Here is a 144,179-nt window from a genome sequence, read left to right on the forward strand (position 1 = left end):
TAATCCATTTCACAACTGTCAACTTTAAACCCAACACACAGTAATACACTGATATTCACACTAAATATTTTAGTATATTTAATGGATTAAACACATAAATCCATTAACCCCAGATATGAACTATAAGCAAACAGGTTTCCTAAAACAGCAACAAGTTTTACAGTCAAGCAAATTCCTTAAGGAGTTTAATTTAAAGTAACAGTTAAAGTTTATCTATTCTAAATGTTAAATAAGACTAGGTTCAAAATGATGGTCTAAACGTAAGTCTGCTTATTTCTCAATTTAAATTTTGGCACAACAGAATTATTAGAGAAACCTTGATTTAATCTAGATTAAAGCTTAATTCTTACTGGTGCAACACATTCATCTTTAGTTTGTTTTAAAGTGTAGAGGAAAATCAGTGTTTAAAGTTTCATAATTTATTGACAATAAACACATGATAATTATTGCAGATTGAAAATACAGTTTTAATTGTGCTGGATATTTTAAATAATTTTTTTTAATAAATTAGAGATTTGGATCATTAGATCACTGGATAGTCTCATATGAACTATAAGGTTCCTGCACATTTTGATCAGTGAATTTCCATGACATTTGTAGATGTTTATGATCACTGCAGAAGTATTTTTAAATATACTCACACACACAAAATATGGACAAAAAAAATGGCCTGATATTTGAAAGCAGCTCAACGGAAAGTTCACACTTTCTGTTGAGATTTCCATTATTTTCATGACATTTTTTTCAGACCTGAAAATTTCAATGTAAACTTCATAACCCCTGATAAGACCTGAAATCTACCTTGGTAGATCTTGTATTATATTCATACAATATTCATAATTCATTTGGTACATTACAGCAGATGAAAATAATCTAATTTGATCAGTAGCAGCAACTTTATTAGTCTGAAATTTAAAAAAGCCAAAAAAATACTTTAATATCTTACCAGTCAGGCTCCAGCAGCACAAACAGAACAAAAACAACTTGTGACACATTTTCTCAGTGGTTCAGTGTGTGATCTAACAGCAGAACTGTTTAAGTGTTGAGTGAATCCTCTGATGACAGAGTTTGACACTCCTAGTTCAAGCGCTGCATTTGCATATGATATAAGGTTATAGTTCATCTGGCCCTCATTAAGACTTGTAGCAATAACTGCACATAATGAAATAAGTATTACATTATTATTGTAATAAAATGTTCATAATGTAATAATTTTCTCAAAATGTATAAAATCATGAGCTCATAATGTAATAACAATTCTTACATTATGAGAAATTTATTATATTTTTTATTATCTTCTCAGCTATATTTGTGCTGTGTTTTGGGGGATATGTGGTACTTTTTTACCTATTTACTGCAAAATAATTACTCATCTGCACCATTAGTGTGCATATGAAATATTACATTTTTTTATATTTTTTGTTAAAATATATATTTAAACAGCAAAATAAAAAATAAATGAATAATAAGAATTTGGGGGGGGGGGGGGGGGGGGGGGGGTTCTGAAGTGTCTGTGTTTGCAATAATAGCATATAAATTTGCAAAAATATAGTTAAAATGCCATTTAAAAAATCCTTAGATTGTATTTACAAAATATTTATTTCAATAAACCAAATGTAAAACATTATTGACTTTAGAATAACAAATGATAAAAAAAATTAAATAAATTCAGTAGCAATAAGCAGAAATGAACAGGAGTTGTGTGTGTTTATGTTTGTGCATGCAAATGTGCGTGTGTATGTGTGTTTTTGTGTGTGTGTTAGGTCTCACCTAGTCTCAGCCTCAGACATCACGCCCACGGACCGTTGGCTGAACGTCTGATGCATATGGCACACTTAACAGGAAACACTTCAGGATCTTCAAAGTCATCATCCGGTTGGTTGAATTCTACAGGATGGCCAAACCCCCTCGTGGAAGAAGAATGCCGTGTTTACAGCAGTGACAAAGAGCACTTTCCAGGATCATCTAAATGCTGGATTTTCAAAAGTATGTGAAGTTCACGGCTCCATTGTTGCAGTAAACTTGCACAATGTTCTTGAATGAATAATAATGCATGCCGGTCTGTTATTGTAGGGACTATAGGCTTGTTCGAGATGAACTACACTAGCCTGCCACCGGCTGATGAGATCTGCCGGTGTCACGGTTGCACACAAAAACAAGATGTTAGGATCCAGTTGCAGCATTTATTGGGTAATCCAAAGTTGAAATCCAGAGAACAGGCAAGGGTCAAAATCCACAGTAACAGTCCATAAACAGAAAGCCAGAGGTACAAAAAGTGCATGTAACATAAATTAACAAACCACAACCAAGGACAGAAACAACTGAGACTAAATAGACAGAACTAATGATCAAACACAAAATAGCTGAGTGCAATGAAACAAGGATAATCAGTCCAGGAGGTGGATTATGGGAAATGAAGTTTAAACAGGTGACAAATGTCCCTCTGGCGGCTAAACAGGGCACTCCAACTCATGATCATGACAGTACCCCCTCCTGACGGAGCGGCTACCAGACGCTCCATGAGACAAAAAAAAAACAAAAACACAACTCTCAGGAGGGAGGTGGACTGGAGGAGGATCAGGGGGAGGGTTGGCGGGCCAAGTCCGGGGTCCCGACCGATACCAGGGCGGTGCTGGCGGAACTGACCAGGCGGGTTCCAGAGGGTCTGAAGTCCTGGCTGATTGCCAGGGCGGCGCTGGAGGAACTGACCAGGCGGGTTCCAGAGGGTCTGGAGTCCTGGCTGATTGCCAGGGTGGCGCTGGAGGAACTGACCAGGCGGGTTCCAGAGGGTCTGGAGTCCTGGCTGATTGCCAGGGTGGCACTGGAGGAACTGACCAGGCGGGTTCCAGCGGTTCAGATGGCCGGGGCAGTGGCAGCAGGGCAGAAGGCTTGGATGGTGGCGGCAGGACAGAAGGCTTGGGTGACGGCGGCAGGGCTGGCGGCTTGGGCGGCAGCAGCAGGGCTGGCCAAGGGTGCTCCGTGGCCGTATCAGGGAGAGCGGGCAGCTCGGTGACGGCCTCCGTGGCCGAATCAGGGAGAGCGGGCAGCTCGGGACGACAGCAGGCTGCTCGGGCTGCTCTGGGACGACAACGGCCTTGGGCTGGCAGACTGCTCCAAAGTCCATAGAGCTCGAGTTCATCCTCCACGCACACAGGACAGCCAAAACATAAAAAGTGAGCACAGCCCTCTGGGCCAAGACAGGACTGACCAGGACAGCAGGCTGCTCTGGAGCGGACTCACTGGCTGGAGCGGGCTCTGGAGCGGACTCCCTGGCTGGAGCGGGCTCTGGGAAGGCCTCCAGGCCTTGAGGGATGACTGAAGCCTTCCTCCTCCTCTTCCTCCTCTTACGTGAGTGAGGCGGTGACTCCGTGCCCACCTCCTCTGTGGATTCGGGAGCGGATTCACGGGCTGGAGTGGCCTCTGGAGCGGACTCACGGGCTAGAGCGCATTCTGGCTGAGCAGGTGTTGCCCACTGGACTCTATGGGAGAGATAATTGACAAAGCCCCAAAAGTCCTCAAAAACCTGCAGCCCCTCCATCTCCCATTGAGGCAGAGGATCATCGAGACCTTTATTAAAAATCTCTTTAAGCGCATCATCGTTATATTTCAGCCCCACCGCCACCGTCCAAAACCTCAGGGAGAAGCACCAAACCTCCTCTCCCTCCTGGCGTAGAGCCATCACCGCCCCAAGCAAAGCCACACGTTCCCTGCCCATGCTGCTGGATCCTTGTAAAGGGTGGTTTGTTCTGTCTCATGATCATGACAGCCGGTTACAGGTGGGGGAGTACAGAGAAGGTTTAGGTCGGACACTTTGTGCTTTCCGTAGTGTGCTGAACCAACATCATTCATGGCAGACCAGGTGATTTTTGTGTTGATTGTAGCCGAAGAAGTGGATGCGATTTGAAACAAGAATATACAGCATCTCACAGAAATGAGTACACCCCTCACATTTTTGTAAATATTTTATTATATCTTTTCATGTAACAACTGTCACAGTCACCATCATGTTCTGTTTGTTTAGGTTGTCATTCGTCACATGTGCTTCTCTGTTCTAAGTTCCCGCCACTCATCAGTCACCATGGACACTAATCATCTTCACAGCTGTTCGTCATTTACCTGTATTTAAGTTCCTGCCTGAGTTATTTTCTTTGTCCAGTATCGTCTATGTGTATGTGTTGCTACCTGTTGCCTGTCTGTTCATTTATTAAACTACGTATTTGAGAATCTTCATCTTCTTCGCCTGTTTGCCTGCAGCAGTACGTGACAACAACACTGAAGAAATGACACTTTGCTACAATATAAAGTAGTGAGTGTATAGCTTGTCTTCTCAAAATAACTCAACACACAGCCATTAATGTCTAAACCGCTGGCCATAAAAGTGAGTACACCCCTAAGTGAAAATGTCCAAACTGGGCCCGATTAGCCATTTTCTCTCCCCGGTGTCATGTGACTCGTTAGTGTTACGAGGTCTCAGGTGTGAATGGGGAACAGGTGTGTTAAATTTGGTGTTATCGCTCTCACTCTCTCATACTGGTCACTGGAAGATCAACATGACACCTCATGGCAAAGAACTCTCGGAGGATCTGAAAAAAATAATTGTTGCTTTACATAAAGACGGTTTAGTCTGTAAGAAGATTGCCAAGACCCTGAAACTGAGCTGCAGCATGGTGCCCAAGACCATACAGTGGTTTAACAGGACAGGTTCCACTAAGAACAGGCCACGCCATAGTCGACCAAAGAAGTTGAGAGCACGTGCTCAGTGTCATATCCAGAGGTTGTGTTTGGGAAATAGATGTTTAAGTGCTGCCAGGTTGAAGGGGTGGGGGGTCAGCCTGTCAGTGCTCAGACCATACGCAAAAGCTCAAAAATATTATATCTGCAGTCTGCTGATGGACGTGAGTATTATATTTGCAGTCCGCTGAAAAATATGAATAGGAGTGTAAATTACTTTTATCACAGTTAATAATGATCTATTAGGCAACAAAGTAGGTATAATGTATGCCATGTCAAAATATTCAGCAAGGTCAAGAATAATATATTTACTAACCTAGATGTATTGTTGAAGTGTATGAAATGCAGGTGTATAGGCAACAGTGTATGTGTTAGCCTATCCCCAACAAATAACATCAAAGAACATAATTTATTTTGATTTCTTACAGCTCTACAGTGTGGTCCACTTGTCTTTGCATCCTGGGAAGTGCATTGCTGTTACAATAAAGCTTATGAGTATTTTGTAAGTATTAGCCATAATAATACACCCTTTTAAACTTTAAAAATTAGTTGTATTTTGTTTTATTTTCATTTGACATTTCTACCTTACACTGTCTGTTCATCTTTATTGGTGCTGTGGATAACAGGTTTTGTAATACGTGTGTTTGTTTGTGTGTGTGCCTTGACTTTGTTACAGTTTTGGTATTGAAGGGAAGAAATGTACTGCCAGACAGGGAGTGAGCAGGAGATCAGGAGTGATGGCCATCAACCTGCATGTCAACAGCTTCATCCAGTCCTTGATGGTGTTTAAATGGAAGACTTTACACTGAGGGTCTGTGGCCTGTTTGCCACCATCCACATGCCCTACAGTTAGGGGTGAATGTTGTGGGACACTTGTTGTTTTTGCTCACTTTTTAAGATAAATCAAATTGCTGATGCACTGGACCAGGGCCGTTGCTGGTGGGGCAAAGGATGGTGATAATTCTAGGGGCGCCCTGCTTATCCCAGCTATGGCCCTGCACTGTACTCTGGTAAGCACAGTACCAAAATGTTTTGAAATGTTTTTTATGGTTTAAATATATTGATTGAATAAATTTTTTTTAAATAACTCTTTTTTGATTGCCTTTTGATTTCTAATGTTATTCTGTAGTATAGTAGTATTATAATATCACTATATACTATAATAACCTATAATGAAATTATAATATATATTTGATCATTATTAGCAGTTATTATAATTAGTAATATTTAGCAGTAAAATATCAATTTAGGTATTCCAGTATAGTAAAACACAGTACAAATGTATCAAATTACAAAATACTGTAAAAATACAGTAAATGTACTGTTATGTGGTTATACAGTACTGATCTTTATACTGTAAAATTGCATTACAGTACATTGCTGTAAAAGCGAAATACAGTACATTGCTGGCAACCATGCTGCCAGTAATGTACTGTAAAAATACAGGGAAATTGTTAACAGTGAGGTTCATCTTCTGAGTTAAACTGAAACCTGCTGCGGTTGGTTTTCTAAACGTAGTTTGATCCATTGTGTGGACAAACATATGTTGGTGACACTGCAGAGCATGTGTGTTTAGTTTGTAGGTGAAGACTTTGTACCTGTCCTGTTACTTAAAGCTTTTTGAGTTTATTCAGTCTACTGGGGCAAAAAAACACGAGAAACTGTTTGACACCGAGGCAAAACAATAGCAAACTGCACGCAGTCGCCAACAACGCATGAAATGGGCCCAAGATCATCCAGATTGGACCGTGGATGATTGGAAGAAAGTGGCCTGGTCTGAAGAATCAAGATCCCTGGTGCATCACATTAACGGATGAGCGTGGATACGTCGTTTACCAACAGATGACCCCTGGATGCACTGTTGGGCGAACACAGGTAGTGTTATGCAGTGGGCAATGTTTTCTTGGGACACTTTAGGCCCCAATATCCCATTTGCACACCCCTGATAGTTGTCGGGTATCTAAACATCATTGCGGACCAAGTGCACCTGTGTTCCCTGCTGGTGATGGACATTAGCAACAGGATAATTCACCACCACACTGCCAGAATCAAGAGTCAAGGAATGTTCGAGGAACATGATGTTGAAAGTCTGTTAATGCCACTAATGTATTTAGTGGGCCCTGAGTTCCTCCTGGTGCATGTTAATGCCCGACCTCATGTGGCGAGAATGTGTAGGCAGTTTTTAGATAACAAAGGCATTGATGCCATTGACTGGCCCTTACATTCCCCAGACCTGAATCCAATTGAGAAGCTCTGGAACATTATGTATCGGAGCATCCAAAGCTGCCAAGTTGCACCACAGACTGTCCAGGAGCTCACTGATGCCCTGATCCAGGTCTGGGAGGAGATCCTGCAGGACACCATCTGCCATCTCATCAGAAGCATGCCCAGATGAATGCAGGCAGGGATGTGGAGTCCATACACACTACTGACTTACATTATGAGTTGCTGTGATGAACTTCATACAAGTTGAATCAGCCTGATTTTGAATCCAGCCCTCAATGTGTTGATGATTTTGGTTTTCATTGACTGTTGTCACATAATTTTGTTCTTAACAAATTGTAGAATGTATATAATAAAGATTCTATAAAATAAAGATTAAATAAAGATTTTCAAGTTGAACATTTCATTAATTGAGATTCAATGTGTGATTTAAATGTTTCCTGAATTTTTTTTTTGAGCAGGTTATTTTTTTTTTTTTTTTTTCCAATATTCAATGGTTTATAAAGATGGTTTATAGTTAGCTGTTAATTTCAAGCACCATCAGCATTAGGATCTTCAGTGTTTCTGTTATTGGCGAGTTTAATTCAATCATTCACTGCATGGAAAAGTGAGCTTTGACTCAGCATTAAAATATACATGACCCTTGCAATCACCTGTTGTATTGTGCTGTTGCTTTAACTGCTGTTATTCAAACAACACCAGATGGCGCCACTCAAAACAATGACAGTATAAAGACATGTTATTCTAATAAACCAAAGTAATCTGTGTTAATTGGATTTGTTTTTAATATTATAAACAATAGCAGTGACAGTGAGAACAGCAGCATCATAGCGCACCCTTTCGTGTAAAAGTAGTGCTGTTCTTAGAGAAAGGTGATTTTCTGCTTTGGCCGCTAGAGAGCGATGATGTCCTTGTGCTTAATTTGCCCATTTTCTCTTTAAATAGGAGTAGAGAGAACATTGAAGGGTGGGATCAATATTAATAAGGTTAGTAAATTTCCATGCATGTTGAGCTAAAAATAACATGAATGTAGATGTTCTATATTTTGAGTAGGTCTACTACTTGAGTAGTAGCAGAGAATAAATATGAACTAAAAGGTGTAAGTCAGGGCCTGTATCAGCTCTCCTTCCTGTTTTGATCATCGTGTTTTGGTGACATTTTCATACACAGGATCCTTCTTTGATTTCTGCAAGAAAAAAATACAAAATACTGTCAGTCAGGAACAGTTTAATAACACACACATACCAACATAGACCAACCTTTACAAGACCAACAAAAGATTCTTTGAAAATAATTTCTGTGACTGGTCATACTTTTTATTTTATTTTAATTTTTTATTTATTTGCCACCATCAGAAAAAGCCATTTCCACAATCAAAATCAATGTGCACATTTCATGTACTTTAAATTATATTACATTAGGAACATCCCCACAATTATTACCTAAAAAAAAAATAATAAAAAAAATCACGCGAAAAAACACAGATTAACTATGGTATTTGTGTGGTTATGCCAATGGTAATTCGCAAAAACAAAACAAAAGCAAAAAAACAAACATGGTTTTACAATAATAAAACCAAGGTTCCTAACTTTCGTAGGATGAAAAAAGTAATTACCGTAATGTTACAATCCTGCATGAGTTTCTTGCAGATTGACAGCCTCAGTCACCCGTTCACTATTATTGTATCTTTTTTTCAAACAATAAAAATGAACTGTTACTGTCACGCTGCGTCAACGCTTGAAGGAGGGCGTGCTTGTGTTGACGCGACCGTTATAATGATAACAGCCAATCATATACTTTCCGGTGTTGCATGAAATACATTAGAATTCTCGTTGCTTAGAGCCCATTGGCTAGCCACTGTGTTTGCATAGGGCGATCTGATTGGCTGACGCCTGCGTTGGCGCTTGAAAAGTTAAAAGAGAAATCTTCTACTTCTGCACTTATTGCGAGTGACGTCCGCCTTTGTTGTGGTCGGAGAGACGAGAAAGCCTATTTACATCAGATAGCAGATTTCTCACCTTATAAATATGCCTAGACATGTGCGCAAGAACATCAGGGTTAGTTGACATTAGACCCGCTGATATATTGTTTATCTGGTGACAGTAGTGATTGTAACATTACGGTGAGTAATTACTTTTTTCATCCTTATGAAAGTTAACCTTGGTTTTATTATTGTAAAACCATGTTGTTGTTTTTTGTTTTTGCTTTTGTTTTGTTTTTGCGAATTACCATTGGCATAACCACACAAATACCCTAGTTAATCTATGTTTTTTGTAGCAAAACCACAGTTACCATGGAATAACTACAAAAAAACTACTGTTTTTTTTATTATTATTATTCGTAGTAAAACCTGTTATTTTTCGGAAGGGTATTTTTGGGCGACCTAATCATTTAATATAATAGTAATAATAATAGCAATAATAATAATTTTATCTTAATTCGCGTAGGCCATTTGTCACGAGTTCGTTCATTCAGTAGCCTATTCGTTCACCGAAAGTGATGTGACAAAATAATAAGAAATGGTATTTAAAATGCAATATCAGTGGTACATTTAATCAGTACATACACTTAGTTTTTGTTTTTTCCTGAGCCACTCTCTACTGAAGGTAGTTATGAACAAGACTGGCCATCCACATCTGTTCACTGAACATCTGATACTATTCCACACAAAACCTCAATCACACTAACTGACTGCAACAACTTGTTGCAACACAGTCAAAATTATAATACCGTTTTTCATGTTGTAGGTTTGGACAATGCTGAATCAGTTTTGTTTTTCTCCTGGGTTTGATCTGCATTAACAATAATACATGCACGTTAAAACAAAGTTTTCAATCTTACATCAAAATCTGTGGCTTATAAAAGATAAGTATTTTGTCATTTACATTAATTGTTTGATCTCCTGACCTGCTTTTTTTGCATTTCCTGTAGATGCAGAAGATACCGACAGCAGTTACAATCAACAGAGATCCAGCAGCACCAGCAGCAGCAGCAGAGATCAACACTATCAGAGAGACTGAAGGAGGAACTGAAGGAGAGGAAAAGAGAGACAGTCATTAATGTAAGTGAATCTGTCAGTCTGATCTACAACAGAAGACAAAGATCAGCTCAGTAAATAAACACATTATATCAGTGCTGCCGTACCTGCACTGTCGAGTGATGTTCAGATGTTGAGTCTGGTTGTTGATGGGATTGTTCAGCACACAGCTGTAGGTGTTTTTATCCTGATATTCCACCTCCAGAGGTAGAGAGAGACTGATGCTGAGATCAGACACACTGATGCTGGACAATAAACTGTTTCCTTTGTACCAGGAGAGAGTCACATGACCCACATTCACAGCTGAACACACCAATGAACATGATAATGATGATGATGATGATGAACATTGTGAAGAGTTAGTTATGATGACAGGAACAGGCAGACGAGCTGAAAAACATAAAAACCAAATATAAAAAAGAATACAGATAAATCTAAGCAGCACTCTTGTTTTCAGTTAAATTTATTGAGTGTGTTGACAGTTGGTGAGTAATAGTTTGAAATATTCTGTGACAATATGCTTTTAAACAGGTTCCAATTTGTACCAGTTAGTCAGTACACTTTTAGTACCAATACTAATATGCACTCTTCAGGGAGAACGCTGTACCTTTTGAAAACAGCTTTTGTACCTTTTTTGTTCTGAGACTGTGTTACAGTGACAGACATACAATTGAAAATTAAAGCTGCAAGCAGCGATGAAAGGGCCCTCGCACCCGGGCTCACTGCCACCCGCTGCCCTTAGGAAAACAGTGCAGTGGGCGACATGCATATAAGCGAGTAAATACAGGATAATTATGGCCAAGTTATCTCAAAGTGCCATACTTCCTGCTGCCAACAGGTGGATATTGTAACTGAATATTGCCATGTAGATGTCTTCAGGCCAGGACGGTTATCAAACATGAGAAGTTTGGAGCAGATCAGACATCGTATGCCTGAGTTACAACAACTTCCTGTTTCTTGGCATTAATCGCATACATTAGCACTTAGCCAAGTGTTGCATGATTTTTTTTTTTTTTTTTTCCAAATATGTTTATTGAGCACCAAAATATAGGATGCATACAATAAGAAACAGTACCTATAAATATACAACAGTGCTCACATTTTTTCCAGTATCTTCCCCCCACACTTCCAACATAACACTATCCCTGTCCCCTACATGGGGTCCCAGACCCTGACGCCCCCCACTCCTAGATAACAAACAAGAAGAAAAAAAAAAAAAGAAGAAGAAAAAAAAGAAAAATTAAAAATAATAAGTAGCATTGTTGTTAGTTACACTGTATGTCCAAAGGACATAAACATTTCACTCATCAGGAATGATATTTAGAGAATCTATGATGGAAAGCACGGGGTTCCAAGTTTTGTCAAATCTCCTCAAGGAGCCTCTAAGGGAGAACCTTAACCTCTCAAGTTTTAAGTTATGTAAAACTTCCTTAATCCATCTATCATATGATGGAGGTAAGGCTTGCTTCCAGTTAAGTAAGATCAATCGCCTAGCAAGCAGAGTACAGAAGGCCAAAGAATGTTGTGCTTCAGCTGTTAGAGTGCTGCCATGTGAAATACCAAAAAGGGCAGACAAAGGATTTGGGTTTGATATACAATGGTAGGCTGTGTGAAGAGTGTTGAAAATTTTAAACCAAAAGTCTGTTAGCTTTGAACATGACCAAAACATGTGAATGAAATCTGCAGGAGATTGGTTGCACCTATTACAGACATCTATAACATTGGGGTAGAACTTAGACAATCTGTGGTTAGTGTAGTAAGTCCTATGTATTAGTTTACATTGAATCAATCCGTGCCATGCACAGATGGAAGAGTTATGGACTAGCTCTAGAATCTGGTCCCATTGATCTTCCTCCATATGCCCCAAGTCCTGTTCCCATAGATCTCTGTTTTTTGGGGGAAATTAGAGAGAGTGGAATCAAGAGCTTTTAAAGATATGAGAAATAGCTCCTCTCTGATTGGGGTTTACTTTGAGAAGAGTGTCTACCAAAGTCTCTGGTGGTAGATTTGGGAAGTCAGGGTAATTTCTTTGTACAAAATGCCTAACTTGAAAGAAGCGAAAAAGGTGAGAGGCAGGGAGTTGAAATTTGGCTGATAGGACGGCGAAAGGCATGAAGATACCATTGTCATAGAGGACTTTGATAGCTGTGATACCTCTGTCGCTCCAGAGTTGAAAGGCAGAGTCCATAATAGAAGGTTGTGAGTTACAGGGGCAAGGATAGAGGGATGCTTCAGGCCAAAATGCTTTCTAAATTGCATCCATATTTTAAGCGATTGAGTGACTACAGGATTAGCACTAATGTCAGTAGTTGACATTGGGAGTTGAGAGTATAACCATGATTGTAATGAGATTTTAGAGGAAGAAAGTTCTACTTGGACCCAGGCTGGCTGAATGGCAGCGGGCTCGACTGTCCAGTATAGGAGTTTTTTAATGTTAGCAGCCCAGTAATAATGTAGAAAATTGGGGAGGGCCAGCCCCCCGGACCTTTTAGGGAGCTGCAATATGTTTTTCCGCATGCGCACTGGTTTATTACCCCAAAGGAAATGAGAGACTGATTTATCTACTTTGGCAAAAAACTTCTTTGAGATGAGTATGGGGATATGTTGAAATAGATAAAGAAACTTTGGGAGGATGGTCATTTTGATTAGGTTGACCCTGCCAGCTAAAGAGAGGGGCAGAGTAGACCATCTGCTAAAGTCTTCCTCGACTTTTTTAAGCAAAGGGTTGAAATTACTATTAAAAGTGCTTGCCAAGGACCCGGTGATGAAAATACCCAAATATTTGAAGCCTTGGTCCACCCACCTAAAAGGGGCTACATGGTTTGGCAGTTTACCTACAAGGTTGTTGATTGCGAATCCCTCACTCTTCCCAAAATTTAGTTTATATCCTGACAGTTGGCCAAATTGTTTTAAAATTTCTAAAATTACAGGAAGAGAGGAAGACGGGTTGGATACATACAAGAGCAGGTCATCCGCGTACAGTGACAGCTTATGTACCGTACCTTGACATGTAATGCCCTCAAATTTTTCTTCAGATCTTAGCCAGATAGCCAAAGGCTCGATGGCTATGGCAAACAATAAAGGGGACAGGGGACAAGTGTTGCATGATTTAATGTGTTTTATGTATGGCACTTCGTGGCATATTGAAATGTGTTTCTGTGAGTGAATTACAGTGTAAAGCAAGTAATTTCCTGTTGCCAGCAGGTGGCGTTATGACTGTAACTGAATATTGCCATGTAGATGTCTTCAGGCCAGGACTCTAATAAAACATGTGAAGTTTGGGCAGATCGGACATTGTATGCCCAGGTTACAACAACTTATTGTTTCACGGTGAAACGGCCGCCATGGTCACGCCCTTCAGCGAAAACTCAAGATCTTCACAATGTAACGTCTCAAAGGCCTTTAGATTAGACTGACCAGATATGATGTTGATCTGATTAAAGTACAACGTCTGGAAATGGCAAAAAATGCACACATTTTGCAAAGAAAATTCAAAATATCTCACTTCCTGTTGGGTTTTCAGATTTTTTGTAGGTATAAGGCTGTTACATCTGTCTACCAAATTTCATACCTGTACGTAAAACATAGCGTGAAGGGTGCTTAATTGAAATTTTGTAGGTCACACCAGTGGTGCTCTGGCTCTAATTAAAATGTTAAAATACTGTTACAATAGAAAAAGCACAATACACAAACAATATGATGGTTAATATTAGTTCAGTGCAATATATATATATATATATGCACACTATGTAAATTTTCACCACTTGAAGCCGCTTATTCAAAACAAAGGCATAGATTTAGCTGAGATTGAGAACAGAATCTTGGGAGTTGTTGTCTTCACCTCACAGCCAGTGGAAAAGAATCGGGATGGGACTCAGCAGAAATCATGTTCATGGATGAGATTATTAATGTTACTGTAGTATGAAGCAGAGTGGGGCGAGTGCTGTGAGAGAGAGATGAGCGTGAATAAAAACAGTTGCCGCTTCCGCTTCTTCCGGTCAAGAGTATGTGGGATAACGCAGGTCTCTTTTATCATATTAGATATGATAAAACTCGCGGTAAGTCAAGAAAACGTGATACATGGGTATGATGTCATTGATAGGGTCACATGGGCATGGGCATGGTCTGTGTCCTTGTTAAAATTGCCTAATTCTCTGGATCTAAACATTCTTGGAAACATTTGGGATAATATAAGTACACAAGTAAAAAAAAATAAAAATAAATATATATATATATATAAAACAATGTTGTAGTGGTTTTTGGAAATTTTATTGTCTTTAAATGTCAGTCATTTAAAAATAACTAATTAAGCATTTTTCTGTGATTAATCATGATTAAAAACATTTAAGTTTTATACATGTGACTTGTGCTGGCAAAATGAGTCTATGACTGAGCTACACACTTCAGACTACTTTTTTGGTAAATGATCCAAAATCACTTTTTGAGCAAGTACATTACCAGGCAGAGTTCAAAACTATCTCCTTACCTTAGCCTGATTCACAACGGTAAGCTTATAATAGTGTTTTATAATAAAAGTGATACTGGTGGATTTCCGCAGGTAATTCGAGCATGGAGCAGTTCGTCTGTGCGTCATAACGCCACGTCTGTAAACAGAAAGAAGGAGTCCCAGCTAGTATATGACATGTGACGGATCATTTATAGCCTGTTCTCACAGCTGCTGGAATAATTAAATGTATCATTTTGATGGCGGATTGTAATCCAGAAAGGTCCAAATGACAATCATCAGTGACAACTGGAGATTCACCCGTAGTCAAAAGCAAAAGACTTTGGACTGTAGAGTGGCTACAGAAATTGAAATCTGCAGATAACTCTAATACACACTAAATACACATAGTCACGCAATGCTGATGTTGTTAACATTAACAGTTTGAGAACAAAGTATAATAATCATTTGCACAGTTTGGCGTGATCCAAGCTAAACGATCGTTAGATTTAATCACCATTGGTAGTGCGATTTATTGTAGGTCTATTGCGATTTATTGTAATGCTTTTTTCCTCAGTTGGTCAGAACAAAAGTGGCAGACATGTTACTTACTTGTTCAGACATTTTCTGGTAAAAAATCTTATTTTGGTCATACGTCCAAGACAGAATCCTGTGAATCCTGTCCAAGACAGAATCCTGTGATTCTGAAGTACAGTATCCACACCGATGTGGTGACTGACAGCAAACATTAGATTAATTCACACTGAGGAGCCATACCAATGCACAATGCACAAGATTATAATTCTGCATATAACTGCAATTGCAGGTTTCAAACAGAGATGGCGACAAAGAGGCAAAACTTGCGGACAGCAGCTTTAAAGTCGATAGAATCAGCAAAGTATATTTTGAGAAAAATCAATTTTTCTGAAGGTTCCAAAATAAAATCACCAAGCAACATTGCATCTTTTCCTCCATTTCCTCCTATAATTACTATATTAATAAAATATATCACAATATAGCTATTTTATTTTAATTTTATTAGTAAAAATAAGACCAAAGACGCATATAAACAATAGAACATAAGTAAAAAACAAATCAAATAATAGTGCATAATATAAATTCAAGTGTATCACATAAAAATCACTTTAGTGTGTTTATTACAAATAAACGTCTCAGTTACAAAGGTAACCCTCGTTCCCTGAAGGAGGGAACGGAGACGTACGTCAGACAGACCGACGAATAGGAATCTCGCCAGAGAGGCCAATCTACTTCGAGTGTAACTAAACGAGCCAATGCACATTGGCATGCAATCATATGCATCAGCTGCTCGCCTCGCAGCGCGGGTATATAATGAGCAGCAGGTGCGCTGCATCTTCAGGTTTTCGCTGAGGAGCCGAACTAAGCAGGCGGCAGCATCAGCAGGACAACGACTGTGGCGACGGGACGTACGTCTCCATTCCCTCCTTCAGGGAATGAGGGTTACCTTTGTAACCGAGATGTTCCCATTCAGTCGGTCACGTTTGACGTACGCCGGACAGACCGACGAATAGGAATCCCTACCAAAGCGCCACAGGAGCTGCCCTCCTCCAGCGCTCTGTTGTAAGCCTCCTGAACCCCCTTGCCTGCGGACGGTGGGACAGGGCTAAAGGCCCTTTCACACAGGACGCGGCATGCGCTGCGCTCGCCGCTGGGTTCAGCGCAGCCCTTCAGATACAAAGCGATTTGCGCTGCGCTGGCCAGAGCACAGTAGGCGGAAATTTCCAAACATGTAGCGGGAGTTTTATACATAGTCACTTGATTGTTATTCCACCTTTCGGTCAGCAGTAAAGTATGTCCCGGGCCGTGCTAAGAAGTGCGCAATAGCAATAGCCCTGCTTGTAAGAAGAAGAAAGAAAGCAGCTCTTGACAATGTCTGTCATGTCTCCATGACACAGCTTTTCTCCCGATGTCAATATACGACCAGCAAACTTGTATTGTATACGTTAGCTCTGGAAATTCCAACACAGTAAATACTTAGCTGTTCATCCATTTTGCTTTCCGATTGTTTGGATGCCCCGTTGCTATTGGTCGCGCGGGTAATCGTCACAGAGCGCAGCGGCAAAAGTTGAACTATTTTGAACTTTGACCGCGGCGTGCGCGCAAGCTGCGCTCCGCTGCGTCTGCGCTTTGGTCAACGCAGTTCTCGCGCGGCGCAAGCCATTGAAACAAATGGGTTTCATAGCGCAGCGCATACCGCGTCCTGTGTGAAAGGGCCTTAACACACACAGAGGGTCGATCACTGTTGTTCCCAAACCCATTCAGTGAGATTATTGGATAACGCTGGGAAAGCGTAACCTTTCGTTAGAAAAGGAACGCTGCGGAAGCCACATCCTTCCCCGAAGGAGTTATGTGGAGAAGTACATATGGACTAACCCTGTAGGGCTGTGCTACATATGGAAGGACTGGGGTGACTCCAACTCGGTTAGAGATGGGTTCTCCCAGAGGGAAGACACGGGCTTCGTTTAGGAGCAACTGTGGAAAAAACCATATGGGATCCCCGTAGGGTCACACATATGGAACCCAGCCTAAATCCGGTTCTCAAGGATGCAACGGAGTATAGGCCTGGCGCCGGACGCTCCGCCACGTCGGCTGCCAAAGGGTAACCGGAGGACTCAACAGGGTCTGCCCGTAGGGACTCTCTGGAGCAAAAGAGCGCATGTAGCGCAGCAAGTCGACACTAAGCCGGGGCCTCTCCGTGCCTCTGACCTGAGGCGAGAACACGGGAGGAGACCGGCTCGACACAAAGGCTATAGTATCTAGCGAATGTGTTAGGTGTCACCCAGCCCGCAGCTCTACAAATGTCTGTTAGCGAGGCGCCACAAGCCAGCGCCCAGGAGGATGCTACACCTCTCGTGGACTGAGCATGCAACCTGAGCGGGCAGGGCACGCCCTGAGCTTGGTAAGCCAGGGCGATGGCATCCACTATCCAGTGGGCCATCCTCTGCTTGGAGACAGCCTTTCCCTTCTGCTGGCCTCCGTAACAGACAAAGAGCTGGTCTGAGGTCCTGAAGCTTTGAGTTCTGTCTATGTACAGTCGCAAGGCGCAGACTGGACAGAGCAAAGCCAGGGCTGGGTCTGCCTCCTCCGAGGGCAGCGCTTGCAGGCTCACCACCTGATCCCTGAAGGGAGTGGTAGGAACCTTGGGCACATAGCCAGGCCGGGGTCTCAGTACCACGTGGCTGTTACCTGGCCCGAACTCCAGGCACGATTCGTCGACCGAAAATGAATGCAGGTTCTCTACCCTCTTGATGGAGGCCAATGCAACCAGCAGCAAAGTCTTCATAGACAGAATCTTTAAGTCTGCCGATTGCAAAGGCTCAAAGGGAATAATCTGAAGTGCTCTTAGCACCAGAGCGAGGTCCCAAAAGGGTATGGAGGGGGGACGAGGAGGATTTAACTGTCTCGCCCCCCTAAGGAACCTGACGACCAGGTCGTGCTGACCAACAGATTTGCCATCTATGTGGTCGTGGTAAGCGGAGATAGCAGCAGTATGGACTTTGAGGGTGGAGGGGGACAGCCTACGCTCCAACCCTTGCTGCAAGAAGGAAAGCACGACTCCGATCGAGCATCTTCGGGGGTCTTCTTGGCGAGAAGAGCACCACTCGATGAACAGGTTCCACTTCGAGGCGTAAGCACGTCTCGTAGACAGTGCACGTGCCGAAGTGATGGTGTTAAGTACCTCAGGGGGTAAGTCATCTAGAACCTCCGCGTCCCATCCAGGGACCAGACATGGAGTTTCCAGAGGTCTGGACGCGGGTGCCAAAGAGTGCCCCGTCTCTGAGAAAGAAGGTCCTTCCTCAGAGGAATGGGCCAGGGAGGGGCTGTCACGAGGAGTGAGAGGAACCAGGTCTGGTTGGGCCAGTAAGGCGCAACTAGCAGGACCTGCTCCTCGTCCTCCCTGACTTTGCACAGAGTCTGTGCAAGTAGGCTCACTGGGGGAAACGCATATTTGCGCAGGCCCCGGGGCCAGCTGTGTGCCAGTGCGCCTGTCCCGAGTGTTCCCTCGGTTAGAGAGTAAAACAACTGGCAGTGGGAGGTTTCTGGTGAGGCAAACAGGTCTACCTGAGCCTCTCCGAACTCTCTCCAGATCAGCTGAACCACCTGGGGGTGGAGTCGCCACTCTCCTGGCAGCGCAGCTCGTGAGAGCTCGTCGGTCACACAGTTGAGCACACCGAGAACATGAATGGCGCGAAGCGACCTCAGATGCTTCTGACTCCACAGGAGGAGATGGCGGGCGAGTTGCGACATGCGACGGGAGCGTAGACCACCTTGATGGTTGATGTACGCAACGGTCGCAGTGTTGTCCGTACGGACCAGTACATGCTTGCCCCTTAGCGGCCCTTTGAGGCAGCTCAGAGCAAGACGTACTGCTAGCAACTCGAGGCAATTGATGTGCCAATGCAGATGGGGTCCCGTCCAAACCCCTGACACTGCATGCCCGTTGTACGTGGCACCCCAGCCGGTGGCAGAAGCATCTGCGAATACCACAGCATGCCAGGACACTTGTTCTAGGGGCACTCCTGCCCGGAGAAACAAAGGGTCCGACCACGGACTGAAGGCTTGGCGGCACTCCTGAGTGATTGGCACCCGGAACGTGCCACGTTGCCACGCCCATCTCGGGACTTGGCCGTGAAGCCAGTGTTGAAGCGGTCTCATATGAAGCAGACCGAGCGGGGTTACTGCCGCCGCGGCCGCCATATGCCCCAGGAGCCTCTGAAAGAATTTCAGTGGGACCGCTGTCCTGCCATTGAACGTATTCAGGCAGTTCAACACTGACTGAGCACGTTCCTCTGTGAGGCGTGCTATCTGTTCGACCGAATCCAGCTCCATACCGAGAAAAGAGATCCTCTGCACAGGGGAGAGTTTGCTCTTTTCCCAGTTGACCTGAAGACCCAACTGGCTGAGGTGTCTGAGCACCAGATCCCTGTGTTCGCACAACTGATCCCGGGACTGTGCTAGAATGAGCCAGTCGTCGAGGTAGTTGAGAATGCGAACACCCTGTTCTCTCATGGGAACAAGGGCTCCCTCCACGACTTTCGTAAAGACGCGGGGAGACAGGGCCAGCCCGAAGGGTAGGACTCTGTACTGATATGCTCGACCTTCGAACGCAAAGCGCAAGAATGGCCTGTGTCGCGGAAGAATCGAGACATGGAAGTACGCGTCCTTTAGGTCGATCGCTGCAAACCAATCTCGGGGACGGATGCACTCGAAAATGCGCTTCTGCGTAAGCATTTTGAACGGTAGCTTATGCAGGCTCCGATTCAAAACTCGCAGGTCCAAGATCGGTCGTAACCCGCCGCTTTTCTTGGGTACAATGAAGTAGGGACTGTAGAGCCCTGACCTCATATCGGCTGGAGGGACCGGCTCGATTGCGTCCTTCGCCAGAAGGACCTCGATCTCCGCACGCAAGACAGGGGCATCGACATCTTTCACTACAGTGAAGTGGACGCCCTTGAACCTGGGGGGACGCCGGGCGAACTGAATCGCATAGCCGAGCCTGATGGTCCAAATGAGCCAGCGAGACGGACTGGGGAGCGCTAACCAGGCTCCCAGAGACCGCACCAGCGGGACCAGAGGGACCACAGGCGTACCCGCAGCGGGGCAGCGAGGTGGAACGCAGGGACGCTGCCTGGGAGGCTCTCTCTGCGAGGCAGAGAGAAGCGGCGTCACAGTGTGCTGTGCAACACTTACCTGCTTCCACGGGTGGACAGAGGGAGCAGTCGAGGCTTTGACTGCCCGCTGCTCGCTGCTGTCCGCTGGCGAGAGAAGAGGAGGATGAGAGTGGTGAGGTTCTTGCCCTCCCACTGCTCTCCGAGCCCTCTTCGGACCCGGAGATAGAGGAAACTGCTCTTTTTTTGAAAATTTGGGCCTCTTCGGCGACGCGGTTGAGAACTGTGCCCAACAGTTCTCGGCTGTACAAAAGCAGTCTGAGGCCATCAGCCACATCCTGCCGAGGCGGTCAGCTGCTGCTCCACCACCGCCCGCAGCACCTCAGACTGCCCGTCGCCAAGGGCGCCCCCTGCGGCCGCCCCCGCTCCCGCGCCCCAGCAGCAGCAGCCTCCAGCAAAGCGGCGTCGTGGAGCCGGTCGTGGTCGGGGTGCCCAGCCCGTCCAGCCACCCCCCAAGAAGAAGGGTGGCAAGGCCAAGTCCAAGCGGCCCTAGGACGGGCGGAACACAAACAAAAGGAAACAAAGGATTCTCCACCCGGCCCTCCTCCGGGGGAAGGAGCGGTGCGGTCACCATCTCCTGTAGAGCAGTCCCATCCATCTCCGGGTCGCCCGTCCTAGGGCCGCTTGGACTCGTCCACAAACGCCGCCTCAGCCGCCTAAGCCCAAGCACGCGATACAGTGTTGGTGACCATCCCGAGGCGCCAGGTAACCGTTACCAGCCGTCAAAACGTCTTTGGCTGGGAAACAGCTTTCTTTTGCTCAAAGAGAAAGGCAAAAAAAAAAAAGTAAAGAAAAAGAGAAGTGAAATCGGCCCCGCTGCTGTGCTGTCCTCCTGCACCAGATGAAAAAGAGCAGTCACAGAAGAGCTGACTCGTTGTAGTTTCTTTCAAAGATTCGCTTGTAGATACCACTGTGTTTGTCCAGTAGTTCGGCTCCGAAGCGAAAAGCTGAAGATGCAACGCACCTGCTGCTCATTATATACCCGCGCTGCGAGGCGAGCAGCTGATGCATATGATTGCATGCCAATGTGCATTGGCTCGTTTAGTTACACTTGAAGTAGATTGGCCTCTCTGGCGAGATTCCTATTTGTCGGTCTGTCCGACGTACGTCGAAAGTGACCGACTGAATGGGAACTGATTATTAAAGCTAAAGTAGTTAAATCAAGAGTGGCTTTATACGCAAGCTTCTGAACTGTCAGTAAATGCGATCATTTTGTTTTCATCAGCATGGGTTTTAAAATCTCATTCACTGGTTCAGACTCATGCCATTGAGAATTTGCTATGACTAAATATTCACAAAGCTGGAAAGCTGCGCTTTGCAATGATAGGCCTACAACTTGTGTGTGCAGTCATCCAGAAGTGAGCTGAGAAAAAAGTGCACCTCTCAGAAAAGGTACAAATAAAAAACATTTTAGATGTTTAATTATTTGGAGCTTTGGCATCACTATACAAGGGCTTAATGAACTCATTTTTGTGAAAACCTCAAATTCAACCAAAATTGACATTTTTCACCTTATTTGCCTGTAGCTCAAAATTGGTCCGCACATTCCGATTCATTTTGCCACCACAGGTCACAAATTACCATCTGCGCGGTATAAATTATAAATTAAAAATTCCTCCAAAAATTCCATTGAAAAAAGTACTTCACTATAAAAACTAAAAGTAAATATGTTTTTGGTAATCAGCATTAAACCACACATGCTGTTGATTGAGCTTTGTACTGAATATTCCTGAATAAACAAGCACTTTTGAAGCACAAGACAAATTATCTCTACTCACCATATACAGAAACATTGAATGTTTTTGTTGTTAAATGTGCTCCACTTATATCTAGTCGATAAACTCCATCATGTTCAGTTGTGATGTTTGTGATGGTCAGAGATCCAGTTTGATCGTCGAGCTTCAGTCTGTCTCTGAATCTCCCATCAGGAACATCATCATATGTGGAGAAGATTTGCTTCTTTTCCTTCATTTTAGCTATGAGAGAGTTTTCAGCTCCAAATCTCCACAGTGTATCGTCGCCTTCAGATATTTCAGTAACGTCAGTGTATAAAGTGACAGATTCTCCCTCCATCACTGACACTGAATCACCAAACACACCTGATGAACAAACACATTTTACAGATTAAGGCTTTCAGAGTTTTGTCTTCTATCCAGAGCAGAAAGTATGAAGATACAAAGTCAATTACATCATGAAAAGTTCACCTTGATATTTAACATCTGTGTAAAATGTTTACTGATATTAAGACAAAAATATATTTATAACTTACCAGTCAGACCCCACCAGCACAAACAGATCAAAGCATGAAACATTTTCTGATAAGTCTAATCTAATAAAGTTGTCTGCTGAAAGCACTCGAGCTGAAGTGTGAATCCTCCCACGACAGAGTTTTAACCATGTAGTCTCTTTACAAATGATTTAGAGTTAAATATAAATTCTCACTTGGCACTTATTAAGACTTAATAGTCAAAAAAACTTTTTCATTCTATTATTAAACACTGAACATTTTTCAAAAGTATGGTAAAGACACAACAAAAAGTTAATATCTTCCATCTCACATTGTTGCATCTCATCTTCTGCAGTCAGAATGAAAGCTTCTGTGGTTTTCTTCAGAGATGTGGTTTGATCTAGACAAACATCTCATAGGTGAAGAAGTTTCTTTCTATCTTCTTAGGAACCTTAAAACAGCTTTACAGTCAAATAAAATACTGTATCTATTAGTGCTGGGCGGTATACCATTTCATATGGTATACTGGTTTCAGTTTTGAGACCGATATGAATTTTTCAAAAACCGCTATACCGCCGTGTAGCTGAAACAGCTGCTGTATCTATTCAATGGCCATGAAGCGCTATGTAGAGTGTATAGAGAGCGGACTTCTATTAACTACATACCCTTCTTACACTTTACAACTTTATTACACAGCAAAAAATAACTCACTAAACTAACTCTCTTTAATGCTGCAAATACCATGCAGAGCCAAATCATTTCCGCGATGCAGAAAACACGGATGAAATCACAGAATTCACAAATAGAACTTACTGTGTAAAGCGGAACATCATAGAATTTAGCAATTTGTGATTGAATAAATCAAAAGTAGGTCTGTACAATAAATCAGATATCGATACGCACTACTGTCTACGAATATTAAAGCTAAAAATGACTGCTATTGAAATCTGAAGTCTATGAAAGAGCGCCGCATTTTCGTCTACTACACATACTGAAGCTCTCGTAACGCTCACAATGATTTCAGGGTCTGCTGTCTCACTCACTATACATGAACTTCATCTGCAGGGCTGCTCTTAGAGTTATTTTAGGAACATTTCACCATTTAATTTGATAAAACTATCAACATTTGTCTCATCATATACACAGGAAGTCAAACATCTTCACAACCCTCAAAATAAAAGTTTGGTATAACTTGAAATAACAGAAATATACTATTGTACAATCGAGTGTACTTCGATTAATAGAGCCTAATAATAATAATAATAACACCATTTATGAAAACACAAACTCAAAAGGTCTTCATAGAAATTACAGATATTGCACAGTAAAAATGTAGCCTACTTATTTATATTATCAATTTAATTAAATTTGATTACGTTTTAAACTAAATTGTTAGCTTTATAAACTGATTTGATTACATAAAAAATAATTGTCCTTACAATGTTTAATATATTCCCTGTACTCCTGACAGTAAAATATGCAAAAACAAAACAAAACCATGACATACCGTGAAACCGACAGAATCTTAAAAAACAAACAAACTGTTATACAGATTTTTGGTCATACCGCCCAGCAGCACTAGTATCTATTAAGAAATGGTCAAATCTGAGTCAGGAAGTTAAATAATACACCAGACATTTCTCTGGCTGAGAGCTTAAAGCAGTAAAAGACAGAGACAATAGGTTTTTCTGTGTTGTCTTTTAATGAAATATTGCATTCAAATCCAAAGACATCTTCAGCAACAGTATTATTAAACAGGTTGAAAAAATACATGCTCATAATGATAATGACTGAATTAATAATAACAAACATAAATGTAAACAAATGCTTGGTCCAAACTCTTGCAAAGCTTTCCTTGACTGTCATTTCTTCTTCTGAATCAGTTGTTTCACTGTTTGAAGTACCTTTTTCTGTTTTAGATCCTGTGTTTGTGGTCTTCATCTTTCCTGCTACAGTTGGCATCTCAGATACCAGTGACGGTAAGTTATTTACAAGGTGTAGCAGATTTCTCTGCAGAGTATCATGCATCATTTTCTGTACAGTCTGTCAGTTTAAGAGGGTGGAGCTTCAAGAGCTCATTCTCTGGTGTCAGGATGCACTAATAATGTATGAACTTATGTTGTCAACTTGCTTTTAGCCATTATTAGTACAAGCCTGTTGTAAGTTTACTGGTGATTTTTTTTTTTTTTTTTGATGTTTATTAAATACGTATACGTGAAATATACTTCACACAAAAGATGAAGCATCCGTTTTCACTTCTGAAAATCACTGTAAGAGCTTAATAAAACACAGTGCAAGAATTGTGCATTAAAATATTATCCATAAACATTCTCTCTCCCTTGCATTATCATCAACATATACAGCGAATTAAGGCAGGAACACACCAAGCGGACAGTCGGCCGTCTGGCAGTTTTTGTTCATCGGCCGACTAAGTTTTCTCAGTGTGTTCCACACTGTCAGCTGAAGTTGGTCCTCGTCGCCTTTTTTTCGGCCGATTCGGGATCAGAGCTCATCGTTCCATCAGGCCATTCTGATTGGATGTTTAGATACTGCCACCTGCTAGGCATTTCATCTTACGCAGGCGCAGAACTGACGTGCTGGTGTGTCAGGTGTAACGGGGCTGTCTCTGCGTTGTGTTGTGTAAAAGTCAGGATGGACACCACTTCGCGCTTGAAGAAAGGCTTTTATTCTGTTGACAACATATTAAACAGCGGTGATCAGATTCGCAAATCACCCTTGTGCGTGTTCGCAGCCATTCACTCTCTCGGCTGGCGCAAATCTAAATTGATTAACATTTATATGAACAGTTATACAATAACAATTGAGAAATATGTACCTGTTGACAACATATTAAACAGCGGTGATCAGATTCGCAAATCACCCTCGTGCGTGTTCTATATTGAGGTGAACAAACTTTATGTTACCACAAATGTGATGAAGCATGGGTTAGGGTTAGGGTTATCATACAATATACTTTTATCATGGAGCACTCACTCACCGCAGCCATTTCATTCAGGGCTGTGTAAAAGTTTTTCCGGTTACAGTGAGATAGCCTCGATCAGAACCAGTTCGGGAATCAAAGTCGTTTTATGAATTAAATGTCATGAAAATGTTTGAACGTTCTTGGTGAATTATTGGTGAGACTCTCATTGAGCTCTCATTGGCCACGTACACACTGCAGCTAAATTCGGTTGTCAGTTCACCTTTTAGTGCTTAATCGCGTTCTGTACACACACAGTTCAGTAAAATACGGGAGTGACAACCGCATTCTACAACCGTAACTCCCGAAAAATACAGGTAGTGACAACCGCATAAGAAATTCTATGCAGTGTGTAAGGAACCGAACTGAACAACTAGTTATTAAGGACGTTTACGTGCACCGGTGTAACGTGTGTCTCTCGCGGCGAATCACAGGGAAAGCACAAGCCTATTCAAATGCTTTATGCTGAAAATCACGATTCATGTTTGCTCACTTTAATAACTCCATAAACCCGTTTGCTTTATGAGACGAGCTTAAACAACAAGCCTAAAAAGCTTATAATGAGTGACCATGGCAACACAGAATAAGTGCTGCGCGCTGTGTGAAACAAACTGGCTATACAAGCATAAACAAAACACGACGCCTCCGTCGACTGTTTTGTCACTTTACTATTACTTTGGTCACGATAACGGAAACCAAACAAAAGAGACGCCAGAACGTCGCTATGGTTTCCAAGCTGTCAATCATCGCATTTTCAAGAGTGAGTCGTGTTCCGTACACACATGTAACGATAATTTAGGGGATTCACTCCCGCATTTAAATGCGGTTGTCACTCCTGAAACTTACAGTGTGTACGTGGCCATTAAGAGCTAAATTTAATAAATAATTTGAAGTGATGGCGGTTAAACTTGTTATATTCTCCCTGTCTGTTTGGCGCGGCTGTGCATTATCGCGCTCCATGTGCTGTAAAGACAGTGCCTGCTTCTCAACGTGCATACTATCCATCCTAAATAGTAGTCTATGTGACATTAATATTAAGTACTATTTAGGGTGGATAGTATGCACATTGGGATGTATATTTTTAGCGATGTGCTGGGGAAATGATCCGCTGGCAGCTCCCTTATAAGTCTGATCCTCTGATTCATAAAACAGGACCGCTCGCACCCTGGATATTTCTGGATATGATATAAACACTTCAGTCATCTCTCACTCATATTTTCCTGTCGTCATCATCATAAAGTGTGTATTATGCACAGTATTATTGTGCTGTTGCTACATTAATGCAAAGACTGATAGTTGTGTACATTGTGGTGTTGGAAATTATGTCTTAGTTTAATCATTTTAATCGATCAGGATTAGTTATAGCATATGCTTGAATGTGGGATGTAATGCCATATGAGATTAATACATGCCATATATTTTTAAAACGTATTAAACTCACTACAATATTATCTCACGACTTTATATTCCCCTCTTAAGTATATTGGGAGTTATTTTTTTTAATGTATAAATTATAATGTTTGTCGTACGTGATGCGATCGGGGGAATTACTGAATAAGTAGCTGCGTAGCCTTTACTGTATGACAGCTGGCAATATAAATCCACCTGCCGGTAAATTCTGTGCCCGTATAAGCTAACTTGCAAACAAGTAGAAAATAATTTCTTTGTAGATTATACAACAGCAATTTGGAAAACAGACAAAACAGAAAAGGCGATATTTGAGAAAAGAGCATATCAATCTAATAGCCGTAGACGCATAGCGGAACTAACTTTAACCCGGGTCACGTGATTTCCGATTCTTGTGAAAAAGGCCTATAGAGGGTATGCAAGTGACGTCACCGTCGACCATTACGACTGCGGTCACGTCCACTGAGAGGCAAAAGACTGAGTGGCAGCATGTTTTCAGCGTGAATGTCGAGAAAAACACATAAAACACATCCAAAACGGGAAAGAGCTTTGTGATTGACTGTACAAATAGCTTTGACACAAAACCTGAGGCATATATTTAAAAACTGCTGAAAGCTACAGAAAAAAGAAGCAAATGGATCACTGCAATTCACAGAAACAGCTGGACTCCAGCAGAGAAACATGGATTTGCAGTAATCATTTTGTGTCAAATTGTTGGATTTTGAGGTAAAATCATACTGTATATATTGTATTGTTATATATTATGTTGACAACTCATCAATTAAATATTTTCCATCTTATATTCTGCATAATTGTGTTTATAAATAAACAACAATGACAAAAACTACTATAAAACTATATATGTTTTAGGGCTGGACAATATGACGATATAACATTGATATAAGTGATTACGCGTATAATATTCACAGGCAGATTTGCTTTATGTATTTCCCCGGCGTGGAAATCAGGCACATATAAATGTCAGGAAACACGACTCCTGGCTGCATGTCAATATCCATGGATTAGGTTTATTTGACAAGTTGTAAAGAACACATTCAATTCCAACCTTTAGTGTAATTCGTTAGTTTTACTCGCGTTTTCGCAGTTTCCTCTACTAAACCCAGTCATGCAGCAGGTTCTTTTGCCACTCAGTCCAGCTGAGGGAGCGCGCGTTTTCGGCGGGAACGTGACGTCGACACATACCCTCTATAGACCCTTTTCACAATGACGTCAGTTAACTTCCGCCTATCAGCAAAGCAGTGTATCAGTTGTTCCGTCTTACCTTCGCGCCGGCGACTTCTCGGGAAAATAGTTTAAACTGAACTGGTGCAATATATTAAGATTGTATAATTTGTAAGAAGTGTATTGAAAATACAAAACGGAGGTAGCATGTGTTCATTTAATGTCATTCCCTGGAGAAATAATTTGATTTCGTTCATTTAATGCTGCTATAACAATGAGTACTGTTGTAAATCCTCTGTATATTTTTGTATGCGACGATCTTGTTCTGCAATAAAGAGACGATCGAATGATGACAATGTTTTTTTGGTAAAAATGCCATGCACATGAGTCAGTTTTTACAACATTAACAGTCTTCATGTAGAAATAGTATTAAACACAATTTGTATTATTATGTATGCCATATTTATCGCCATAAATAAAAGTATAAAAAGACTGATATTTAAAAAGAATAAGCGTATGTTGATCTTCATTGTACGGCCTGTAGGCACTGAAATAAGTAGTACATTAAGCTTTGAATGAGAAGTTTTTTACTGCACGTAAATGTTGGAAACATGCTTTTATTTCACAAATATATATATACAGCTTCATCTGCAATAAAGACAGCAAAGTTTGCAAGATACGGGCAGCAGAAAGTGTATGTATGCCTTCAGTACGTATTCAACTCCTCCGACTTCAAGCAGCAAATCGCGCCGATCGATAAGCTTGTTTGAGATCTGCGGCTGCCAAATACCTCACCTTGAATTTACATGAAATTAGGCGACTACAATCATCCTTTAACCACATTTGTGGCATATGTACAAATATTGAGTGCACTTCATTCGAGTCGCGCTAGTATTCTACTATGCTGACGGAAGTGAGGATACACTGCATCGAGTTCTAACGGAAGCTGTGTGACGTCATGTGAAAAGGGTCTCTTAGGAAGCACAAGGGTCGTTCTACGTCCCTTTCCGCACATTACTTTCACTTTAATAATGGTAACTGCGCCGCCATTAAAGCAAAAGAATGAAGCTTTTCTTTAATTTTCTTGTAGTGGTTTCGTTTTTACTCGGCCACGGTAAGATCTTTTCCGTAGGTCTCTTTTCCGGTGTTGAGGGTCTTCACAGAAAAACTACGCTAATGCAGTTGAAACGAAATAAAACTGTAAAGGTCTCGTGACCAGGTACAAGAAACTTAAAAGTTACTTGGGTAAAGTTGGTTTTATATTCGCACATTCAGACATCCGTATTCAATAGCCTTGTTAATCACACTACACTGGACATTCAGTGGACATTCACAAGTAAATATGCCATTAAAACAATACCTGCCTATTTTGATCGACTGTGAAAAATGTTGTAAGTTGACAATCGTTGGTTGTCAATATCATGTCGCTGCTTAAAATTCGCAAGCATTAATTTATTGCACATTTATCAGAAGTCCGAATGTGCGAATATAAAACCAACTTTACCCAAGTTTAAAAGTTGACGCTTCATATCAGTGCATAAGCTGATCCAACGTAGCTTGTTTAAAAGCTTCTGCCAAATTCATAAAATGTAGGCCTACATGTTGCCTAAAGACGTTATTTGTGAGTTGTTTAGGACTAATATATGTAGAAAACACGGCACTGTATTATAGATCTAACGTTAATCGAGTCAATGCAGTGGAAAATAATTGTCTTAAGTATTTTTATGGTTACTAATCACTTATGTAATGTTTATTATGAGTTTATCAAAATGTCTGATTATATGAATGTGTAAATAAATGTAGAGAGAAAGGGGGTCTAAAATATGATTCAGGATGTAGATTTGTGTGTTTAGGCCTCATTCAGGAGACTGGTGTATGTTTGTCTGATGAGTAAATGTAAATCAGTGATGTTCTTCTGCTGTTTGTTTCAAATGTGTTGCATTATATTATGAATCCCGACATATTTCTCTACCCACAATCTTTATGATCTGTAGAAAAACATGCACTATTGTGTATTTTGCTTAGGTGCTTCTGGTGTTGGTTCAGATGGAGTGTCAGTGATGGAGGGAGATTCAGTCACTCTGAACACTGGTGTTCAAACAAAACATCAAGAAGATGTTAAATGGTATTTTAGCAACACTCGCATCGCACAGATCAGTGGAGATCTCCGTTTTATCTGTACAGATGTTCAGTGTAATGAAGGTAATGAGAGATTCAGAGACAGACTGAAGCTGGATCATCAGACTGGATCTCTGACCATCATGAACACCAGAAACACTGACTCTGGAGAATATCAACTGAAGATCTACAGCAGCAGTGACAGTGAAATGATCTTCAGTGTTACTGTACATGGTGAGTCATTAATGAATGTTTAGTTTTTATATGTTTAAAGTAGGGGTGTGACGAGACAGGTATCTCACGAGACGAGACTCGAGATTGAGTTCACGTGACGAGACGATGGCGAAATACATGACTAGAAAAAATATTCTGCAGGTGTATTTGAAATGTTTTAACTAATCATCTTGTAATGAATGTCATTTCAGTTCCTGAGTATGAATTATCATATGCAGTAAAAGACAACAATACTCAAGTACTGTAAAAAGTTTTGCCACAAACTGACTGACTTCTCTTCTGTATGATTTCAGTCTCTTCAGACCTCACTGTACATGAGCTTCTACAACTTTTGACCTCCTAACTGAACTCCTTTCCACAAACTGATCATAGAAATAAAACAGTATAAATAAAAATGGTAACACTTTACAATAAGGTCTCATTTATTAATATTAATGTATTAACCAACATCAGCTAACAATGAGCAATATATTTGCTACAGTATTTATTAAGGCCAGAACACACCAAGCCGTCGCCGACGAACTAGTGGCGACGATAGCAGACTGTGGGGTTGGCTCACGTCGGCAGCGTCTGTGTCCAAAGTTGCCCTGCCACACCAAACCGACGCTAAACAGCCGACGGCCAAGTAGCACGTCAGTTATGCGCTTGCGTGAGATAAAATGCCTTTCCGTACCAGCAGGTGGCAGTAGCTGCACAGCCAATCATAATGATCAGATGGCCCGACGGACAGACGAGCTCCGACGCCGATTCAACATTTCGAATCGGCCGAAAAAAAGCCAACGAGGACCAACTTCAGCCGACGGTGCGGAACACACTGAGAAAACTTAGTCGGCCGACGAAGAAAAACTGCCCGACAGCCGACCGTCGGCTTGGTGTGTTGGTGTGTGCTTGGTCTGCATTCATTGTTAGTTCATGATAGTTCACAGTGCATTAACTAATGTTAACAAATGAAACCTTATTGTTTGATCTTAATAAGATTAATAGAAAACTGTTATTCATTTTTATGGTAACACTTTACATTGAGTGCAACCATAATCGCACTCTCTCAATATTCAAAGTACAAATAAGACCAATTTTTTCTTTGATTCAGAGCTAAGAGATGGTTACAACTACACTGCCCAGACTAAAATAGCTTTCATATTGAGAGATATCTGTATTCATCAGGGAGCCGCTCTCAAAATGCGGGGTATTGACATCGCGTTTGAATGCGCGCTGTGTTTACTTTCACTTTCGCGATCGCACGTACTCTGTGAATATGGAGCGGCGGCAACCGTTATCCAACTGAATTAAATGTTTTTTATTTAAATACAAAACAAAACGATAGTGGAGGCATAATGTAAACGTAGCGGTGGCATATTCTTTCCTAATAATCCTAACCACTCTGTCATGGCAACATCACAAGACTACTTTTCGCCTCGACGAGAAATCTCGTCACATTTTAGTCTCGCGAGATCTCGTGACACGAGCTCTCGTCACACCCCTAGTTTAAAGCATATATATATATATATATATATATATATATATATATATATTACAATGGTATTCAGTTTTCTTTACCTGTATATTAATTCATTTACAGTATAGATGGTGTCATTACTGTAGTTTTTAAAATCATCTCACTTTACATCAATAAACAGTCAATTTGGATTTAAAACTAAATAAATTATATTGGCAAACTGTTTTAAGTTCATTTTTTAGAAGCTGCAGTTGAACTCTGACAGAGGTGACAGTGTCAAGGGCCTGGTGCTGTGGCAGTCGTGTTTATGTAGTGTTTTTTTTTGGTTACGTTTTGTCTTTACCACAAGAACATCCTTCAGCATCTGTTGGTTTGTGTTTCAGGTGTTTCTGCTGCTGAACGAGATGAAGTGAAGAGAAAATCAGTGAAGGAGGGAGAATCTGTTAATTTAGATCCCGGTGTAATAAACAACCCAAATGATGTGATGACATGGTATTTTAATGACATTCTCATCTCTGAAATCACTGGAGATCAGAGTAAGATCTGTACAGATGTTCAGTGTGATGAGAGATTCAGAGACAGACTGAAGCTGGATCATCAGACTGGATCTCTGACCATCTTGAACACCTCAAACACAGACTTTGGACTTTATAAACTACAGATCAACGTCAACAACAGCAGCTTCAGCATCACTACAGTGAAGAGATTCAGTGTCACTGTCACTGGTGAGTAAACTGTCACTGGCATTGTAAAAAGCGCTATATAAATAAAGGTGACTTGACTTGACTAAATAATTCAGTCATTCAATGAGTTTTCCTTTGAGGTATTTACAAAACATTTCAATATTTGTGGGGTTGTGGAAAATAACACTTCGACGAATATTAACATTATTAATATTAACAAATATCAGCCATTTTTCCTAATAGCGCCACTGACTCCAGTTGAGCTCAAAGTGCTGATGCTGTTTTAACAACAACAGAAGCCGCCATTTATCAGTTAAATCAATGTCATTCACATGATGACCAAAGTATAAATGAGTAATTATCAGTCGAAGATATTGTGAAGTACTGGAGGTAATCATTCACTCTCCAGTAATAATAACTGTGTGTCTTCAGCTGTTCCAGATTCAGGTCTGTCTTCAGGTGCTGCAGCAGGAATAGTTGTTGTTGTTCTGCTGGTGTTTGCAGCTGCTGCTGTTGCTGTGGTTTACTGTCACCGCAGGATCCATACAGCAGTTCAACAGGATGTAAGTATTACAGATCATTTAACAAGATATGAGATTTACTGTGCACAAATCCTTTAAAAGAACAGTGATATTAGTTCATTTTGTATAGTATAATTATTATTATTATATAATTCTAATTATTTTTTTATTGTTGGCTGAAACAAAAATGCAAGCTGTGAATAGTCATTTTTGTCCTTTACTTGTAACACTACAGAAGCAGATATTCAGCAGTGAGACGTGTCAAAACAATCAAAAACACAAATAACTCCCAAATGAACTAAATAACAATTAACATATACAATATAAAGTGCAACTTCTGTCACAATGCAATTGACCTAATAGAAAAGACCAATACATTAGTTTTTTATTTTTTATTTTAGATGTGAAAACAATTTTAGATGTGAAATTAAAATAACAATACTTCATGTTTATATTAAAGAAGATGACAGTTTGATGCAGTTTAAGGAGTCATGTTAAATATTTAGGGAAAGAATACTTCTGTACAAACAACAGGAAAAAAACACAATTCTGGGTCTAGTAAACTCAGCAAAAAAAAAAAAAAGTCTTTCCACTTTCAACTGCTTTTTTTCCAGCAAATTTCTTATTGTGTGTAAATATTTGTATCAGCATACAGTAACAAGATTTCAGACATAAGATTTCACAGACATTTGATAGACAGAAATGTAATATTGAGTTCCTGAATGGAGTGAGACAGTCAGTAAGTAGCAGTCAGTATGTTTGTTCAACAGCCGCTTTAAGTGTCAGGGTGCGTTTCAGTTCATACTGTCATACTCTGCTCACGGCACGCACTCAAGAATTGCATGCGCAAATGCGGCGGGGTGCATTTAAATAAAGCCCAAAAGAAACTACGAGCATGCACCGTCGTTGTTTTGTTGTAAGTTAAGTCATGAAATCACCAAACATGCGATTAAAGCTGCCTCAAAACTGTGCATGCATGTATTTGTTGACATGGTATTAAAGCTATTGTTATCCAATTTGTTGGCCTTAAAATATATTAAAAATGCGCACATGTACATCAGGGAAATCTAAATTTTCTCGGGGGAGCATGCCCCGGTACCCCCCTAGCAAACTACATTTTCTGACCTAATTAATTAAGAAACCCTGCGTATGGCCCGGCTTATATTTTATCTAACGAAATCTGAGGTAAGCGTGTAACGTAAATGGGAAATTAATGATTCATGATTCAAAAAACATGTTTCAAGATTAATGCATATCCATCGTCAGGATTTGTAATCGATGCATCGAGAAAACGAGTGAATCTTTACACTCCTATTCATGACTCAAAGGGAAAGCGTTTTAGCCTTGCCAGCGGCACTGAGTGGAGTTTTGATGCTGTGATGGGAATGCACCATTACAGCACATTTCATCCTAATGGAGTGAGGAAGATCTGATCAGAACACATCTGGTGGTTCATATGGTCACATCAGCTGTCCTTCTGTCTCCTGTAGATCTGTTTTAGGTGTGTTTCATTACAGACACTGCAGTTTATTGCTCTGTTCGCATCTGCAGTCCTGCAGCAGGTCTGTGGCATCTTCACACGGCTGTTCAGAGACCAGAGCATCTGTACACTGGTGTTTTAGTAGAAAGCTCTCTTTGGTTACTGTTCATTTCCTTCCACCTGTAAACTGTTAGTGTCTTAAGAGCTGTTTTACAGGTGTGTGCGCAAAAATTGTTCATGCTTAATCAAACAAGCAGGAAAATCCATTTTAAAAAATTTCCAATAAAGATCTGTAAAGCTTATTTGGATTTTACAAAGTTATCTCTAAAATGCCTTATTGTGAAAAAGGTACATTTTCTTTTTTTGCTGAGTTTGTGTGTGTGTGTGTGTGTGTGTGTGTGTGTGTTAAACATCAATCCCATCACTACTTTTAACTTTTGTGAATGTGTTTTCTTACAGGAGGATGACTCGTCACCTGATCCAAATGGTATTCCTTTGAAGGAGGACGCATCCTTATACCAGCGTCAGGTCCAGACTGCTAGTAAAACAATCTAACATCACTTATCATTTTGATACTTTGATCGAAATGGACACAAAGGGAATTAGTAAGTGATGCAGAGAAGAGGATCAGCTGAAACACTCTTCAAGAGTGTTTTTCTTACCAGTAAAAAAAACAAACAATAACAACGTGAAACCAATTTTAAATATGACATCAAAAACTGATTTTGACATTTAGCCTTAAACAGTATATGAGAAATAATAAGCAACACGGTACCAGCAATATATCAGCGAGTGCTTGATGTATTTTAAAGCTGCTAAAGTGACTCAGACAGAAACAGTGACACATCATCATCTCCGTTTCATATATGTTGCACTATATAAATGTAATACACTGATCTGGCTTGAAATATCAATCATTATATCCACCTGCTTATATCCTCATATAGAACTGATTGTGTTTACACTCAGGGTTCCTACGTGGTTTGGAAAAGTATGGAAAAGTATGGAATTTGATTTGAGTAATTTCCAGGTCTGGAAAAGTATGGAAAAAAGAAATCAGAGAATGGAAAAATATTTGTGTTTCCAGACTATTGTCTCTATTCAGTTTTCTAATTTATCATACCTGCAAACTAGTCACTTTACAGCGAAATTAGCCCTTTTGAATCAAAATACATAATTTATGTGAATCATGTAGATCCGAAGAGGTTTTTTTTGGGGCGAGTGTGTTTGTCTCAGGATTCTCACAAGAATTGAAAATGGTCTACTTTCCCATAGACTGGAGTGAGTCGCGATCTTTCTTGGCGCTCTGTGGCGTGATAGATCGCTGTAGCGCTCGTGAACTGACATCTCATCTGCTTTACTAGTCACAACACAAAATAAACATAAATGAACATCTGAAGGTATGTTGAAAGATACAGTACAACTTACCGAAATCCAGGAGGTCTGGAAATTTGAGTATGGAAAAGTATGGAATTTTGAAATGGAAAATGTGTAGGAACCTTGTACACTTATCCTGCACAAGATGGCCATTACACTGGGAAAAAATGTTTTTCTCAGTATTTTTGTTTTGTTTTTCATTACATCAATAAATAAATAAATAATTTTGCCAGTGGCGTCAGAAAAAATGAATTAAAAAAACAAACAGTTTTCAAACCCATTTGGCAGACATTTCCCCTTATTTTAATCATAAACTAATTTAATTTTGAGATTTTTTTTCAAACTTTAACATCTTTAATTTTGATTTTCAAATTAACATATCTTGAATTAAGAATGTTACAACAGGATTGCAATTATGGAAAATAAAAAGGCAGGTAACGTACACACCGGGGTGATTATCGCATGCGCTTATCACCAGTGTTCATACCCAAGCGATTTTCACTGGCAAGTGAACGTGCAAATTCACTCCCTGACAGTATATGGCGCTTGTGCTGAACAGTAGTGCAAATAAACATGATATTAATAAAATTAAAGAAGATAAAAATACAGATATAAAATGGCATATACATGACATGAGGAGATGGTAGTCAGAAACGGTGGTGCAAATAAGTCACAATGACAGTAGTGCAAGTGAACGGTAGTGCAAATAAACATATTTATGAAATAGACATTCTCAACTATATTTCTTGAATGTAAACAAAAAATAAACAGTAAAAATAGCCTGCGGAAATAAAATGGCTTATAATACTCATCTATTGGTGCAGCCGACAACTGGCGGAGCACCCATACTGTGTCTCATTTCGAACGTTGCATCCTCCGCAGGTCGCATTCAAAGGTTGCATACGTCATTGAGGCTGTCAGAAAAGTAAGTAGGACTCTCCGAACGCGACCTTGGAATGCGTCCTTCTTTCACAGGAATTCGGAGGATGCGTGAGGTGTATCCTTCGCTACTGTAGATAGCCCACAATTCTTTGCATCGCTGTTAACAACCGTCATTTATTTGAAAAAAATTAAAAATAAATGGCGGTGTCTGCAAATGTACATACAAGCAAAGATGTGTTTACATGTAAGTAGTTTAAAGGGATAGTTCACCCAAAAATGAAAATGTGATGTTTATCTGCTTACTCCCAAGGCATCCAAGATGTAGGTGACTTTGTTTCTTCAGTAGAACACAAATGATGATTTTTAACTCCAACTGTTGCCGTCTGTCAGTCAAATAATGCGTGGAAATGGTAACACCATCTCTAAGAGTCAAATAAACATTCATATACAAATCCAAATTAAACCCTGCGGCTCATGACGACACATTGAGGTCCTTAGACAAACCGAACAGTATTTATATCATTTTTTACCTCTAGTACACCACTATGTCCAACTGTGTTCAGCATCCGGTTAGTGAGGTTAAAAAACACGCTCTGATGACGGAAGTGATCTCTTGCGTTTTGCTTCAATGAGCACGAGGCATCACTGCCGTTGTCAGAGCGCGATCAGACCTCACTAACCGGATGTTTTATAACATTTTAAGAATGTTACTAAAGTAACTTTTTATCATCTTCGGAATATTGCCTGTATAAGACTATTTCTTTCTATGTCTGATGCAGAAAGGCTTATTCACGCCTTTATAACATCCAGGCTTGACTACTGTAATTCTCTTTTTGCAGGGTTACCTGCAAGCATCATTAAGAGGCTGCAATATGTGCAAAATTCAGCTGCTCGTGTTCTAACTTACACACCATCCCGCGGTCATATCACTCCTGTGCTTTCTCAATTACACTGGCTTCCAGTTCAGTCACGTATTGATTTTAAAGTTCTTAACGTGTAAAGCAGTCCGTGGGCTGTAATGTGGTGACAGTGCCCACGCCATCTCGGTCTCTCTGCTCTGCTGGTTCTCTTACCCTGTACCATTTTTATTGTTGTAGTACCTTGAGTGTAAGAAAGGCGCAATACAAATACAATTTATTATTATTATTATTATTATTATTATTTTTGTGTATATAGTGTAAAATAGAGTTTTTAAATGATGGTGAAATGGCAGAATGGTCAAAAAAAGTGCAGAAGATTTTAAGGATGCACAACTTTGGCATTAAACATGAGAAATAGTTAATGTATTGTTTGTCTGGAGGAATGTTACAGCAGTATTTCTAAATGAGTATACTGGGTTGTTTCAACAGTTAAATTAATTAGGTTAAATTCAACTATTGTCAATATTTGACCCAAATTTAACCCAGCATTTTTAAGAGTGTATTTACTATAATAGTGAGACTGTTTTAAGTCTTCATACATTTGGAAGATATTCATCTTCATCGAACAAAACATCTGTGACATTTTATGATGTGCTGATTAGTTCTGATCATGTTATTTGTTGGTATGTGAGGAGATGAAGACTGTTGTGTCACTTGTCTTCCATCTCACGTCTCTTTCAGTTCTGTTCAGCTGTGATTGTCAAGTGTATTTTAAATTTTGTATTTTTCTGATATGTTTGTCTTGTATAATATTATCACTGTTTGATGAAGATGATTGCCTTTATTAAAGTACTCTGCTCAGCTCAAGCCTTCAGCTCCAGACTGTTCTTTCTTTTAGCAGCATTCTTGTTTCTTTGTTCCAATTTCAGGGTTTTTCTTCCATCTGGTGCTCATTTTCTTCAAGGGTCTTAAAGTAAAACTCACAACTTTATTTTCTTTTCTGAAACAAGGAACTTCAGAAATTGTGTATTTATGTGACACTTGGGCCAAAGTTAGTGTATTGATTAAGTGGAAACAAAACTAGATGGCAATCTGAAAACATATAAATATATAAACCTCATGATTTGAGTTAAAAGCTGAAGTAATCAAGAAATCCAGATTTGATTTTCCTTAGTAACAGAGTGTTTGCTGAATTACACACATGGAGAACCAATCATATTACAGAAAAATTATGTAATGGATCATCTCACCTTTTTCAGAAACTGTTGTACTCTTGTTGGGGGGATTCTCTCTGAAACTGGTTTGAAATCCTCTTGGCAATATTCAAAGAGTCTGTCTGGAGCGAGTCATGTTTTCTGAAAGTTTTATTGAATCAGTCTGTACCTTTTTGATTCAGTTGTTACACAGCATTAAAAAAACAGTTATGTTGCGTATGCAATAACACATCTGTTTTTCACCTGTAACTTTGCATCAGCTTTTATACACATCATTTTCTTTCTGAAACAAGCTAAAATATCTTGAAAGATATGTGTATGTTCATGTGAAAATCTTGGAAACTGGATTCTTTGAATGTTGAGTAACGACACTAGATGGCGCACTAATGCAGAATAATCATACTGTTTGTAGTGCACAGTTTAGTTTGATGTATTAATGAAATATCAGACAATTTATAACAAGGGCACAACATGGGTGGGTTGCTGTTCTTGCAAAAAAAAAAAAAAAAGATTTAATAATAATAACAATAATAAATAGGCAACCGTAACTGTGTTTAGGGGTAGTGTAGGGGGATAGAATATACAGTTTGTACAGGATAAAAACTATTACGTCTATAAAGCCAGGATAACAGAAAAAGCACAGCTTGACCTAGTTTAATCAGCGCATCCTAGCTTAGTCCATTGCATGTTTGCTGAGCCAGGATGAGTAATGTGCAGCTTTGTCAAGCCAGGTTTAGATAGTTGGGATAAGTGCACATTCACAGCATTCTTAAACAGACCACAGGATCGATCACAGAATCAATGAGGCAAAAATGGATAAAACCTGTGAGTAATGGGATTTTGTAATATGTTCAATTAGATTTGTTCATAAAAATATATATTTCACTTGTAAAAGTATATAAAGATCTTTATGATCAGATATTTGTATTTTTAAATTCAACATTGAATTTTTGAACAGTTACACATTTTTGAACAATCACATTTTATGTATTTTCTTATTAACTAGTAAAACTACAGATTTTGAGCAATTCTAGTTTTAAGCAGTGTATTGGTTAGTCGTGTGCCATACTCTAAGAAAATTTTGTAAAAATAGGGCACAATATGAAGGAATTATCCATATTAATTTTTCACAGGTGTTTTACCTGTGTTTTAAATTACACATTGCATTTTGTGTTTTAGGGTTACACAGGGATTCAACTTAACAGGTAATGTCCTGGCAGAAAATTACCAGTACCTTTTCTGTTTTTCTAAAAAACAAAACAAAACCTGAACAACAATTATAGGTAGGCCTGCAAGAACATGCTCCAAATAACCAGTGCTCCACTGAAACCATCATAATTACAATTCAACAAGCTACTTGTCATTTCCACAAATTAAAGTTGTACACTTTGCCTTAAATGTGACCAGTGGACATTCATGCTCAGGAAATTTAATCATGAAGATTCAATTGAAAACACTTATCCACTATGCACATCTATTTTTAGTTTGTTTTATCTGTCTATTTAATATATCTCATCTATCTACTATTTTTATTTTAAAATAAACTTTTTTTTACCAATTTTAAATCTTAATTGATTTTATCTAATCTATAATTTGTAAATTTGATCTATTTTTTTTTTTTTTTTCATCATCTATTTGATTTCTCTTATCTACCCTTCTTATTAAAGAACAAACATGTCTGGCCAAAAAAGAGCCTGGCAGCAAGTCAAGATTAAGTACCAGAACATTTTGCAGGCTGGTAAGTGACTTGATTGGTGAAAAAAAAATGTACAAATTAGGTGAATATTGTCTGCTGTCATATTTTATTGTCTGTACTGATTTTAGCATTTACAAAGGCTCATATTTACACTGAACTTTGACTGTAACACAATGTATTAATCATTGTTATTTTTCAAGTGATGACAGCAAAAAAAAAAAAAAAAAAAAAATCCAAAAACATTGTGGTCTCCTACCTTTTTTCATAAATGTCCAGTATAATACATATTGATCCAGTTAAGTGATGCATGTACACATGAAAGAGTGACATACATGATCTTTTATTAAGGATAGGCTAAATCAACACAGACTGCAATAGGGTCATTCTACAGAAACGTCCACTTTTGGTATGACAAAATGTCTTAAACTGTATTTTTTTTTTTTTTTTACATTTAAACTTAGACCACATTATTATATTACACTTTGACTTTATGAATACACATAAATCACAGCTTAATGATTTTTTTTTTTTTTTTTTGAGCATTTATTTAAAGACTGCATGTACCCATTTTTTGTCACTGGTGTTACCTTACTTCTCTGGCATTTGTAAACATTTTTTATGAAATATTATTTCTCAATTTTTTTCAGCACATGCAGTCAGAGTTACAGAATAATAATGATAATGCAAAAATAAGGTATTATGTATATTTTTTTTATTTTAATCAGGTTAGTTAAAAGTGTGATTTAATTATGTTAATTCATTTGCACAACCATGTATTTGCTATAACAATGAAAATATTTGAAAAACGGTTATAAAGCAAGTAATGATGCAATCCTTTACATCTTAATTCTTGAGTGTAGCAGAATTCAATGAATGTAAAATTATTATCATGGCATATGACACATTTTATTTAATGTGACAGACAAAAAACAGTAACACCAGTGACAAAATGAATCACCAGTGACATACATAGGACCGAATATCCTTATTCTTCAACTATAATTAAGTAGACTAAATTTGTACATTTGGTATACAATCAAAGGCTTATCATTGACATTAGTGAAAGCAGTCAGAAAAAGATTATAAACAACATTTAAAAAATGTCTGTAAAATATGCTGTCTGTAAAGTCGCTGCTTCTCAGCTGCACTCAATTTAGCCATATCTGCCCAAAAGGAGGATTGACAATGAGAAAGAAAATAGTGCTATTTTATGCAAAAAAAAAAAAAAAAAAAAACTTAATGCATAGCTTTGAATAAAGTTTATCTATAAACGTGTGACAGCAGAGACAATTTTCATGAAAAATGCATTTTATGAAATGGCTGCTGCAAGGTATCAATCCACATGTTGTCAATCATGATATATTCACTAAATCAAGCAGTTAAATCCATTTGTATTCTAGTTTTTTATAATTCCCTAACAATAACCAGTGACACACCAGTGACTTCAACTAAAAGCTTCATATGAAATTATTATTTTATAATTAAAATTTCTGATAACTGAAAAGAGATAGAGGACTTTCCATTGGCCTTTCTTCATTGATCTTCAGGAAACAGGAAGAAGGAAGTCAAGTGATGTCATCGTTGTGATTTTTTTCTTTCAAAATAAGAGATTTTTGTTAAAGGTAACACCAGTGAACAACTACATTCATTATATATTTTATAATATTTATTTGGCATTTGTTTTTTTATGTCATTTACATTATATTAGTAATGCACCAGTTCGTTGTTTGCCAACCGCCGATAAACCCTAGAAAAAGAAGAAGCGGAAATATGACTCCTGTCCTCTAGTGGCCAAACGCTGTATTAGTTTCACTTTTGAGGGTGTTTATTTTCTGTGAGTTCCTATAGCCTACATGTAGTCCTGTTTTTAGGTGTACAGTACAGAAGCATTAGGTGGAGACATACATTTGATGCGGGATGTAATTTACATAAAAGGAAACAGATCAACTCACGCAAATATATCGCTTGCTAGTGCTAGTATTCGTGTTGCGGGTGTATTATAAACAACAGAGGGTCATTTACTGTCACTGCACACGTGTATTAATGTTTTATTATCATGTAGCTTGAGGAAACTCGACTCATTTGATGCTCTTTATTTGATTGAAAGACTTTTTTCATAAACTAGAGCACGAGCTGTTTAAGCTGTTGAACTTCAGCTTGTAAACTTTACCAATAAGGTTTGAGTCCTGTGTTTCAGACATGAATGATTCCTCATGCTGTTATTACAGACTTTCTTCGTGAAAAGTCCCTCAGACCCACACTGAAGGAGGGACTCGAGACATTATCATCACAGATGTCAGAGATGTGGCTCTTCTGACCAGTAAACACCCACTCTGAGCACACTAGCATAGGTACTAAAATCTACCTAAACACTTCATTAACCACTTATTTGATAATGATTTTCTTCTTAAAAAACAAAAAGAAGTTTGTTGGATAACACTCTTTGACCCCGTTACTCGTGTTTTGTTCCCTGATCCTCAGGTGGCTTTACAGAGCTGGAGATGGAGCAGGAACGGATATCTTGAGCAGTCCTCATGTATTTGTGTCTGATCTTTACCATTATCAGTGGAAACTTAAGGTGAGATTTTCTGTCTGATTATGTTATTGATCTTACACTAAATTTCAACCATTGTTTTACCTATATGGACAGGAGTTATTATAAAACAAAATAACTTATTGACAACCATCAAACACAGATCATGAATTGTAAATAATTGCATTTATTCTTAAAATAACCCAGTGTGCCAGTGCATGATATAACCTTTATTACAAAGAAAAAAACAGGCATCAAGAATAGTTCTGCTTAGAAATATCTACTGAAACTACACTCTCAGGATGTCACTGAAGGGACTTTCTCAACCATTTAGGTACTAATAAGTAAATAAGGTACAATGGTGTGCCTGAGAGTGTAGCACTGCTGGATCACTTCATAAGATCAGCATGCCATATATATTTTCCTTTTTTTTTTTTTTTTTGCAGTAATATCACTGTTTGACTTGAGAGACCTTTTTGTCAAACATCAAACTAATGAGTTCAGTATTATGTAGTAAAATGGCTTCACTGTAGAGCAGAAATCAACAGTTTCATGTGAGTAAAATGCAAAAAATCCTTGCAACGACTCTCTGTCCACACAGACTGACACCTCAGACACACTCGCACTGACGCACTGTTGACACCTCAGTCACACACTCGAACAGACGGGTTATTGACGCCTCAGACACACGCTTGCTTTATTGACACCTTCTGACATCAAATGCAAACATCCAGCAGCAGACTCATTCTCATGCACAAGCTGTTTATCTACCCAACGGATCAAACCACAGTTGTGTACAGATATACATAAATGAGCCGCGGCACGGTTCACTTTGTCACCTTTTGATGATTAGTTTGCAACTATGTTCTGCAAACATGAAAATGCTCTAATGGACCACATGATTTACATAATCTGATCCCTGCTGTATGTCTTATCTATCTCCTGATGTAACATGGTGATTCTCACAATCCCAAATCTCAACCATAGACTCAGAGTCGGAGGTCGTTGCAGGAGGTTCCCAATGAAAATGATTAAATAAGGGTTTTGTATTTAGAAAAACCTTGAAGTTTGGTCATCTTCTGAGTGCGATTGGTGCATATTCCACATGACTCTCCTCTTCAACTTTCTGTGAAAATGCATAACACAAGATATAATAATGATAAAGTAACAATTCTTTTATAAACACATGGTGTGGTTGTGTGTGAGATTTATGCGATAGATCATTTTACTATGAAAGCACATTACTATCAGTTGCAATAATTGATATATTGACTTATCACACAATATAAGGAAAGATCGGACATCGACAGGTGAAAAGAAGGCATCGTTTGAGGCATCACCATTTTCCTGATAACTCCAGTATGAAAGAATAAATCCAAATAGACTCAAAGCAGCAATTCACTGGTTCATATTTAAATGTAACAACAACAACACAAAATGGTGCTCTCTCACAGCTAGAGTTAAGCGGATTTCACAAGGGAGAGAATGCATTTTTTTACATTCCATTTGTGGTGGGGTTTTTTTTCCATTGTTTTCAATGTAAACGTGCATTAGACGGATGTTTGACCATCTTTTGCAGCATCTTGTGCATGCATTATTATGCTGTTATATTAACATTATATATCATAATATATAAGTCAATGGCATAAAAACAGTCTTAAAATCACAATAATATCATTTATCGCAATTTTCTCTGGGACAGTATATCGGCCAACAAAAGTAGTTATCATGACAGGCCTGACCACCACATAAGAAAAAGCTAATCATGGTAAATCATAAAAAAATGACATACAAAGTCCAGATTATGTTATTAAAAATTCCAAATTATGACATACTGTACTTAAATCAGATTATGATATACGCAAGTCAAAATTAATGTCTTAATTTTAACATTTTAAGTTATAATTAGAATTTTTTAATACAATTTTTTAAACTTTGTATGCAATATTTTCAACTTTTTAAGTTAAAATTATAAGTTTTTATCCTTATAATTTCAGTTTAGCATGTCATAATTTTGACTTTTTGTTATAATTATGATTTACCAGAGCATATTTTTTTTCTTAAGTGCTGGAAATGGACTTAAATATTATAAACAAAATCAGAAGTCCACACTGATCTACATATGACTCTCTGCTGAAATTAACAGTAAATTTTCTTACTGTTTTCTGTGTGTTTCTCTTGTAGAATGTCGTCTCGGTGTAAGTGATCTCGACTTCACAAATCTCAACTGTTTCAACAGCAATAGATGCATTAAACCACAAACTCAGTCTTAATTGCGTGTTACTATTAGAGCTTTCAAATTTAACACCAAAGTACAACAAATTTAATTTGCCATTAGGCCTGTTACTTTTTACATGCACAAAAAGTTCCTAAAAGAGTGTTTAGCATTACATTTAGAGAGACACAGAAATCACACATATTTACACATAAATTGAATTGAAATGGGATGTTTAAAAAAGTATTTAACATTCTTTTTATTTAATGAGCATTCAGGTTTAACAAAAGTCATCATTTATATAGATCTTGATTTGAGCAGCAGCTGCATGTAAGATTATGTTCATAAAACTGAGAAATCTTTTTTATTTCCAAATTAAAAATAAACATTTATGTTTTTGCATTTTCAGCATTGATGCAGTTTGAGAAATGCAGTCAGATTTTTTTGTGTGTGAGTTGAGTAAACAGCAACGTTCAGTGTCATTATATGCAAATAGGCATTATAATGCGAGTGTTATGAGAATAATTTTAATTAAATGATAAAGCAGGGCTATCAGCATTTTTTAAAAAAAGATTTATTTCTTTTATTACTTGTTTAAAAGGATAAGAGAACACTTGCCTTCTTTATCAATTTTTCTACATTTCCTGCAGATGCAAAATATCCCGACGGCAGCAACAATCAACAGAAATCCAGCAGCAGCAGCAGAGATCAGAGCTATCAGAGAGACTGGAAGAGCATAAAAGAGAGATAGTCATTAATGTAAGTGATTGAATCAGTCTGATCTACAACAGAAGACAGAGATCAGATCAGTAAATAATCACATATATCAGCTCTGTCGTACCTGCACATGTGTGACAGAGGTGAGTGATGTCCAGATGTTGAGTCTGGTTGCTGATGGGATTGTTCAGCACACAGCTGTAGGTGTTTTTATCCTGATATTCCACCTCCAGAGGTAGAGAGAGACTGATGCTGAGATCAGACACACTGATGCTGGACAATAAACTGTTTCCTTTGTACCAGGAGAGAGTCACATGACTCACATTCACAGCTGAACACACCAATGAACAATTTGATGATGAAGATGGTGGTGATGATGATGAAGAACAGTCTCTGATAACCATGGGAACAGGCAGCCAAGCTGGAACACATGGGAGAATAAATAGTATGAACACGATAATCTGCTTGTATTTGGTGTAGTGAATCTATGCAATGTGTGTCGACTCTCATCTCAAACTCTAAAATGATTAAACATCCGAATTTGTAAATAGAATATATAAATGTTTGTAGAAAATGAACTCTACTCACCATAGACAGAAACACTGAATGTTTTTGATGCCAGTTTCACTCCACTTTTATCTAGTTGATAAACTCCAGCATGTTCAGTTGTGATGTTTGTGATGGTCAGAGATCCAGTTTGATCGTCCAGCTTCAGTCTGTCTCTGAATCTCCCATCAGGACCATCATATGTGTTGAAGGTTTGCTTCTTTTTCTTTATTTTTGCTATGGTAGAGTTTCCAACTCCAAATGTCCACGTTATGTCATCTTGTTCACGTATTTCAGTAAGATCAGTGTATAAAGTGACAGAATCTCCCTCCATCACTGACACTGAATCACCAAACACACCTGGAGAACAAACAGATTTTACTGATTAAACACTGATTAAAGCCTCTGATGGTTTACAAAGCCTGAAATCAGCTTCATTTACCTGTAAAGTTGAGAACCGCAGCAAAAACACAAAACAAAATGTAAAATATCAATGGACTTTATAAATTGCTACTGTAAAGAGAAACTGTTAGAATTAAGCAGAAAACATTTTCGCAGCACTTACAAATTGCTTGGAAATATATTTAAGGTAGCAATGAATGGAGTAATATGGCAGCATAATTTATGAAAAAGACAGATAACCACATATAACAAAATGTCACAACCTTCAGGCCCCCTTCATCGCAGCTTAATGCCGCAGTGTTTTCTACCACAATAATTATTATAATCCATTTCACAAATGTCAACTTTAAACCCAACACACAGTAATACACTGATATTCACACTAAATATTTTAATGGATTAAACACATAAATGCATTAAGCCCAGATGTGAACTCAAAGCAAACAGGTTTCCTAAAACAGCAACAACTTTTAATTAAATTTAATATAAAGTAACAGGGTTAAAGTTGATCTGTTTTAAATAAGTAAGACTAGGTTCAAAATTATGGTTTAAATGTAAGTCTGCTTATTTCAGAATTATTAAATAAAACTTGATTTCATCTAGCTTAATTCTTATTAAGTCAAGTCATCTTCATTTATATAGTGCTTTTCACAATACAGATCGTTTCAAAGCAGCTTCACAGTGATAATAGGAAAGATAATGGACAGATTGTTTTGGCTTTAGTAGAACGCATCCTTAATATTTAATCTTTAATTTGTTAGAGGACAATCCGTGTTCAAAGTTTCATAATTTATTGACAATAAATACATAATTATTGAAGATTAAAAATACAGTTTTCATTGCACTGGATGTTTTAAATACATTTTTTTATATATATAATTGAGCGATTTAAATCATTAGATCACTGGATAGTCTCATATGAACTATAAGGTTCCTGCACATTTTGATCAGTGAATTTCCATGACATTTGTAGATGTTTATGATCACTGCAGAAGTATTTTTAAATATACTCTCTCACACACACACACACACACACACACACAAAAATATGGAAAAACGGAATGGAAATGTCATGATATTTACAAACAGCTCAACAGAAAGTTCACACTTTCTGCAGAGATTTCCATTATTTTCATGACATTTTATCCAGACCTAGAAATTCCAGTGTAAACTTCCTAACCCTAACGGAGACCTGAATTCAAAGTTAGTAGATCTTGTATTTTATTCATAATTGATTTGGTACATAACAGCAGATGAAGATAATCTAATTTGAACAGTAGCAGCAGCTTTATTAGTCTGAAATTTAAAACAAGCCATACAAATGTTTTTATAACTCACCAGTCAGACTCCAGCAGCACAGACAGAACAAAACCAACCTGTGACACATTTTCTCAGTGGTTCAGTGTGTGATTAACAGCAGAACTGTTGAAGTGTCGAGTGAATCCTCTGATGACAGAGTTTGACACTCCTAGTTCAAGCGCTGCATGTGCACATGATATAAGATTATAGTTCATCTGGCCCTTATTAAAGACTTTAACTGTTATTAATTGCACATTCATAATTTTTATCAAAAGGTTAGGGGCTCATATTAGTATCTCCTTTAGTGCCTTTCAAAAGGGTACCGCACCAGTGACAGCTTTTCTTCTGAGAGTGTTGTTACCTGACTGTTTCAAATGGATAAAAGTACAAGCCCAATTCCAGAAAAGTTGGGACATTTTGTAAAATGCAATAAAATCAAAAATCTGTGATTTTTTTTTTTTTATTCTCTTTAACTTTTATTTAACTGACAAATGTACAATGAAAAGATTTTCAATGTTTTCACTTACCAACTATAAATATAAACAAATTTTTATTTGATAGCTGTCAGATGGCATTGCATTAGAAACCATCATGCTACTGTGTTAAATCCAGCCACATGGACTCTGGAGTACTTTGAAAACCGTTGTCACTTGACACAGTCTGACGCTGCATCAAGAAATGCAACTCAAATCTCTGTTCGATTCAATGCAGAGATGCTGCCGAGCTCATCTCAGATGGTCTAAAAGACAGTGGAAATGTGTGCTGTGGTCAGATGACTCCATTTTTCAACTTGTTTTTGGGAAAAACTGACATTGAGTTCTCAGTCCCAAAGACGAAAGGAACCATCCAGACTTTCATCAGTGACAGGTGCAAAAGCAAACATCTGTCATGGTATGAGGGAGCATCAGTGCAAATTTAATAGGTGACTTGCATTTGTGTGAAGGTACCACTGACATGGAGGCATATATCTGGATTGTACAGAGACATATACTGCCATCAAGATGACATCTTTCCTAAGAAGCAAGACAAAGCCAGGCCTCATTCTGCACGTGCAACATCAGAGTGGTTTCTAGACACTCTACACCGAAGGGATGTGCTTGACTGCCTGCCTACAGTCCAGATCTGACTCTTATTGAAATTGTACAGGCAATCAGACAACAATGACCCCAGATTGTTGAGCAGATGTCTTGTATCAGGAGAGATTGGGCAAAAACTGCAACAATTAGTATCCTCAGTTCCCGAACAATTAAGAACTGTAATTAAAAGGAAAGGTGATGTGACACAGTGGTAAACATAGCTCTGTCTTAACTTTTTTGGAGTGTGTTGCAGCCATCAAAATCAAAATTTGTATACATTTCTAAAATACATTTAAATTTGTCAGTGAAAACGTTGAAAATCTTTTTGTTGCACTTTTGTCAGTTGAATAGAGGTTAAAGAGAATTAATAAATCACAGATTCTTGATGTTATTACATTTTACAAACTTTTCTGGAATTGGGGTTGTTGAAGAGTATTGTGTATGAACTACATTTCATGGTGAAATGAAGCATAACTCTAGTGATTTTAATATTGCTTATTTATTCTAAATTTGGAAAAACCAGAGTACAAAGTTAACCCTCATTTCCCCTATACACTCAGGTTCTTTGGGGTCAATTCGGATGCCACACATTTACAGAGCAATTGTGTAAAAACTATTTTTAAAAAATTAATACAAATGACTGTATTAATGATGATCAAAATTCAAGTTGTTTCTGGAAATTGATCTAGGATTTGCTTGCAGAAATCTGCCATCTGCTGGTTAGAAAAAAATGCTGACACTCTATGGCCCTATATATTGTTAAAATATATATTTAAACAACAAAATGCCACTAAAAATCCTTAAGACTGATTGTATTTACAAAATATTACAGTTTTTCTCAGTCGCTTTGGTGCATTTCTCACATCACTATTTACATTTGCACAACAGTTAATGCAGTTCTCAAAAACAATTAGTACAAACTGCAAAACCTAGTTGATAACCTGCAAAAGCGTGTCACTTGCTCAAAATGGATAGGTCATTCCTCAAAAGCAAGTATTCGTGTCAATGAAAGTGTCAGTGTCATCAAGATGAAAAGTCCTGACACCATTGTTTATGAACAAGATAGTCAAATGGCTTTGTCATGTTTTCATTATGACAGTTTACTCTGTCAATGTTTTCCAATGCAAAAAAGTCAGATCTTGGTGACACTACCTGAAAATGATCAAGACAGCACTATATACTATTTGCACAGCCATTTGAAAAATACAGTAAAGTTACACATTACTGTATTTAGTGAGGTAACTGAGTACAAGACACTGAATATGTATGTTTCACATTTTTACTGCATATGCTCTTTGCAATTCTAATTTGTTCACAGAATTGTGCAAAAGAAAAAATACACCCTTATTTGCAACAAACCTAAACTCCCTTTGGGTAGAGCTGTGCACAACTGTAAACAATATTGCAGTACATATGGCAAATCTTTACTGTAACACTACTGTACACTACAATACACTAAATGTGTGATGCAGTAAAGCTGTACGTCTAAATGTAAAATGTACAGTGACAAGTTCTTGTCCCACTGCAAGCTTCATGTATGACACGATGACAGTAGTGCAGTGCAGATTGTTTAGTGCTGAATTACTGTCCATTTATACACACCTGTTCTCCCAACGAAATCTTTGAATAATTGAATTTACAGTGGTTCTCCCAACATTTGGCTGCACCCTTCGTCCAGCCTCAGCCATTGTGAGGCCGTGACTGATAACATGATCCACAATTGTAGCCCTGATTTCATCAGGGATCTGCCTATTGGCCTCTTCTTCCTCTTCCCCTGTTTTGTCCCCTTCTCCTTCTTCCTCACACCCTTACCCCTCTTCCATGAGGCTGACCTTCCATTTCTGTGTCATGGTTCGTATATGCTTGTAAAGTGGGGGTTTATGGGATTCACCTCTGACAGTGATTGTTGAGAAGTGGCTTATCATTGGTTGCAACTAATGCTTCACACTCCCCTTTTCATCAGTGAAAGTTGAGATTCACTTGAGAGAAAATGTTCAATTTAGGAGACATTTTCAGGAAAAAAAGATTTTAAAAAAATGTGTAAAATTTGCTTGACAGATTTTGACAACTAGTTCAACATTTTTGTATGTAATGACTCAAGCAATGAAATGAGGACTATTAGTTTTATATGGAATGACTATTCAGCATTCACAAGTATAGTTAATTTTGACTGACATGACATAAGCAAATGATAATGTTATAAAACAGCAGAGAGTTGTATGAAAGCAATTGATGCATGTCCAAAAGCATTTGCAATTTGTTCGAAGGAATGAGAAACTGCTACTATGATGTGCACAAATGACTAAATGTTGTGGAGGTTGAACTAACTGTTGTGAAAATGTAAATAGTGATGTGAGAAATGCACCAAAGCGACTGAGAAAAACTGTATTAAACCAAATAGTAGAAATAAGTAGAAATGAACAGAAGTGTGTTTTTTTTTTTTTTTTTTTTTTGTGCATGCAAAGGTGTGTGTGTGTGTGTACTTGTTTTGACTATACTTGTAAGGACCAAATGTCCTCACTTATATTATGAAATGTTTTCACAACCCACTAGTGCGGACACTGACTGGTCCTCACTCATTAAAAAGTCTTATAAATCAGCTAAAGGAGGTTTTTATTTAAATCTAGTGATGTGCACATGTTTCTGTGATGGATGGAAGATTCAGCTTCATTCACACAGAGCCATTCAGAACAGTTTCCACTGTCTCTTCTCTTTCCTCTCATGAGCTCCCTCTGTTGCTCTGGCTGAATAGGATAACAGGTATAGAGAGACAGAGAGATCACTCAAACCTCCTTGGATTTTAATCATCGCACAATTTAGAGGAAAATTAATAGAAATTTTAAAGTTTGAACAACGCTGTTGGACACTGTTGATATTTGAAATCAACCCAAACAAACCCCTCTCTTCATTGCTCCGCCTCCAAAACTCACTCTTCAATCCTAACCAATCTGCTGAGACTTGATCTCGAACCCCAGCCCGATCGCTGCTGGCATGCAAGGCGAGTGCAATAACAAAGATGCTAAATTCTCACTATCTGGCCACTGTTATACATACAGTGTGAGTGGATGTCTGTTTATCACAGCTGATGCACAACAAAATGATTCACAAAAAATAAAGCGCACCTGACGAATGAATGACAAGGAAGCACAAAAAAAATGGATGTACTGTTCACAAGAGAAAATACAAAGTGTTTGTTGATAATCGCCAACAGCACAGCAACTCCAGACAATCAAAACCCAGTGTACTCACATGAGTAGCGGGATCAAAGCCTCCGCGTCTTCCCACTTAGCCCTCTCCAGTGCTGGAAAGCTTTTCTAATATAATGTGGATCCTAAAGCGCTTGCCCAGCCATAAACCTTCATTCCAGTGATATTCTTTTAAGCTTTATTGTGTCTCATCTCTCGTTCTGCAGCTTTTTTTTCTTATTTTCAAATCTCTCTCTTGCTCGTTCTCTCACCTCGACCGTGATACACCCCTAATGCTGATTGGTTAGATGTTTGTTGTTGGTGTCAGCCTGACTAACTTCCAAACAGTGTTTTTGAAAGTCCTCCTTTAAGAAATGTGATGTAAACATTTGATATTTTATCAATATATATATTTTTTTTAAATGTGTAAGGTTTTGAACCTGAAAGACTTGGAGTTATGGAGTTTTGTGCATTCTTGTGATTGTAAATAAATGGAAGCAGGTGCAACCGAATAAGTGTGTTCTCTTTTTATGTCAAATGGTAAATATCAGTTAGATTTAGCATGATTGATGTGCACTCCTGACAAATGAATAAATTACTGTAACATTTTTTTTATTGTAGAACACTGGTCAAATATCACTGGTCAAAAATCTTAAATCTTTAAGTAAAGCCCAAACGTTTGCTCATTTTGTGAGCTAGTTTTCAGTCAGCTTGTGAAATGGTCAGGTCATGTGACATCGTTCTGTGGAGGTGTGTTAAGGGTGTTTTAAGTGCTTCGGGGATACTGGCCCGACAATGGAAATGTGGCTAGTGACGCCATTGACTGACCCTCAAACCTTATTAAATTTGCATCATCTATTAAAAAAAAAAAGTTTTAAAGGTTACCACATCACTTAAACAGTCTAGTGACCTACTGCTGGCCAAGTTACCTGGGATAGATAATCATAATGCCAAATCACTAGTGCAACATGTCTAAAATTTAACTGTGAATCTATGTTTAAGTAATTGTAGATGTTATCAGTTCAGCAGCCGCGTTTCAAACGCATTGATCAATATTAGGGATGGGCATATCGATATGAAGTATCGATATATCGATACTGACGTTGAGTATCGAAAGTATCGATACTCAAATAAAAATATCGACACTAAGGTGTTTTTTTTTTTACCAGTGATTTTGTTTAATTAACAATAAATTTAATGCATAGCCTACAATATGCATTGAATTGGACAAATAAACTATGTTAGTGAGTAATTGCGTAGTAGAAGTATTTTCCTGCTCATCTGAACACACAAATGCTGCAAGTCAGAACCAATCAATCGCAGAGAGCGTTCGCTCACTGCCGACACTATATTCAAACGGCTGTATGCGTTTAACATTGTAAGAAACCATTGATGCTTTTGGGAAACTCAGCCCTGAACAATGCTTAACAGCAGACAGAACAACATAATATGTTTAAATATATAAATATATACAATATGTTATTTCACAACAAACAACATGAAATAGTAGCCTACATAGTTTTTGCAATTACATTTATTTAAATTGAACATTAAAAGTTCATATTGATGTTCTGTTCTGTAACTACACTGTCAGAATACAAAGTTTGCATTTTATGTGTGCAACAGCCTGTCACTGGCAGTCCCTTATGAAACTGAACCATTACTACAGTGACCATAGTTCAGCTAAGCCTATAGTATTTGTAGATTTCCATGGTTACCACTACAAATAAACATTTTAACCATGTGTAAACAAAAATATAATCTAATAAATTGCAATTAAGGTGTATTGAATGTTAAAATACCTTTCAAATATAATGTTAAGTGGGTTCCATTACCCATTTTACTCAAAGTAATTCAATTTAATAACTTAAATTCAGATTAGAGGTATCGTATCGGTATCGTATTGGCGATTTTGGCCTTGAAAGTATCAGTATCATATCGAAAACAAAATAAGTGGTATCGCCCATCCCTAATCAATATGCTTGCATAGACTTAAGTATAATGTGCGCTGATCTCTCTCCATGTACTGAGCTGGTGTGCGAATCTCATCGACAATAAACTCAAGCTCTTGTCAGCCCCATCCAGCACATTTACATGAAATGTGATTAATAGCAGATCATTTCATGCGTTTCTATGTCAAAGTATCTGTTATCAGATTTGCTGAAGGAAGACATTTTAGAAATCCTGACTGGGCAATGTTTTTCCGGCCATGTCTGGAATAAAGATGGTAACACTATACAGTTAAGCCCGTGATACACTGCACGATTTTTGGGCTGTCCTAGACAAAAGATTGCCATCGTGAAACAATCGTGGCGATTTCTGTGATCATGACTCTTAATGACAGTAATGTTCAAAGACAGTAATATTCCCAGTCTTGCGACAAAAGACAGCCTATCATTTTCTGACAGTGTCAGAAATTTAGCCTGATAAACGCACAGTGTGTTTGCTCTACGACCTATGTCTACTGACCAGCCAATGAAAATGCGACATGAAATCAAAGCGACATGGTGCTAAAACTTAACATTGCTTATCTTTTCCCTTCTTCTTTCGCCGCTTCCTTTTTTTCAGCACACATAAAAACTACAACTGCCAAAGTGTGATTCAACATGGTCTTTTTGCTAACCACTAGAGCATGCTGATGATGTTTTATTCTTCTATAGAAACTTGCATCGTAGCATACGAGTCAACAAGTGTCATCACCGTACAGTCTATGCATGTCATACCCAAGTTTAATAGATCCATGTTGCACAGTGTGATTTGCATTGATCTTATAGGATTGCTAAAATCGTGCAGTGTATTCTGGGCTGTAGTCTATAGAGAGCATGCAGGTGACGTCATCATTGACTGTTTTGACTGCGGTCACGCCCACTGAGTGGCAAAAAGAGTGGCACCATTGGTTTTCAGCGTGAATGCTGTGAAAATTAATACCTTTTTTTTTTTTTTTTTACAGACTGCCAAAAGCTACAGAAAAAAAGAAGCAAATGGATCACTGCAATTCACAGGAACAGCTGGACTCCAGGCAGAGAAACAGATTTGCAGTTATCATTTTGTGTCAAAATGTTGGATTTTGTGGTAAAATCATACCATATATATTGTATTGTTATATTTTTTAACTCATCAATTAAATATTTCTACCATCTTATATTCTGCATAATTGGGTGTTTTTAAATAAACATGTCGAAAACTATACAAGTTTTAGTGCTGGACGATATATATAACATTAAGTCATCACTCTGATTTAAACCTACCTATATATTGTATAAAATATTTACAGGCAGATTTGCTTTATATATTTCCCCGGCGTTGAAAGCAGGCACATATACAGTGGGTACGGAAAGTATTCAGACCCCCTTAAATTTTTCACTCTTTGTTATATTGCAGCCATTTGCAAAAATAATTTAAGTTCATTTTTTTTCCTCATTAATGTACACACAGCACCCCATATTGACAGAAAAACACAGAATTGTTGACATTTTTGCAGATTTATTAAAAAAGAAAAACTGAAATATCACATGGTCCTAAATATTCAGACCCTTTGCTGTGACACTCATATATTTATCTCAGGTGTTGTCCATTTCTTCTGATCATCCTTGAGATGGTTCTACACCTTCATTTGAGTCCAGCTGTGTTTGATTATACTGATCCGGACTTGATTAGGAAAGCCACACACCTGTCTATATAAGACCTTACAGCTCACAGTGCATGTCAGAGCAAATGAGAATCATGAGGTCAAAGGAACTGCCTGAAGAGCTCAGAGACAGAATTGTGGCAAGGCACAGATCTGGCCAAGGTTACAAAAAAATTTCTGCTGCACTTAAGGTTCCTAAGAGCACAGTGGCCTCCATAATCCTTAAATGGAAGACGTTTGGGATGACCAGAACCCTTCCTAAAGGTGGCCGTCTGGCCAAACTGAGCTATCAGGGGAGAAGAGCCTTGGTGAGAGAGGTAAAGAAGAACCCAAAGATTACTCTGGATGAGCTCCAGAGATGCAGTCGGGAGATGGGAGAAAGTTGTAGAAAGTCAACCATCACCAGTCGGGGCTTTATGGCAGAGTGGCCCGACGGAAGCCTCTCCTCAGTGCAAGACACATGAAAGCCCGCATGGAATTTGCTAAAAAACACCTGAAGGACTCCAAGATGGTGTCTTGTCCTTCATTTGTCTTGCACTGAGGAGAGGCTTCCGTCGGGCCACTCTGCCATAAAGCCCCGACTGGTGGAGGGCTGCAGTGATGGTTGACTTTCTACAATTTTCTCCCATCTCCCGACTGCATCTCTGGAGCTCATCCAGAGTAATCTTTGGGTTCTTCTTTACCTCTCTCACCGAGGCTCTTCTCCCCTGATAGCTCAGTTTGGCCAGACGGCCAGCTTTAGGAAGGGTTCTGGTCATCCCAAACGTCTTCCATTTAAGGATTATGGAGGCCACTGTGCTCTTAGGGACCTTAAGTGCAGCAGAAATTTTTTTGTAACCTTGGCCAGATCTGTGCCTTGCCACAATTCTGTCTCTGAGCTCTTCAGGCAGTTCCTTTGACCTCATGATTCTCATTTGCTCTGACATGCACTGTGAGCTGTAAGGTCTTATATAGACAGGTGTGTGGCTTTCCTAATCAAGTCCGGATCAGTATAATCAAACACAGCTGGACTCAAATGAAGGTGTAGAACCATCTCAAGGATGATCAGAAGAAATGGACAGCACCTGAGATAAATATATGAGTGTCACAGCAAAGGGTCTGAATACTTAGGACCATGTGATATTTCAGTTTTTCTTTTTTAATAAATCTGCAAAAATGTCAACAATTCTGTGTTTTTCTGTCAATATGGGGTGCTGTGTGTACATTAATGAGGGAAAAAAATGAACTTAAATGATTTTACCAAATGGCTGCAATATAACAAAGAGTGAAAAATTTAAGGGGGTCTGAATACTTTCCGTACCCACTGTATATCTGGAATCACGACTCCTGGCTGCATGTCAATATCCATGGATTAGGTTTCTTTGTCATGTAATAATGAACACTTTCAAGCCCAACCTTTAGTGTAATCGTTTGTTTTACTCGTGTTTTCACAGTTTCCCCTATTAAATCCTGTCATGCAGCAGGTTCTTCTGCCACTCAGTCCAGCTGAGGGAACTTGAGAAAGTGGGACGTCGGGAAAGTGACATTGCTGAATACCCTCTATAATAAATCAATCTGGAAATAAATAAATGTAGAAATAAATAAATGCACAATTTAAAAAAAAAAAAAAAAAAATGTGGAAAAATATAATTATACATAAAAGTATAAATACTAATTTATTTATTTTTTCACGTTTCCTTGTATATTTATTTATTTTACATTTATTTATTTATTTTACAATTATTTATTTATTTATTGTTTTTGCATGTTTGGCCCTCCACATTGACTGTGAGAACAGAAGCATCATAGCGCACCCTATCGTGTAAAAGTAGTGCTACTCTTAGAGAAAGGTGATTTTCTGCTTTGGCCACTAGAGAGCGATGATGTAAAATTTCCATGCATGTTGAGCTAAAATTAGTACATGAATCTGGATGTTCCACTGTATAATTTGAGTAGGTCTTGAGTAGTATCAGAGAATAAAAATGAACTAAAAGATGTGAGTCAGGGCCTGTATCAGCTCATTCTGTTTTGATCATCGTATTTTGGTGACATTTTCATACACAGGCTCTTTCTTTGATTTCTGCAAGAAAAAATACAAAATACTGTCAGTCAGGAACCTGCTGATGCAACAGTTTAATAACACACACATACCAAAATAAACCAACAACAAAACATTTTATTAAATCATTTCTGTGACTGGTCATACTTTTTAATTTTTTGACAAAAGATTGTGCCATCTTGTGGCAGGTCAGAGTAGTGTAGAGTAGTGGATTGGATTCAAACATACATACATACTGTAAAGCAGTCACGTGACTCGAGGCTTCATTTCTCTGAAAACAGCACGCGCTTCGGCGCGGAGCTTTCTGAGAAGTTGTGCTGCATACTCGATATACGCTCTGAAGTTTCAGTGTCATAAGTAACATCACTAACGTCACCAGATAAACGGGTCTAATGTCTACTAACCCTCTTGTTCCTGCGCACATGTTCTATCTAGACATGTTTCTGAGTTTAGAAATCTGTTCTCTGAGGTAAATAAAACCGGGTACCAGTTTCTCACGACAAAAACGGAAGTCTACCGTTTGCTTATAACCCGCAATAATAAAGTGTTACCCGCTTTCTTCCGGCAAACACTAAAGGTGTTGTGCAGAAAGTGAGGACTGCAGTTACAGTTCAATTTTGTTGTATGAAAAATGATGCAATAATAGTGAATGATGACTGAGGCTGTTAATCTGCAAGAAACTCGTTCAGGATTGTAAGGGTGAGTAAAATATTATTATTTTATCCTCAAGAAAGTTAACCATTTTTATACCATTTTTTTGTTTGTTTGTTTGTTTGTTTTAATTAATTGTTTAACATATCCACACGAATACCCAAATATTGGTTAATCTGGTTAATCTGTGGTTGGAATAACTACAAAAACATGTTTTTTTTTTGTTTTTTTTTCATAGTAAAACTGTTATTTTTCATATGGGTATTTTTGGGCGATTCAATAATAATAATAGCAATAATAATAATAATAATTTTATCTTCATTCGCGGAAGCCATGTGACACGAGTTCGTTCATTCAATTCGTGAGTGACGTGCACCGAAAGTGATGTAATGTGACAAAATAATAAGTAATAATGATATTACCAATTTTCGTGTTGTTGGTTTGGACAATGCTGAATCAGTTTTGTTTTTCCCCTGGGTCTGAACTGCATTAACAATAATCATACATGTTAAAACAAAGTTTTCAATCTTACATCAAAATTGGTGGCTTATAAAAGATAAATATTTTGACATTTGCATACATTTTTTGATCTCCTGACCTGAATTTTTGTGTTTCCTGTAGATGCAGAAGATCCCAATGACAGAAGCTACAATCAACAGAAAACCACCAGCAGCAGCAGCTGCAGAGATCAACACTATCAGAGAGACTGAGTCTGGAGGAGCTGAAGGAGAGGAAAAGAGAGACAGTTATTAATGTAAGTGAATCTGTTTGATCTACAGCAGAAGACAGAGATCAGATCAGTAAATAATCACATATATCAGCGCTGTTGTACCTGCACATGTGTGACAGAGGTGAGTGATGTCCAGATGTTGAGTCTGGTTGCTGATGGGATTGTTCAGCACACAGCTGTAGGTGTTTTTATCCTGATATTCCACCTCCAGAGGTAGAGAGAGACTGATGCTGAGATCAGACACACTGATGCTGGACAATAAACTGTTTCCTTTGTACCAGGAGAGAGTCACATGACTCACATTCACAGCTGAACACACCAATGAACAATTTGATGATGATGATGATGAAGAACATTGTGAAGAGTTACTGCTGATGACAGGAACAGGCAGACAAGCTGAAAAACATCAGAAAATAAAAGGAATACAGATAAATCTAAGCAGCACTCTTGTTTTCTAGTTACATGTGTTGAGTGTGTTGACGGTCAGTAAGTGTTTTCATCATCTCAAAATATAAAATGATTAAACATTGAAATAGATATAGGAATATTCTGGGACAATACTATTTTTTAAAAAAAAAGGTTCTAATTTTCTATCAGAACCAGCATTAACTTCTTGAGTAATTTGAGCTCAGTAGCTCGTCTGTTGGATCGGATCACACGGGCCAGCCTTCGCTCCCCACGTGCATCAGTGAGTCTGGGCCACCCATGACCCTGTCACTGGTTCACCACTGTTCCTTGCTTGGACCACTTTTGATAGATACTGTCCACTGCAGACCGGGAACACCCCACAAGAGCTGCAGTTTTGGAGATGTTCTGATCCAGTCGTCTAGCCATCACAATTTGGCCCTTATCAAACTTGCTCAAATCCTTACGCTTGCCCATTTTTCCTGCTTCTAACTGTTACATAACTACCCATCTAGGGCTGGGGAGCCAGTAACAAAATAAGAAAACAAAAAAAAAAAAAAAAAAAAAATCTTGGAGAGAGAACCAGGGCAATCCAACCTCCCATCCCAGAATCAACACAAACACAAATTCAAATTAGGGCTGGGCGATATATCGCATGCGATTCTCACGCGCATTTCGTCAGTAAAGCCGGTTCTCTGATTACCGCTAAATCGCCATCACCTGCTTTCAAATGGAGCGGCATTTAATAGACAGAACCGTAGATCACTAAAAAAGCCACGCAATATCGCGTTCATATCGCAGATGAATCGCCTTCGATAATGAACGCGTGATATTGCGTGGCTTTTCAGTGATCTACGGTTCTGTCTATTAAATGCCGCTCCATTTGAAAGCAGGTGATGGCGATTTAGCGGTAATCAGGGAACCGGCTTTACTGACAAAATGCGCGTGACAATCACATGCGATATATCCCCCAGCCCTAGCCCTAATTCAAATTAGAGTTTTTTAATTGAAAGGATCTCAAAAATGTTAACAAAGTCGTTGGGAACAAAACTTCAGGGGAGGGCTAGGCCAACATAACAAACAGAACCCAAACTAACTAACCCAATATTTTTATAAATTGCCTAGACAAAAATAACACACAAATAAAATACATAAAACTTCCCTCTCTCCCTACCTAGCCAAAACCAGGAGAAAAACAGAGAGAAGTACAAACAAAAATGGCACCCTCCCCCTACATTCCCTTAAAGCAAAAAGAACATAAGAGGTTAGCAAACATAGGCAACGTGAAACATAAACAAAATCAAAGAGTACTTAAAGGTGCTAAAGAGGATCTTTTCATCGACTGAGAAACCAAAGACCGTTACTGAGTTTTTGAAATGAGCGCATGCGTAAGAACAACCCCCCTCCTTCGAAGGAACGCTTCCCAAAACTCGTAAACACTCGTATTGCTGCAGTGATTCAGGCAAAAGGAGCCCCAACTAAGTATTGAGTGCTGTACATGCTCATACTTTTCATGTTCATACTTTTCAGTTGGCCAAGATTTCTAAAAATCCTTTCTTTGTATTGGTCTTAAGTAATATTCTAATTTTCTGAGATGCTGAATTTGGGATTTTCCTTAGTTGTCAGTTATAATCATCAAAATTAATAGAAATAAACATTTGAAATATATCAGTCTGTGTGTAATGAATGAATATAATATACAAGTTTCACTTTTTGAATGGTATTAGTGAAATCAACTTTTTGATGATATTCTAATTATATGACCAGCATATATATATTTCTGCAAGTTTCATAGCTTAAAGGGATAGTTCACCCAAAAATGAAAAATCTGTCATCATTTACTCACCCTCAGGTTGTTCCAAATCGGTATAAATTTCTTTGTTCTGTTGAAAACAAAGGAAGATATTTTGAAGATTTCAAAATCTGTATTCAGGCTGTTTTGGGCCACCATTGACTTCCATAGTATTTAAGTCAATGGTGGCCCAAAGCTGACTTTTTTTCAAAATAAATTATTTTGCTTTCAGCAGTACAAAGAAATGTATACAGGTTTGAAACAACCTGAGGGTGTGAAGATGAGGACAAAATTTTCATTTTGGAGTGAACTATCCCTTTATGACGTCCTCCTCATTATAAACAAAGCTTTATTTAATCAATCTCCAAATATGGCTCGTTGTGGATCCTATGGGGCAACGTGACGTCACCTAGCACCAGTCGTTTGCATATGACCGCCTCCGGTGCAAGACAACTATAATTTTGCATCATCGGATCGTTGTCATGCCCACAGGTGTTCAGTCGACGTGCAGCAAGTGGTTCTGAAGAAGTAGCTGTTTACAGTAAGATTGTGATGTCATGCAGATGTGCCGTTCCTGGCTTAGTGGGCATTGAACCACAACTGCCACAAGTGCACCTGTGAGTGTTTATAGCAATCATATTTTATTTGATATTACACCTTTTTATGTAGAATTGTCTTTACAATATTACTTTTTTATCACCTGCTAATATTAACACCTTCTTAAAAGCGAATTATGAAAATGTTGCATCATTTCTAGTACATGTGATACAAACCCAGCCAGCAATGACACGTGGGGCCCAGATGGGTTAACTACGGGTTCCATGGGTACTGTGTGGGCATGGGCTTTGGCTGGGTGAAATCAGCGGGTCCCATGTAGGTTTTGTAGTACGAGTCCCACATAGGAAGCCCATATGAGCTGATTACATGGGCCCCATAAGGGACAGGCATGGGCCAAGTGGGCATGGGTTTGATCTGGGAACACATATATGGGTCTTGCATGACATATTTATGGGCCAAGTGGGCATGGGTTTGAACTGGGAACACATATATGGGTCTTGCATGACATATTTATGGGCCAAGTGAACATGGGTTTGAACTGGGAATGCACATATGGGTCCTGCATAGAAATTTTATGGGCCAAGTGGGCATGGGTTTGAACTGGGAATACATATATGGGTCTTGAATGGCATATTTATGGGTCAAGTGGGCATGGGTTTGAACTGGGAACACATATATGGGTCTTGCATGACATATTTATGGGCCAAGTGGACATGGGTTTGAACTGGGAATGCACATATGGGTCCTGCATAGAAATTTTATGGGCCAAGTGGGCATGGGTTTGAACTGGGAATACATATATGGGTCTTGAATGGCATATTTATGGGTCAAGTGGGCATGGGTTTGAACTGGGAAAACATATATGGTTCTTGCATGATATATTTATGGGCCAAGTTGGCATGGGTTTGAACTGGGAACACATATATGGGTCTTATATATATTTATACAACAGTTCTGTCTGGTTCTCGAATCTGATTGGCTGATAGCCATACGATATTTCAGCGATAACAGCACTCCTCCTACCTTTTCACCGTTTGTATCACTCCGCTTGAAGTGACCGTCATGGCGGCACTGGCGGTTCTAGAGGGGGGCCAGGGGGGGCCAGTGCCCCTGTGACAACAAGCTTGGACCCCCTTGTGGCCCCCCTAAATGTGGAGTGTGAAATAATTTTTACAAAACTGTTTTTTTGCGATCGTTGTTTTTTACATCCGTTATTAGACAATGGCAACGCGGAACAGAAATGTAATAGGGATGGGTACCGAAACCCGGTATAGACATTATCTTGCAAATTCTATCTCGCCAGAGTCGCCAGCTGAGTCTGCAATAATATTAGGACATTTGTCTATAATGCATTTTTGCTGTCGCAATCCAGGAAGAGAGGAGCTACAGCGCAGCCGCTCACAACATGAAAGCCCTGATTAATGGTGACGATGGAGGAGAGAACTAAACAACTAAACGTCTGCTTACACTTTAGGCCTGTGATATTAAGCTAATTTTATTTTTGATTTCGATTTTGGCTTCCAAGGATCAGACAGAAGATATCTGAGGTAAAACTATTAAAAACTAGTTTCGTCTAGCACACCTTCACTCTATTCACAGATGCGCCTTCATCCCTAAACCCAAACTTAATGTCAGAATCAGCACAATCAGTGATTTTTGTAAAATACAGTCTTTACTGTTGCTAAATTGCAGTAAATGTTTAATAATTATTATCAACAGTTTAAAACGTTGAAAGCACAATAATCCGCACAAGAGACGCTGTTCCTCAGGCTGAATGTGTGTGCGCGCGCTCCAAAACGGGTCGCAAATCGACAAACAATTTACACGATGGGCTTCAGGGGCACGTCCAAATATACACAAAATGTGTTAAAATGACCGGATTGGAGCGTGTTTAACTACTTAAACGCAGTTTATGTCGTAAGTGTACATGAACAGCTGGGAGAAAATCTGATGTGCAGCAGTCACCTTCTGGCGATTATACCATCAGTGTTAATCAAACAACAAAATGCAAAGAGAAAATCACTCACAGCTCTTCATCTGAATATAGTTAGCTTTAATAAGCATTGATCTATTAATTTATACTGTGAAAACCATGAAGTGTTATTTTACATTTGGTTACTTTACTTAGATTTCTTTTATAGGCTAGGCCTATATTACCTGAACACATGAACAAATGAAAGCACTTTATTTTATTTGTATCTTTGTTTTATTGTATTTGTCAGTTTGTTTTACTTTGTTTCTTTGTTCATGTTCTTACTGTATCTTAAATAAAAGACCAAAAATGCCAGACACTATATAATATAAACCAAAGTTAATTCAGTTCTTTTTATATATTATATTATATTATATATAAACAAAAAGTACTGATAAGAATACCGTAATACCGTTAAAACCTTAACGATACCCAGTGCAGAAAATTATATGACAACAATAAGGTTGACAAGTGATGTAACTGGCCCCTCTAACAGTACAACTGGCCCCAGCTTGGCCCCCCCAGTTGATATGGTCTAGAACCGCCACTGCATGGCGGCCGACCAAATCAACCGTAATTTTTACAAATACTACTTGTTGTACCACAAACTGTAGTTTTAATAGTTTTTTAGGCGAGAATGTAGTTGTTTAGACCTGAAATATGTGACTCATATTTAATAACAGCGCCTATTTTACAACTTGTTTTGACGTTTTCAGAGATGTGAGCTCCAGGGCGTCAGCGGCCGTTCAGTGCTTCTGTAACCGCCGACAACAGCTTCATCTCGGCCAGTGCTTTGTGGATTTGCCGCTGGCTCTTATAATGGTTAAACATGAGACATTATTCAATTTGAGTACATAGAACAGGCAATCTTTGGTCTTTATTAATCTATTATTTGTTCCAGAGCAAGTCGAATTGTGCTATGTTAAATTTGATAATAATAAACGACGTTATGTTACATCATTATATATAGCATATTGGCTTCAACTAGACGGGACATATCAGACGAAGACTCTTCTCCGCTCTTCAAATACGTAAAACATTAAACTTTATAAACATAGGGTTTTTTGAGTAAAGAAAACGCTTTACAATTTTTTTTTTCAAACTTCAGATCTTTATTTACTTGGCATTGCATAGAGGAGATGTCCAAACTGCGTGCGCACTTCAATCACGAGGGGAGGCGGATTAATGTAATGAGGTTTGATTGACAGTTTGAGGATCCAATGGAGTTAAGAGGTTTTGTCACAAGCTCTTTAAAATCCTTTTCATTCGTTAAATATTTGTAAAACCCACATACAAGCGTAAATGTTTTTTTTTTGTTTTTGTTTTTTGTAAATAACTAGTGCTTTGTTTGACTGAACTGTACAATTGTGCTTATTTGTTGTTCAATAAATATTATTTTATATAAATATGTCCATTAGTAAGTAATATGGATTGAGTGAAAGTTACATTAATACGCCATTAGATGGCGGCAACACTTTACAGGAGAATGAGTCAGTGAAGCACAAGAGACTTTTAAATTGAAAGGAACTTTTGCAAAGGAAGTTTTTAGCGCTGTGGTGTTATACAAAGATCGCTTTCCTCAGAGGACATTCAAACGGACTTTTATAATGGATATAATATTATGGACATCGACTTTAAGAATGAATGTAATGCAATATATCAGACACAGGTAATAGCCTACTCTCTCTCGCTCTCTCTAATACTGTATAAAATTCAATGTGTTTCAATGAAGCGACTCGACGTTCCTTCGTTACTAGTTCTAAAGTGACGTTTTAGAGTTAGTAACGGAGGCTTGGACCAACTGTCAACTTGAGATTTTAAACGTTCCTTCATTACTAGTTCTAAAGTGACGTTTTAGAGTTAGTAACGGAGGCTTGGTCCAACTGACAACTTGAGATTTGAATCTGTGGCGGAAGGAAGTAGTGCTGCACAAAAGAGGGTTTTAAAGACACTCCATTGTTGTTCTTATTTATTTACACACTCGTGCCGTCGAACTGTTGTATAAACGCAATATCACACTCGTAGCCGTGCGATATGGCTGTATATCAGCACGCTGTGATTCGTGCCGTAGGTAATCACAGCGTGCTGATATACAGCCATATCGCATGGCTACTCGTGTGATATTGCTCATATATCTATGGGTAAAAAAGAACATCGACAACACAAACGCCATGACTGTTTTGGATGTATTTTTTGGAGAGATGTTTTGTTTTCTTTTTTCAGACATTTTTAAAAATATATATATTTTTTATTTATTTACCGGTACGTTGTAAAATTTAAATTGTTAAATATTATGTTTGTTGTTCAATTTATTATATAATGAGTGTATTTTGTATTGTATTTTTGGAGGTTTTTTTTCAGAGATTTTTTTAAAATATATTTTTTAGTTTACCGTATGTTGTGACATTGTTTTTTAAAGATAATTTTTGTTGTTCAATTTAATATATTTCTTGCAGTTCAAAGCATCAAGTGTCTTGTATTTATCTTGTACTTACATTCATTCTTCGTTTTTAATTTTTCTTAGATTGTTTCCTTAAATGAATGGTTGGGCTTACCTTGCATTAATTGCCCAGTTAGGACCAACATAAGATCCTTACAGAGCCCACTTTAAGCCCATATGGGCATTCACCGTTGAATCCTGGTGCAAGCCCACTTTAAACCCCTTTAGGCAGGTGGGGCCCAAATGGGTCTGACACAAATTGCCCAGTTAACACCCACATAAGACCCTTACAGATCCCACTCAAAACCCACCTGGGCATCCACGGCTGGCCCCCATGTGGATCCCGGGTGCAAGCCCACTTTAAACCCCTTCAGACTGGTGGGCCCCAAATGGGTTTGGCATGAATTGCCCAGTTAGGACCCACATAAGACTCTTACAGATCCCATTTAAAGCCCATCTGTGTAGCCATGTTGCAAAGCCCACTTTGGACCCCTTTGGGCAGGTGGGGCCCAAATGGGTCTGACATGAATTGCCCAATTAAGACCCATGCAGTACCCTTACAGGTCCCACTTTTAGTACGTCTGGGCTTCCACGGCTTGCCCCAATGTGGATCCCGGGTGCAAGCCCATAATGGAGCCCACATTTGCCGCCCATGAAGCCCTCATCTGGGCCCCACATGTCATTGCTGGCTGGGAAAGTACACTTTTGCCATATCAATGCTGCGACTTCAAATTTGACCTGCGTTTGTTGAATACAGAAGGCAGTCTGGTGGAAGCTCGATATTTGACTTCATAACTTGTTTAAATATGGATATTATTTTACACAAACGCATGGCTTCATGCACTCTCTGAACGATGAGTCTTCATGCACAAACTTTTCATCAGCATGGGTTTTAAAATCACATTCACTGGTTCGGACTCATGCCATTGAGAATTTGCTATGAATAAATATTCACAAAGCTGGAATGCTGTGCTTTGCATTGATACTGTGTCATGTACAATTACAGTTTGGAGATTTGGCATTGCTAGACAGGGACTCATGAACTCATTTTTGTGAAAACCTCAAATTCAAACAAAACTGACATTTCACTTTAAAAAAAAAAAAAAAAAAAAAAAGTCTGTGTGCATTCTGACTCAATTTACTAGCATGGGTCACAAATAGTCTGCACTGCATAAATGATCAATTAAATAAGTCCTACAAAAATTTCAGTCCTTCACCATAAAAAACTAAAAGTAAATATGTTTTTGGTAATCAGCATTATACCACATGCTGTTGATTGAGCTTTGTACTGAATATTCCTGAATAAACAAGCATTTTTGAAGCACAAGACAAATGACGTCTCTACTCACCATAGACAGAAACATTGAATGTTTTTGTTGATTCTTTCGCTCCACTTATATCTAGTCGATAAACTCCAGCATGTTCAGATCTGGTGTTTGTGATGGTCAGAGATCCAGTTTGATGATCCTAGCTTCAGTCTGTCTCTGAATCTCCCATCAGGACCGTCAAATGTAAGGAAGGTTTGGTTCTTTTTCTTTATTTTAGCTATCAGAGAGTTTTCAGCTCCATATTTCCACAGTATGTCTTCGCCTTCACGTATTTCGGTAACTTCAGTGTATAAAGTGACAGAATCTCCCTCCATCACTGACACTGAATCACCAAACACACCTGGAGAACAAACACATTTTACACTGATTAAAGCTTCTGAGAGTTTTGTCTTCTATCCAGAGCACAATGTATGAAGCTACAAAGTCAGTTACGTTATGATAAGTGCCAAATACGTCAAATTACCTTGATATTTAACATGTGAAGAATGTTACTGATATTCAGACAAAAAATATATTCATGACTTACCAGTCAAATGCCACCAGAACAAACAGAACAAAGCAAGGTCATGAGACATTTTTTGAAAAGTCTGATCTAATAAAGTTGTCTGCTGAAAGCACTTGAGCTGAAGTGTGAATCCTCCCACGACAGAGCTTTAACCACATAGGCTCTTCACAAATGATTTATAGTTGAATATAAATTCTATTCTGGCTCTTATTAAGACTTAATAGTCAAAAGCATTTTCATTCTATTATTTAACACTGAACATTTTTCAAAGGTATGGTAAAAACACAACAAAAAGTTAATATCTTCCATCACATTGTTGCAGCTCATCTTCTGCAGTCAGAATGAAAGCTTCTGTGGTTTTCTTCGTGTATGTGGTTTTATCTGGACAAACATCTCATAGGTGGAGAAGTTTCTTCCTGTCTTCTTATAAACCTCAAAAAAGCTTCACAGTCAAATAAAATACTTATACTTAAAATACATATCCATTAAAAAATGGTCAAATCTGAGTTAGAAAGTTAAATAATACGCCAGACTTAGACATTTCTCTGGCTGAGAGCTTAAAGCCGTAAAAAACAGAGAAAGACAATAGGTTTTATCTGTGTTGTCTTTTAATAATATTGCATTCAAATCCAAAGACATCTTCAGCAACAGTATTATTTAACAGGTTGAAAATATACATGCTCATAATGAAAATGACTGAATTAATAATAACAAACATAAACGTGAACAAATGCTTGGTCCAAACTCTTGCACAGCTTTCCTTGACTGTCATTTCTTCTTCTGAATCAGTTGTTTCACTGTTCACTGAAGTACCTTTTTCTGTTTTAGATCCTGTTTTTGTGGTCTTCATCTTTCCTGCTGCAGTTGGCATCTCAGATAACAGTGATGGTAAGTCATTTACAAAATGTAGCAGATTTCTCTGCAGAGTATCAATTCTTCATGCATCATTTTATGTACAGTCTGTCATTTTAGTTGATTTGTGAACAGTAAACAGTTTGCTGAAGACAACCTGTCCAAGAGCATGACTTACTGGAACCATGTCCTGTGGTCTGATGAGACTAAACTCGTTTGGCTCAGATGGTGTCCAGCATGTGTGGCGACGCCCTGGTGAGGAGTACCAAGAAAATTGTGTCTTCAGTCAAGCATGGTGGTGGTAGCATCATGGTCTGGGGCTGCATGAGTGCTGCCGGCACTTGGGAACTGCACTTCATTGAGGGAAACATGGATTCCAACATGTACTGTGACGTACTGAAGCAGAACACGATGCCCTCCCTTCAGAAACTGGCCTGGACGTCAGTTTTCAAACATGATAATGATCCCAAACACACTGCCAAGATGACAACTGCCTTGCTGAGAAAGCTGAAGGTGATGGAGTAGCCAAGTATGTCTCCAGACCTGAACCCTATCGAGCACCATGTGTCTACCATCCAGCAGCTCCATGATGTCATTAAAGATAAAGAGGATCCCAGCAACAACCCGTGCAGCTCTGGTGAATTCCATGCCCAGGAAGATTAAGGCAGTGCTAGATAACAGTGGTGCTCACACTTTGGACACAGTTTTGACATGTTCACTTAGGGTGTACTCACTTTTGCTCAGGGTGGCTGTCCTGGGTTAAAGGTCAGTAGGCTCAGTTACACTATTAATTAAAGTGAATGCATAACTTTTTTGACAGGCAGTCTAACTAATTGATTTATTCTGAAAAGTTACAGCAGTCTGCCTTACTCTCTGCCATCCTTTCTCATTTCCAGGGTTCCAGAAGCAAAAGTCTTGGGTAAGTGGGAGCCTACATAATTTTTTTTTTTTTTTTTTTTTTTTTTTTTTTGCGAGAGCGTCAACCAATCAGAATCTAGAAGTCCTCCGCTTGAGAGGATTCCAGAGAACAAAGTGCTTAGCTGGAGAAAATAATTATTTAAATGTCATTAGGCTTATATAGTGCATACAGCTATATTTATATAGTAAATATATAGGCATACAGCTATGCCATTTCAGCATGCAAACAATAATGTCAGAGACCTTGGTCCACGCATATTTTTTCTTATTTATGCCCCTGTACGCAAATAGGGACACACGTAGTATATTAGTGAGAAACCCGCCACGGCAATTATCCATCTCTTCCATTTTGCTCAGGAACTAATGTTTGGTCGGAACCAAAGTTTACACGACTGCGTTCTCTGGATCCTCTCAAGCGAAGGACCGAACCACGTCATAACTCATTATCATAAAGTTGGCCTGACTTCAACAAAAGAGTCAGTAAAAGTTCTTTGCTTCAACTCTCCTTGACGCTCACATTGTCCAAAACGCGCCGCGCCGCCGGCTCGCGTTGAAAAAGATTGACCTCCTGTCACCGGCGGCGGTGTAAACGCACAGTTAGAAAACGGAAGGAAAGGAACGTTCACTACGTCATTGCTCTCTTTAATATATTAAAACTGACCGGTCCTGCTCACATAAAGCAGGGATGCAACGTTGCTCATGGGGGCGATTCTCCTGCAGGGTTTAGCTCCAACCCTAATTAAACACACCTGAAGCTAATCAAGGTCTTCAGGATTGCTAGAGTTAGGCAGGTGAGTGTTTTTTCAGGGTTGGAGCTCAACTCTGCAGGACAGTGGCTCTCCAGGATCAGCGGATCCCCCCTCTTTTAAAGAATGGTCGGGCCCTTCTGTTATTTGCATGAGGTCCCAGATGACCAATCCGCCCACGATAGGGAAACTCAGTTTACTTTCAGTTTAGTGGGAACTGAAAGAATGAAGCTTTTATTTAATATTTTTGTAAGTGATTTTATTTTTATTCGGACACGGTAAGATCTTTTTAAAGATCTCTTTTCCGCTGTTGAGTCGATTTTTTTTTTTGTCCCATATTAGGATATCCGCGTATTTGGCGCTGTGATAGTTGGACTAGGGATAATGTTAGTTTGAGAATAAATTGATGATCAGTAAAACACATTTTAATGATTTTTAAATAAAAAAGGATAAAAGTGGACTCATATTTAGGTCACGTGACAAACATCTATTTCCTGTATAAACTGATCCAATGTAGCTTTGGTTAAAAGCTTCTGCCAAATTCATAAAATGTAGGTCTAAACACCTTATTTACGTGAGCTGTTTAGAACTAAAATATATTTATTAAAACGCGGCACTGTATATATAGTCAATGCGGTGGAAAATAATTCTCTTAAGTATTTTTATGGTTGCTATTCACCTAACTATGTAATGTTTATTATGAGTTTATCAAAATGTTTGATTATAATGTGTAAATATATGTATAGGGAAAGGGGGTCAAAAATATGAATCAGGACATAGATTTTGTGTTGTAGGCCTATAAGATCATTAAATGATTAGTTCACTTTCAAATGAAAATTAGCCCAAGCTTTACTTTACCATCCTATTTGACTTTCTTCTTTCTGATGAACATAATTTAAGAAATATCATTAAATATCCTGACGCATCCGAGCTTTATAAAGGCCGTGATATGAGCATGAGTTTGAGCTGAAGAAAAAGCTTCCACCCACATCCATCCTTCATAAATTTGTGCTCCACACGGCTCCAGGGGGTTAATAAAGTCCTTCTAAAGCAAAATAATGCGTTTGTGTAAAAAATATCCATATTTAACAAGTTATGAAGTCAAATATCTAGCTTCTGCCAGACTGCCTTCCATATACAAGTTATGAAGAAAGTGTAAACTGGCGTCACATCAATTGCACTCTTTCTGTATGTTTAATAGGGAAGGCGCATGACGTAGCGTAAGCTTTGTGAACTGTGAGAGTTTCACACTTTCTGCGCATGTTGAATACAGAAGGTTCGATATTTTACTTCATAACTTGTTTAAATATGGATATTATTTTACACAAATGCATCACTTTGCTTCAGAAGGCCTTTATTAACCTCCTGGAGCCGTGTGGAGCACAAATTTATGATGGATGGAAGCTTTTTTCTTCAACTCATACTCTTTGGTCCCGTTCACTGCCTTTATAAAGCTCTGAAACTCAGGATTTTTATTAATATTTCTTCAATTATGTTCATCATGAACAAGAAGGTTATATACACCTAGGATGGCTTGAGGCTTAGTAAAGCTTGGGTTAATTTTCATTTGAAAGTGAACTTATTCTTTCGTGAGACTCGTGTATGTTTTTCTGTTCAGTGAATGTAAATCAGTGATGTTCTTAGTGCGTTTGTTTGCATGTGTTACATTATGAATCCAGACATATTTCACTACCCACAATCTTTATGATCTGTAGAAAAACATTTTCACTGCACTATTGTATATTTTGCTTAGGTGCATCTGGTGTTGGTTCAGATAAAGTGTCAGTGAATGAGGGAGATTCAGTCACTCTAAATACTGGCGTTAAAACAAACCAAGAAGAAGAGATTAAATGGTATTTCAGCGACATTCGCATCGCTCAGATCAGTGGAGATCTCAGTTATAACTGTACAGATGTTCAGTGTAATAATGGCACTGAGAGATTCAGACACAGGCTGAAGCTGGATCATCAGACTGGATCTCTGACCATCACAAACATCACAAACACAGACTCTGGAGATTATAAACTAAAGATCATCTTCAGCAGCAGCGACAGTGAAAACATCTTCAGTGTTACCGTCAGTGGTGAGTCATTAATGAATGTTTAATTTTCATTTATGTTTAAAGCACATTGTTAATGTGTTTGTTTGTTTTACAATGATATTCAGAGTTTTCTTTTCTTGTATATTAATTCATTTACAGTATAGATACTCTCTTTACTGTTAAGTTTGTAGAGTCATCTCACTTTACATCATTAAACAGTTCATTTTGATTTAAAACTAAACTATATTGGCAAACTGTTTTGACAGCAGTTACAGTGTCGACTGCTTGTTCTGTGGCAGTCGTGTTCACAGTTCTTTCATGTTGTGAAGGGTTTTTTTTTTTAACCACAAAAACATCCTCCAGCATCTGTTGGTTTGTGTTTCAGCTGTTTCTGCTGCTGAACGAGATGAAGTGAAGAGAAAATCAGTGAAGGAGGGAGAATCTGTCACTTTAGATCCTGGTGTAACAAAAGACCTGAATGATTTGAAGACTTGGTATTTTAATGAGATTCTCATTGCTGAAATCACTGGAGATCAGAGTAAGATCTGTACAGATGATCGGTGTAAAGAGAGATTCAGAGACAGACTGAAGCTGGATCATCAGACTGGATCTCTGACCATCACAAACATCAGAAACACAGACTCTGGAGAATATACACTAAAGATCATCATCATCAACAGCAGCTTCAGCATCACTACAGTGAAGAGATTCAATGTCACTGTCACTGGTGAGTATATAATTCAGTCATTCAATGCATTTTCTTTTGAGGAATTTACAAAACATTTCAATATTTGTTAGGTTGTGGAAAATAACACTTTGACTAATGTTATTAACATGAAAAATGCATAATATCAGCCAGTTTTCCTGATAGCACTGATTCCAGTTGAGCTCAAAGTGCTGATGCTGATTCAACAATAACAGAAGCCGCCATTTATCAGTTAAATGTCATACACCTGATGACAAAAGTATAAATGAGTAATAAGCAGTGGAAGATATTGTGAAGTACTGGAGGTATAATCATTCACTCTCCAGTAATAATAACTGTCTGTCTTCAGCTGTTCCAGGTTCAGGTCTGTCTTCAGGTGCTGCAGCAGGAATAGTTGTTGCTGTTCTGCTGGTGTTTGCAGCTGCTGCTGCTGTTGCTGTGGTTTACTGTCGCCGCAGGATCCATACAGCAGTTCAACAGACTGTAAGTATTACATACAGCTAATTTAACAAGATATGACATTTACTGTGCACAAATCCTTTAAAAGAACAGTGATATTAATTCATTTTGTATAGTATTATAATTATAATTATTATTATATAATTCTAATTATATAATATATATATATATATATATATATATATATATATATATATATATATACATACAGTGGGTACGGAAAGTATTCAGACCCCCTTAAATTTTTCACTCTTTGTTATATTGCAGCCATTTGCTAAAATCATTTAAGTTCATTTTTTTTCCTCATTAATGTACACACAGCACCCCATATTGACAGAAAAACACAGAATTGTTGACATTTTTGCAGATTTATTAAAAAAGAAAAACTGAAATATCACATGGTCCTAAGTATTCAGACCCTTTGCTAAGTATTTAGTAGAAGCACCCTTTTGATCTAATACAGCCATGAGTCTTTTTGGGAAAGATGCAACAAGTTTTTCACACCTGGATTTGTGGATCCTCTGCCATTCCTCCTTGCAGATCCTCTCCAGTTCTGTCAGGTTGGATGGTAAACGTTGGTGGACAGCCATTTTTAGGTCTCTCCAGAGATGCTCAATTGGGTTTAAGTCAGGGCTCTGGCTGGGCCATTCAAGAACAGTCACGGAGTTTTTGTGAAGCCACTCCTCCGTTATTTTAGCTGTGTGCTTAGGGTCATTGTCTTGTTGGAAGGTAAACCTTCGGCCCAGTCTGAGGTCCTGAGCACTGGAGAAGGTTTTTGTCCAGGATATCATCTTTCCCTCGATTGCAACCAGTCGTCATGTCCCTGCAGCTGAAAAACACCCCCACAGCATGATGCTGCCACCACCATGCTTCACTGTTGGGACTGTATTGGACAGGTGATGAGCAGTGCCTGGTTTTCTCCACACATACCGCTTAGAATTAAGGCCAAAAAGTTCTATCTTGGTCTCATCAGACCAGAGAATCTTATTTCTCACCATCTTAGCAAACTCCATGCGGGCTTTCATGTGTCTTGCACTGAGGAGAGGCTTCCGTCGGGCCACTAGGCCATAAAGCCCCGACTGGTGGAGGGCTGCAGTGATGGTTGACTTTCTACAACTTTCTCCCATCTCCCAACTGCATCTCTGGAGCTCAGCCACAGTGATCTTTGGGTTCTTCTTTACCTCTCTCACCAAGGCTCTTCTCCCCCGATAGCTCAGTTTGGCCGGACGGCCAGCTCTAGGAAGGGTTCTGGTCGTCCCAAACGTCTTCCATTTAAGGATTATGGAGGTCACTGTGCTCTTAGGAACCTTAAGTGCAGCAGAATTTTTTTTGTAACCATGGCCAGATCTGTGCCTTGCCACAATTCTGTCTCTGAGCTCTTTAGGCAGTTCCTTTGACCTCATGATTCTCATTTGCTCTGACATGCACTGTGAGCTGTAAGGTCTTATAGACAGGTGTGTGGCTTTCCTAATCAAGTCCAATCAGTATAATCAAACACAGCTGGACTCAAATGAAGGTGTAGAACCATCTCAAGGATGATCAGAAGAAATGGACCGCACCTGAGTTAAATATATGAGTGTCACAGCAATGGGTCTGAATACTCAGGACCATGTGATATTTCAGTTTTTCTTTTTTAATAAATCTGCAAAAATGTTGTAAGGCCCGCCCCATCGGCCCAATGGTGGTTTCCCACAGGACGGGGAAGGTTTCTTGCGCGTTCCGTCTTTTCAGCGTGGCAAAGTAGTTTAATTCCAAATAATCTTTTATCTGACTCCATGTTATTATGACCTCGAATTTAGTTTAGAATGTCAATTGATTATTGGTCATTTGTATAATAATTTGGCTTTACATTTGAATATTCTATTTAACTCTTTACTCTTATTGTACTTGTTCATTCGGATCTCAGTGTCGCACAGGGTCCTCGTACTGGCCATTCATTAATTATGCGGGCCCACGATCACAAACTCGCCAGTCTTGGTCACTAGACAGAGGTAATTGACTATACTGTTTAGAAGGCCGCTTTCATGCTTGCTCTATCTAAAAGTATTTGTGTAGTCCCCCATAGATCTGTATACACTTGAATTGAAGTAACACCAACTCTAGTCAGAGGTCATAACCACTACTACAGATAAGCCAACCAATATTACTTCTCTTATAGTAGCTTTGGTTTGGTTATGCCATGGTTTCCCATGTACACTTAGCTAGAGTAACGTTACAATAAACAGAGGTAAGGCTCACCCTATATAGGTTGGTCGATCAATATTTTGTTGTCCTAAACGGAAATTCCCTTTTTAGCCTTTACAGTCTAATTACACTTGAACTAATGCCAAGCGTTAGTCGGAGCTCTAAAATCACAGTTGGTGTGCCCTATGCTCCACTCAAAACTGTAACTGCCAATTACATAATCAATTCAAAGATGATCAATACAAAACATCAAATGCTCAGAAATAGAGTAAGATGCATACCTGACATTATAAAAATACACATTGCTGGGTGTTCTGGACACTCAACAATGCGGGCTTCATCTGAATACAGAGTCGCCCCGAGCCTTTTGCAACATTTCCTTAAATACTCAGACCAAGACAAAACATCCCCCAATGTGGGGCATGAATTTATAATCAGAATTTGCATTGACAAGGGTCACAGACCTCGGGGGTTTGCACCTTGCTGTGGAACAGGAGGTAATTTAGATTAAAGACCCTGGGAAAGAGGCACACCCATGGTTGCAACCAAAATATCCCTAAACTCTTAAAACCTTTAATACCTTTGGTTTACTTCCATGTAGACGAGACCATTGTACCAGTTGCACTGAGACATTTCAAACAATACCAAACATGACTGTTAATTCATTTGCATTGACAGAACATTATAATTTGTATATAATCTTTTTAAGTGAACTGAGTGATGGGAAGAATGTGTAAAGGGAAGGAAGTCTGGGAGAAGGAGGAAATGTGAAGGAAGGACAGGATGGAAAGAAGCTTTCCCGCAACTTCATTCTGTGGGGTGTGGAGACAAATGGCTGTATGTGTTTGTGCTGTCCATATCTCAGGAGATCAAAGTATCTGAGGATCTGTTGATCTTACAATGTCAACAATTCTGTGTTTTTCTGTCAATATGGGGTGCTGTGTGTACATTAATGAGGAAAAAAAATGAACTTAAATGATTTTAGCAAATGGCTGCAATATAACAAAGAGTGAAAAAATGTAAGGGGGTCTGAATACTTTCCGTACCCACTGTGTGTGTGTGTATATATATATATATATATATATATATATATATATATATATATATATATATATATATATATATATATATATATATATATTATACACAGGTGCATCTCAATAAATTAGAATGTCCGGGAAAAGTTCATTTATTTCAGTAATTCAACTCAAATTGTGGAACTCATGTATTAAATAAATGCAGTGCACACAGACTTAAGTACTTTAAGTCTTTGGTTCTTTTAATTGTGATGATTTTGGCTCACATTTAACAAAAACCCACCAATTCACGATAAATAACAATACTTCATAAGATCAATAAAAAAAATGATATTTTAAACAGAAATGTCAGGCTTCTGAAAAGTATGTTCATTTCTATGCATTCAATACTTGGTTGGGCCTCCTTTTGCATGAATTACTGCATCAATGCGGCGTGGCATGGAGGCAATCAGCCTGTGGTGTAATGGAAGCTTTGCTTTGATAGCTGCCTTCAGGTCATCTGCATTGTTGGGTCTGGTGTCGCTCATCTTCTTCTTGACAATACCCTATAGATTCTCTATGGGGTTCAGGTCAGGTGAGTTTGCTGGCTAATCAAGCACAGTAACAGCATGGTCATTGAACCAGCTTTTGCTACCTTTGGCAGTGTGGGCAGGTGCCAAATCCTGCTGGAAAATGAAACCAGTATCTCCATAAAGCTTGTCAGCAGAAGGAAGCATAAAGTGATCTAAAATGTCCTGGTAGATGGCTGCGTTGACTGTGGACTTCAGAAAACACAGTGGACCAACACCAGCAGATGACATGGCAGCCCAAATCATCACTGACTGTGGAAACTTCACATTGGACTTCAAGCAACATGGTTTCTGTGCCTCTCCACTCTTCCTCCAGACTCTGGGACCTTGATTTTCAAATGAAATGCAAAATTTACTTTCATCTGAAAAGAGGACTTTGGACCACTGAGCCACAGTCCAGTTCTTTTTCTCAACATATCTGACCTTGTCTTTGGTTCAGAAGTGGCTTGCTACATGGAATGTGACAGTTGTAGCCCATTTCCTGAAGACATCTGTGTGTGGTAGCTCTTGATGCACTGACTCCAGCTTCAGTCCACTCCTTTTGAAGCTCTCCTAAGTTCTTAAATCGGCTTCGCCTGACAAGCTTCTCAAGCTTGTGGTCATTCCTTTCACTTGTACACCTTTTCCTACCACACTTTTTCCTTCCAGTCAACTTTCCATGAATATGCTTTGGCACAGCACTCTGTGAACCAGCTAGCTCTTTCAGCAGTGACCCTCTTTGGCTTATCCTCAATGTAGAGGGTCTTGATGATCGTCTTCTGGACAACTGTCAAGTCAGCAGACTTCCCCATTACTGACCTAAACCAGTATTTATACCCTGAGAATGGTCATTTAATAGAACTTGAAATTAAATATTCTAATAATTTGAGATACTGATTTTTTGATTTTGATGAGCAGCAAGCTGTAATCATCAAAATGAAAACAAAAAGTCTGGAAATATTTTATGTCTGATAAATCTGGAATATATTTAAGTTTTAATTTTTGAATTAAATTACAGAAAAGAAAAAAAAAACTTTTTCATGATATTCTAATTTGAGAGGCACCTGTATATATGTATATATTGCAGGTGGATGTTTTCACTGTGATTGCACTGGCTCTGGGTTTTCAAAAGTTTAGAAAATTGATAGGATATCATTACATGGAACATTAGGAAACAAAGCACTTCCCAGGAGTAATTGCGTACATCTCTGTTGATTATATTGTCCGTGTTAGTGGTTTGATCACTGTGACATTAAAAAGGTACATTTCTTCTTTTGCTGAGTTTATTTTTTTGTGTGTAACTTAAAAACATCAATCCTCCTCACTACTTTTAACTTTTGTGAATGTGTTTTCTTACAGGAGGATGATGATGGTAACTCACCACCTGATCCAAATGGTATTCCTTTGAAGGAGGACGCATCCTTAAATCAGCCTCAGGCCGAGACTGCTAGTAAAACAATCTAACATCATTTATAATTTTGATACTTTGATCGAAAGGGACACTAAAGAGTATTAGGAAGTGATGTAGAGAAGAGGATCAGCTGAAACACTCTTCAAGAGTGATCAAGATTTCAGTAGTCTGTACTAATATGAGTAAAAAAACAAAACAAAAAAACACTGAAACCAATTTCAATATGACATCAAAAACTGATGATTAGATTTAGATTTTATATATTTTGTGATTTAAATAAATTAAAAGTTAACATTTGACCTTAAAGAGCTTATGAGAAATAAGCAACACGGTACCAGCAATATATCAGCGAGTGCTTGATGTATTTTAAAGCTGCTAAAGTGACTCAGACAGAAACAGTGACACATCATCATCTGTTTCATATATGTTGCACTATATAAACGTAACAACATTCTGAGAGATGCAAGTTTGGTCACTTTTTAAAGAAGACCCTTGGCAGTTCACTGATGAAGTGGCAAAGGTAAAAAAATAAATAAATAAAAAAAAAAAAAAGTTATAGATCCAGGATGTCAAAACTTGGTTCTGGAGGGCCATTTTCCTGCCGAGTTCAGCTCCAACTTGCTGTTCGATTGGGATTGGTTTTTAGTTCATGAAATTCATTTCTAAACATTTCTAAAGTTGTGTTCCAAATTTGAGGTAGATATCTCAATAAATAAATAAACAGGCCAAATCTGAGACGATTTTATGGAAAATAATAATTTATATTCTGAAACCTGAGAAATACTTAATGTATTGTTTGTCTGGAGGAATGTTACAACAGAATTTTTACATGTGTATAAAATCTCAAAAATACTGGGTTGTTTCAACAGTTGAATAAAATTTTTAACCCAACTCTTGGGTTTGTCCATATCTGACCCAAATTTCAGTTGAAACAACCCAGCATTTTTGAGAGTGTATTTACTATAATAGCAAGACTGTTTTAAGTCTTCATACATTAGATATTCATCTTCATTAAACAAAAGATCTGTGACATTTTATGAGTTGCTGATTAGTTCTTTTCATGTTATTTGTTGGTATGTGAGGAGATGAAGACTGTTGTGTCACTTGTCTTCCATCTCATGTCTCTTTCAGTTCTGTTCAGCTGTGATTGTCAAGCGTATTTTAATTATTGTATGTGTTGTGATTATGTTTGTCTTGTATAATATTATCACTGTTTGATGAAGATGATTGCCTTGATTAAAGTACTCTGCTCAGCTCAAGCCTTCAGCTCCAGACTGTTCTTTCTTTTAGCAGCATTCTTGTTTCTTTGTTCAAATTTTAGAGTTTTTCTTCCATCTGGTGCTCATTTTCTTTTATTTTCTGTTAACTTCAAGTGTCCTTTAAGTAAAACTTACAACAATATTTTCTTTTCTGAAACAAGGAACTTCAAAGATTGTGTATTTATGTGACACTGGGGCCAAAGTTAGTGTGTAAGATATAAGAGGAAGAGGAAAGAAAACTAGACAGACATCTGAAAACATATAAATATATAAACCTCATGATTTGAGTAACAAGTAATAAATAATTCCAGATTTGATTTTTTTTTTTGAATAACTTGAAAGATATATGTATGTTCATGTGATAAATAGCATTAAAAACATCTGATTCATAATAACTGGATTCTTTGAGTGTTGACTTATGACACTAGATGGCGCACTAATGCAGAATAATCATACTGTTTGTAGTGCACACTTTAGTTTGATGTATTAATGAAATATCAGGCAATTTATAACAAGGGCACACTGTGTGGGTTGTTGTTCTTGCAGAAAAAAAAATATTAATAATAATAATAATAATAATAAATAGGGAAACAGCCGGCAAACATTAAGTTATTATGATGATTGTTACTACAGTACAGCTACATAAAAAAAAAAAATGCAAACATTTTTGTGGGAACAATAATGAGAAATATGATTATCATGGTCGATTGCTTTATGGTTTAGCAATGCATCTGTTTATTTGTTTCTTTATTTACCGAAATATAATAAGCATGTTTGACAAAGCAAAAAATGCATTTATCCTGAGGGAATAAGTCTGGTCCCTCTAGTGGTCAAATAAAGTATTAGTTTCATTTCTGGGGTGTTTATTTCAGTTTTCTCTAGAAGTTGAAAGCAACAGCTAGCAGAACTCCCAGAATCCTTGAGATTGTCCAAAGATGGAAGCATTAGGTGGAAATACCAGTAATTTTTTTGCCGGATAGCAAATATAATTTATGTAGCTACATAGGCTCAATATGCAGCTTGCAGTTGTCCATCAGCACAAAATGCTGAATTTGGAATTGCATACCGTTATTCTGCTTTAGAAAGATCTGGTAAAAGTAGTAATAGTATGATATCATGTAGCATAAGAACGATACACTATTCACTTTATTTGATTAAAACTTAATGTTTAATGTGTACATGATCTGGTCTTCGAGTGACGTCATAAACTCGGCGGGCGGTGGCATCGAAGTTGACTTCCGCGATGACGTGTTTTTGTAGGCAAAACCCAGAAGCGAGTTAGCATTTTAGGACTTCCGGTTCCATCGCCCCAAAGTCTATGGGTTTTTTGAATGGGTTTTTGCTAAATTGCCTGAAATAAGGTCTGTGGTTAACAAAGCCTCAAAATATTTTCACGAAATACTTTGATCTATGACATAAAACACACCAGTTATAACCAGCTTGTGATTTTTTAAAAAACCTTTATTGTGTCTTAAATACGGCAGTTGCTAACAAATTGCTAAAAGGGACTACTTCCTTTGGCGGGGACTTTAGACGTCATCATGACAAACAGGAGATTTGGACAGCATTTCTCATGAAAAAGTGGATAAGTATTCATACACAGCGCAGATCATAATCAGCAAGCATGTTTTTAAATAAAGTTGTTTTTTAAATAAAGTTTGAGGAGTGACGTTGATCCACAACCATGGTGTGCTGTAGTCCGTTTATAGCCTACTGTTAGCTTTTTATATCTGACCACTTTATTTAGGCTTCAAAATGTATAAATGTTGTGTTAACTTGTGAGGATTATCTTGATAGACAAAATGTGTAAGTGTCATAACCCTTTGTTAAACACAGAGCTTATTTTCTGCGATTTTCCAAAAGTCTATGGGAACAACTTCCTGGTTGGCCTACAAAAACACGTCATCTCTGAGGTGATCTAGGGGCTGGCTGCAGCCTGAGGGGCGAGTTGAGCTCCACTCAAGGGCGGAAATACATCACATTACTGTAAAGGGTAGGTTTAGGGTTGGGGTGGATGTAGACGTTAGCAAAACACAAGTGGAGGTGATGTATTTCCTGTTTGAGAGTGGAGCTCCACTCGCCCATGGTCTTCTCGCTGGAGTTGTAGGCCTACATCTGACGTTAAGTGGCGTTATGTCGCTTTTCTCTTAGTAAAGGCTGGAAATAGTGACTTTCTGAGTTGAGTTGAAAGACGTAGACCTACTTATGTGTGTGAACATTTCTGCACAGTTTCAGTCCTGTGCTCCAGGCATCATATGACTTTGTGTTGTTGAGGAGACGTGCTGATTTTATAATTTTACCTTCTGGATGATGAATCAGGTGAAAAGTCCCTCAGAAGCATGAGACCCAAGCCATATCTACATTCTACAAACCAGAATATCACAGATATGTGGGCTTTTGACCAGTAACTGCAACCACATGTGCTCTAAAAACACTAATATCCACCACAACACTGTACTAATATCTAAAAACGGTAGGCCTCAATCCATTTATCAAATTAAGAAATTTAATTATATCTAATAAAATGAAAAAACATATATATATATATATATATATATATATATATATATATATATATATATATATATATCCCCCTTTTGCTCCCTGATTGGTTATCCTCAGGTGGCATTTCCAGATTGTTTTGTCCACGTTTTCTCTGATCTTGGGGTTCAATCTTGTCCTTCTCTTGAGAGCTGTTGAATAGTTTACCAGAACACATGCTCATGTTGGATTCATCTATTGATGATTTCCTCCATTCTTGTCCTCCAGTCCTACAGTATGTATTTTAGCGGTCTTTGGCTGTTCTACAGTGAGATGTAATAAAGGTCAAGGTTTATCTGGTTAACATGACCAGTTAACCCCCGCTGTTAGATGTTGTAACTACAAAACTATGTGTGCAAAACTAATCTTTCTACATTGATTGACATTTGTTTTGGTGTTATAGTATATAGTGACATTGTGAAGGCTTGAAACAATGTAACAATGAAATGAAAAATGTAAATGTGTGTTTTTCCCCTGTCTGACATATAGAGTGATCATCACATGGCTCAGGTGGATCAGGTGTATCTCTACATGCCTAAAAATACAAAACACAGTAACCTAAACCCCACCAACACTGGAAATCAAGAAAAAAATTTTTTTTTTGAATTTTTAAAAAATTCTTTAGATAATTAATGGTAATTTGATTTAAAATTTATTTCACTATAAATTGACAATTTATATTTTACTTTGGACAGCGGCACTGTTATGCTACTGAAAATAAAAGATTATTATAATCAGCACTACTACTTTTAGTTAGTTTCACCTTAAAACTGATTTAAACTAATTATTAACAACCATCAATCATAAACTGTAAATCACACATTGCAATTATTCTTAAAATTCTTAAAAAGATCAAGATGCATATGCACACAAAATATATATTTTCATATTAAACAGTAAATACTCTGTATGATTCAAGACGTTTATGTCAAACAACAGCATTGATAAGTTAAATATAGGTTTTGTGTAGAGCAGAATGGAAATATGGCCTCATGCGAGCAGGAATGGAAAAAGCCCTTCAACCGCACGCTATTCTCACAGACACTTTCCACACCTCAGAGACACACTCGCAAACAGACATCAACCACAAGTGACTAACATTAGACACATTCTCAAGAACAAGCTGTCTAACAGATCAAACCGCATTTGTGTAGAGATGTAAATAAATATGACAATAGCAGATTCTTCACTCCTTTTGATGAGTATTTTGCATCTACATTTTACATAGTTTTCATGAGATTTTCACACATTTAAGGGTTAAAAATTAATTATAATTTATGTCATTGTATTACAAGGTAAGTGATTTTGAAGTTTTTAAGAGACCATTTCACACTTTAAACCCCTCGGTATGACCAATTCCCACAAAAAAAAAAAAAAAAAAAAAAAGGTCACAGGTCACACAGCTAACACTGAAGTTTGATCATCTTCTCTTTGTGATTGGTGCATAATCCACATTATCGTCCTCTTCACCTTTCTGTAAAAAAAAAAAAATGCATAAGAAAATAATAATAATACATGTGGCAGGTTCATCCTGAAGCTTGTAATGTGATGTATAGTTTATTTCTTGCATAGAATGATGCTCTTATGGTGTTTATAAATATCTGATATGTGCTGTAATGTGATGGCCGTCTGATTGACTGCTGAAATTATACAAAGACACTCAAAACATTAATTAATTGTCTTACTGATTTATGTGCATTTCTTTTGTTGAACGTTGGCTCAGTGTAAATGATCTCATCTTCGTGAGTCTGAACTGTTTCAACAACAACAATAGATGCGTTAAAACAACAAAACTCAATCCTAACGAGATCTAGTTCCTTACAACATATTTGTTATTATGTCAAAGCATTTCAACTTGAATGAATCTTGAATGTTTTGGAACACAACTTAAGTTTTGTCTCTTTCTAAAGACAACACTTGGCAGTTTATTATTGTTAAAATAAGTTCTCAAATTTTACATTTGTCATGAAAAATACCATTTTCAAATTTTACATGAAATATATATTTGCCAAAAAATAATTTACTTTAAAACTGTGAAAAAAACAAAGCCATACATCTACAATTACATTTTTTTTTTTTAAGTAATTTACCCAGGTCTGGACATTAATGAGCAGTATTTAAAAGTAATGCATCACAATATTGCATTCGTTACTCCCTAAAAAAATAACTAATTAAATTATTGAGTTACCTATATGGAAAGTAATGCATTGTTACTTTTGTGTTCAAGTGTGGTCTGAACTTGCTTTGTTGTTTTTAAAATAAAAAGTTCTATTTTTTTAGCAAATGTAAAAGCCCTTTCATACCAAAATTGAAATGAATAAGTCTGAGGCTGAAGGAAATGTAAACTCATATCAGTACAGAAGACAGCGCAGCTTTCAATTGAAGAAGCAGCAAAGACATTGGTGTTACCCCCAACACTATTTATGAGTAAATCTACAGAAATGGCCAAACACAATCATCACAAATGATTTTGGTTCTTTTCATAAATAAAAGGTGAAGATAGAGGTGTTAACTACAAAAATTCATGTTAAAGTCAGTCTGTAACACTTGCCTTGCTGTTCAGTTTTTCTGAGTTTCCTGTAGATGCAGAAGATCCCAAATCCAGCCATAATGAACAGAGATCCAGCAGAAACAGCAGAGAACAACTCTCTACTGTAATGATAAACGTTAATGTAAGTGAATGTGTCAGTCTGATCTACAACAGAAGACAGAGATCAGCTTAGTAACTAATCACATATATCAGCTCTGTCATACCTGTTGAACACGTGTGACAGAGTTGAGTGATGTAGTCCAGATGTCTTGTTTGGTTAGTGAATGAATTGTTCAGCACACAGCTGTAGGTGTTTTTATCCTGATATTCCACCTCCAGAGGTAGAGAGAGACTGATGCTGAGATCAGACACACTGATGCTGGACAATAAACTGTTTCCTTTGTACCAGGAGAGAGTCACATGACTCACATTCACAGCTGAACACACCAATGAACAATTTGATGATGATGATGACGAACATTGTGAAGAGTTACTGCTGATGACAGGAACAGGCAGACGAGCTGGAAAAAAGAGAATAAGAGGAATACAGATGAATTAATAAAAAATGCATGGTTTAATGCGCTGAGTTGCTGTAAAATTACAGTATATAATGGAACCGCATGTCTTACTATCTATGCGTGCCTTGGCTACCTTTCTGACCGGTTTAACATAAGTTTCATCTGCTTTGGTGCAAATGAAAGTGTCAATAGGAGAGGCAACAGCAAGAAAACCCACAAAAAGGGAATGATTTTGCAGGTTGAGGCCTTAGACAACTGATCTCTCATTCTTCCTGATTGATTTGTCTTTAGTTTTGTGTTTTGTTAGGGTTCTTGTCACTGTCTGTAGCATGACTGCAACACAATCAGGTTTCACAGGCAGTCCCGCTCCTCCAGGATGACACATCCATATGCTGTCACAAGGAGGTTTGCTGTGTCTCCCAGCACAGTTTCAACATCATGGAGGAGATACCAGGAGACGGGGACGTAGAAGGACAACAACCCAGCAGCAGTACTGGTATCTGCTCCTTTGTGTGAGGATGAACAGCACTGCCAGAGCCCTACAAAATGACCTCCAACAGGATACTGGTGTACATGTTTCTGACCAAACCATCAGAAACAAACTTCATGACGGTGGCATTAGTGCATGACGTCCTCTAGACCTGTGCTCACAGTTCAATGCCGTGCAGCTCAATTGGCACCAGAATTGGTAAGTTTCTTTTGGTGCCCCGTTCTCTTCACAGATTCATTTTAACAACCTATCGGCTCTAAAGCAAGTGGGGGTTCCTCCGGTTTCATCAGCTGCTCCTCGTATGTTGAAATCACACTTTTCAACACGCTCTTTGTCAGTAATAAGACTGTGATGTTATCTGACATCATTACAGAAGAAAAATTGGACCTTGCATTTTTAACAGAAACCTAGCACAAAGAGTCTGATGGTCTCAGATATGTTGTCCTTGTTGTGCCTCAAATTTGAGAGAACTCTTATTTTGGGGGACTTCCTCATCCACAACATCCACATGGACATAAAAGATTCTACAATAACAAAAGACGTTTTGTCTTTATTGGAGAGCTTCGATTTGAACCAGCTGGTGGACTGTCCTACTCATACTAAAGGCCACACTCATGACTTGTTGATCCTAAATGGTTCATTTGTGTCCCAGTTGTCCACCTCAGACTTAGGGCTGTCTGATCATCTTGCTGTCTTTTTTAATATGGAGCTGCCTGGCATGAACACATCTTCTCGCATTATTAACTATCGCAAATGGAGATCAGTTGACTCTCTGATTTTGCTGAATTCATTGATTTTTCTTTAAGTTGTTTTTCTCAATTTGATGCACTGGAAGACAAAGTCTTCATGTTTAATTCTGTTCTCTCGTCTGGCCTGGATTTATGTGCCCCTTTGAAATCACGATCTGTTTCCTTTGGACGTTCCTCTGGTATAATGATAATCTGCGTGCAATGAAAGCATCATGTCGTACACTGGAGTGTAGGTGGCGTACATCTGGCTTGACTGTTCTTCACCAGGCCTGGAAAGACCACTTACTTGAATATAAGTCTAAAATTGCAGCGCCTTATTTTGCACAGATTGTTGACATCAATCAGGATAACCAATTGTTACTGGAAGACAACTGTTTCATTCTATCAACAAACTACTCAAATGTAACAGTTCTTCGATTGGTTGTGCCTCAACTCACCTCTGTAACAAGTTTCTTGATTGATCACACTTGTAAATGTATTATCTCTACTCTTCCTTCACCTGTTTTTCCTTTATCCGTTTCTGAATGTTCTGGCAACCATCTCTCAAACTTCTCCACAATGGATTTGAATTCTCTTTGCAATGAGGTTTCAAAAAGGAAAGCTTCCACTTCCATAGATGATCATGTACTACTAAACAGGCTGTTTCAGTCATGCTTTGCTGCTTTATGTCCTACTGTATTAAGCATCATAAATGATTCTCTGTGTACTGGTGCAGTGCCAGTAGCATTTAAAATTGCTGCTGTGACCCCCGTACCAAAAAAAAAAAAAAAAAAAAAAATCTACAGCTAATCTATAATCTTAATAATTTCCATCCCATTTCCAATCTTTCTGAGCCCTTCAATCAGGATTTCATAAACTCCACAGCACTGAAACAGCTTTAGATAAGGTCACTAATGATTTGTTAATAGCTTCTGATTCTGTCTGTCTTTCTATCTTTTTTTTATTTTTTATTTTTTTTATCTCAGTGAGACACTCATTTGACACTGTTGATCCTTCAATTTTACTTAGTTAGAGTCTGTCTTTGGTGTTTCTGGACTGCACTAACCTGGTTTGAGTCTTATCTCTCAGATCGAAAGCAGTTCGTTACTATGGGTGGTTGCAGGTCTGATATCGGTGTTGTTCAATCTGGTGTTCCTCAAGGATCAATTTTGGTCCCTTAACTTTTTAGCATTTATATTTATCCATTGGGTCAACTTGTAAGATCACTTGGTCTCAACTTTCACTTTTATGCAGATGACAATTAGGTTTATATACATTCAAAATCTGATGTTAATGTGGCTGTGTCTTTTCTTTCTTAATGTATTTCTGAGATTAAAAAATGGATGTCTGGAAATTTTCTGTGTCTTAACAGTGACAAGACGGAGGTAATGCTCATTGGTTCGCCTCACAAGCTACAAAAGGCTGGGTCTTTAACTTTAAGTCTGGATGGCTCTACACTGGAATTTCAAACAGAATTTAAAAATTTAGGGGTGATATTTGATGCACAGTTATCATTTGTTCCCCATGTTCAAGACATCATTCTTTCATTTTAGGAATATTGACAAATTGTGTCCTATGCTGTCACTCCTGGTGGCTGAAAAGTGAATCAACATTTTTGTGTTTTCTCGCATTGATTATTGTAATGCTTTGCTTGTCGGGGTCACAAAAGCTACCCTAAATAAATTACAGCTGGTTCAAAAGTCAGCTGCTCAAATCCTGTCTGGAAACAAGATAAGGGATCACATCACTCCAGTCTTGAAGTCTTTATATTGGCTCCCTGTCAGACTTCGTGTCGATTTTAAAATTCCCATGATTACTTATAAAGCTTTGCATGGTTCGGCTCCTCATTATCTCTCTGAGCTTTTAGCCCCATACACCTGCGCGTGATCTCTGCTCCTCAGAAGCTGGCCTTTTATCATTCCACATTCCTGTTTAAAATCTATAGGGCGTTTTCTTCAGTCGCTCCAAGACTTTTGAATTCTTTGCCCGCTCAGATTAGGCAAGCAGAATCCCTTAGTGTTTTTACATTTTCCCTTAAAGCTTATTTCTTTAGAGTAGCTTTTACTTAATTCATTTGTAGTTGTTAATTTTCTCATTTACTTGTTTTTGATAGTATGTTCTTATTTGGTTTTTTGTTTTTATATCTCACTTATGTTAAAGTATTGCTTGTATAATTGTATGTTTTGTTTAATCTTTTTGTGAAGCACTTTGAGATGCTACTTTTTAAAGGCGCTATAGAAAATAAAGTTATTATTATTATTATTATTAAAACAAGAGCAGTTAATTACTGTAATATTAGCAGCGTTCTGCTGTTGATTCACGGTCATTTGAAAGAAAATGATCCAGCATTCATTTGGTCCAGTGGACAGTTTGTGAGTGTTTGCTGTCTGTACCAAAAAATTAAATTACTTTAAAATTACTTTATGATCTCTACTCACCGTAGACAGAAACAGTGAATGTTTTTAATGTCAGATCCACTCCTCTTATCTCTAGTTGATAATCTCCATCATGTTCAGTTGTGATGTTTGTGATGGTCAGAGATCCAGTTTGATTGTCCAGCTTCAGTCTGTCTCTGAATCTCTCATCAGGACCATTAGATGTGATGAACAATTTATAAATTCTACTGATTTCAGCTATAATCTGCTTGTCAGCTCCATATTTCCACAGCATATTGTCTCCTTTCTGTATTTCAGCAGCATCAATGTATAAAGTGACAGAATCTCCCTCCATCACTGACACTGACTGTGTTTCATTTGTTTCAGCAGCAAACACACCTGAAGAACAGATTTTACAGATTAATCTGATGATTTACAAAGCCTGAAATCAGCTGTAGATTGTGTTTACATGTGAAGATGAGAATATCCAGAATAGCAACAGAAACACAAACTAAATGACAGGTGAGATGTACGAACAGACAAACACTATCATTGCATCACTTCATTTTAAACACAAATCAACATATCAAGGGTTATAATTCTAACCTGTGATTCTGTAATTAAAAGTCTCATCTATGGTTCATTTTGGCCACCGTGGATTTACAATTGTAATTAAACATCAATAATGTTAATATTAAATTTCCTTTTTGACTGACTTCTGGAAAATTTCTCTCTGACATAAGCAGCTCTTGCAGATAAAGACGGTAATGTGTAAAATGTCTACTGTCTTTATAAACTACCGTTACAGAGAGACTGTTAGAGTCAAACAGAGACAACATCGTCCAGCGCTATTGAATTGCATGTAAATATTTCTTATGTGTAAAGAAAATTTTTGTTTTAAAGTTATCTGCTGTAGTGATTAAAATGACATACAGTAGTTAACAAATACTTGGTGATTTAAAGTACAAGTCTTATTGTGTTGGATATTTTCAATAAATAAAAAAAGACATACTGAAGACTGAATCAAACAGATTCAGGGTTTATGCACATTTTGACTAATACATTTCCATAACTTTTATAGATGTATATATGATTACTGCAGAAGCATATGCATTTTTTTATAGAATATAAAAATGGCCTGATATTTTAAAACAACTTAATGGTTTTGACTTTCTGAGCCTCAATGCAGAGCAAAAACAGAGACGTTTACAGCCACTGTAGAGATTTCCATTCATTTCCAGACCTGGAAATTTCAATTCAAAAATCTGAGGAGAGACTGAATTTAAAGTTAGAGGATTTCACAATATTCATGATTCATCAGAAAATAAGATACAAAAGGGAACAGTACCCTTATAAAAGGTGCACTTGGGTACCTTATTTAGCCTTAAAGGTTCAATTTAGTACTTTTAACGTATATATTAGTATCTAAAGTGTACGTATAAGTACCTAAATTCATATAGTACATTTTGAACGTGTGCAGTCACTGTATTGCTCTAAAATCAAAAAATAAAATATTTTAACTTACAGTCAGTCCAGTACAAACAGAACAAAACAAACATGCAAAGCATTTTCTTCATTCGTTCAGCATCTGCTCTTATAAAACTATCCGCTGAAAACACGAGCTGGTGTGAATCCTCCCACAAGAGTTTGACCTTCCTGTTCACTCGCTGCATTTGCACACTTACAAATACTTAATAAAAAAGTATCCCATAACGTAATCCTAGCACTATAATATGAAAGTAATGTAATCTGATTACTTTTGGCTTCCTTCAAGTCACATATGTAAATAAGCCATTGTGATTTTACAATTATGCATATTTATTCAGTTCTCAGTTTTGTGTTTGAAAAAAAAACTACAAAGTTAAAATCGTGTCTGATCTCTCTGTGCTAGTTTTACCGTCATTCAGTCATACTGAAACCTGCTGTGGTAGTGTTTCTTTAGAAATGTGGTTTGAGCTGGACAAACATCTTGAAAAGAGAGTGTGTATTCAGATCAGGTGTGACTGTGTTCCTTTGTAGATGACGAGTTTTTTCCTGCTTCTTTGAACTTTAATCTACAAAAACATACGAAACTGCATTTGACACAGAGACAGAAACACAATTATATTTAACACTGACATTCACAAGTTAAATCTGAAAGTTGTTATCATTTTGTTTTTTAAATTAATATGTATCATGGTTAAAACATTATGAAGGGTGTACAGCTGTTCTTACATGCATACAGTGTTAAATTGTGTCATGCATGTATTACATTTACTATCTGAAGACAGATCTATGAAGTAATATATCTCTTTATGAATACAGAAAATCATCCTGATAGCATGCAAATATTTCAGCTCATTCCTGTGACTGTCAAACTGAAGCTGCTTCATGATCGATGAACACGCTATTGCTTTAAGTTAGTTAAAACAGAAAATACTGCATTTTGTTCTGTTATTATCTGAGAGCACGCCAGCAATATTGTTCCAGAAGAAGTCTTATTTTGAACACTAGATGGCGCTCACTAGTTAGCACATTTTCTATTAAATTAACCCATGCTGTTGGATTTAAAGGATTAGTCCACTTTCAAATAAAATTTTCCTGATAATTTACTCACCCCCATGTCATCCAAGATGTCCATGTCCTTCTTTCAACTTATTGAAAGAACGTGGCACTATTTCTGTTTTTCCGTAAGTAGAATAGGGAAGGCGTAGGACATACGGCGTAAGCTTTTTGAAGAATATGGAAAGCGGAAGTATGTGCAAGGTGATCATTTGTGTTTATAAAGCATATACAGTTGTATTTTTTTTTTTAAATGACAGATCGTTTCGCTAGATAAGACCCTTATTCCTCATCTGGGATCGTTTAAAGCCCTTTGAAGCTGCACTGAAACTGTAATTTTGACCATCAACTGTCTGGAGGCCATTGAAGTCCACTATAAGGAGAATAATCCTGGAATGTTTTCATCAAAAACCTTAATTTCTTTTTGACCGAAGAAAGAAGGACATCTTGGATGACATGGGGGTGAGTAAATTATCAGGAAATTTTCATTCCGAAGTGACCTAATCCTTTAAATACACCATTATGAGGAGGAAAATTGATTGCTGTTTCTACATTTGTAGCTGTTCAGTTGTGGTGTTATAGGCCTATACTGTTATGTTTCACATGTGATACGTTTTTGGAGGCTTGTGATCTAGACTAGTGATCATAAAATAAAATAAAATAAAATAAACTTTATTTTACAGACATTTTAATCTACCACTTTTTTCACAAAACCTTTGCTCTCTAGAAACCATGTCAGTTTGGGTTGAAAATTCTTTGAAGTTCAAGTATAAACTGAATTAATACCAATATATGAAATTAGGGACATGCATAAGAAAAAATTACAATAAATATATAACAGGAATATAACTTGACAGTAAACTGTTTTTGCAGTGTTGTCTTATATTAATGTCCGTTAAAGCTAGACTATGGAGAAAAACAAACAAAAACAAAAAAACAGCCATTGTGTCCAAAAGTGGCAATGGGATAACAGTCACAGCAATGCATCATGCTCTATAAGATCATCATGTTTGTAGTGTGATCCAGGAGATTAAAACGTATATAGGGCTATATTTCAGTGGAGTAATAGTAACTAGTAATAGTAATAGTAAATGTGTAAAGTTGCATAAAATAGAAATAATAAAGTAGGCTGAAACTACCTCAACTCTGTGTTTAAAGAGACAGTTCACCCAGAAATGAAAAATAAATGTACTCACCCTCAAGCCATCCTAGGTGTATATGACGATCTCCTTTTCGATGAACACAATCAGAGATATATTTAAAAATATATATAAAAAAAAATAAAAAATCAGAAAAAAATGCATCCATCCATAAAAAAAAAATGAATGTATAATAAAGGCCTTTTGAAGTGAAGGGATGCTTTTTTGTAATAAAAATATCCATATTTAAAACTTTATAAATTCAAATATCTAGCTTGAGGATGGCTTGAGGGTGAGTAAATCATGGGATCATTTTCATTTTTGGGTGAACTATCCCTTTAATGGTTGGATTCCACAACTGATAACATAAAACATAAGACAATACAACATTTATTCTAGGTGTCATAAAAATTTACTGATGACTTCATTTGAGAAATATTCTATTGCGCTTCTGATTTGGCTGTGAGAATCGCCGCTTTTGGGTCATCTTTCGTTGTCATTCTGTCTGTTTCTGTGTATCTGTGCTGTTGTCCATTTGGCATTTTCACACCAAAAGGCGGCCGCGCTACCGAAGCGCCACCTGGTGGCTGTTACCCAAAAAAACATCTTGGCTTCTCTTTGGTCAAGCTCCCCCCCCCCCCCCCCCAAAAAAAAAAAAAAAAACTAAATAAGAACTGTGATTGGGAAGATAGCACTTTTTATTGAATATTGAAGTATTTGTTTCATGAACCAAGTCCCATTTGTCACAGAACAGATCACAGCCATGCACAAAATGTGTTGTTACTCAGTTTTGGATAACAGTGCTGTGAAAAAATACATCTGTTAGCAGCATTTCTCGATTTTTTACTCACCAAAACTGATGAAAATTAAAGAAATGTATAATCATCAAACAACTGCATGATGTCAAATATTACAACATGGAATATACATTGATTTATTCTTACAATGACTAAATTTATACATTGAATATATTTAAAAAAATAACAAAAACAAGATCTTGAGATTATCTTAATATCAATCTCAATATTAATACTGCAGGTCTGCAGGAGTTTACTATAAAAAGATCACAGGATCATCTCCTCATGCTGACAGACACATACTCCACATGACTGTACTCTTCAGCTCTCTGTGAAAACATCACACAGAGATAGTCAAATATTTTAAATGGAAAAACATATCAAATATTAAAAATATTTAGCATACTGCAAGGCTTAAAAGCACAGTATGAGTTTTGTCAAAATCGCTTATCAAATAACACTTATAATTACTCAATAACATGATAAATTTACTGTAGATCTCTTAATAATAGCTATATATATATATAAAAATATATATATACTTTTTAATGTTTTAAAAAGAAGCCTTTTCTGCTCACCAAAGCCATATTTACTTGCTTAAAGACACAAGAACAATAATATTGTGATTTTTTTAGTATTTAAAATACCTGTTTTCTCAGTGAATATATTGTAAAATATAATTTATTCCCATGATTGAAGCTGAATTTGCAGCATTATTACTCACATTTGTGTCACATGATCCTTAAGAAATCATTCTAAAATGATGATTTTATGCTCAAAAAACATTTCTGATTATTATCAATGTTGAAAGTTGTGTACATTTTTTTATGGTTCTTTGATGAGTAGAAAGTTCAAATGAACAGCATTTACCTTAAATAGAAACTTTTGTAATATTATATATTTGAATGGTAGTGTAATGACTTGTTACTTGCTAAAAATGCAATATATATTGTAATCCAGCACAATGTGAAAGTAACATGATCTGACTTTTATTTACCTTTGGATTCTCAAAGCCACAAGATAGAAACTCGACTTGATGAATTTTACTCAGTTCTTTTATACATAAACAATACAGTGTTTACAGTAAAATGGCATGTCCGATACTCAGTTATATGCGATGATCATTATGCAGACAAAAACACAATCACACACTGATCTACATCTGACTCACTGCTGAAATGATACAAAAAAAAAAAAAATCTCAACATAATTATTAATAAATAATCTTACCCATTTATGTGCGTTTCTTTCATAGATCGTTGGATGATGAAACATTGCAGAAGTTTTCTCATCTTCACAAATCTGAACTGTTTGAACAACAGGAAGAGATTAAACCACAAAACTCAATAGATCTGCATTATTATTAGCGCTGTCAAAGATAAAGTGTTACTTCACACAGTTAAATATATTTGATACTGTAGTTTTAAAAATAGTAATTAAACAAATATAATATGGCATTATTACTTTTTTTCTTACTACTAGCAGAGTAAAACAGAAAATACTGAATCAGTTTTTGTGTGTGACACGAGAAAAGTAACACTTGCCTTGGTCTGTTTTTCTACATTTCCCACAGATCCAGAAGATCCCGAACAGCACTATAATCAACAGAGATCCAGCAGAGATGAACACTATCAGAGAGACTGAGACTGGAGGAGCTGAAGGAGAGGAAAAGAGTCATTAAGTGAATGAATCAGTCTGATCTACAACAGAAGACAGAGATCAGATCAGTAAGTAATCACATATATCAGCGCTGTCGTACCTGCACATGTGTGACAGAGGTGAGTGATGTCCAGATGTTGAGTCTGGTTGCTGATGGGATTGTTCAGCACACAGCTGTAGGTGTTTTTATCCTGATATTCCACCTCCAGAGGTAGAGAGAGACTGATGCTGAGATCAGACACACTGATGCTGGACAATAAACTGTTTCCTTTGTACCAGGAGAGAGTCACATGACTCACATTCACAGCTGAACACAACAATGAACAATTTGATGATGATGATGATGAAGAACATTGTGAAGAGACTCTGGTTATGTTTGGAGTGACAAGAGGAGCTATGGGACAGAAATATTAAAAGAATAAGATGAATCTAATAAAAATGCTTGTTTCTGCACCACTGTGAAAGATCATCTACAGACAGTTATGAATTTGAGATAAGTTATTGGTACAATTTAATGCTTAATGCTAAAATAAAAATCTTCATATTCATGGTAAGGTTTTTCAAGTTTGACTAAAAATCAGATAATTAGCTTATTTTAGCTTGTCATCTTTTTAATAATATATTTTTATTTGTCACACTTTGATATCAGCGATATCAGAAGCAAATTGAATACTAATGGTGTTGTTTACTCACCATAGACAGAAACACTGAATGTTTTTGTTGTCAGTTTTACTCCCCTTATCTCTAGTTGATAAACTCCAGCATGTTCAGTTGTGATGTTTGTGATGGTCAGAGATCCAGTTTGATCGTCCAGCTTCAGTCTGTTTCTGAATCTCCCATCAAGAACATCAGATGTGGAGAAGATTTGGTTCTCAGTGCTGATTTTAGCTATGAGAGAGTTTTCAGCTCCAAATCTCCACAGTATGTTGTCTTCTTCATGTAATTCAGTAAGATCAGTGTATAAAGTGACAGAATCTCCCTCCATCACTGACACTGAATCACCAAACACACCTGATGAACAAACAGATTTTATACAGGTTAAAGCTTCTGATAGTTTACAAAACTGAAGAACAGCATAGAGACACAAGACAAAAAGAAAGGTGAGACATACGAACAGACCCCCTCCCCCGTTTTTCATTTATTAACATCAGAAATCCAACACAGATTAACAAATCAGGGATTATAATTATAACCTGTTACTAAAATGTTAATCTACGGCTCATTTTGTCCACCATAGATTTGCAATTGAAATTAAAAAGCAACAATGTTAATATTACTTTTTGACTGAATACCAGAAAGTTTCTCTCTGACATCAGTAGCTCATGTTAAACTAAAGAAAATAAATATGCAAAATGTTAAATGTCTTTATAAACCGCTACTGTTACAGAGAGAATCAATTCAAACAAAGAAAACATTGCAGGATCACCTGAAAATATTGTATTTGTAAAGAATATATACATAAATAATAAATACATTCTTATATAATTTACTAAACAAATAAACAAATCTTAAAGTAAAATGAGGATCAAAATAATTGTTTAAATTTAAGTCTGCAATTTTTAAATAAAGTTTGGTGCAGCATTATTAATTTAATCTAGATTTAAGATTAATTGTTACTGATACAATACATCCCTAAACTTTAACTTTTAAAGTGATCTGATCAGATCAGTAGATCAAACAGACTGAATCCGTCTCTAATGATCTCAGAGTTTCTAAATACTTTTTCATAACTTTTGTAGATGTCTAAGAAGTATACATAGTTTATTTTTAAACAAATATAAAAATAGAAGTAATTTGAAAGCAACTGGAAGGTTTTTGAATTTCTGAGTCTCAATGAGTTTCATGACCTTTCCAGATCTATACATTTAAATTTAAAATTCTGAACAGACACTAAATTTAAAGTTAGTGGATTTCACAGTATTCATGGTTCATTTAATTCAAAACAGCAGATAAAAAAAAAAAAAAATTAAACAGTATACTGTCATAAAATAAAATACAAAAGCTGTCAGTGGGGCCGAACCCTTTCAAAAAGTACACCTTATGCAATATTTGTTCATAAACGGTGCATATTAATATTTTAAAGGTATATATTAGTAGGCCTACCTAATTGTATGTATTAGTCTGTGAATGGTACACATAAGTACACTTTGAAAGTGTGTCGTCCCAGTGACAGCTTTTATACCTTTATTTTCTGAGTGTGCAGCAGTCACTGTATTGCTCTGAAATGGAAAAAAAAATAAACCACACTGTAAAAAAAAAAATCCCATAAAAAAATACAGACCATTACCTGTAAATTTACATTTATTTTTAACAGTGTAGTTATTAAAATTACACAATTAACAAATACTTGGTAATTATTGCAGATTGAAAGTCTTATTGTGTTGGATAATTTTAAAAACGTTTTAAAAAATAAATAAAAAAAACATTTCTACTGAAGACTGAATCCAACAGATTCAGGGTTCATGCACATTTTGACTAATACGTTTCCATAACTTTTATAGATGATTACTGCAGAAGCATATGTAATTTTTTATTTATTTATTTTATTTTATTTAATTTTTTTGGATATTTCAGAGCCTGATATTTTAAATGTCTATTAATTTCATGATATTTTGGAAATTACAAAATCTAAAGAGAGACTTTAAAGTTACTGAATTTCACAATATTCATGATTCATCAGAAAATAAGATACAAAAGGGAATAGTACCCCTACAAAAGGTGCACTTGGGTACCTTATTTAACCCTAAAGGTGCATATTAGTACTTGAAGGTACATTTTAATACCTAAAGTGTATGTATTATAAATTCATATACATTTTGAAAGTTGTAAAATATTGTACATTTGTGAAATTAAACCATAAAAATATATTTTTAACTCACCAGTCAGACTCATCCAGCACAAACAGAACAAAATAAACATGCAAAGCATTTTCTTCATTCGTTCAGCATCTGCTTTAATAAAACTATCTGCTGAAAACATTCGAGCTGGTGTGAATCCTCCCACAAGAGTTTCACCTTCCTGTTCACTTGCTGCATTTGAACACTTACTTAATAAAAAAGTATCCAGTAACGTAATCCTAGCACCACAATATGAAAATAATGTAATCTGATTACTTTTAGTTTCCTTCAAGTCACACATGTAAATAAAGTGTTGTGATTTTAATAATTGTGTATATTTATTCAGTTCTCAGTTTTAGTTTTTGAAAAAAAAAAAAGTACAAAGTTAAAATTGTGTCTGATCTCTGTACAAGTTTTTAGTCAAACTGAAACCTGCTGCGGTTGGTTTTCTTCAGAAGTGTGGTTTAAGATGGACAAACATGTTGAAGTGAGAGTGGTTACTAAGATCGGGTGTGACTGTGTTAATTTGTGACGAGTTTTTTCCTGTCCTGAACGGTTTTGAACTTTGATTTACAGAAACATGAGAAACTGCATTTGACACAGAGACAGAAACACAATTATCATATTTAACATTACAAGTTTAATCTGAAAGTTATTATTAATATTTTGTTTGTTAATATGTATTATGGTTTAAAAAAAAACACACATTCTAAAGGGTGTACAGCTCCTCTTACATGCATACAGTGTTACATTATCTTAGATTTTACTTTAAATTTATTTGTCTAAACCTGCATGCAAAAGCTAAAGACATAATCCTGGAATAGTCTAACTGGGTTTGTGAAAATGTACAATGATCTCTTGGTTGTATAAATGCATATGAAGAGTTTAGTTGCAAAACGAGATAACTCCGTTTTTTTAATTTTTCAAAAATCTTGTTTTTTGGTTGTGCATTCCAATTAATATCAATTCAACTGCAGTTGGTTTGTTTTGATTTAAACCTTCATAACTTAAAAAATACAGCTAAGTAGCACCATAAAACAAAATAATTACATGATAACATAATAATAAACATGTTTTGACAAAAATGTTAAAAACGGAGTTATCTCGTTTTGCAACGAAACTCTTCATATATGCATGTATGTGGCTTGTATGTTTGTTATTAATGCTCAGTTCAGACTACACGATTTTAGCCTGATTGTGCCACGATCTGCTTGACGTAGGGTGTTGTTGGGACAATGTGCATCGAGACACAAGATTCGATAATTTTTCTGCTTGTGTAGTGTGTCATAGTGGACGACAACTGATGCCATGTCTGCGATGCTTCATGACATCACAACAGAAAGACAAGCGTGTTTCATTTTTACACTTCAAGCAGCTCTATATCCCACAATTCAACTTGATTGTGACGTCACAGCAGATATATTTATGATATATTAATTATTTTGAGAATTAATCGCATAATAGTCTATAATACATTAATTATGTTAAGATTCAATTGCATAATACTTGTAGTTAAATTATGTTCACAGTCAAAGTTTATGCTATTGATTTTTTGTTTCATTTGTGTAATTTTATTTTTCTCCAACAGCTCATATCTCATATAGGACTTTATATATTTTCTCCAACAACTTATAAACATATAGAATAGTGCATAAAACAAATTCATAAGTCCAAAAAGGGTTTAAATAATAAATCCATAGTGAATTCAAAGTGATCAAGGGCGTGTTTCACTTAAACCTTATGTACGAGTTCCGCCAGTAGTGGGCACTCATGCAACGTAAGCAATTACGCACATCCGAGTCCACGAGACGGAGGGAAATTAGCGAGTGAAGGGCATACAAATTTTGAGGTGGAACAAAGCCCTTGTCTGTACTTGTGTTCTTGTGGACTTGTGAAACGTCATCAGTCGCTGTGTCCAAGTATTGTTCCAATTCAAAGTTCACATCTAGCCACGTACAGTTCAAATCCCCAGATGTGTTCTTGATCCGCCCCTTTTATCAAAGATGCATGGAGAGGTGACTTGTGTGGACTTGAGACAGCCAGGTATCCCAGAATGCATTGCGCACTAGCCAGCAAGCGTCAGTAGTAAAGGAGAAAACCCGCGTAATTTAAACATCTACTGTTTTTTTTGTCATAATATGTAGCTTTAAGAGTTTTTCAGGTGAGAATGTACCTATTTAATGCTGAAATTTGTAGTTTATTGATAAAGATGGCACCTATTTGAAATTTTGATCTGACCACTGGGAGCTCAACGCTCATGTACCCAGCCAAGAACAGCCTTACCTCGGCTAGTCCTTCTGACGTTTGCCGCTGGCTCTGATGCCTCTGTAGTGGTTAAACATATAATTTTTCTTTTGTATACCTAACGGGCGATCTTTGTTTAATATTTTTTTTTAAATGTAAGCGAAAAGAGGCAGAGTTGTTTTATACTTTGTTTTGTTATAGATACTAAACATGCAGTGAAGATAATCAATGAACATGTTGCCTGAATAACATATTGCATTTTATTGTTGCCTAAAATATACATACAGAGATAACCGGAGAAGCCAGAGCAAGCCGAATGACGCTATCAAGACCCGCTGCTGTACCATCTGCAGAATCACCGGACTTGCATCCTCCCGTCCTCGGGAGTCCGTTCTCCTGAGTCGAAACTTAACAAGTCCGAACTTTAAATACTTGGTATTGAGAAACGCCTTATGGCATCCTTCCTGCTAGGTGGAATTTACAATGGAGCAAATGTTTGTGGAGCAATGGCAACAATACTCCTGCATTTATGTTTCCTCGAGGGACTAACCCAGCTAACAGAATTTTGTTATAAGAACGTTCTCCAAATATTCATCTGTTATTAAACAGACATGTTGATCTGCTTTATCAATGCAGAAATGTTTTCTGAAAACACCTGCAATTGCTGAAAAAGAAGCAACTCAACAAAATTCAATGCTCAAAAGCCCAACTAAAGCAAACACTGGTCACCAAGATGGTGACCTTAATGTCTGCATGAACCGGAAGTTGCAAACGACTTTTCTCCACTGCTGTGACGTATTTCCAAGTGAAACTGAATATTGAATAGAGGGCAGAGTTTTTACTTTAGTGCTCCTCCTCTCCATATCTCATAGCAGGTGAACGGTTGGAGGGGAGTGGTTTAAGCGTTTTCAACCCAAGCCGTCAAACTGACGTCAGAGAAGAAATGCCATTCCAGACCGGAAGTAACTTTTCAGATTTTGATTAAAACTTACCGCGACAAACAATTTTTTTTTCTGTGTTTTAAATTGCATGGATTAATTGTTCACCACAAGACTAGTAATATGCACTAACAAAGTAAATAGGATCGATTTTGATTTCGTGTGTACTTTAAATGGAACATTTTGAATAAGACATCAACATCTAAACCTCTGTTAATTCTCAATAAGATCTTCTGTAGACATGTGTGACAGAAATAAAGTCAGTCTGGTTAGTAATAAGTGAAGCTGGTAATGCTGTTTGTGGAGTTGTTTAATCAGATCTTCAGAGATTTAATGTCTTTTATCTTCAGTTCATCTAAGGCTGTGGCTGAAGAAAGTTGTAGTTTGTGTTCTTATTCCTCTTTCTTTCAGTGTTTGTTCACAGCAGGTGTTTGAATGATTGAAAGAATGTTTCAGGAACATCAAACTAACCTTTAAATAACATTCTTCTAACATTAAGGAAACTGGACAATTTATGTTCTTGGAATGTTACAAATCAACGTTCTTACAAAGTGGAATTTTAAATCAAAATTAAGTTGAAAGAACGTTTGAGGAACATTATACCTTATTAAAACGTTCCTGGAACGTCAAGAAAACTGGTTGTTTTTTATGTTCCCAGAACCAACTCTGAATATTTAGAGAATGTTCTTATAACAAAATTCTGTTAGCTGGGAAGTTACCGCAACAGAGTGAAAAAGGTAAATAAAACACATGCTACCTCAGTTCTCTTTGGAGGAAAACCAAATATCCACGCAATCCAAATATGTGTCCACTTGGGTCTTTTCGGACGACAAGACAGAGCAAAACACGCTGCTAGCCATTGTTTGTTTATGCTCATGACACCTTCTGTCAGTCGATAGTCCCGCCCTCTTGATGACAGCACGCTATGAATGGTCGGGTAGTATGGATAGGGTAGCAACGTGTAGTCTGATATATTTGACACGTGACACGACAAGATTTTAGGAGTCAAAGTCGCATACATTAATCTGACACAGTGACGTTCGTGACCGCGTGTAGTCTGAACCCGGCATAAGATGTTTATCATTCATGAGACTCGTGTCTATATTTATGAGTGAATGAATCAGTTTTCAGCTCATTCCTGTGACTGTCAAACTGAAGCTGCTTCGTGATCGATGTTGCTTTAAGTTAGTAAAAAAAAAAAGAAAAAAATACTGCCTTTTTCTGCTGTTGTTCTGTGATTAGTATCTGAGAGAATGTTAGTGTTAATGTTCCAAAAGAAGTGAAGTCTTATTTTGAACACTAGATGGCGCTCACTAGCACATTTTCTATTAAATAACCCATGCTGTTAGATTTAACTACCATTATGTACAGGAAAATGTATTGTTTCTACAGTTGTAGTGTTATAGGCCGACCAATGTTAAGTTTCACCAGTGGCACTTTGTGTTTTTCATATGTTAAAAAAAAGAGAGAGAGAGAAGCTGTGATTGAAAAGATAGTGCTTTTTATTGAATTTTGAAGGATTTGTTTCATGAACCAATCCCAGTTGTCACAGAACAGATCACAGCCTTGGACAAAATGTGTTGTTACTCAGTGAACGAATAGACTACAGATCTTTACAGTATAGCCTTCTATTATTATTATTACTTGTTAAAAGCAGTAAGTAGCACTTTCCTTCTTGACCTGTTTTTCTGCATTTCAGATGCAGAAGATCCTGAATCCAGTTAACAGAGATCCAGCAGAGATCAGCACAATCAGAGAGACTGGAGGAGCTGAAGGAGAGGAAAAGAGAGACAGTCATTAAGTGAATCTGCTGATCTACAACAGAAGTTTATGAGTAAATAAATAAACATATCAGGTCTGTCATACCTGCACATGTGTGACAGAGGTGAGTGATGTCCAGATGTTGAGTCTGGTTGCTGATGGGATTGTTCAGCACACAGCTGTAGGTGTTTTTATCCTGATATTCCACCTCCAGAGGTAGAGAGAGACTGATGCTGAGATCAGACACACTGATGCTGGACAATAAACTGTTTCCTTTGTACCAGGCAGGGGCGTAATTTCCATTGGGGACAGGGGGGACATGTCCCCCTCACTTTTCAAAATCCCGTTTGTGTCCCCCCCACTTTCAAATTAGTTTATGATTTTTTTAACCGCACGCCGTCATCGCCACGGAGGAGCAGAACACAGAGAGACTGCCTGTGTCGACGCGCGGGTTCGCGTCCAGGAACGTCGCGTACACACTCTAAAAACAGCTCATTGAAAGTTCTAATGAGCAGGTATCGCGGTTGCGGCACAGTTAGCGATGAAATGCCAGAAACAGCAACAGATGACTTTAATGTCATCATGGACGAAATGAAAGAGATAATCAGCGAGTCGGGCGGCCACGTAATAAAAAATAACATTCCAATTAATTGCGGGTGGATGAGAGATAAATCATTAATGTGTTGATTTTAATAAAGACACGGAACTCTCATTTCACGGTAAGACGCAACGAATGTGCGTCACTCTTTCACTTTCGTTTTCAACTGAACGTATTTCTCTCTTTATGTAAAACCAATCAAGGAAAACGTGCCTAGAGCACCTCCTATTGGTCATTTAATAAAACACAAAGGAAAAACCCTACTTGAATTGCTTTATAACTTAACAGCTTTAACTAAAAATATACACAAGTTTAACTAACAGACATTATTCTGATAAGAGTGTTTTCCAACAATGATGTAATGAAACAGTGACAATTTAAGGTTGAAGGGAACATTTTAAATAAATGTTCATTTATAAGCAACCTACTTCAGTGTGATATGTTACCATATCATCATGCTTAACACTGAGAATGTGAATAATTGTAATGGATAATCAGGTTCAGATATCTAAATCAGAGAATGTCATTGGGGTTTGGCGGGTGGATGATTTATTTTAACAGTGGATTCAGGTACAACTCAATGCACAGACTTTTTCTTTGTTCAATTTGCACACTGAACATGGGTTGAAGCTCTTTATTTTGAACTCTCAAAGTTCACCAGATTAATGCATTTATCTTTAAAATGTACAAAATTTTCTTACGGGGGAGCATGCCCCCGGACCCCCCTAGAGCGTGTGTCCCCCCCCACTTTTCAAACCAAAGTTACACCCTTGGTACCAGGAGAGAGTCACAACACTGTACACACCAATAAACAATATGAACAACAGGCATTAGCCTTATGGTGACTTATTATTATTATTATTATTAATAATTGTATTATTTGTATTTTAACTCTTCCTCTGTAAGAACAACAATCTCTATTTATAGCACAAAAGTAGAACTGTTACTGCTGCATTTGTCAACATGTCCCAGAAGAACATATTGAGGCTACTTGGCGTACACCACTATGCAACACATTTAATATTAAGTTTTTTTTATTATTTATGCAAAAAGAAGAGAGAGCGATGAAAGAGCATAGTGGGTTTATTTAATAAAGTTTGTCAATTTTCACATTAAACTAAAAAGTACTAATACAGAGCAACAAAATTTCAGACATCATAACTATAATAAAAAAAAGAAGAAAAAAAGATGTGATCAAACATTGTGATACGAAGAGTGAAAGCAAAACAGATCCTGCCAGAGAAATAATCTCTGAACAAAAAAGGTTGAGTCAGGACCCATATGGATTTCATCATCGTTTTTTGTGTACATTTTCATACACAGGCTCCTTATTCGATCTCTGCAAGGAAACACAAACTCAATCAGTAATCTGCTGATGCAAACTGCAGACCAACCTTTAAAATGATACCTTATTAAAGTGTCTGTAAAATACTTTTTTGCTTAAAATAGCAAAGATAAAGAACTATAGCCTGTTGCTGTAACTGCATCAGGCAGCAGATAAATGTTTGAACCCCTGTCACCACTCATTGTCATGACATTGATCTCTTGTTGCATTGCCAACAGTAAGGGTTCAGGGGTTGGCGAGGTTCTGTGCACATTATAATGGCTAATATTGCCCACAATCCATTGTACTTTGGAGGAATATTCAGTTTAGAACGACAAACTCGCATAAAAAGTGTTAAATTGCAGATGTGTGTGACCAACTGTGAAGTAGAGATGTTTAGATAAAGGGGTTTGAGTGACTAATAATCAATTTAACATGATAAAAAAATACTTATTATTTCATGTTATCTGATTTCATCTGCGATAACAATGTGAACTTTTATGTAGATCCATTTGGCCATTAATTTCTTCAAACGATTATTTTCACATTTTCAGGTTTCTCAGAAGTGGAAGTCATCAGAATAAACTTCTATAGATTCTGTCCCCTGCACGTTTAAACAATTAATGCACTATTATAGGGAAACAGCCATTTATAATGGATGTTATCGAGTCTTTCAATCCCTCAATGCACTGCAAAAATGAATGTACAACTGATGTACACTCAATAGCTAGAGAGTACCCATAATGCACTGTAAGAGACCAGAAGAACAGACAAGAAAGATGGCGCCCTTTCTTTTTTCAAACCGCTGAACCATGGCTTACAGCGTAATAGAATACAGGTATGAATTCCTTTATAATTAAGTATTAAATTAAGGTTTATACATATTTTCCTTGACAGATTTCAGCATAATTGATCATTTTTTAATAAAGATATTTTTATTGTATATTTTGTATTTATTTATTGTAATTTGATACAAATGTAATATAATGCTGTTACATGTCTGTTCAGTTCAGTTCAGTTTCATTATCATGGACCTTCAGTTTGTTTTTCATTCATCACATGTTTCTTTGTTCTATTTTCCCGCCACTCATCAGTCACCATCGTCACAGCTGTTCATCATTTGAGTTAATCATCTGTGTATTTACGTTCCTCCTTTCCCTCTGTTTAGCGTGATGGTAAATAAAAGAGCGTGATTAAAGAAGGACGAGCCCATCACGACTTTGCAGCACTGGCTTCCCTGTTGAAAAATACATGCTGGTTAGGTTTTGTATGTTTTGAAGCATGGCAGCTGGTTTATGCTGGTCCTTGAGCTGGAGCTAGTTGCTTAGGATCAGCTTAGGACCAGAACTTGACCACCAGCTAAGGACCAACTAAGGACCAGCTTAAACCAGCTGCCATGCTTCTAAACATACGTAACCAGCATATGCTGCTTTTCTCAACAGGGTTACCTGGCCATGTCAAACACAGTCTAGTGTACCAGTATTTTTAAACAGTATTTTTTTGGTAATAATGCCTGAGACAGATCACCCACATCTGCTCACTGACCGTCTGATTGAAAACAAAACTTAAATCTGCAAATGTCAACCAGACAGACTGACTTACCATTTTCCGTGCTTTACAATGTGCTGAATCAGTTCTGTTTTCCTTTTGTATCTGGACTGTATTATTAATCACAGGTGGGATAACATGGAAAAGTTTACACATCACAATTTGTGCTTTAACAAAGATAAATATTTCAACATGTGCATTATTGATCACTCTCCTGACCTTTTCTACACTTCCTGCAGATGCAGAAGATACTGAATGCAACTACAATCAACAGAGATCCAGCAGCAGAGGTCAGCACTATCAGAGAGACACTATCTCTATCATATATAGAGTCTGGAGGAGATGAAGGAGAATAAAAGAGAGACAGTCACAAGTGATTGAATCAGTCTGATCTACAACAAAAGACTATTGAGCTAAGCTCAATAAATACAAATAATATCACCAGAAACATAGCATACCTGCACATGTGTGACAGAGGAGAGTGATGTCCAGATGTTGAGTCTGGTTGCTGATGGGATTGTTCAGCACACAGCTGTAGGTGTTTTTATCCTGATATTCCACCTCCAGAGGTAGAGAGAGACTGATGCTGAGATCAGACACACTGATGCTGGACAATAAACTGTTTCCTTTGTACCAGGAGAGAGTCACATGACTCACATTCACAGCTGAACACACCAATGAACAATTTGATGATGATGATGAAGAACATTGTGAAGAGTTACTGCTGATGACCGGAACAGGGAGACGAGCTGAAAAACATCAGAGAATAAGAGGAAGTCTAAAGCTAGTCAGGAGTCTTATTTTCATGGTGTGTTGACAGTCAGTGAGTGTTCTTCTCATGTTAAGTGCTTTCATAAACTATAAGCTTTACATAACTGCTTTTAAATTCTCAAAAATGTTAAGTTTTGTGTGTGTGTGTGTGTGTGTAAATATTCTGACGATTTTGAATATTTCTGTACACTGATTAAGCCTAATTTGTACCAAATATTCCTTTAACAGACCAAGAATATCCGAAGGACTGAACAAATGAGCTTTTTACTCACCATAGACAGAAACACTGAATGTTTTTGATGTAATTGTTCCTCCACTTATCTTTACTTCATAGAGTCCAGCATGTTCAGTTCTGGTGTTTGTGATGGTCAGAGATCCAGTTTGATCGTCCAGTTTCAGTCTGTCTCTGAATCTCCCATCAGGACCATTACTGTACGTGAAAAAGATTTGCTGCATTTTCTTCATTTTAGCTATTTGCGAGTTTTCAGCTCCATAATTCCACATTATGTCTTCTTCTTCATGTATTTCAGTAAGATCAGTGTATAAAGTGACAGAATCTCCCTCCATCACTGACACTGAATCACCAAACACACCTGGAGAACAGGGACAGTTTACACAATGTAAGTCTCCTGCTGGCCTACAAAGCCTGAAATCAGCAGTAGTTTCTAACCAAATGTAAAAAAAAAAAAAAACGATCACAACAGCAGCAAAGACACAAAAACAAACTAAAGGTAAAATACATAAACGGACAGATGTGTGTGAACTAATATGGTGTTATAAAGTCATCTGCCCTAGAGCGAAATAAATGTATGAAGCTACAAAGTCAGTTACAACACGAAAGGCTTAATTTACCCAGATATTTTCAACACATTGATATTTTTGTGCGTGGGAACATTTGAAGGCTTCAGATGTAAAAGCCTCTAAGCCCCTCTGAATTTTTTTTTAAATTATTGTTTTTATCGCTTCTTCTGTATGGGCTGAGGCTGGGATTTAGCAGGTTTGAAGTAAAAGTATTTGATGAACGAATACTATGTGTGAAGAGCATTCGAACAATATTGTTATCTCATTTTTGACAGAGAGGCATTTGCATTTAAAGTCTTCATTTAAATCTGTACATTAAACGTCTTTTGATTAAATTCGAGTGTTATATTACTTTTGTTGTCGGTCATGATTATCATTTTTAGGGATGGCTGGAGAGGATTTGCATTCATGATTCTTAAAAAAAAAAAAAAAAAAAAAAAAAAAATATATATATATATATATATATATATATATATATATAATGTAAACGGTGATTTGACTGATGGAGATTTGAAAGTATCTCAATGGAGGATTCGTTAGTTGAGAACACTATAGCAATTTTCATAATTTTCTATGATTTTTTAACATCTGTGAAGAACGCTACTCTTGTTAAGCCAAAAATACATAACTTACCAATCAGACGCCACCAACAGAAAAAAAACGAACTGAACAAAACAAGCATGTGAAACATTTTCTTCAACGATTCAGTGAAAATTCTGATCTTATAATGCTGATAACATTCAACCTATTAATGTTGCATGTGAATCCTCCCACCACAGAGTTTGACCCACCTTCATATACCCACACTCACTGAAGTGATTATGTATAACATAAATGTTGTTCTGGCTCTTAAAGTGATAGTTCACCCAAAAAATGATAACCCTCATCATGTTGTTCTAAACCTGTATGTTTTTTCTTCTGCGGAACACAAAAGAAGATGGAAAAATGTTGGTAATCAGACAGTTGATGTTAGCCATTGACTTCCAGGAAGAAAATACTATGTTATTGGCTACTGTCAGCTGTAATGTAGCAATTGATACAGGTTTGAAACAACATGAGGGTGAGTAAATGATGACAAAAATCTAAAATCATTCTAAATTTCATGCTTAAAGCTTATATTAAAACTGATTTTGAAATGTCTTTATAATTCACTTATCAATGATTATGTATGGAAACAAATAAAGAAATAAAGCTGAAACAGTCTGCCATCTCTCATTGAGGTGTGACACTGGCAGCTCATCTGAGTCAAACTGAAACCTGCAGTGGTGATTTCTTCAGAAATGTGGTTTGGCCTGTTGAGTAGATGAACATCTTGTATGCGAGAATTTCTATTGAGTGCGTGTGGGTTTAGTTTGTAGGTCAATGGCTTCTTCCTGTCTTGCAGTTGGCCCCTCAAAGAACTTCTTTACAATGAAATAATGTTTCAAACACAGTCAAATCAAAGATGCATGTCAAACTGTCTCTTGATAACATACACATATTAAAAGTAAAAAAAAAAAAAAAAAAAAAAAAAAAAAAAAAAACAGTAATACACTTGACCTAAACATTTGTCTGGCTGGTGAGAAGTGTTTGGCTGCACTACAGGCCTGCATTCCTCAGTAAATGGCAGACACCAACTGATCCAATTCAAGGTTATTCAACGCTTGCATTACACTGAAACCAAACTGCATACAATTTTCCCCTCTGTTTCACCAATGTGTGACCGGTGCAAGGTGGCAGAGGATACAACTTCTCATGCTTTCTGGTCACCCTCGCCCCCTTCCTTTTGTATATGGATTACAGACATGGTATCTGTTACACAAATGGAAAGCCTCAGATTCCCGAGGATTAATTCAATTAAAAAAATCTCTGCTTTCTTCTGGGGTATATTTCTTTGACATTTGGACATTGCATTCAAATCCCACATGAAAATGTATAAATATATACATATAGGCCTGGTTTCACAGACAGGGCTTAGCCTGAAGTCATGATTAGGCCTTAGTTCAATTAGGACATTTAAGTTGCATTTATATGTGTACACTGAAAATAATATTGGTGTGAATCTTGAGACAAAACAATGGCACTGACATTTTAAGATATACAGTGGGTACGGAAAGTATTCAGACCCCCTTAAATTTTTCACTTTTTGTTATATTGCAGCCATTTGCTAAAATCATTTAAGTTCATTTTTTTCCTCATTAATGTACACACAGCACCCCATATTGACAGAAAAACACAGAATTGTTGACATTTTTGCAGATTTATTAAAAAAGAAATACTGAAATATCACATGGTCCTAAGCAGGGCTTGACATTAACGTTTTTGCTCACCAGCCACTGTGGCTAGTGGTTTTCCAAAGTTACTAGCCACTCAGCATTTTCACTGGCCACAATTTTGATGTTGGTAAATTACATTTTATATGATTAAAGTTGACTTTGTTATGATTAAATTACTTTATTTTGAGTCATTTTACTTGATTTAGAAGATTTAAAACCCTTTCAAACTTTTAAATGCAGATTGACCACACAAATCAAGACTACATTGTATATCAGCTAGTATGTACAGGTGGGCAAAAGGTGTACAATAACTATATTATATAAGTTATTTGTGTAGGCTATATAAAAGAACAAAGAAGCAAATTACAAAAACAATAGTAAATTAAAAATAATCTTTTTTTTCAGATACAGTAGGTTTATTTAACATATAGCCTACATTTATTTAACATCTTTTGTTGTTTGATTAACATTAATGACAGACAGGTAGGCCTATTTAATTGGGCTGCTGAATGCATGGACGTCCACTTAAGCCGTAACCGACTGTATTCACGCGAGATACTCCACACGATGGACATTTAGACATCTGTGTACACGAGTATTTGACTATTCAGGCGCGAGGAGAACTGATCGCGCGCGCGACAGAGAGAGAGCGCACGCAAGAGAGCGCTTCTGTTGTGTGTCATTCAGCGCAATTCCGCCTATCCCTCCTTCACTAACTGCACGTAAATAACGAACTGTGTGATTGGACTGTAATTTTGTGCTACGACGATCTTTGACGACCATTTGGCTGTAAACTGAAATTATATTCAACCCGCTAAAGTGGCTAGTGCGAGTGGCTGTCTTACCCGCCACAGCTGAAATCTACCCGCATTTGGCAGGTTGGCGGGTGGTAATGTCAAGCCCTGGTCCTAAGTATTCAGACCCTTTGCTGTGACACTCGTATATTTAACTCAAGTGCTGTCCATTTCTTCTGATCATCCTTGAGATGGTTCTACACCTTCATTTGAGTCCAGCTGTGTTTGATTATACTGAATGGACTTGATTAGAAAAGCCACACACCTGTCTATATAAGACCTTACAGCTCACAGTGCATGTCAGAGCAAATGAGAATCATGAGGTCAAAGGAACTGCCTGAAGAGCTCAGAGACAAAATTGTGGCAAGGCACAGATCTGGCCAAGGTTACAAAAAATTTCTGCTGCACTTAAGGTTCCTAAGAGCACAGTGACCTCCATAATCCTTAAATGGAAGACGTTTGGGATGACCAGAACCCTTCCTAGAGCTGGCCGTCCGGCCAAACTGAGCCATCGGGGGAGAAGAGCCTTGGTGAGAGAGGTAAAGAAGAACCCTAAGATCACTGTGGCTGAGCTCCAGAGATGCAGTCGGGAGATGGGAGAAAGTTGTAGAAAGTCAACCATCACTGCAGCCCTCCACCAGTCGGGGCTTTATGGCCTAGTGGCCCGACGGAAGCCTCTCCTCAGTGCAAGACACATGAAAGCCCACCTGAAGGACTCCAAGATGGTGAGAAATAAGATTCTCTGGTCTGATGAGACCAAGATAGAACTTTTTGGCCTTAATTCTAAGCGGTATGTGTGGAGAAAACCAGGCACTGCTCATCACCTGTCCAATACAGTCCGAACAGTGAAGCATGGTGGTGGCAGCATCATGCTGTGGGGGTGTTTTTCAGCTGCAGGGACAGGACGACTGGTTGCAATCGAGGGAAAGATGAATGCGGCCAAGTACAGGGATATCCTGGACGAAAACCTTCTCCAGAGTGCTCAGGAATAAATAAATTAAATAAAACTACCCAGCAGGTTGGGCAAACATTTAACCCAACCGCTGGGTTAAAACAACCCAATCGCTGGGTTAAAACAACCCAATCGCTGGGTTTGTCCATTTTCAACCCAACTTGGGTTGTTTTTTAACCCAGCATTTTTTTAGAGTGTGTCAACAATTCTGTGTTTTTCTGTCAATATGGGGTGCTGTGTGTAAATTAATGAGGAAAAAAAAAATGAACTTAAATGATTTTAGCAAATGACTGCAATATAACAAAGAGTGAAACATTTAAGGGGGTCTGAATACTTTCAGTACCCACTGTATATATGTCAGTACAAGTTACTTTCAGTTACAACAGCTCAAACATGCATTTTTGTCTAGGACTAGCTTAAGCCTTGTCTATGAATACAGGGTTTAATTACTTATAATGATGATAGAGAGGCAGACAGACTGACTGATTAGCCCAAGCTGTTGTGTGAATGTTGTTATTTTGTGAATGTTGAATGTTGTAATGAGTTATCTCTCTGTGTTTCTGTTCTTCCTCATTCCTTATGTAGGTGTCATCACAGATACCAGTGATGGAATCTGGGTCAACAGGTAAGTTTACATTTCTGAGGCAACATATTTTTGTACAGAGTAGCCTGAGCTGGGTCTATAAGCCGGGCTGTCGTTTGGTTGTTCTTTGGTAGTGTAGGGTTGTTTCTCTTAAAAAGACTTAGATTTAGTTCATGCAAAAATGAAGGTTCTGGTAGTCTTCGAATTCTCAATAATGTAATCCACACTACGAATCAGCATCAGCACTAATAACACAGCGAAAAGCCTGTCTGCGAAAGAAAGTGTCACACCCCTTCTCTTCATCTCACGCTCCTTGGGAGTTTCGCATATTTGACTTTAATTTAACTCTGTCACCATTGAAGCAGAAGAACAGAAGTTTCTTATGGATCAGAATTTGCACTCATTTTCCTGAGTGGAAAGTGGTGAAAATGAATCTTTTCATTCATTTCTTCTCAGTGATATGTTTGCTTGAACATGGTAAGATTTACATTTATTTGTTCCAATCTCTTTTCCGGTCAGCAGCGTAAATCTGTGATGTTCTTCTGCTGTTTGTTTGAATTTGCATTTTTACAGCAATATTGTATATATTTTTTGGTTTATGTTTTTTCTTCAGGTGCGTTTAGTGCTGATACAGTGTCCGTGATGGAGGGAGATTCAGTCACTCTGAACACTGGTGTTCAAACAAACCAACAAGAAAAGATTAAATGGTTTTTTAATGGCATTCGCATTACTGAAATCACTGGATATCAAAGTAAAGCCTGTACAGATGTTCAGTGTGATGAAGGTAATGAGAGATTCAGAGACAGACTGAAGCTGGATCATCAGACTGGATCTCTGACCATCACAAACATCACAAACACAGACTCTGGAGAATATCAACTACTGATCACCAGAGAGACCAGCAACAGTGGAACGTTCTTCAATGTTACTGTCCGTGGTGAGCCATTGATGAATGCAGTACCTGACTGTATATGAATTCACATACAGTTTAGAACTGCGTCTAATCATGACATCTCTGATCATCTGTTTAAATTAGGATAATAAATCAAATGTTAAATGTGTTTATGAGTACTGAGCATGTTTAAATGGTTCTTTTCAGAAGGGCTTGTGCAGTTACATTCATCTTCACAGTCCTTACAGTTTTTGTTTGTTTTTAGCAAAAGATCCTAAAGCATCTGTTGGTTTGTGTTTCAGGTGTTTCTGCTGCTCGACGAGAGGAATTGAAGTCAGTGAAGGAGGAAGAATCTGTTACTTTAGATCCTGGTGTAGCTAAAAACCTGAATGATTCAATGAGATGGTATTTTAATGAGACTCTCATCGCTGAAATCACTGGAGATCAGAGTAAGATCTGTACAGATGTTCAGTGTGAAGAGAGATTCAGAGACAGACTGAAGCTGGATCATCAGACTGGATCTCTGACCATCACAAACACCAGAAACACAGACTCTGGAGAATATAAACTAGAGATCATCATCAACAGCAGCAGCTTCAACATCACTACAGTGAAGAGATTCATTGTCACTGTCACTGGTGAGTATATAATTCAGTCATTCAATGCATTTCCTTTAAGGAGAAATAAAAGAACAGTTCAGTATTTTTAAATCAACCCAATAAAAGTTGAGACTGAAAAATATTGACTGTTTTAAAAAAAAAGGCAAGCTTTGAGTTAACCATCTGATATTTTCTTAGTAGTCAGACTTTTTATTTTCAGTAAAATCAAGTTGATAACCAAAAAAAAATTTATTTTTTTTTTTTTGTATTTTGAGATTTATGGTGCTAATTAATGTTTATGCAATAATATTTCCAGTGGAAATAATACATTTTTTTTTCTAATCTTTTTTTTTTTTTTTTTTTAATTTTCAACTAAAGCTGTTTTTCATGGTAAAATAGAGATTTTAAATTCCAAATTTTTAAGAAAAAAGATTAGCGCCATCTGGTGGGAGTTAAAAAAGAGAAAAACCTGTAATGTAGATTCCTATATTCCTAGATTTCCATAAGCTTCACAGAGTTTTGTACCATTCCGATGAAATAGCAGGGGGGTTTTTAATCCGTTTTTTTATCCAGTCTAAAATGACCAAACAACACCAGAGGGTGAATAGCACTTTGACTAATGTTAACATAAAAAAATGCATACAGTCAAGTTTTCCAGTGTGCACTTGCAGTTTCCTGTTGATCTCACAGTGCTGCCATGCTTTTAGCTGCTGTTGCTAAGAACACCAGATGGCGCCATTTATTAGTTAAACCAGTATCACACAACTGATGAGCAATGTAAAATGAATAGTCATCAATGTATATAAATTTATAAGTCAATATTGTTAAGTACTGAGTGTATAATTATTCACTCTCTAGTAATGATGTCTTTATCTGTTCCAGATTCAAGTCATTCTTCTGCTGTTTCAGGTTCAGGTCTGTCTTCAGGTGCTGTAGCAGGAATAGTTGTTGCTGCTGTTGTTCTGCTGGTGCTTGCAGTTGCTGCTGTGATTTACTACTGTCGCTCCAGGAGCCATACAGAAGTACGACAGACTGTAAGTTTTACATACAGCAGATTTAACACGATCTATGAGATTTACTGTGCAAAAATAAAAATTATGCATAATTACAAAATGTTGGATGTAACAAAAGTATACTGTGAATAGTTATTTTTTTTTGTCCTTTACTTTTATCCTTTATTTTAACACTATACAGAAGCATAGTTCACAGGCAGAATCAAAACAATCAGAAACAAATAACTCCTTAAAGGATTAGTTCACCCAAAAATGAAAATTTGGTCATTTATTACTCACTCTCATGCGTTCCACACCCATAAGACCTTTGTTGATCTTCAGAACACAAATTGAGATATTTTTTGTTGAAATCCGATGGCTCAGTGAGGCCTTCATAGGGAGCAATGACATTTCCTCTCTCAAGATCCATAAAGGTACTAAAAACATATTTAAATCAGTTCATGTGAGTACAGTGGTTCAATATTAATATTATAAAGCGACGAGAATATTTTTGGTGCGCCAAAAAAAACCCAAAATAACGACTTATATAGTGATGGGCCGATTTCAAAACACTGCTTCAGGAAGCTTTGGAGCGTTATGAATCAGCGTATCGAATCATGATTCGGATCACGTGTCAAACCGCCTAACTGCTGAAATCACGTGACTTTGGCGCTCCGAACAGCTGATTTGACATGCTGATTCATAATGCTGATTCATAATGCTGATTCATAACGCTCCAAACTGATTCATTTATGCTCCGAAGCTTCCTGAAGCAGTGTTTTGAAATCTTTATCACTAAATAAGTCATTATTTTGTTTTTTGTTTTCCAAAAATATTCTCGTCGCTTTATAATATTAATATTGAACCACTGTACTCACATGAACTACCTTTATGGATCTTGAGAGAGGAAATGTCACTGCTCCCTATGCAGGACTCACGGAGCCATCGGATTTCAACAAAAATATCTTTTTTTGTGTTCCGAAGATGAACGAAGGTCTTATGGGTGTGGAACGGCATAAGGGTGAGTAATAAATGACAGAATTTTCATTTTTGGGTGAACTAACCCTTTAATAAACTAAGTAACAATTAATATAAAAACAATGCAACTTTCAGAGAGCAAGTGTCTTATTGGAAAAACAGCAATAAAATGGTTTAAGAATTTTAGATGCAATGGTGAAATTGTAACACTTAAATTTTCTATGACTGTATTATAGAAGATGACCGTTTGATGCTGTTTAATATAAAGTTATATTTAGTATTTAGTAAAAGAAAAACTCAACCAACAGGAAAAACAATTCCACTTCATTTCTTTAAACCTTCTGTGAATCTGTATTTTCCTACAGGAGGATGATGATGCTGCTGACAGTGGCAATTGTATTCCGTTGACGGTGCAGGGAGAGGGGGAAGAGGAGGGGGAAGAGGAGGGGAAGAGGAGGGGGAAGAGGGGGAAGAGGGGGGAGAAGCACTGACTGAGACATGATTAAGAAACAATTCTGAGTCTATAAAACATGTCAAAGCTCTGTGAAACACAACAAGTATATCAGTGAGAACGCTCATTTATACTCCTTTAAAGAAATATAAAGTATAAAAATATTTCATGTATGACACATCTGTATCATACAACGGTCACCTATCAATACATGTCGCCTAGCTACAAGCTACAAATCCTTGCATAAATGCTGATAAACAAAGCGCTCTCTTTGTAATCTCTAAAAAGGTGACATCTCAGTTCATCTCACAAAGCTCCACTGACTGCACTACGAATCTTTAATAATGTCTACACTTTGTTATAACCCGAGGATTCGCCAGCATGCAACGTTCAGAACTGAAGAAAAACATTTTGAGCAGTGAGGGGATTCTAACTTAAACCCCTCTGATTGGCTATTGCGTTAAAAAAAAAAATCAACAGATATGTCTGTTATTGGCTTTAATTGCTCAATCCTGCAAAAACATGTCATAAACAGAAAATCTGCCTATGCTTGTGCCCTGCGATTTATTTTAGGCCTTGTCCCAAATGGCATCTTCCTATTAGTCAGCTTTGACTGTCTGGAATAAGTCTGCTGAGAAGCTCGTGTCATTGCGGGCTCAGGAAAATTGCACATAGCAGCCACAAAGGGGGTTGCCTGGAAAATCCAGCCTCACCACTGTCCCAGCGGATGAGTCTGGTCGGCCAGTGAATCAATTCGATTTCTAGGGCGGAGCAAATCCGAGCAAACAGGAAGCGGAGTAAACCAATCAGAGAAGGGAGGATATGACGTTAGCAAAGCGACAAGAGAGTCAACAGCGAGAAGTAAACAATTAATGTGTTTTTGGTCATTTAAAACTGAATTCACGGCTGAATAGAACAAACTCTCGGGTCTCCCGTGCGCAATCTTTGTTGATATTGAAGGGACTTTCGCCGCACTAGAGTGACGCTGTTTGCGTCACTGAAATAAACAAATCTGATTCGTCGGTACGTTTTGGAGTTGACTCGAATCGCGACGGATGGCAGACTGACCAGGGGTGCGTTTCCCAAAGCGAACTATGGTCGCAAGTTCCGTCGTTACCAATAGAGTTCAATGGGACTTACGACCATGGTTCACCAACGATGCTTTCGGGAAACTCACCCCAGACTGATATATCTTGTAGAATATATATCAGTCTGGCCTTGCCAGGCAACAAAGGGGGTGCTTGCTAGAACACTTCTGAAACCTAAAATGACAAATGGGACATCCTACAGTCTTGTGGACTTAACATGAACATTGTAAATCCAAAAGACCATAAGTGCATGAAGTGTGCCATTTGGGACAGGGCCTTATTCTCCCACAACCCACACACACTCGAGTGTCTTACCCTGCACTCGCCCATCAAATCTTGTCCTGCGCTGCACTCTATCGCGTCGGGTCGCCCGGGAGTACAGGTCTCTACCTGACAGAACACCAAAAGTGGCTTTGTGCTCACGACAAATTATTTCTATGCAAAGGTCACAAAATGATGTCATTTGTTATGATTTGTTTGATATCATCAGTGTTAAAGAATTAACACGCAGCACTTTTTATAGCCCACTTAAAGTGTTTATTACAATTTTACAAATAAATTACTAAATGAAAAAAAAAAGAAGATAAAATACAAATGACACTGAAGGGACACTGAAGAGAATTAGGATTTCACCTATTATCAATTTAAATACGACATCAAAAACTGATTACTTAGCATTTTTAGTAATTTAAATGATAAATGAAGACATTTATATGAGTATATGAGCAATAAAGTAAGAAATATAGCAACACATTTCCTGCAGCGGAAGCAAATGCTTGATGTTTTTCAGTTTATTATAGGTACTGAAGTGATCCAGACAGAAACAGTGTCAAGTCAGTGCACTATAATCTGCTTTGACATATCAGTCTGTTTACATGCTCTTATAACTGATACCTCACCAAGACGGGCATTATGACCCAGAGTCCTTAACACAGTGTTATACTGAAGGACAGTCTGCACTTCTCACCCTGTGATCATACTGTGCCACTACTCATACTGACACCAACACTAGTGATCCGTCTTCATCAGAAAGCACTCTCCGAACAAAACCTACCTTAATAAGTTTGAGTATTTATTCTGTGACGTACGTGATACAGGCTGTGTTAAATGTTGTTACTCTGGCGTTAAAACTGAAAAACACTTGATGGAAGAATGTTCCAGCAAATTAAACACACAAATGTGTTAATACTTGATAAAACAATGTGATTAATTATAGTGGTACATACCATGTTTGTTAGATATATATCTTTATCTGCTGCTGAAATGTGCACAAATAACTTGCAGGGAAATTGCAATATTTAGTCTTTTTAGAAGTTGTGAACAAATTTGTGACATTTTATGAGGTGCTTTTTAGTTTTATTTGTTGGCATATGAGGAGATAAAGACCTATATCATATCATTTGTTTTTTTCCCCCCCCATCTTGTGTCTCGTTTAGTGTTCAGCTCTTTTTTTAAACTTGTGGCATTTTTGTATACTGGTGATTGTGTTTGTCTTGTAGAATATTATCTCTGTTTGATGGAGACGAGTGCCTTCACTTAAATACTCTGTTTGGCCTTCTAGTCAGGCTTATGCTTTTCCTTGTTCTTATTTTTGGATTTATATTTCATCTGGTGCTCATTATAAATATATAAATAGCCTCAATAGAGTGTCTCATGAAGTTTATGTTAGGTAAATGTTTTAAAATAAGTCAAATGTGTCAAAACTGATATATGCTAAAAGCCTGCACCAAAGGTTTCTTTTTACTAATTATTTTATTATTATTATAAAAATAAGCTGTTAAAGACAAATATTGTGTTTTTTGCACTCTGGTAGACATTTGTCTTTCTGTCTTCCTTACCTTTTACATCAGCCAAGGGGAAATGTGCCTTGAAGTAACACCTACATAATTGTTTTCCAAAACAAGGGAATAAACTTGCAAAATCATTGTATGTTTATATGATAAATGTTATTAAAACTTGATTCATTTATAATGGCTGGAATCTGTGTGTCTTTACATTTTTGTGTTATCAGAAAAAAAAAAAATTAAGATATTATAAAACTCACTCATTTTCTAAAAAAACAAAAAAACAAAACAAAACATAAATGCTCATCTTGAACTAGCTCTCATCTTCTTCTCTATTAGAATTCCAGCAGTGTAGATGCTGCTAAGTGTATTACTGCCCTCCACAGGTCAAAGTTTGAACTAAATTGTCATATACAATATGCTAGTTCAATAGTATATAACAATTAGTTCAAACTTTGACCTGTGGAGGGCAGTAATACACTTAGCAGTGTCTACACTGCTGGAATTCAAATAGAGTAGAAGAAGAAGAAGAAGAAAAAGAGAGCTAGCTCAAGATGAGCATTTATGGTTAAAACGTATATAATTTGTTTGTTTTTTTTAGAAGATGAGTGATGGTTTCTCTAGATAAGACTCTTATTCCTTGTCTGGGATCATGTAGAAGCTTTGAAGCTGCAATGAAACTGTTATTTTGACCTTCAACCATTTGGGCTCCATTGAAGTCCACTATATGGAGAAAAATCCTGGAATGGTTTCATCAAAAACCTTAATTTCTTTTCGATTGAAGAAAGAAAGACATGAACATCTTGGATGACATGGGGGTGAGTAAATTATCAGGAAAAGTTTATTTAAAAATGAACTAATCCTTTAATGCTACATTTTTCACTCAAAAATGCTAGTAAATTCCACATATTGAATTTAATATGAAATTTTGAACTGTAAAACATACAAGTGTTAATCAAAGTGTAAACCATAACTCTAGCCTTAAACCATGTATATATAGTGTTAGTAGCAGATTGGTCTCATATACAGTCATAACACCAGTAGTGTAATACTGTCTGTTTTCTGTTGATCTCACAGCGATGAAGCAGTTTGAGCTGCTGTTCTTCAAAAACACACCAGATGGAGCCATTTATCAGTTCAGTCAATATCAACTGAGGATCATTGTAGAAATGTTTAAAGATTCATCTTTTGACCTTTATCTAAGGCCAACCATCTGATCACAGTATTAAATGGTCATCATGTTGATTAGAAACAGAGAAGAGGTTCAACATCCAGTCGAGTGGTATTCGGATATGACCTGGTTTTGAACACCACCAAAACAAAGGAAATTATCATAAATTACAGGAAACCAGGAAAACCACACCTCCCTCTCTCTATTGAGAGGGAGTTGGAAAAGTTAGCAACATCAAATTCCAGGGCCTGTTTATCACAAACAATCTAACATAGACTGGTAATACATGGTATGAAATATATATATATTACTTTGCATACTGTGATATTATTTTGTAGTTATTTACACCATGCGGATTAACCTTTTCTTTTTGTTTTTTCAAGGCTGCTGGTCTCTGAGAGCTACTAAACAAATTTAATTATATTTTTATGAAGACAATAACGTTTCTATTCTATTCTATTCTATTCTATTCTATTCTATTCTAAACAGATAATTCACCCTAAAATTAAAGTTATTATTTACTCACTATTGTTCTAATGCCGTATCATATGTCTTTTATTCTGTTACATCGGTCACATGTCGTATATTCAGTGTTCTGGGGGTATACGATATGAAATTTAATGTATTTAATGAAAATTCTGACCTTGGCACATTTGTGTGAGTCTCTTGTCGCCACAGTTCATTCTGACTTGCCCATAAAAACACACAAGTCAAGATTAAAGGGATAGTTCACCGAAAAATAAATCACAGTCATCATTTACTCACCCCCAAGTTGTTCCAAACGTGTGTAAATTTTTTGTTCTGCTGAACACAAAGGAAGATATTTTGAAGAATGTGTTAAAGTGAACAGCTCTGGGGCACCATTTACTTCCATAGTATTTTTTTTTCCTACTATGAAAGTCAGTGGTGCCCCAAAGTGATCTGGTTACAAATTTTCTTCAAAATATCTCCCTTTGTGTTCAACAGAACAAAAGATTTACACAGGTTTGGAAAAACTTGGGGGTGAGTAAATGATGACAGAATTAAATTTTTTTGGTGAACTATCCCTTTAATAAAGAGGTGAGATTTGTGATTTGCAGTACAGTATAATTTCTCTCTCTCAAACATTACACACACACACACACACACACACACACACACACACACACACACTTTATTACACACAAACCATACTCTGACATCCATACCACCTGTCCAACACATTTATATTTACAAAATGTATTCACTTGTCTTGTAATGGAGCAGATGCAGAAAAAGTGAATATTAGAGGCCAAAAGAGAAAATGGTGCCGTTTTGTAAAAATAGTAAAAAATCTAATTATGAAGCCTTGCCAAAAGAATGAAAGCCTATAAATTGACTGTGTCAATTTAGAGTTTTATTGATTAACCTGAAGCTTTCACCCGAACGAACAGTAAAGCTTAATTAAGTAAGAACGAGAACAATTTTTTTAAGAGCAACCCAACATAATATTCAGAGAAAAAAGGCTCTACTCACCATAAACAGAAACACATTTGATCTTTAATGTGTTGTAAAATACTATTCTTATTATTGAATTTCTATAACATTTGCTGTTGTTTATTATTAACGCAGAAGTATTTAAAATGATTATTTTTAGAAATTTGTTTGGGTAGGATTTGCATCTCTGAATTTCTAAAATAGCAATACAGATTTGAACACAATAGATTAAAATAATTTAATTTGAACCACAACAGGATCTTATTAATCAGAAATGTGAATAAATGACACAATTATGTTTATAACTTACCGTTCAGATGCCAGTAGCACAAACAGAACAAAACAAGCGTGTGAAACATTTTCTTATAATGTTAGTGAAAGTCTATCTACTGATAACAAGCAGCCTGGGTGAATCCTCCCTTCACACACTTGTGTGTGTTGTATAGTTACAAATATAATATAAACACTTTCTGCCTCTTAGAATTTAGAATTTAACTTTTGATAGTGGATAAAATTCTTAATTTTTAAAATTAACAGTGATATTTTTTAAAAGCTAGTTGCCTCAATGTGTTGCATATGTAAATAGAAGAATTTTGTTGGATTAACTATATTTCATGGTAAAATGGAGAGTAACTCTTGTGTGATATTAAAAATTGTTGTTTATATTATTCTCAAGTATGTGGGTGTGTGTGTGTGTGTGGGGGTGGGGTGCAAAGTCAAAACTGTCTGCTGTGAAATGCGTGAAATTTTTTGGCTTTTTTTACTGAAATGCAATTTCTTAGTCAAACTGAAACCAGCTGTGGGTTTTTGGTTTTTGAGAAGGGGCGTTTAGTGAATTTGTTTAGGTAAGGAGTTTCTTCATGGGCTGCTACTATGAAGAGTTTTTAAGACTCTTTAATCTGCAGGGAAATAAATATGAAAACTGTGTTTGACACAGAGGGAGAAAAGCAATAGAAATGATGATAATATTTAATACTTCCATTCACAAGTTTAGCTTGTAAAAGTTTTTTGCTGTTTTGTTTTTTAAATTGATACATCTATATCAAGCTAAAAAAAAAAAAAAAAAAAAAATACATTTATTGGAAAATAATGCCATCTAACCTTTGGTTCCATTGATTACTCTTGTTTACATCATAACACATAACACATATCATAAGACAACTTCTAAAAGTTTGTAATATTTTGAATCAAGAAAATAAAAATCACCATGTTCTCTCCATTCCTGCAGATTCATAGCCTTGGTTCCCTTCATCTGAGAGGGAAAAATCAAACAAAGCACAACAACAGAGCCACAGATTCTGGACTCTATAAACTACAGCAGAAGAATCATAACAGCTTCAGTGTTTCTGTTTTAGTAGTGGTAGTGTTTGAAATTCTGGTGAAAAACAGTTAATTTTTAAGCTTTTCTAAGACATGTGGTCAAATGGTGGAAAAAGCTGCCTTTGTGTTCCAGATGACTCTGCGAATTTTTGGACTCTTTCGTATAACCAGTTAATGCTATGAAAACCTGACCTTCCTATAGCAATGAAAATATTTAGACTGTAGGTGGAGGAGTGAATGAACAGCGCTCTCTTTCACTCTTTACCCACAACTGAGGTGTTCTTGAGCAAGACACCAAACCACCACACCAACCAGCAAGACACCATTACTCACCGTCACCACAGCAGGAAAAATGTCACTGATCTAGGTGTGTGTTCCAGTGTGTGTGTTCAATACTCACTGCTCTGTGTGTGTGTGTACTTGGATGGGTGAAATGCAGAGCTCAAATTTAGCGTGTGGGACACCATACATTTCTACACGTCACTCACCTTCAGTTGGTGGCGAGTATCATTTAGTATTCCCCTGCGTATTCCTTTTAAGGAAAGTGAAATCGATTATTTTGATTATTTGATTGATTATTTTGAAATCAATCCAGATTAATGATGATACCATAAGCAGGTTTAGCTGGATAGGTAAATTTCAGTTTAGTTTGACAGAGAAAGTTGATGATCAGCATCATGGTACCAAGAAAACTGGGCTGGAATGGTTTGGTTTTGTCAACTCGAAACTAATCCTGTAACTCTGAGTTTGTTCAGCTATGGTACTGACCTAATGTCTTTGCTGAAAGTGGCTTATTTCACTTATATCACTGGTAAATTCCATACTAGATGAGTAAAGTTTCTCAATAAGTTTGAATAAGACTTATCTGTCTGAAAGTTTGAAATAATTGAGAGAAGCTTAAAGTCTGAATTAAATTGTTGAAATTGAAGTTTGTGACAGAGAAGGAACATATTTCTAGCATGATTTTTCATGATTCGCATGTTGCTAGCATTTTTAGAGTGATTTATGAAATTGTTTGCATACTTATTTCATGTTGATAACATGATTTGGCATGTTGCACTGCAAAAAAAAAAAAAAAAAAAAAAAAAATGCTTTTCTTACACAGTATATTTGTCTTGTTTACAGTCCAAATATCTAAAATCCTTAAATCCAGATGCTTTTCCTGGATAAGTAAATTGACATTGATATTTCAAAATCAAAATGAAGCTTAAAACAAGCAAAAATATCTGCCAATGGGTAAGAAAAATAGCTTGTTCAGCATCTGGATTTAAAGGGTTAGTTCACCCTTTGAAAATTCTGTCATTTATTACTCACCCTAAATGTCGTTTCACACCCATAAGATTTTCGTTAATCTTCGGAACACAAATTAAGATATTTTAGTTGAAATCCGATGGCTCCGTGAGGCCTGCATAGGGAGCAATGACATTTCCTCTCTCCAGATCCATTAATGTACTAAAAACATATTTAAATCAGTTCATGTGAGTACAGTGGTTCAATATTAATATTATGAAGTGGCAAGAAATTTTTTTTTTGTGCACCAAAAAAAAACAAAATAACGACTTATATAGTGATGGTCGATGGTGGTTTGACATACCACACGCTGATTCATAACACTCCGAAGCTTCCTGAAGCAGTGTTTTGAAATTGGCCATCACTAAATGTGTGGGGTTTTTTTGTGTTGTTTTTTTTTACGCACCAAAAATATTCTCATCGCTTTATAATATTAATATTGAACCACTGTACTCACATGAACTGATTTAAATATGTTTTTAGTACCTTTATGGATCTTAAGAGAGGAAATGTCATTGCTCCCTATGTAGGCCTCACTGAGCCATTGGATTTCAACTAAAATATCTTAATTTGTGTTCAGAAGATTAACGGAGGTCTTGCGGGTGTGGAACGGGATGAGGGTGAGTAATAAATGGCAGAATTTTCATTTTTGGTGAACTAACCATTTAAGGATTTTTAGATATTTACACTGGAAACACTATAAAAATATTAAATAACAAAATAATTTTTTGCAGTGTGCTAACATGATTTAGTATGTTGTCAATGTGACTTTGTTATTAACATTGTTAGCATGTTGCTAACACAATTTAACATCTTGTTAACATGATTTAGCACATTGTTAGCATGTTGCTAGCATACCATGTTGCTAACACAACTTAACATGTTAACACAATTTAACACATTGCTAGGATAATACCACGCTGCCAGCTTTAACACATTGCTAATGTTGTTAGCATGTTGCTAACATGATTTAACTTGTTAACATGATTTACCACATTGGATGATTTACCATGTTGCTAGCAAGATTTAACCTGTTGCTAGTAGGATTTAACACATTGTTAGCATGATTTGGTTTGTTGCATGATTTAATACATTGCTTAGATGTTACTTTAACACATTACTAGCATGATGCTAAAATTAAGCTGATTTTTTTCTTTTTCTTTTTTTTTGTTTAAAAACAAAAATGAAAAAAGACACCTTTTTTCAGTTTTCTGATTTCAGTATTAAATTAAAAAATAAATGATCAGAAGATACCGCCTAGGGTATCTGGAGGAGCTCCAGCCCTGTACTTTTTGTATGTCTCTCTATATCTGACACATCCAGTCTCTACTAATGAGCTCATGAGTTGAATCAGGTGTGATAGATGAGGGAGACATACAAAATGTGCATATTGCATTGCATGTGTTGGCTGTAGTGGTTAGCGCACTGAAATATTCTATGCCATTAAAATTAAACACAGAGAAACATTTCAGACATAAAAGTATAAATTTATAAAAAAAAAAGAGAGAAAAAAACAGATGAAATTACATGATGTGATACAAAGAGCAAAATCAAATGACAGTAGTAAATATACTGGCAGAAAATAGATATGAACCAAGAGGTGTGAGTCAGTGAGCTTGAACATTTATTCCAGCAGATGCAGCATTGTATCGCTGTATTGTCATGCGGTTTTCATACACGGTTTCCTCTTTTGATTTCTGCAAGGAAACACACATTCAATCAGGAACCTGCTGATGCAACAGTTTAAAAAGTATAGACATTTAAAAATTATAAAATTTTACTTAAACTTGAGTCCAACCTTTACAAGACCTTAACAAAGTTTCTGTAAAATAATTTCTTTCACTGGTCACTTTCCCTCCCTACACCTGCCCCTGACAGGATGAAACTTTCTAAGCGTGTGCTGCGCAGCGACCCCCTGCGCTGTCCATTGATTAAATTATGATGTGTTCAGAACCCATATGTCTTTTTAAGTTTTTGGTTAATTCACTCAAGAATGAAAGTCTACGCAACTACCACTTCCAAGGTCCAGAATGGTAGGAAAGCCATGTGACTTTTATTTACAAAATACACCAGCGCACAAGAGCACCATGATACTTCAATTTAGCGATTTTGTTGCTAGATCCTTTTAAGACTTTTTTTCAAAAGCCTATAAACAAATCTAGCAACTTCTTGGTCAGACCTTGTCTATATTCAGAGACTCTCCCACTGATATATATTTATATTCATGTGGACTCATTATGACATCATCTAGTGACATTTAGTGACCAGATTTAGCTACTTCCCATACTGTTTTAAGCGCAACCTCCCCCAGTTTCTCGAGAAGCCAATACGAAAGTGACTTAAACTGCAATTCATTGACTGGCCACTAGGGACAGGCTCCAAAAGAGAGCAGAATCTCATTGAGCCCCATGGTAAAATGCCCAACTTTACAGCAGAAAGAAACATGTTTACAGCCTGGATAAAATTGAGGAAGATCAACAGAACACACGTTGTTGGATCATCTTGACATTGGCTAAAAGTTTTTTTTCGTGAGATTTACAATGACAATGGCTGGAGAATATGCCTCTCAAGACATCACAAACTCTGACAGCACTGGATATTATAACTAAGACTGCTGCACTATTTTGAACAAATTATACTATGGACACAGGCTCATTTGTTTGTGAGAGTCCAATGTTCGTATACAGTTTTACAACATAAACAGTGCTCATGTTGCAAAATTTCTTGATGAACGATGATGGACAGCAGATCATTAAGAAGAAATGTGATGCAAACAATGGATAATATATCAATATTTCATAAACGTATAATGCTTTTGTGGACAAAAAGTGCTGTTGTTTGTTTTTTAATGGATGCTCATGGACATTTTAACCAAGTCCTGTTTTGATTTTGCGTGTTGTCATTTGAACACCCAACACAATTACTGGTGTTTGAGCATCTATATCATAAAAAAGACACCGTAGATTGACAGTAAACCTTTTAGAGCTTTCAAATGATATAACTTGTTATCTTTATTAATATTAGATAGTATCTAAGATAGGTAGATAGCTTCTTTTGCCTGCTAACATGATCACGTCGAGCTAGGGAGGCGTGGTTTCAGTAATCAGGCACCTCCGTTTCAACCACGTCCCGCCTCTTTGCCCATTTTCAGTTTTCTGGGAGTGACGTGCAGTGACGCGGCCTCATTTTCACTTCAAAAATGCTCTCCAGAAATCTACGGGTGACGTCACGGACACTACGTCAATATTTTTTTTACAGTCTATGGTTATAACCCGCTATGGAGATATGTTTTTTTTTTTTTACAGGAAACACAAAAGTCGGTGGTAGGCAGAAAGTTAGGGACAGACGGATACAGTTCACATTTGGAAAAAAGATGTAATGAAAGTGAATAGTGACTATGGCTGAAAGAAACTAATGCTCTTGTAAACTTTTGGATGAAATAATCATTGAATATAATATTTTTTTCAATAATAATAATAATTTTAAAAAGTACAATACTAATTAAAATTTGCTTTGAACAAAGTAATTTATGGATATACTGTAGTATTAACAATCAGGTGCAAACAGTACAGCATAAAATCTGGGATCTGTTCACTGACCGCTTGATGCATATTGCAAAAAAACTTCAGACTAACTGACAGCAACAACACAGTCATGAAGTGTCTTACCTTATTTCGTCTTTTTGGCGTAATGAATGAATCAGTTCTGTGGTTCTCCCGGATCACGACTGCATAAACATTAATCACAGATGTGTGAAAACAACAAACCTTTCAATCTTACATTGAAATCTGTGCCTTATAAAAGATAAATATTAAACATTAATTGCTTGCTGTACTGACCTCTTTTTCTACTTTTCTTGCAGAGGCAGCAGATCAGGACTAGAACGACTATCAGAAGAAATACAGCAGCACCAGCAGCAGCAGCAGAGATCAGCACTATCTGAGAGACTGGAGAAACTGAAGGAGAGGAAAAGAGAGACCGTCATTAATGTAAGTGACTGTCAGTCTGATCTACAACAGAAGACAGAGATCAGATCAGTAAATAATCCATATATCATCTCTGCCGTACCTGCACATGTGTGACAGAGTTGAGTGATGTCCAGATGTTGAGTCTGGTTGCTGATGGGATTGTTCAGCACACAGCTGTAGGTGTTTTTATCCTGATATTCCACCTCCAGAGGTAGAGAGAGACTGATGCTGAGATCAGACACACTGATGCTGGACAATAAACTGTTTCCTTTGTACCAGGAGAGAGTCACATGACTCACATTCACAGCTGAACACACCAATGAACAATTTGATGAATGATGATGATGAACTTTGTGAAGAGTTTCTGCTGATGACAGGAACAGGCAGACGAGCTGAAAGACATCAGAGAATAAGTAACCTGGGTAAATCTAGACAACAATCATATTTACATATTTACAAATTATAGCTCAAATAATAAACAAGGATTTCGATTTTTAGGTTTCATGCAAGTGCCTTTATAAAAATAAGCTTCACATTTCTGCTTTTAAAATTTCCATTGACATAAGTCTCCCACAATAGCAATGAGTTTTGCTATAAAAAAACAAACATAACCAAAAAAAAAAAAAAAAAAAAAAAAGGGAACTATTTATATTTGGTAATGACCATTATGTCCAAATGCTGTTAACTGAGCTCAACTTGAACTGAATATTCTTTTAATGAAACAAGAATATTTGAATATTCGGTAACGCTTTAGATTACAGCCCGGAAAGTACTGCGTAATTACAACAAATTTGCAGCATAACTTTTGATAACTGTAGTGTAACTATACAGTAAGTACATGTAAGTATAGGGGAACAATATGTAAAGTATTGGGAATAAAGGGGTAACAACCAGGAAAATATCAAATTAATTATACTGTAAATATTTTATAACACTGTTATTATGATAGACAGCAATCTTACATTTGGGAGCAATTTAGCGAGAAAGTGCACTGATTAAGTTGTTTCAAGGAAAGTAGAAAGAACTATTGGGACCCACTTTATATTAAGTGGCATTAACTACTATGTACTTACATTTAAATTAATCATTTAATACAATGCACTTATTGTGTACATACATGTTTTTACAATGTACTTATATTTTAAAAATACCTGCATGTAATTACATCTGTAATTAATTTTTGTAATTACATTTATAATTACACTGTTGACCCATCCCTTAACCCTTACCCCTACCCTTAAACCTACCCATACCACCAAAGCTGTCCCTAACCTTACCCATATCCCACCTCAATAGCTGCAAATGTGTTTTGCAATTCATTATGAACCCAATAAGTACATTGTACTTATTTTCTGATGTAAGTACTTAGTAGTTAAGGCCACTTAATATAAAGTGGGACCAACTATTGCAATCTTTTTTAATACATGGGGAAATATGCTTTTGTTTCATGTAGTTACAGGGTAAGTATGACATTACGGGCCGTAAATTAATGTGGAGCTTGTTACCCTCTTAATTCATGTAAATACAGGGTAAGCAATTAAAAAAACAAAACAAAAAAAACAGCACAAACAGTCATATCACTTGGAAACCTTTATTTGAAATACAACTTATTTCAATTTAAAGTTACAACACTTCTTGTTAGTTTCTCTTGCTTGACTACCTCCTCCTCTTGTTCCTCTTCTTCTTTCTTTCCACCAATGAATCTTAAGAGGGAATCCCATGTCATTTGCTATTCTGTATTAAAAGAAAATACAGTACACCCAGAAATGTGCTCACCGTTTACTCATCTTTTACCCTCATGCCATCTGAGATGTATACGACTTTCCTTCTTAAGATGAACACAAAAAGTTTTTTAGGAAAAATAAATCATCTGGGAACGCTTTATATTGCAAGCTCACGTGTTCCTAAAAGTCGAAGCATCAAACAGCACAAAGAGTAATAACTACGGTAGCCTAATCCATACGACCCCAATGGATGAAGCAATGTCTTCCGAAGTGAAACGATACGTATTTGTAAGAAAAATACCACATATTTGAATATTTTTTAAACTGTCTTCTGGTTGAGAGTTCATGCTTGACGTAACTTGAAGCGTGACGTAAGCGTGCCGAGAAACTCACGCAGATGTTGGATGCGTCAATTTTTTTAATTTTTTATTTTTTGATTAATGCTTACAACAAAATACACAGAATAACAGATCATGAGAAACAAACCAAGACAGAATAACAGAGACGGCAGTTCTCGCATGAATCTCCCGCGAAAACGTCATGAAAGCTTCACGTTGCTCATTTCAATGCTTCGTCGAACGCGAAGTCGACTCTCATGCAGGCGCTGGTGACAGCCTAAACCATGAGAATATTTCTGGGTGTACTGTATTTTCTTATAATACAGAATAGCAATGAGATTCCTTCTTAAGATTCATCAGTTGAGAAACAAGAGGAGGAAACCAAGCGAGAAACAAGAGGAAGAAACCAAGCGAGAAACAACAACAACCAAAAAACGGACAAACTTGTTACTTTCTCTCAGGACTTTAGAATTTGAAAAGAAAAGTTGATTTAAAAAAATAATAATAAGTGTTGTAGACCTGTTTTTAATAAAGTTGTCTTTCAAATAAAGGTTTCAGAGTCAGCGATATCAGATTGTTTGCATTTTATTAATTACTTACCCTGTAACTACATGAAATAAGAGGGTAATAATAATAATTAATAATTAATAATTCCTTACATTTATATAGCGCTTTTCTGGGCACTCAAAGCGCTTTACATATTGAAGGGGGAATCTCCTCAACCACCACCAATGTGCAGCATCCACCTGGATGATGCGACGGCAGCCATATTGCGCCAGAACGCCCACCACACACCAGCTTATTGGTGGAGAGGAGACAAAGTGATGAAGCCAATCAGTGTATGGGGATGATTAGGAGGCCATGATGGACAGAGGCCAATGGGCAAATTTGGCCAGGATGTCGGGGTTACACCCCTACTCTTTTCGAAGGACATCCTGGGATTTTTAATGACCACAGAGAGTCAGGACCTCGGTTTAACGTCTCATCCGAAGGACGGTGCTTTTTGACAGTATAGTGTCCCCATCACTATACTGGGGCATTAGGACCCACACAGACCACAGGGTGAGCACCCCCTGCTGGCCTCACTAACACCTCTTCCAGCAGCAACCTAGTTTTCCCAGGAGGTCTCCCATCCAGGTACTAACCAGGCTCAGCCCTGCTTAGCTTCAGTGGGCAACCAGTCTTGGGCTACAGGGTGATATGGCTGCTGGTAACAAGCTCCACTTTAATTTACGGCCCGTAATGTCATACTTACCCTGTAACTACATAAAACAAAAGCATATTTCCCCATGTATTAAAAAAGATTGCAATAGTTCTTTCTATTTGCCTTGAAACAACTTAATCAGTGCACTTTCTCACTAAATTGCTCCCAAACGTAAGATTGCTCTCTATCATAATAATCAGTGTAAGTACCCCTAGTTATAAAATATTTACAGATTAAATAATTTGTTATTTTCCTGGTTGTTACCCCTTTATTCCTAAGACTTTGCATATTGTTCCCCTATACTTACACATACTTACTATATAGTTACACTATAAGTATTGAAAGTTACTCTTTAAATTCCTTGTAATTACGCAGTATACTTTCCGGGCTGTAATCTAAAGCGTTATCGAATATTTAGATAAAAGTTCTCTACTCACCATAGACAGAAACACTGAATGTTTTTGATGATCTTTTCGCTCCACTTATATCTAGTTTATAATCTCCAGCATGTTCAGTTGTGATGTTTGTGATGGTCAGAGATCCAGTTTGATCATCCAGCTTCAGTCTGTCTCTGAATCTCCCATCAGTACCATTAAATGTGTTGAAGATTTGCTTCCTTTTTTTAATCTTGGCTATTTGCAACTTTTTAACTCCATATTCCCACAGTATGTCGTCATCTTCATGTATTTCAGTTACATCATTGTATAAAGTGACAGAATCTCCCTCCATCGCTGACACTGAATCACCAAACACACCTGGAGAACAGACAGATTTTACACTGATTAAAGCTTCTGATGGCCTGAAATCAGCTGAAGTTTGTTAGTAAATGTGAAATGAAAAACATTCAGAACAGAGAAGCAAATGCAATGTGAGATATATGAACATGATATTAAAGGTATTTTAGAATATTCTCCTATCTCGAGCACGATCTATGAAGTTACGAAGTCAATTACAACATGAAAAGTTGAATTCGTCTAGATATTGTCAAAGCCTTGATATTTTAAATATGTGATTAGATCAGTAGACAAAACCGGGTTCTTGCACTTTGACTAATGAATTTATATTATTTTTATTGCTGTTCATGGTTACTACTGAAAGAGGATTTGCATTTGTGATACTTGAAATTAAGATAATTAAAAAACAGCCAGAGATTTTGAAAGTGCCTCACTTTCTGAGTTTCCAATGGTAGAAGCAAGTGAAAAATGTTACTGATATTAAGCCAAAATATATATTTATAACTTACCAGTCAGACTCCACCAGCACAAACAGAGCAGAACAAACACATGAAACACCATCTTCCTTTGAGTGACAAGTCTGAACTAATAATAAGACAGTCTAATGGCAAGTGAATCCTCCCACAACAGATTTTGACCCTCCTATTGGGTGAAATGCACAGGCTCTTTATGATGCATGGTTACATATAAGCACTTAACTGACTAGAAAACATTCTATCATTCAGCAGTGGTCATTTTTATGAAGTAGTTACCTTACTGTGTTAAATATGAAATATTAGAAGATAAATGAGTTATTGTGTACGCATGTGCCATCTCACTCTATCAGCTCATCCTCTGAGTCAAACTGAAACCTGTTGCTGTCAGGTTTATTCTGAGATGTGGTTTGTTCTGTTGGATGGGAAAACATCTCAAAGGTGTGAGTGGGCATTCAATGCGTATGTTTAGTTTGTAGATAAAGAGTTTAGTCCTTTTCTGCTTTTTATGAACCTCACAGTTGATGTCCTCACAGAAAGTGGAAGTGACATGTCATAGCCAACTAAGTATAGTGTCCTTTGGAATTTGTGCACTAAAAATAGTATTGAACACCCTCACATAATAAAAACATGATGTAACATTACCAGCAGGGCCTGAAACTAACTTTATAAAATGGTTAGTTCCAGTCAACACCGTTAGCAAGCAGATTAGCAACATAAACATGTGTTTGTTCTCATTAATATCGTTCATTGAAGCTTACTGTATTATAGTAGACTATTGTGAGAGAGAGATCGAATGAGCGACTGTATTTTCCTCATGTCAGTCCTGTGTTCGTAATAAAAAATTTGAATGTCTGCTGCGATATCTTGTCTTTTAACAGTTAAAAAGTTTCCCCGTGCCCTGACACTAACAGCGCTAGTCAAAGCATTTGGCAGTGCACAATAAAGGTACTGAATTAAAGGGCTTTGCACACTGAGTCTGAAAATTTCATATGCATTTTTTTGTATTCGTGATCCTAAAAATTCGTCACGCACAGAGACCTAGCACACTTTTCTGATGTGTGTTAATGAATCCGTTGCGAAAAAAAAAAAAATTAAAAAAATTAAAAAACAATACAAAATGGAGTCTTCAAGCAGTGAGAATGATTTAGTTGTTTTCTCTTCTTAAAAAAAGAGGAAATATTGGGTCCATCCAATCCCGAGATTGCGTAGAGAGAAAGAGGAAGGAGTGTTCTACCTCATCAAGGAGCTGCGTGATTATCCCGAGCATTTCACAACGCGAGGTTGTATTTATTTTTTAACGTGCAGAAATTTTGGATGCGAATTTCGAACTCAGTGTGCAAAGACCTTGAGTCCAAAATTTGCGTCTGAAAGTTTTGCACGTTAAAAAATAAATAGCCTACAACCTCACGTTGTGTCAATCATGTTTACACACTGCTGTTACGGTGGTATCCTAGAGAAGACGATGAAGGCAGGAGTAGGAACAATAACGTAGTTTAATAACATAAAGCAGTCAGGATACACGTAGAAACAAGTAACATTAAACAATACCGGACACTGGACTGAAGACAGGGAGGAACTTAAATACACTAATAAGAAACAGCTGGGGATGAAATCAATGTCCATGGTGAATAATGAGTGGCAGGAGCAAAACACAAAGGAACACGTGACAGTCAAACAACCTGGACGAGACGGTGAACGTATCAGTAGCTCCGGAGGTGGGCGGAGTGAAGGTGATGGAGTGATGAAGGGAAGACGACGATCCCCTGGCGGCGTGGGTGGATGACCGCTGGCACAGACCCAGAGCTCCCCAGATCCGACAGTCCGCGGCCGAGCAGATGAAGGGAGGAGTCCAGATGCTGAAGGGCGGACTGAAGGCATCAGGGGGATGACCGATGGAGACTCGGCAGGTGGATTCTGGTGCGCAGACGGAGAGCTGGCGAACTCCCGCGACGTCGCTGGCCTAGGAGACTGCGGCGATGTACAGGCGACGATCAGTGGAGGTGTAGCTGGAGATCCCGAGGGCTGCGGTGACGTCGGCTCGACCGAGGACAGAGGCGACTCCGAGGGGAAGGAGGAGCCCTCTGTAGCCGAAGGGGTGGAGGGACGGAGAGTACTCGACGTCTCGAAAGTCCGTGGCGGAAGAGGAGGGACGACTGACCAAGGGGGAGCCGGCCGGACGAGGGAGGCCGGAGGAGCCGTCAGTTGGAGGGTCTCCGGCGGAACCGTAGCTGGGAGGAGCCTGGACGGAGCCGGCAGGTCGACGGGCCGAGATGGAGCGTTGAAGACGGCAGCTGGAGGCGGAGCCACCGGAACCTCTGGCTTATTTGCTGCTGGTGGGAGTGTGACTAGAAATCATGCTATCAAACGTAGTTACCTTACTGGTTAAATATGAAAAATTAGAAGATAAATGAGTTATTGTGTATGTAAAAAAATGTTTACCATGTTCCTTCTCACTCTATCAGCTCATCCTCTGAGTCAAACTGAAACCTGTTGCTGTCAGGTTTATTCTGAGTTGTGGTTTGTTCTGTTGGATAGATAAACATCTTGAAGGTGTGAGTGGGCATTCAATGCATATGTTCAATAGATAAAGAGATAAAGAGTTTAGTCCTGTTCATATACTCGCCAACACTGCATTTGATGCTTGATATATTGGCATTTGATATATATATCGTAACTTTTATGTGTTTGTGTCGTTTGTGTGTATATGATTGAGCTATTAACACCACGTGAGTATCTTTCATTTCAGTTAGATCGTTTTAATAAAATATTTGACATTAACATGGTTTTAAACTTTAAAAAGCTCCAAATGGACCAATGCCTACGAAGATACATATTTGCTCCGCCCACTTACCGTGCGTTCACACCGCCGCCGGCGAGAGCGTCAACAGTCGCCTTGGCCGCCCTGCCAACAACGCTGTACTGTTCGTTCAAACCGCCGCCGACGGGAGGGTCAAAGTAAATGACAAGTCACGTCAACCAATCGGAAGCCTCTCAAGCGATGACCTCTACATTCCAATTGGTTGCCGCCGAACCGCGTCATAGCTCATTACCATAAAGTTAACCTGATTTCAACTCTCCTCGACGCTCTCACCGTCCAAGACGCGCCGCGCCGCCGGCTCTCATTGAAAATGAATGACTAGCGTCACTTTGACGCTAGTCATTCACTTTGACGAGGCGGTGTGAACACACAAGGTGTGTTCGAGCTCATGCAGCGCCGCAAAGGCCGATCGGCGGCTGACTTGAAGCAGTGCATGCCGGTAAGAAATTTTGTCCGACTTGAGACAGCGCCGACACCATGTGACTGTGACGTATGGCTTCAAAGTACCACGAGAGCGATTCGAGATCAGCCGCCTGAGGCAGCCAGCGCAGTTTCTCAAGAGGAGCTGCACGAGCTGTGATGACGACACAGCTGTTTCACGATTGGCCGGATTCACCGCATGACAACGATCACGTGTGTTTCGTGTTTATTGTCACGCCTTCAGCTCCACTAATGCTCAAAAATCTGTGTTTTTATAACAGTTAAAGCTCTTTTCATGTAGTCGCGATGTTGTATTGTGTCATGTTTATCAAAATAAAACGGATAAAAAACAAAGACCCCACTACATTGTTATTTAAATAACATACACTTATGTTGAACTTTATTCTTGTAAAAACAGACGCTGTAAGCAGTACATACAGTTTTGAATGAAAAGGTCTCTGAAACATCAGTGTATTAGTCAAATATTGCATTTATTTCACTTCAGCTGTGATAAAGTATGCAAACCGATGCAAACGCAGCACGAGCATCACTACGGGAAGCAGAAAGTGTCCGACTTCACGTCTCCGTTTTCAGCTCCTCCCCGCCTGCACACGGCTACTCTCGCCGATCGGTTGCATCCAGCCGCAGCCGATGTCGAACACACCTACAGTTAGTCTGGCGCTGTCGTCCTCAGACTGTCATGACGTATGGATCTGCGGTTCTGCAGTTAGTCCTATCTCGAGATACAGGGGGTGTCTCACCTTACCCGATAGAGATCTGCATTCCCGCGGCTCTCCCACAGGAACCGCGGGACCCGATAAGATTTCTTGCTGCGCGGGATTAAATTTTGAATTTAAATTTTGAATTTTTTTGCACTCCCGAGATGCTTTGACATCCGCGCATCTGTGCTTGAACTTGAAGTGAACAAAACTTTCTGCAGTGGTGGCGTTCAAAAACCTGGCAAGATTTGTTCTTTGCATTAAAGGTCTGCGCGAGTGCACGTTCAGAGAACATTCAACCTTTGTGATCGGATTTTGGAGGAGATACGTTCTGAAACTTCGGTAAAGTTGGTTTTATATTCTCACATTCGGACATCCGATTCAATAGCCTTAATAATCACACTACATTGGACATTCAGTGGACATTCACAAGTAAATATGCCATTAAAACAGTACTTCTATTTTGATTTACTGTAAATGTTGTAAGTTGACAATCGACAATGGTTGTCAATATCATATCGCTGCTTAAAATTCGCAAACATTAATTTATTGCACATTTATTGGAAAGTCTTAATTCATCAGAAGTCCGAATGTGCGAATATAAAACCAACTTTACCCAAGTCGTTCACAAACGGTCGTCAGTCAGCGTCATTCTGTTTTTGCGTGGATGGTGTTGACAGCATTATAGACAAATAACAAATCTTGTGGAGTGGAGTTGTGGAGTTTGCAGCGTGTTTGTCTATTTGTAAGTGTTGTAGAGTTTGCAGCGCGTCCCAGGTAGCCAAAAAGATGTGGGCCAATAATGGCCCAGAACCGGCAAGCCAGAAGAAATAACTCGGCCCAGATGCGGTTGCCGGACTCGTGTGAAACACGGGAATGAATGACGCGCCGCGCCAGTACAATGGCCCGAGTCTGGGTCGGCCCGAGTACATAAATTGTACTGGCCCGAGTCCGGGTGCCGAAACTGAGCCGACACTGCCGGCATAGGGCCACAATCATGCCGGCATAAATTGTACAATTAGCCGGTTCTGGCGCGAGTCCGGGTGCCGAAACTGAGCCGACACTGCCGGCATAGGGCCACAATCATGCCGGCATAAATTGTACAATTAGCCGGTTCTGGCGCGAGTCCGGGTGCCGAAACTGAGCCGACACTGCCGGCATAGGGCCAATTAGCCGGTCCTGGCGCAGGTCTGGGTTCCAAAGGGAAATGTATATGAAATACATAATCTAATACATACATCTATTTAATTAATAAGAACTACAAAAAAAAAAAAACATTTTACCAAAGCAATATTAGCTTGTTTGTTAAATTAAGTAGACCTATATGTACGTATAAGTATTAAGACAAGTAGTTCATGTAATTAATTGGTTATCAAAAACTACTCAAATATATTTTTAAAGACTTAAAGAAGAATATAATATATATATATATATATATATATATATATATATATATATATATATATATATAATAAACTTACTATGCAAATATTTTTCATTTCAAGAAGTTGAACTGCAGAATGGAAGCTTTTTTCAGAGGCTTTAAGTGTCACACTTTTGTACTGTAGGTGTAGTGCTTTACAGTGATTGGCTCTAAACTATTTGTGACAGTCACAAATCCTCTTTGCAGGTGCTTCAACTCATATTTTAGATGAGCTCAGACAAACCTGTATGTTACACCCCATGTACACCTGTAATTTAATGTGAAACCCATGTAAAATCATTGAGCAATATACCACAGAAAACAGTACCTGTTATGTTCTTCCGTAGGGCCTATAGCCATGTTTCCCAAAATGAAAACAATTAACTAATTCAAATTGAGCTTTTATTTCATTTCAAAATATGCATTGAAAATTGAGTGTTTAAAACATACAAAAGCAAACATTAAAATTACACATGAAGAAAAAAAAAAACCTCAGATGTATAGGGTGTGTATTTGTGTTCAAGTGCATGTGTTGTCTCAGTCCTCTGTCTTCTTCAGCAGGCTTCCTGTTTTGGAAAAACAAAATCAAAGATTAGGGAAATAGAAACACAAGTCTATTCTTTTTATTTATTTTCTTTCAGGATTTTAGGATTGGATCTGTTATTTTCACGTGATGACTGGTCTATGTATATTGGCAGTACTCAAAAATATAAACAAGCAGATACTGTGCAGATCCGCAGCATGCCCTCTAGAACCCATCCAAAACTGAGTTCTAAGGATTACACAATCATTGATATCTTTGTTGGTCAGTTGGGGTTTTAATGGTATGCCCGCCAAGGTTCCTTGGCATGTAACAACGTAAAAACTTATACAAGGACTTTAAAGTTCACTTTGGATAAAAACTTTAAAATTGATTTAGTGTCATCAGTATCTTAGCATTACAGCTATACTGATGCATATAAATAAAATAATCACGTTAGGGGGTGGCAAAATTTGGTAGAGTTACTGTGGACTACTTATAACATAAGCACACAAGGCAACTTACACTCATTGGTGGGCACATACTGCAGGCTGTTGTCGACAGATGTAGGCGCTGACAAATGCTCAGGGGCTCCAGTGCATCATCAAGCCCCCCCAAAAAATCCTGAAAAAAATATAAAATGCTCTAACTTCACAATTCAGTACTACATAGTTCACAGTCTTTGTAATGTGTTTCAGCAATACATTTGTAACATTTATAATGTGTTTAGAAACAATTCTCAGAATTGACTTTACAGGGACTTTAAGGCTTTTTAAGACCTGAATTTTAAAATTGTAATTTCACAATATTATTTTTTACTGTATTTTAATTTAAATAAATGCAGCAGTGGTGGGCATAAAAGCTTTCTTTCAAATACATTACAAATCTGACCCTAAACTTTTGAATGGTAGTGTATGTTTGAGGTATCACTTACCAGTCACATTGTTCACAATGTCTAAAGATGTCCAACTGCACTGCCATCAGCATGGAAAAATCTGGGAACATGAACAATTTGTCACAGAGCCAACAATATTTAGTAAACAATGGCATGCTCATTATAAATAAACTATAGCAGAGGTGAAATGCAGAAAAGAAAAAGAATAATATACAGAATATACACACAAAGTCTTAAGATAACAGAATTTAAACTTTTAGGTTTAATATTACTTATTCAGTAATGCTCATACTGTCACTTATGTTTGGACGTAAAAGCTATTTTACCATGAAAGATCAAACAAGTTTGAGATAGTTTCGTGTTTGGAAATGTTTACCATGAAATATCAAAACGTGTTTGAAATACAGTAGTTTCAGCCCATTTACACTCTCCATGTACGTGACGTCACCGATTAACGGTACAGTGCATACTTTTAGGTTAAATTAATTAGCTTACCAGCAAAACCTTTACAAATCTATCAAAATCTCTCATATACACATAAGATATATGATTAAAAGCCCAAACTTACATAAACGAGTTCATGTCTATACTTAACTTCTATAGCTAACCTAATGGCTGAGATGCTAACGGACTTTTTCAAAGACACTAAACCATTTTCTATAAAGTAAATATTCAACGAAAGCCAGTCATTTACATTAAAGAAAGAGTCAGGAATATTTGTATGTACTATTTGTGTAATTTTAGGGACTAAACTTACCTGAAAGTAGTGAAAACAACAGTGAGAGACGGTGTTCGCTGCTTGTCAGTTGAGAGGTGCCGCACCGTTTCCATGGTAACTTTCTCCGCTCCAGTTCAAATGCGACTCGAATGATCACGCGCACGCACGCATTAAAACACGTAAAAGTCACGCAGCATTTACATTGTAGATTTGAAGCATTATATTACATACTGATTATGGAGTGAATTAATTGATAATTTTGGGTGCCGTCCCTAAAAAACATTGTTAGCTGGGACAGTCACTGATTGTATGAATTTATGAATAAAATAATTACCAAATTCAGTTAATTTTAATAGATTAAACAAAAAAGAGAATGTGGCAAAACGTTATACAGCTTTAAAAACTATATATTGACTTTGGTGATTTCTTCATTCTTTTTTGTTTGTATATTTTGATTGTTTAATCCATTAAAATTAATTTTAATCCATTACTGAATTTGATTATTATTTAATTATATAAAATTAAAATACTAATACAATAAAATAACAAACATTAACAGGGAGAGGCCATATATTTTTTTAAAAACAATAAATAAGTTTTGTTTAATCCATTAAAATTTACTGAATTTGGTAATTATTTAATTATATAAAATTAAAATACTAATGGAATAAAATAACAAACATTAATAGGGAGAGGCCAGAGCATAATATATATGTTTTAAAACAATAAATAAGTTGTAATTATGTATTATGTTATATTAAAATATATTGCATTTAAGTAATTTCATGACAAATGCAGATCAGTTTGCTACATAGTTAAAACATGACCCACTTTGAAAAGTTCTTAGACCCCAGGCCCTGATCTATCCACTCTCAATACACAACCTAACCTTCTCCAGGTTTGTAATGGCAATATCGTACGCAAAATGAGGCCAGCACTTATGGCCTATAGTGGGGCGAATGTGCCTAATGTGCCATTTGTCAACCACAATCGGGCCAGATCCACACAACCAAAGCCTGGCCAAATCTGGCAACCATTACTGGGCCAGAGCTGGCTCACTTCTGGCATGCCGGTGCCAGTACACAGCCGAGTGAGCCGACACTCAGCCGCAATTGGCCCGATTCCGCTGGCTACCTGGGGTGTGTCTATTCGTAAGTGTTGTGGAGTTTGCAGCGCGTTTCACTATTTGTAAGTGTTATGGAGTTTGCAACGCATGTGTCTTTTTGTAAGTGTTGTGGAGTTTGCAGCCCGTTTGTCTTTTTGTAAGTGTTGTGGAGTTTGCAGCGCGTTTCACTATTTGTAAGTGTTGTGGAGTTTGCAGCGCGTTTCACTATTTGTAGTGTTGTGGAGTTTGCAGCCCGTTTGTCTTTTTGTAAGTGTTGTGGAGTTTGCAGCGCGTTTCACTATTTGTAAGTGTTGTGGAGTTTGCAGCGCGTTTCACTATTTGTAAGTGTTGTGGAGTTTGCAGCGCGTTTCACTATTTGTAAGTGTTGTGGAGTTTGCAGCGCGTTTCACTATTTGTAGTGTTGTGGAGTTTGCAGCCCGTTTGTCTTTTTGTAAGTGTTGTGGAGTTTGCAGCGCGTTTCACTATTTGTAAGTGTTGTGGAGTTTGCAGCGCGTTTCACTATTTGTAGTGTTGTGGAGTTTGCAGCCCGTTTGTCTTTTTGTAAGTGTTGTGGAGTTTGCAGCGCGTTTCACTATTTGTAAGTGTTGTGGAGTTTGCAGCGCGTTTCACTATTTGTAAGTGTTGTGGAGTTTGCAGCGCGTTTCACTATTTGTAAGTGTTGTGGAGTTTGCAGCGCGTTTCACTATTTGTAGTGTTGTGGAGTTTGCTGCCCGTTTGTCTTTTTGTTAGTGTTGTGCAATTTGCAGCGCATGTGTTGTCAAACTGATGAAGATGTTTACTTTATTTGCTGGTGTTTTTTCTATTTGCATGTGTTTTCTTCATTTGCAGCGCGTTGAGCTCTCTCGGCCACCGTAGTTTTCTTGTGGTATGAGAGCGTTCCCGGAAGCGCTGCCGCGTGACGTCAGACTTAACAATCGAATTACAAGGCGTTTCTCAATGTCAAGGATACTTCCTTGGCAGGACTGGTCCTTCCAAGTCACTTCCTTCAGAGGCTAGGCGAGGCTCCTCTTTAGCATTCGGAGAACACGTAAATGGAACAGACTAGCAAGTGCACGTCATTGCGTCATTACGTCAGTGAAAAGGTAAAAGAAATGCCGTGACAGCAACCAAGCTAACAATTGTTAAATGACGGTCCGGTTCAGTTAGCCATCAATAACGTAATTTGTATTTGTATAATTTATAATATCAATACGGTAGTAATTTGTACTGACATTTAAACGTTAAACTTTATTTATCTGACATATTTACTACAGCTATAACAAATGTTTGGTAACGTAAATATACTTACATTTGAAAGCATATTGCCCGCTAACGTCCGACATTTTTTTTTTTTTTTTTTGAACAAGATTGCAAAGCTGCGCGCATAGGATTGTGGGTTATTTTAGAGTGCGAAGAGCGCGAAGGCTACACATATGCATCCTTTCCTGTATGTGGGATATTTTTCGAACGAAGGACTCAGTCCTTGTTTGAAATTCCGAGGATCCTCGACATTGGAACAGTCCTTCGACGGATGTCGATGACGTAGCATCCTCGAAATTCTGGCTTCCGAGGATCCTTCCTTGACATTGAGAAACGCCTACAGTATTTCACAATTGCTAAAACACTAAACCCCATTCTCTGAACCCAATGCTCAGTGGCCTAAACCCTTTTGTCGAATCAGTCACTTTGTAGGCAAAACCTTAAACAAGTTCAGGTAGTTAAGACACTGTTT

At 37.6% G+C, this 144,179-nt stretch overlaps 4 protein-coding genes, 5 long non-coding RNA genes and 1 pseudogene across 12 annotated transcripts; 4 read left to right on the forward strand and 6 right to left on the reverse strand.

Annotated features, from left to right (window-relative positions):
- The first annotated feature begins 9,887 nt into the window (after positions 1 to 9,887).
- LOC125271634 lies at positions 9,888 to 36,418 on the forward strand. 4 transcript variants are annotated; one of them, XM_048195753.1, is made up of 6 exons: positions 9,888 to 10,015; positions 24,290 to 24,349; positions 29,965 to 30,291; positions 32,131 to 32,472; positions 32,863 to 32,993; positions 34,891 to 36,418. In XM_048195753.1, exons 3-6 carry the CDS (start codon positions 30,000 to 30,002, stop codon positions 34,984 to 34,986), a joined length of 861 nt encoding a protein of 286 aa, XP_048051710.1. In that variant the 5' UTR covers positions 9,888 to 10,015; positions 24,290 to 24,349; positions 29,965 to 29,999; the 3' UTR covers positions 34,987 to 36,418. The 4 variants fall into 4 exon arrangements, with proteins under 4 accessions (XP_048051710.1, XP_048051712.1, XP_048051708.1 ...); XM_048195755.1 differs by lacking the exons at positions 9,888 to 10,015; positions 24,290 to 24,349 and adding an exon at positions 28,841 to 28,973; XM_048195751.1 differs by lacking the exons at positions 9,888 to 10,015; positions 24,290 to 24,349 and adding an exon at positions 28,868 to 29,053.
- A 5,882-nt stretch (positions 36,419 to 42,300) lies between these two features.
- On the forward strand, positions 42,301 to 46,170 carry LOC125271638. The gene is made up of 3 exons (XR_007185676.1): positions 42,301 to 42,811; positions 42,942 to 43,038; positions 45,859 to 46,170. It is a non-coding gene; the product is annotated as an uncharacterized LOC125271638 (long non-coding RNA).
- LOC125271641 lies at positions 43,165 to 45,543 on the reverse strand. The gene is made up of 2 exons (XR_007185679.1): positions 45,153 to 45,543; positions 43,165 to 44,119 (listed from the first exon to the last, which is right to left on the reverse strand). It is a non-coding gene; the product is annotated as an uncharacterized LOC125271641 (long non-coding RNA).
- An 11,568-nt stretch (positions 46,171 to 57,738) lies between the features above and the next one.
- LOC125271639 lies at positions 57,739 to 59,635 on the reverse strand. Its single transcript, XR_007185677.1, has 4 exons — positions 59,583 to 59,635; positions 59,349 to 59,471; positions 59,173 to 59,234; positions 57,739 to 58,120 (listed from the first exon to the last, which is right to left on the reverse strand). It is a non-coding gene; the product is annotated as an uncharacterized LOC125271639 (long non-coding RNA).
- A 186-nt stretch (positions 59,636 to 59,821) lies between these two features.
- LOC125271640 lies at positions 59,822 to 68,931 on the reverse strand. The gene is made up of 3 exons (XR_007185678.1): positions 68,502 to 68,931; positions 67,997 to 68,315; positions 59,822 to 59,876 (listed from the first exon to the last, which is right to left on the reverse strand). It is a non-coding gene; the product is annotated as an uncharacterized LOC125271640 (long non-coding RNA).
- A 932-nt stretch (positions 68,932 to 69,863) lies between these two features.
- LOC125273087 lies at positions 69,864 to 80,641 on the forward strand. Its single transcript, XM_048198356.1, has 6 exons — positions 69,864 to 69,958; positions 70,229 to 70,251; positions 72,750 to 73,079; positions 73,423 to 73,764; positions 74,093 to 74,226; positions 79,331 to 80,641. Exons 1-6 carry the CDS (start codon positions 69,864 to 69,866, stop codon positions 79,433 to 79,435), a joined length of 1,029 nt encoding a protein of 342 aa, XP_048054313.1. The 3' UTR covers positions 79,436 to 80,641.
- Positions 80,642 to 83,847: 3,206 nt separating this feature from the next.
- On the reverse strand, positions 83,848 to 97,258 carry LOC125271643. Its single transcript, XM_048195763.1, has 5 exons — positions 96,653 to 97,258; positions 85,937 to 86,233; positions 85,734 to 85,834; positions 84,868 to 84,935; positions 83,848 to 84,656 (listed from the first exon to the last, which is right to left on the reverse strand). Exons 1-5 carry the CDS (start codon positions 97,095 to 97,097, stop codon positions 84,578 to 84,580), a joined length of 990 nt encoding a protein of 329 aa, XP_048051720.1. The 5' UTR covers positions 97,098 to 97,258; the 3' UTR covers positions 83,848 to 84,577.
- A 16,199-nt stretch (positions 97,259 to 113,457) lies between these two features.
- On the forward strand, positions 113,458 to 129,467 carry LOC125273088. The gene is made up of 6 exons (XM_048198357.1): positions 113,458 to 113,842; positions 113,979 to 114,302; positions 114,560 to 114,895; positions 115,739 to 115,890; positions 117,192 to 117,310; positions 129,248 to 129,467. Exons 1-6 carry the CDS (start codon positions 113,794 to 113,796, stop codon positions 129,465 to 129,467), a joined length of 1,200 nt encoding a protein of 399 aa, XP_048054314.1. The 5' UTR covers positions 113,458 to 113,793.
- A 3,043-nt stretch (positions 129,468 to 132,510) lies between these two features.
- On the reverse strand, positions 132,511 to 132,627 carry LOC125273197 (annotated as a pseudogene).
- Positions 132,628 to 139,641: 7,014 nt separating this feature from the next.
- Positions 139,642 to 141,493, reverse strand: LOC125271645. Its single transcript, XR_007185681.1, has 4 exons — positions 141,382 to 141,493; positions 140,664 to 140,724; positions 140,255 to 140,353; positions 139,642 to 139,775 (listed from the first exon to the last, which is right to left on the reverse strand). It is a non-coding gene; the product is annotated as an uncharacterized LOC125271645 (long non-coding RNA).
- Positions 141,494 to 144,179: the final 2,686 nt, after the last annotated feature.

The sequence above is a fragment of the Megalobrama amblycephala genome, linkage group LG7 (genome assembly GCF_018812025.1).
Source record: "Megalobrama amblycephala isolate DHTTF-2021 linkage group LG7, ASM1881202v1, whole genome shotgun sequence".
NCBI lineage: Eukaryota > Metazoa > Chordata > Actinopteri > Cypriniformes > Xenocyprididae > Megalobrama > Megalobrama amblycephala.

Bases quoted from the DNA above. Each gene is read 5' to 3' on its own strand.
- LOC125271634 (XM_048195751.1), top strand. From the start codon at position 29,002: ATGAAGCTTTTCTTTAATTTTCTTGTAGTGGTTTCGTTTTTACTCGGC. The intron at 30,292-32,130 runs GTGAGTCATTAA...TTTGTGTTTCAG, and splicing joins CTTCAGTGTTACTGTACATG to GTGTTTCTGCTGCTGAACGA. The intron at 32,473-32,862 runs GTGAGTAAACTG...GTGTGTCTTCAG, and splicing joins ATTCAGTGTCACTGTCACTG to CTGTTCCAGATTCAGGTCTG.
- LOC125271643 (XM_048195763.1), bottom strand. From the start codon at position 97,097: ATGAAAAACGGGGGAGGGGGTCTGTTCGTATGTCTCACCTTTCTTTTT. The intron at 86,234-96,652 runs GTGAGTAAACAA...TCTTTTTTCCAG, and splicing joins ATTCAGTGTTTCTGTCTATG to CTCGTCTGCCTGTTCCTGTC. The intron at 84,657-84,867 runs GTAAGACAATTA...TTTTTTTTACAG, and splicing joins AAAGAAATGCACATAAATCA to AAAGGTGAAGAGGACGATAA.
- LOC125273087 (XM_048198356.1), top strand. From the start codon at position 69,864: ATGTCTCCAGACCTGAACCCTATCGAGCACCATGTGTCTACCATCCAG. The intron at 73,080-73,422 runs GTGAGTCATTAA...TTTGTGTTTCAG, and splicing joins CTTCAGTGTTACCGTCAGTG to CTGTTTCTGCTGCTGAACGA. The intron at 74,227-79,330 runs GTAAGTATTACA...GTTTTCTTACAG, and splicing joins ATACAGCAGTTCAACAGACT to GAGGATGATGATGGTAACTC.
- LOC125273088 (XM_048198357.1), top strand. From the start codon at position 113,794: ATGAATCTTTTCATTCATTTCTTCTCAGTGATATGTTTGCTTGAACAT. The intron at 113,843-113,978 runs GTAAGATTTACA...TTTTTTCTTCAG, and splicing joins GATATGTTTGCTTGAACATG to GTGCGTTTAGTGCTGATACA. The intron at 114,303-114,559 runs GTGAGCCATTGA...TTTGTGTTTCAG, and splicing joins CTTCAATGTTACTGTCCGTG to GTGTTTCTGCTGCTCGACGA.